The sequence below is a fragment of the Gopherus evgoodei genome, chromosome 9 (assembly GCF_007399415.2).
Source record: "Gopherus evgoodei ecotype Sinaloan lineage chromosome 9, rGopEvg1_v1.p, whole genome shotgun sequence".
Lineage (NCBI taxonomy): Eukaryota > Metazoa > Chordata > Testudines > Testudinidae > Gopherus > Gopherus evgoodei.
The window spans coordinates 30,914,424-31,058,602 of NC_044330.1; the positions used below are offsets into that span (position 1 = coordinate 30,914,424).

General features: G+C 42.0%; 1 protein-coding gene across 4 annotated transcripts; it reads left to right on the forward strand.

The window, feature by feature from the left end:
* The first annotated feature begins 14,151 nt into the window (after positions 1 to 14,151).
* Positions 14,152 to 98,355, forward strand: PLOD2 (procollagen-lysine,2-oxoglutarate 5-dioxygenase 2). 4 transcript variants are annotated; one of them, XM_030576030.1, is made up of 21 exons: positions 14,152 to 14,499; positions 37,106 to 37,197; positions 39,170 to 39,306; positions 49,821 to 49,984; positions 54,120 to 54,232; positions 56,711 to 56,774; positions 57,811 to 57,908; positions 60,328 to 60,429; positions 65,943 to 66,068; positions 67,911 to 68,032; positions 75,737 to 75,841; positions 77,875 to 78,000; positions 79,222 to 79,363; positions 80,575 to 80,637; positions 82,628 to 82,741; positions 83,162 to 83,227; positions 89,533 to 89,637; positions 89,893 to 90,039; positions 90,421 to 90,546; positions 90,619 to 90,685; positions 98,043 to 98,128. In XM_030576030.1, exons 1-20 carry the CDS (start codon positions 14,385 to 14,387, stop codon positions 90,682 to 90,684), a joined length of 2,193 nt encoding a protein of 730 aa, XP_030431890.1. In that variant the 5' UTR covers positions 14,152 to 14,384; the 3' UTR covers position 90,685; positions 98,043 to 98,128. The 4 variants fall into 4 exon arrangements, with proteins under 4 accessions (XP_030431890.1, XP_030431891.1, XP_030431887.1 ...); XM_030576027.1 differs by lacking the exon at positions 90,619 to 90,685 and having other exon boundaries at positions 14,160 to 14,499; positions 98,043 to 98,355; XM_030576029.1 differs by lacking the exons at positions 80,575 to 80,637; positions 90,619 to 90,685 and having other exon boundaries at positions 14,164 to 14,499; positions 98,043 to 98,355.
* Positions 98,356 to 144,179: the final 45,824 nt, after the last annotated feature.

Here is a 144,179-nt window from a genome sequence, read left to right on the forward strand (position 1 = left end):
TATAAAAAAAAAAACACCCTCCTTGGGTATGGTTCTCTTGTTTGGCCTGCAGCATATCCTTTGACTTTTGTTTTTAAAGGAGAAAAAGTGGGTAACGGAACAATAACTCACTTTATATACCTCTGTAACCAGAGTCCCAGGGTAGCCACACTGAGGTTATTCAGTTAGGGCAAACTACAAAGAATGGGGCAGACAATCTCCAAAGCTGGTGGATATTCCAATAGGTAAATTTACCAAGCCAGCAAAAAACAGCTTCTATAATATCTTACTGGTTACTCAGAAATCAAGAACACAGTTTCCTTAGAGCAAATCAACCGTAGGCCTCCACCTAGACACCTCAGTCAAATATTATGAGGATTACTGAAAATCTTATTTATCATAGAAGAAAGTTCTACCACTCACAAAGGATTGGACACATTACCTTCCAGGTTAACGAATATTTCAGATCTTGCTCAAATACCATGCTTACAACCAATTCTTATTAACTAAACTAAAATTTATTAAAAAAGGAAAGTGTATTGATTAAAAGATCAGTATACATAAGGACATGAGTACCATTTTGAGGTAAGTTTTATAATAAAGATGGTGAGCTTTGTAGTTGCAAAGAGTTTTCAGAATTGGTCCATTGGACTATAACCTATGTTCATATTCAGGGTGATCCAGGTGGAACTAGATATCTTGATCTTACAACTCAAGCTTTCCTTGCATGAAGCATCAAGCAGATCTGAGACAAAAAGGGTCAGGATCCAAGATGCCTTTATATAGTTCTAGGGCTTTTCTTGACGTCTTTGAGTCCTTAGGCGAACAATATGCAATCATCAAGAATTTGAAGTAGACCTATTTTCTAAGCATCACTGGTAATTAGTTACAAGGATTATCATAAGGCTATTGCCTGTTTCTACCATTCTCAGGTGATTTGCTATACATTTCAAAGAGAGATCAATACAGTGATATCACTATATTTACAGTTCATTTAAATGTTAAGAATTCCTTTTGATCTCTACATTAACAGAATACAGTATATACAGGAACCCTTTGATTACATTGTTAATCTCTGACAACATATATGTAAACACACAAATATTATCCAATAATATGTTCTTACAGGCTGAATTTGGGTTATTTATTCTGTAGGATACTTAACCCTTTCTGGCCATGTGTCACAACCTCACTAAAGATTCACCAGCCTCGTTCTCCCAATTTTCTAGCCTCTCTTCATTGACTTTAACATACAATTGAATTGTTTCTAAGAACATAAGAATGGCTGTACCGGGTCAGACCAAAGGTCCATCTAGCCCAGTATTTGTCTACCAACAGTGGCCAATGCCAGGTGCCCCAGAGGGAGTGAACCTAACAGGCAATGATCAAGTGATCTCTCTCCTGCCATCCATCTCCATCCTCTGATGAACAGAGGCTAGGGACACCATTCTTTACCCTTCCTGGCTAATAGACATTTATGAATTTATCCAGTTCCCTTTTAAACATTGTTATAGTCCCAGCCTTCACAACCTCCTCAGGTCAGGAGTTCCACAAGCTGACTGTGCACTGTGTGAAGAAGAACTTCCTTTTATTTGTTTTAAACCTGCTACTTATTAATTTCATTTGGTGACCCCTAGTTCTTGTATTATGGGAGTAAGTAAATAACTTTTCCTTATCCACTTTCTCAACATCACTCATGATTTTATATACCTCTATCATATTCCCCCTTAGTCTCCTCTTTTCCAAGCTAAAGAGGCCTAGCCTTTTTAATCTTTCCTCATATGGGACCCTCTCCAAACCCCTAATCATTTTAGTTGCCCTTTTCTGAACCTTTTCTAGTGATAGAATATCTTTTTTGAGGTGAGGAGACCACATATGTACACAGTATTCGAAGTGTGGGCGTACCATGGATTTATATAAGGGCAATAATGTATTCTCAGTCTTATTCTCTATCCCCTTTTTAATGATTCCTAACAACCTGTTTGCTTTTTTGATCGCCTCTGCACACTGCGTGGACATCTTCAGAGGACTATCCACGATGACACCAAGATCTTTTTCCTGACGTGTTGTAGCTAAAATATATTTAAAGGAAAACATTACATTCTGCCTACCTTAGATTTCCATGGGCAAGGCAGAATTATTTCTGGAACTCTCGCTGCTTCCAGTGCAAACTAGTGCTTATAATTAAAGCATTACTGAGCCTGTTGTAGTTTAAAAGGTCTACTCCTCAGGCCAAGACATTCTCCACCTTCTCTTTGGTTGTGATGACTGGTCCATCTACTCTAGTGCACAGGAGTATTTGTTTATAAGTTGCATCCATATTTTCATTTCAAATGGCACTAGTTATGCATTTAACCAAAATAAATACATAATAATGCTGGTAGCTTTAGAGATATTGAGACTTCCAGCTCTATGTAAAAACCCATATGCCCTTATTCATGGGTGAATAAGGATGGTGAATTGTTGAGATGGTGAATGAAATAGCTGGACATTTGAAGAAGAGCACTGGAAGAATGGAGAAATGCTAAATAATCAAAAGATTACTGTCTCCTGTTATGGTCCTGCAGGACAGGTAAAGGAACAGTGCTTGACCTGAATGTTTGACATTTGAGTTCCAAATATCACTAGCAACATTTGTGCAAAACACTAAAACAAAATGCATTACACCTATGATCCTGGGAACTGGCACTCTGCTTGAGTGGAAGGATTTGCATTGCTAAGAGAAATCCTTTCACCCAACTGCACAGTTACTGTTACAATTGCAAAGACCCCCTTGTTGCCTTTGCCCCACGTATCAGAACAATTGCAGGAGAATCCTGATAATGACTGGTTCTCATGTTGCATCCTCTCTTCTGCTATGGTCCTAAACCCTCTTGTGTGTGGCTGCTTGTGGAATCCTGTAGAACAAGACTTGATGTGATAAGGTAGTCTGCATCCCTGCATTGTCCCTCTCCAGTCTGATGCCTCTGCACAGCAGAACTGTATTGGTTCAGATGTATAAAGGACTCTCCACACTGCAGAAGAAGGGGAGGAATTTGCCTCTAAAAGGAAGAGAGAAAGGAAAAGTTTTAAGTATAAGGATCAGTAAAATGTCTAAGTGGGAGGGGGGAAGGAGGGGAATTTGTTAGAGAAACCTAAGAAACAAAACCACCAAACTGTACCTTTATTCAAAAGGTCAATATGTTTCTGCTGGCTCTATTCTGAAGATCACATACGACTTTCGTTGATATCCCCTATGAGGATGGTATCATGTTGCTTTGAGCTTGATAATTTTCCTTTAGTGTAATTTTACACTAAAAGTGTGCAGTCTAGAAAAACAAGAAATGGCAGTGGGCGAGACCAAATCTCACCAGCGGTCTCTGTTAATGCCAATTCAGAGACATGGCTCCCATTATTTTTGTCTTTTGGGGTTCTTGGCCATGCCTTAAGGGACACCACAACTAAAAATAAGCAAAATAATCACAATAATTAACTGACTTCCCAGAGTGCTCCGTTGTGACCGCTCTGGACAGCACTCTCAACTCAGATGCACTGGCCAGGTAGACAGGAAAAGCTCCGCAAACTTTTGAATTTAATTTCCTGTTTGGCCAGCGTGGCAAGCTGATCAGCATAGGTGACCATGCAGAGCTCATCAGCACAGGTGTCCATGTAGTCCCAGAATCGCAAATGAGCTCCAGCATGGACCAAATGGGAGGTACTGTATCTGACCGCTGTATGGGGAGACAAATCCGTGCTATCAGAACTACGTTCCAAAAGACAAAATGCTGGAATATTTGAAAAAAATCTCCAAGGGCATGAAGGACAGAGGCTAAAACAGGGACCCGCAGCAGTGCCGCGTGAAACTTAAGGAGCTCAGGCAAGCCTATCAAAGAACCAGAGAGGCAAACGGCCACTCCAGGTCAAAGCCCCAGACATGCTGCTTCTATGATGAGCTGCATGCCATTCTAGGGGGTGCCCCTACAACTACCCAACCCCTGTGCGTAGACTCCGTCAATGGATTCTCACACAACAGGGATGCGGATTTTGGGGACGAGGAAGATGATGATGAGAAGGAGGTTGAAGATAGCGCACAGCAAGCAAGAGGAGAAACCATTTTCCCTGACAGCCAGGAACTGTTTTTCACCCTGGATCTCCTAACCCACTCAAGGTGGGCTCCCGGACCTTGAAAGTGGAGAAGGGACCTCTGGTGAGTGTACCTTTGTAAATATAATACATGGTTTAAAAGCAAGCGTGTTTAATGATTAATTTTCCCTGAAGATTTGAGATGCATTGACGGCTAGAACAGCTACTGGAAAAGTCTGTTTACATGTATGGGGATGAAGTGGAAATCCTCCTGGGACAGCTCAGTGATGGATGTACTCCCAGGGTCACCTGGTTGAAATAGAGGATTTTATTAAGGGGACATTCAGAAGTGGCCGTTCCCTCTGGGCTGTTTGCCTGTGGCTGAACAGAAATCATCCCTGCTGTGCACCACATGGTAGGGGGAGGGATGAAGCGATTATCCCAGAGAATTGCGGGGGGTGGTTAGTTGGGTTTGTTCTGCAAGTTAACTCGAAAACCTCAGCCCCTCCTTTTAAATGGCCAACCCATTTTAAATGGAGGGGAGGGATAGCTCAGTGGTTTGAGCATTGGCCTGCTAACACAGGGTTGTGAGTTTGGTCCTTGAGGGGGCCATTTAGGAAACTGGGGTAAAAATCTGTCTGGGGATTAGTCCTGCTTTGAGCAGGAGGTTGGCCTAGATGACCTTCTGAAGTCCCTTCCAACCCTAATCTTCTATGATTCTAAATGGCCAACCCAATGGGTGTTTGGTATGGGAAATGAGGTCACTGCTATTTGAAACCATCCTCACATGTTATGAAGGTTAAAGAAGCCAAAAGACTGTGGCTTACCATGTGTGCCTGCAAGCCAAATTCTGTTGCCTGCCAGCCCTGCATGCATGATCTCTCACACCAAATCAGCAGGCCCTCAATTTAAAAGGCAAAATGCAATCTTGTAAAGAAAGCACACATGCTATGCAATGTTAACAGCTTGGTTCACCGTGAAAGAGTGTACCCATTGTTCTCTAAAATGTCTCTTTAAGTACTACTCTCCCTTTTTTTCCTCCCACAGCTGCAAATGTTTCAATGCTCCCCATATCATCTCTGTCCCAGAGGCTAGTGAAGCTTAAAAGGCAAAAAAAACACACTTGCAACAAAATGTTCTCTGAGCTCATGCAGTCCTCCCACACTGAAAGAGCCCAGCAGAATGCCTGGAGGCAGACACTATCAGAGTCCAGGAAAGAAGAAAATGAACATGAGGAGAGATGGCGGGATCAAGATGATCAGTGGCATCAACATGATGAGAGGAGACAGGAAGCAATAGTTAGGCTACTAAGGATCAAACTGATATTCTCCACTGTATTGCTGAGGTGCAGGAAAGGCAGCAGGAGCACAGACCGCCGCTACAGCCCCTGTGTAACCACCGCCCTCCACTCCAAGTTCCATAGTCTCCTCACCCAGCCACCCAACCACTCCACCCCAGAGGACTCCCCAAGCAACAGAAAGCTGGCATTCAATCAGTTTTGAAGTGCAATGTGGCCTTGTCCTTCCCTCCTCTCCTCCTTCGCTACCCCATCCGGTGCTTCCCTCCTCCCCCACCCCTCCCCGGATACCTTGGCAGTTATCCCCCCATTTGTGTGACAAATTAATAAAGAATCCATGAATTTGAAACAACAATGACTTTACTGCCTGTGCAAGCGGAGATCAAAGGGGGAAGGCGAGGGCGGTTGGCTTACAGGGAAGTAGAGTGAACTAAGGTGGCGGGTTTTCATCAAGGAGAAACAAACAGAACTTTCACACCGTAGTCTGGTCTGTGATGAAACTGGTTTTAAAAGCTTCTCTGATGCGCAGCGCACCCTGCGGTGCTCTTCTAACTGCCCTGGTGTTGGATGCATGTAATCAGTGGCCAGGCGATTTGCCTCAACCTCCCACCCCACCATAAATGTCTCCCCCTTACTCTCACAGATATTGTGGAGCACACAGCAAGTAGTAATATCAATGGGAATATTGGTTTCCCTGAGATCTAACTGAGTCAGTAAACTGCGTCAGCATGCTTTTAAATGCCCAAATGCACATTCTACCATCATTTTGCACTTACTCAGCCTATAGTTGAACAGCTCCTGACTACTGTCCAGGCTGCCTGTGCACGGCTTCATAAGCCATGGCATTAAGTGGTAGGCTGGGTCCCCAAGGATAACTATAGGCATTTCAACATCCCCAACAGTTATTTTCTGGTTTGCAAAGTAAGTCCTTTGCTGCAGCCATTCACACAGATCAGAGTTCCTAAAGATGCGAGCGTCATGTACCTTTCCCAGCCCTCCTACGTTGATGTTGGTGAAACGTCCCTTGTGATCCACCAGTGCTTGCAGCACCATTGAAAAGTGTCCCTTGCGGTTTATGTACCGGCTACCTTGGTGGTCTGGTCCCAAGACAGCGATATGAGTTCCATCTATTGCCTCATCACAGTTAGGGAATCTCATTGCAGCAAAGCCATCCGCTAGAATGTGCACATTTCCCAGAGTCACTACCTTTGACAGCAGCAGCTCAGTGATCATGTTGGCTACTTGGATCAGCCTCCACAGTAGATTTGCCCACTCCAAATTGATTCCAGACTGACCAGTAGCTATCTGGCATTGCAAGCTTCCAGAGAGCTATCACCACTAGCTTGTAAACTGTGAGGGCTGCTCTCATCTTGGTATTCTTGCGCTTCAGGGCAGGGGAAAGCAAGTCACAAAGTTCCATGAAAGTTTTGTAGCCACTGGGAATCATCCCAGACCTGTAACACTATGCGGCTCCCACCAGTCTGTGCTTGTTTCCTGAGCCCAGGGATGTGTCTAGACTCACACTTTGCCTCTGTCATCCTTTCATTGGCTTAATGCCTTCCTGGTTTGGCTTGGTAACATCATCATGTCAAGAACATGTCTGTTTAATGCATAAGCAGCACAAACACTTCTTACTGTCTCTGTTCTCTGGGGTTGGAAATTCTTAGAACATTATTACAGTTAGTGTTTTAACTCTTTCTTCTACTTAGGCAATTTTCTAAGAGATTCCTTCAGTTCCATCAGGAAGCTGCATTGAAGCTGATGAAAGGAACATGTCTGAACATGCAGGATCTTCAGGTTGGTAACCTTTTTTATTTCATACTTCTTTCTTATAAGGACTGTCTGTCTTCCTTCTGGACTGTTCTTGAATTCTCATGTTTCAGCAAATAGTATAGTTGTTACTCAATAGTACTATCATTTTAGATGCAGTTGTGATAAAAAATAAATAGCTGAAATAGGCAGATCTTCCTTTTACAATTTCACCTTTTAAAGTAGTACTGAGTGTCAGTGAATGCAATGAGTAATATTAAATGAGCAGTATGGTAATTATAATTAAATAACTGCATTGACTTATTTTGTTTAAGAGAATCCATCCTCAACATACAGGATTCTGAAGACTATCCACCTTCAAGATCACCATCATTTTCTACAGTTTCAGAGTTATCTGCCAATGATAGTGTTTCAGTCACATCATGTATGTCACATAGCCACAGTATATATCACCTGTAGCAAAAAGAAAAAAAAATCTCCATCATCCAGAAACAACCATAGATAAGTTTGTGATAAGAACCAGCAGATTACAAAAAGACGTAATTGATGAAAAGATTGCCCGGTTTGTTTATGCAACAAACTCTTTTTATGATTGAGCACCCACTTTTCATCAACATGGTTCAGTTATTAAGACCAGGATACAGTCCATCCAAAAGAGCACATGTCACAGGCAAATTGCTGGATAAAGTGCATGAAAGAGAAATTGAGCAGTGTGCAAAAGGTCTAGAGGGTGAAATTGTTAACCTGCGTCTTCATGGGTGGAGCAATGTCCACAATGAGCCTGTTGTATATGCTTGTATATGCTATATGACAATAGAAGAAGGGAATGTCTTCCTTATAGAAACAATTGATACATCAGGAAATGCGCACACACAGCAGAATACTTACAAGAAGTAGCAGTAAAAGCTATAACAAACTGTGAAAAAGAATTCAAATGTCTAGTAGGCAGCTTGGTCACAAACAATGCAACAAGTATATCCAAGATGAGAAGAAATTTAGAAGAGAGTCCCAAGCTAATAACTTATGGTTGCAGTGCTCATGTGATGCACCTCCTAGCTAAAGACTTAAGTGTTCCAGAAATAAAGGCTAATGTTGTTGAAATTGCAAAATACTTCCGTAACAACCACTTTTGCAGCAGCTGTTCTAAAAAAAAGTGGGAGGAACCAAGCTAACTCTCCTACAAGACATGCGATGGAACTCAGTAGTGGACTGTTTTGAGCACTATGTCAAGAACTAGCCTAATCTGATGATAGTTTGTGAACAAAATCGTGAAAAAATAGATGGCACTGACACAGCCAAAGTTCTTAACATTGGGCTTAAGAGAAAGGTTGAACACATGCTGAGTACCCTGAAGCCTATTTCTGTAGCCTTGAACAAAATGCAGGGAAATAGCTGTCTTATTGCTGACACTGTTAAATTTGGAAGGAACTGAGTGAGATCTTAAAAAGAGAAACATGCAATGACAGAGTTAAATTACAAGCATTAAAAACAACAACAAAACGGATGGGACAAGCACTATCTCCAGCTCATTTTCTTGCAAATATTCTCAATACTTGATACCAGGGTCAAACCTTAACTGCTAAAGAGGAGTTGGCCATGACATGGACATCCAGCAATGATCCCTCCATAATGCCAACTATAATAAACTTCAGAGCTAAGGGTGAACCATTCAAGAAATATGTGTTTGCTGCTGATGTTCTAAAGAAAGTCACACCAGTGAACTGGTGGAAGTCACTTAAGCACATGGATTCAGAGACTATTGAAGTGATAATCTCACTTTTAACAGCAGTAGTTTCTTCTACTGGTGTAGAAAGAATATTTTCTTCCTTTTGGACTAATTCATTCCAAATTGAGAAATTGTTTGGGACTTGAAAAAGCAGGAAAGCTTGTTTTTCCTTTTCCAAATTATGAACAAACATGAAAATGAAGTTGAAGATGACTGAGTTAGCTGCAGAAGCCAATATTTTAAGTTTTTATGTTGACCTGGCTAACATAGTTGATTTAATTTTTTTAAAATATTTCATTTAACTATTTTAGTTAAAAACAATTAACAAAAACAACCCCGATTTTAAAAAAACTTGAATATTTAACTAAATTCAAAAATTCATATGCCTGTTTTGTTTAAAATATAATATGTTTGCTGTTGAAGAAAAAAAATCCAGAATACACAACATTGTTTTTTTAGTTAAATAAAACAATTTAAATGTCTGTCTGTTGATGTTTCCTCCTAATACAGCATGGCAAGAAAATCCTCCAAATATTAATGATTAACCTGTTGAATTGGAGATAGTTCACCTCCAAATGACTTCATAAATGTCTACTTCAGTTACCTTTGGTAAATGAAATAACCAATCATTCATTTTCTGATATAGCTGTAAAACTAATCTGAAAGGTTTTTAAAATAAATCACTTAAAATGTATAGTGTGTACCTTCTAAAAATGAAACCTATGTCTATCTCTGAGTTGTGAAGAATATGTATTAAGGTTATAACAACCAACAAGAATGCACTTTTATATAGAAATCCATAAAGAAATTTGATTTAAATCAAATCCACTTTGGTTCAAACAGAAAAAATGAGTCTTAAGTCTCTGTGTAAATCCCACCCTTAAGTGCTGCAATGCTCAGCATCACAGCACCTAACTTTTAGGTCCGCTCCTGGCCAGCAGAATTCACAACCCTCAGTGATGTGTCAGCCCCCTATACAATGCAGGGGGAGAGTTAGGTGTGTAAGAATGAAATTCATAAAAGGCAGCACAGCTGAGCTGAGAGCCAAATTAGATAGTACAAAAGGGTGTGGCCTATCTGTACTCTAGTTTTAGCACCATGAACCTTCTGGCCATAGGCACCTAAACCAATCAGTCCTTGTTAATGAATGGAGGAGGAAGAGGAGCCACCATTCTCTCTCTTTTAGCTTTTAGCTCAGCAGTTAGGGCACTCACCCAGGATGTGGGAAACTTGCAATCAATTTCCCCCTGACTGATGTGGAGAAGGGATTTGTAAGATCTCCTAGGAGGGCCTTAGCATTGGTATATTCTGGGACAGGTCTCTCCTGTTCCACTGTGTATAAACAATTAAATATTCAGGGAGCCAGAGCAAGTGAATATTAGGCTATAGCTCAAGGAGTAAGGTACTTTGCTGGGAGATGGGAGACCAGTTAGGTGCCTAAGATCCCCTTGTGACCCCGGGGTTAACAGTACTCCATTTGGCAGCTGAAAGCAAGAGGAAGATTCTATTCAGGCTTTACTACCAAATATCAGTCCATCAATGCATGTTCATTCTGTCAGAAAAGATGGAAATGGTAGATTATTCTAAATAGCAGCTGTAAAATGATGCTTGTCAGATAACAACCCTTTGTGATTACAGTACCACTTTTCATTTTTATATATAATCTATCTGTATCAGGAAAAAAATTCCTAGAGGGATGATTGCATCAGCGCTCTGTCTTCTTCAAAGAAATATACAATAAAAGGGAGTTGAACCCAGTGTATATAGCACTGCCTAGCCCCTAGAACAGTGATTCTCAAACTTTTGTACTGCTCACCGCTTTCACATAGCAAGCCTCTGAGTGTGACCCCCACCCAATAAGTTAAAAACAAATTTTTATATATTTAACACAATTATAAATGATGGAGGAAAAGTGGGGTTTGGGGTGGAGGCTGACAGCTCGGAATCCCCCATGTAATAACCTCACAACCCCCTGAGAGGTCCGGATCCCCAGTTTGAAACCCTGTGCCCCAGAAGGACAGAAACAAGATAAAACCCAAAGCTGCAAGTGTCATAAACAGATAAGTAAGAATTAATAGAACAGAAGTACTTCCTATCTCTTTTGGCTGGAAAGGGTTAACAAGGTGGTAAGGTGATAGGGAATAGCCAGCATGGATTTGTAAAGAACAAATCGTGTCAAACTAATCTGATAGCATTCTTTGATAGGATAACGAGCCTTGTGGATAAGGGAGAAGCGGTGGATGTGATATACCTAGACTTTAGTAAGGCATTTGATACAGTCTCGCATGATATTTTTATAGATAAGCTAGGAAAGTACAATTTAGAGGGGGCTACTATAAGGTGGGTGCATAACTGGCTGCATAACCGTACTCAGAGAGTAGTTGTTAATGGCTCCCAATCCTGCTGGAAAGGTATAACAAGTGGGGTTCCGCAGGGGTCTGTTTTGGGACCGGTTCTGTTCAATATCTTCATCAACGATTTAGATGTTGGCATAGAAAGTACGCTTATTAAGTTTGCGGACGATACCAAACTGGGAGGGATTGCAACTGCTTTGGAGGACAGGGTCAAAATTAAAAATGATCTGGACAAATTGGAGAAATGGTCTGAGGTAAACAGGATGAAGTTCAATAAAGATAAATGCAAAGTGCTCCACCTAGGAAGGAACAATCAGTTTCACACATACAGAATGGGAAGAGACTGTCTAGGAAGGAGTATGACAGAAAGAGATCTAGGGGTCATAGTAGACCACAAGCTTAATATGAGTCAACAGTGTGATACTGTTGCAAAAAAAGCAAATGTGATTCTGGGATGCATTAACAGGTGTGTTGTAAACAAGACATGAGAAGTCATTCTTCCGCTTTACTCTGCGCTGGTTAGGCCTCAACTGGAGTATTGTGTCCAGTTCTGGGCACTGCATTTCAAGAAAGATGTGGAGAAATTGGAGAGGGTCCAGAGAAGAGCAACAAGAATGATTAAAGGTCTTGAGAACATGACCTATGAAGGAAGGCTGAAGGAATTGGGTTTGTTTAGTTTGGAAAAGAGAAGAATGAGAGGGGACATGACAGCAGTTTTCAGGTATCTAAAAGGGTGTCATCAGGAGGAGGGAGAAAACTTGTTCACCTTAGCCTCCAACGATAGAACAAGAAGCAATGGGCTTAAACTGCAGCAAGGGAGATTTAGGTTGGACATTAGGAAAAAGTTCCTAACTGTCAGGGTAGTTAAACACTGGAATAGATTGCTAAGGGAAGTTGTGGAATCTCCATCTCTGGAGATATTTAAGAATAGGTTAGATAAATGTCTATTAGGGATGGTCTAGACAGTATTTGGTCCTGCCAGGAGGGCAGGGGACTCTCGAGGTCCCTTCCAGTCCTAGAGTCTATGAGATCAGTGAGCCTGGCTGTCACGTGACCACAGGACCAATCAGGGGACAGGATACTTTCAAATCTTGAGGGAGGGAAGTTTTTGTATGTGCTGTTAGTGTTTGGTGGTTGTTCTCTCTGGGTTCTGAGAGTGACCAGATGTGCAATCAGGTTTCTCTCCAATCTCTCTGATACAGTCTCTTATATGTCCAGAATAGTAAGTACTAGGTAGATAAAGCAAGTTAGGCTTATGTTTGGTTTCTTTATTTGCAAATGTGTATTTGGCTGGAAGGAGTTCAAATTTGTATTTTGCTGAAAGGATTTTAATTTGTACTTGTATACTTAGGCTGGGAGGGTATTCCCAGTGTCTATAGCTGAAAGACCCTGTAACATATTCCATCTTAAATTTACAAAGATAACTGTTACTGATTTTTCTTTCTTTTCTTGTTTAAGAACCTGATTGTTTTTTTTTATTCTGGTGTGAGACCCCAGGGGAGGGGGTCTGGATCCACCAGGGAATTGGTGGGGAGAAAGGAGAGAAGGGGGAGAGAGAGGTTATTTTCTCTCTGTGTTAGGATTACTTTCTCTCTCAGGGAGAGTCTGGGAGGGGGAGAGAGAAGGAGGGGGGAAGGTGAATTTTCCTCTCTTTTAAGATTCAAGGAGTTTGAATCACAGTAATCTTCCAGGGTAACCCAGGGAGGGGAAGCCTGGGAGAGGCAATGGTGATGGAAAGGGTTTACTTTCCTTGTGTTAAGATCCAGAGGGTCTGGGTCTTGGGGGTCCCGGGGGCAGGGTTTTGGGGGGACCAGAGTGTACCAGGCACTGGAATTCCTGGTTGGTGGCAGCGCTACAAGTACTAAGCTGGTAATTGAGCTTAGAGGAATTCATGCTGGTACCCCATCTTTTGGACGCTAAGGTTCAGAGTGGGGAATTATACCATGACAGCAAGTCAGTAAGTAATTTATATTAATTAAATGGAATATTGGCATTATACAGGCACCCACTTCGAAGCACCTACTGTTCCTCTATGGTGGTTCTTAACCTGGGGTGCATGCACCCCCAGGGGTGTGAGATGCTCTTTCTGGGGGTGCAAGAAGTGAGCTCTTTTTAGAAGGTAAATAATCAAAAACACAAATTAAGCACAGACACATAAGTACAACTACTTTGTTTCATCAAACCTATGTATTTATTAACATTATAAATTTTTAACGATTACTTTAATATACAAACAAAAATATATCTAGTTTTAAAGAACTGACTTACTTCAATGATTTTTGATAAGGGGTGCGAGAACATATTTTGAGAACCAAATCGGTGCAGGCTGCAGTAAAAGGTTAAGAACCTCTGGTAATAAGAGTTAAGTGCAGCTGGATGATAAGACAACACATGATCAGATACACGACTTCTTCACAGGACACTTAAGAGGGAGCGGAAATAGCAAAGATCAGAGCCTGTAGCAGAGTGCTGTGCACGGCAACTTGCACCCCCGGCAGCCACTCTTACAGGCTGAGCCAGCCACGGATAGGACACTAGACTGAGCAGCAGCAACGTAACGGGATAAATGCCCCCCACCCCCCGATCCACGAGGGTGCCAGGCTCCCGTGCACCCGTTGAGATTTTGGGCTAGTGTCTCCCTTTCCCACGATCGATCTGCTCAGCCACTGAGCTCCGCCTGACCCCACTGGGCTCGACCCCTTCCCCGCTTTGCTAACGGGCACGTGCGGAGGCTTCCCACACGCCGGCTGGAAGCCGGGCCCCCTCTGCTGTTCCCCCAGCGCCGCAGCCGGCTCTGCGCGGCTCGATCCCCTCCCCCACCTGCCTGAGCCAGTCCCGCTCCCGCAGCCAATAGCTGGGATGCTGCAGGAGGAGCAGCCGCGGCTCCCGTCCCCCTTCTGGGCGGGGGCGGGTGCGGGTGGGAGTCTGCCGGCTGCCCGGGACCCTCCCACCACCCCAAGCTCATAAAGCCCCCGCCCGGCCTGGGGCGGCCCTTTGCCTATTGCCCCGAGCGAAGGAGGAGTCAGGCGGCCCCAGGCAGCCCATTGCTGCGGCGCGTGGAGGCGGAGAGCTTGCGGGGGGGCTGCAGCGCCCCCTTCTCCGCGGAGCCCGGCGCCTCCCGTGGGGTGGGGGGCGGGACCAGCTGCGGCGGGGCAAACGGGAGCCGCTGGCTGCACGTCCCACTGGAGGGGCGAAGATGGCGCTGAACGGCAGCAGGCAGCCCCCCAGGCTGCTCTTCCTGCTGGCTCTGACCCTCCCGCTAGCGCCGCCAAGCCGGGCAGGGGACACCGCGCTGCCCCCCATCCCCGCAGGTGAGGAGCGAGCGGGCGGGCGGGGGGGTGCAGCTCCAGCCGGGCCCTTCTTCCTGCGCTCCTGCAGGGCTCGGGCTCATTCATTCAGGACCGGACCCGCTGCAAGAGACACGGGGAAACTGCCCTCCCGGCTGGGCTGCCCCCGATCCGCCAGGTCGCCGCCAGCTCATGGTGGATTCTCTGCGCTTGGGGGTGTTGCAGCGAGAGGCGAACTGGAAGTTGGGAGAAATTGGGAAGTTGGCTGTCCCTCCTCCCCCCCGCCGATGGTGGTTTGATGATGATTTGTAGCTGTGGTTTGAGGAGACGTTTAAAACTCTCCGATAGTTCTCCCAGCTTGGCGCTGCTAAGCCCCGTTGTTGGGAGGCTCTCCAAGAGCATCGCTAGCTCTGGCTTTGGGCTTGTGAGTTTCAGCGGAATTGGTTGCACGTGTGTTCTGCTTACTGTGCAACCAACGTCCATCTGAAAGATAAACCTCTGGGCTCTTGAGTGACTTGCCTTATGTTGAAACAGGGAACGGTTTTTGTTTTAAGTGGAAATATGTTTAAGCCTCTGAAACAGGTTTGTTAAGAGGGGGTTGGGGAGGAGGAGGGAGTAGCGCTTTCTTCATGGTGCATGAATATCTACTGATCATGAAATTCCTGCTTGGGAGGAACTAGTTAAAGATCTTCAAGTTGTTGACCAGGAAGCAGATAAATAGAGGCTCATAATGTATTTAGCAAATAGTAAGGCAGACCACACAAATATAGACCTACACAGGCTGAAAAGCTAATGTTCAAAGTCCAGATCTTTCCCCCTATTGGGGAAGAGATTTACCCCTCTTCACCCTTCCCTGTTAAGCAATCAGTCCTACTTCCTCTCCCCCATGAAAAGCCTGAGACTCATGACAAGGTGTTGATGGGCTACATATTTCCTAGCTCCTGGAAGAGCAGATGGTGCCACTCACTGTGACCCAACTTACTTCCCAGTGAAGCTTTGCTACTTAATTTTTCTCCATAAGAGTTTGCTCCTAGCTGAAGGCATTGGAGAGCTGAGTTTCCCCCTCCCTTTTGCTCCAAAGCTTGTTCACCTTCTGCTGGTTGAATCTTGTAATGTTCTAAGAAGCTAGACAGCAGCAAGAAATTCAATCCTTGGGGTGTAAAACAATAACAAAATAACTTATACCCAAAACCGGTTGAAAAAGTGGTCAGACACATTTGTCAAAATACTGCTTTTGCTTCCAGGGAGCCACTTGTCATAGTTTTGCTGTAATTTTTAATGCACATCTCTGACTGGATCTTGCATGGGAAGGGTATCCTATTCTGCTAGATGGATTTCACATGGTGATAAAAATAGCCTAGAGAAGGGGTAGGCAACCTATGGCACCCCTGCTGATTTTCAGTGGCACTCACACTGCCCAGGTCCTGGCCACCGGTCCAGGGGGCTCTGCATTTTAATTTAATTTTAAATGAAGCTTCTTAAACGTTTTAAAAAAACTTATTTACTTTACATACAACAATAGTTCAGTTACATATTACAGACTTATAGAAAGAGACCTTCTAAAAATGTTAATGTATTATTGGCATGCAAAACCTAAAATTAGAGTGAATAAATGAAGACTCAGCACACCACTTCTGAAAGGTTGCCGACCCCCGGCATAGAGTTTTGACGAGTTCGAAGCGATAAGGTTATTTTAATGTCTGGTTTAATGCTCTCAGTGTGCAGAAGAAAACTTTTTTGGAAGTGACTCTCATATATCTGATCCCATTTGATTAGACAGTATCAGGCAAGGTTGTTGGGAGCTTCAGTAATAACTAATGTTACAAAATCTTGTGTTGATGTATTCCAGGCTCTGCAGACATGTGAACTTGCTCATCTGTAGCTTCCTTATAGGGACAGTGCTGGCCTTGTTAGCTTGTGATTTTGGATTACCTCCCATTGGTGATTTCTTACAAAACTGCTCTGTGCAGTTTATTGCTCTGTGTGTGCACTCTGATGCTGCTGTTACAGCAGCAAACTGCTTCCATTTCAAGTACATTTCCCATAAAAGCAGCCTTTCAAACTGTAGTATGTGTCTATTTTATTAACTGAGAGAAATAAATGTTTCAGGGTGAGTGTTAGATAGGATCTTAAGATTTAATGAATAGCTGCTGGACTGTTGTACAATGATCAACAGAATACTTAAGTAATCTGGTGTTTGGGGGGTTTACATTAACTAATCCTGGTGATATCTCTGTGAAGTAGGATTGATCTATTAATTTTGAACAATACTAATAGAAAACAGTTATTTGTATTATGGAGGCTGTCACTTTTCTTAAGTGGATTTTGGCTAACATGAATATTAAGAAAATCTGTACTTATGTATAATCTGTACTGATGTATAACAGACTGCTGACTTGGAAGCTGCTCCTTGAGATTCTTGATACTAGACACATAGCAAGTTTGTTTGTTTGTTAGCTGCAGATGCCAGTTCTAACCCTCAGTGATTTTCCTGAGTTATTCTGTGCACATTTTATTGCCTTCTATTAAGTATGTTTTGCTACTCAGTGAGAAATGGAACTTGACACATCTCTCTTTTGTGTTATATCAGTCTTGGGCTTAATTTCTAGGCTGCTGGTATTTTGTGGAACAGTGTGTAATTTTCAGTGTATAACAGACACAGTCAGCATGTTCAATTTTCAAAACATTAATATTACTTACATTGGAAATCATTTGTAACAGGCATGAGGAAAAGTGGCTGCCAAATACTATCTTGCTCTATTTTCAAATCAAACTACATACATAGTCTTGATCAAAAAGGCCAATGTTTCATTAATACAGAATTACAAATGTTCATGAAGAGTAACAAAAAGACAGATTAACAGACCAGAATTGAGCAATTTATTGCAACTAAAGTTACAAGAACCACACTAGGGGTTAATTCTGTTAAACAAAACAAAAACTCTTCTTGTCTCTCCACCCCGCCCCCCAAAAGTCAGCTGGTTTTTTTTACAGCTTTAAAAAAAAGGTGCATGAAGACCATTTATTGTCCAAATTGAGGACAGAATACTTAGGGAAGTTCAAATCAGTATGTAACTCAGTTCATTCTGTGGATGATGAAGCCACAGTTTTAGATATCAAGACATTACTTCTTGTGTCAAACTTAGTAAATATCTACCTCTTGTCATCTAATGTAACCCACCCAAGTGAGTTAGGACACCTATAGGGTTCAGCAGGAATTTTATGGATTGCAGTGGAGTCTAAAACAGATTTAGGTTACTATATCTATGTTTAGGTTTAGATTGCTAAATCTGGTGTTTAGGCACCTTGTGGCCTTTTGGGTACTGATCCACAGATGACTTGCCCAAGATCACAATGGAAATCTGGCAGAGCAGGGAATTGTATTTGGGCCTCCTGAATGTCAGGCTGCTGTCCTAAACCACTGGATTTTCCCAGCAAAAATTACTTATGAGAAAAATCCCTATTTATGTGAGTAAAGCCACTGAAGTCAATGTGGGCTGCTGCCATGTGTAATGATTATTTGCAGACGTTTTTGCAAGATCTGGCCCTGAATTAGATTAAAACATGCAGAATGACAACTGACTACTGTGGGTGTGCAGCAGGGAAGTGTCTCTGAAGATAACCGTAAATAAATAAACATGGTTGCTCTTGAAGTGCTGATCACAAAAGTTACTTTTATGTCACATTTCTAGTTACTTTTTTAGTCTGAATATTATTGACTTGACTTTGAAAGGCTTCCCTGGCAAAATAATTTTGACACATTTTGCAAGCCCTTCGTAGCATTCAGGATGCATGACGTAATGAGGGTGGTATGTGTTAACATGCCTAGTAAGTGCTTTGATGTATGCTAGTTAGTGCTGGAAATTTCAAAATTGTCTTAGTCTATAAATCTAAGACAAGATTTTGCCACCCTTCATGTTGAGTAACAACTTAGTGTGCAGCTAGTTCCATTGATTTTCACTGTGCAACTTGCAAGTGTAAGGTGAATAAGTGTGGCAAAAATCTGCCCCAAACACACTAATACCAAAGCAGACTTCAGTGGAGCTACTCACTGAGCAAGTTTCTACTCCACATGAGTAAAAGTGGCAGAATTGGCCTATATATCATCGAGGCCCTGATCCTGCAAGCTGCAATGCACAGGTACCTTGGCTGACTTGCTACTCATTTTAAATCAATGGGGCTCTGTGCAAGCAGCTTGCAGGATTAGAGTTTAAACTGGCTGCATGTGTCTCATATGAAGTACTTATTTGCAGTAATAACAATATTTGGAAATACACCATTACCGTGATATAACGCCACCCGATATAACACAAATTTGGATATAACACGGTAAAGCAGTGCTCCGGGGGGCGCGGGGCTGCACACTCCAGTGGATCAAAGCAAGTTCACTATAACATGGTTTCTTTCACCTATAACACAGTAAGATTTTTTGGCTCCCAAGGACAGCGTTATATTGAGGTAGAGGTGTATCATGACTAGGTCATGTCTTAAGTGTTTTGATTTCTTTTCTCTGCCAAATTTAATTGCTCATTTAAAAACAAAAAAATTACTGGATTGTTGGCATTGAGGGACCATTCAGTTTATGCAGTGAATTGCACTATTGAAGTATGTTAATCAATGTAAATATCATTTATTTCATATGGAACTGTTAATTACTGTTTTAAAGTCTATTTTACCAGTACTTGAATTGGTTCAAGGTACGGGCATGTAAGGGTCTCTGTAGCTTTTTATTTAAGATGATTTTTTATTTTAAAATGCAAATATAAAGTGCTCCTCAGAATTATGTTTCAGAGAGGGTCATAAACTGAAGATATGAGAGAGGAATAATTCCCTTTTCAATTTAAACAGTGATTTTACTTTTCTGCAGCATAAAAATATCTTGTTTGGTGACATTTCTCTCATGGGAGTGTATCGGAACTTTGTAGGAGATATTTAGATAGTAGTTTCATTGGAGGGGGTATATTTAATCACTAAGGGACAGTCTAATAGCCTTGCTCACATTCAGGAGCACCCTATTCAATAAGTAGATGAGCAGTCTGACTATTCATGGAGTAAGATACTACTCAAGGTGAGTACAGGTATCATAATCTGGCCCATATTGATAGGACAGAAGTAAAGCATCTAAAAAGCATAATTAATCACAAAACAGGTCACTTTCCACCAGTAAATAACTACCCTCACAATTTTCAGTAGTTACTTTACAGTACACTGTTTCAGACACGCCACAATATTTTACGTTTGGCTCTTCTCAAAACATCCTGACTCCTTTACACTTCAATATGGTTATTATAATATATGTATAGACATTTCTTTATATTGTTTTTTTTGTTAGTTTTAATTTAATATTGTGACTCTAGAACAGGGGTAGGTAACCTATGGCACATGTGCTGAAGGTGGTACGTGAGCTGATTTTCAGCGGCACTCACGCTGCTCGGGTCCTGGCCACTGGTCTGGGGGGCTCTTCATTTTAATTTAATTTTAAATGAAGCTTCTTAAACATTTTAAAAACCTTATTTACTTTACATACAACAGTAGTTTAATTATATATTATAGACTTATAGAAAGAGACCTTCTAAAAACATTAAAATGTATTACTGGCATGCAAAAACCTTAAATTAGAGTGAATAAATGAAGACTTGGCACACCACTTTTGAAAGGTTGCCGACCCCTGCTGTAGAATCTCTTATACGCTGATAAATGTTCAAAAACTTTATCCTGAAAATATTTGGCCATTTCATCCTATTCTAGGCAAACCAAAATTAAAGGTGCACTATGTATTGCTGTATAATTTATTGTAAGTTATGATCTTCTTTGTGATGAAGCACAGAGTAATTTCAGGCTGATTTCTGAAATAGTTTAAAGCAACAAAATACAACTCTGCTTTGGTTAGGAACCTTAAACTGGAATTTTATATGGGAACCACGAACAAAATCAATGTATTTCTTCTTTTAATCCCCTAGGATATCTATAACACAATTTGAATTTTTTTTGCTGTGGAAGCAACTTGATGAACTTCTAGTGTGGATTTTTCTTGCAAGTGTAATATGGGGTTTGAAAGATCATAGTTTAATGACCTGAAGGATCTTACTGGAAGATGAGTTAAATCATGGAAAGTAAAAATATTTATTTGGCTGCAATGCTAATTTCATTCTTTTGATGTCACTGTTGTAATTGCAGCAAAGAGTCCTGTGGCACCGTATAGACGTATTGGAGCATGAGCTTTTGTGGGTGAATACCCACTTTGTCAGGGTATCTGTTCCAATACGTCTGTCAGTCTGTAAGGTGCCACAGGACTCTTTGCTGCTTTTACTGATCCAGATTAACACGGCTACCCCTTTGCTACTTGACTGTTGTAATTAAAATCTCGTATGTGTTCTTATATTTGTAATTCATGTGTGGATTAAAACAGAAAAAGTACCATTAGCCTCTAAACCTGAGATGTAAGATTGAACAAGAGAAAAGTGCTGGACAAACTTAGTTGCTCATTATGGGCTAAGTTCAGCAGCCATTGAAGTCAACAGGAACGTTTCTGTTGACTTCCAGATGATATAGGATCAGATTCCATAGGCCCATCCTGCTTCCATGGATTTCAGTGAAAACCAACTTGTGCCCATGTATAGGGAAAATCAGATTCCACTAATGAAAGCAGTTCTAGCAGATGCCTTTCAATCAAATGCAAAAACTAACTAGTCTTTGTTCCATAGTGTGTGTTAATTTAGAACTCTTCTTATTACAGCAAGGTGTTGTCTAGTTACTGAGCTGGATTCTGACCTTACACCTGTTTTACAATAATTTTAATAAAGTTAATCCTAATTTATAATAGTGTGAGATCAGAAACAGGCACAAGGATTTACTAAAAAGAATCAGTCACTAGCGTAAAGGTGAGTAAGATACAGAGTCTTAGAGGTGGGCTAGGTATCCTACTGCTTTTCTGTGCAGACTTCCATTACATGAGTACTGGTGAGTGTTAGCTCCAGGAGTGGAATGGGAGCAGTTTCTCACTGATGCTATATGAGGACTTGAAACATCCATTTTCCCTTGATAAGTAATATTAGCTTTCCCTGGCAAGTTGGGGTTGTGAGCCATCCATCTGTGCAGAATAAAGGAGCTCTTCAGAAAGAAACACTTCTGTTATGAAGATGAACTTCTTGCAGCCTAACTGTTTAAATAGTTAAAGCCAGACTTTCTAAAGAGTTCAGGGCTGGAATTTCAGGTGCTTAGCACCTACAATTGGGACCAGATGTTTTAAACTGTTAAGAGCTCAGCAGCTCCCAGTATGAAATTTCTGGCTAGATTTTTCAAAAGAGCTCCAAATTTTACCAATTATTTGGTGCTTAATTGGGGGTGGAACAATTCTGAAAATCTGGCCTGCATTGTGGGTGCTGAGTTCTTTTGAAAATGGGAACTGTAATGACTGTAGGGAAGCAGCATTGTGTGTCCTCAGCTCTGCTACAGCTCCAGTTCCTCTTTTCTCAAGTAAATACTGACCTCAGGATGGGTCATTACTGCAAATCTCAGTCCTTGACTTCCTTGATTAATTAGCTGTAGGGAGTTGGAAGAAAGTCTTCTGTAAGAATTCTCACTGTTCTGTTTGACTGATCTTGTTTAAACAGGTGGCCTCATAAAGAAATAGCCTAAGGACAAGAATTTTTTTATTGATATAGTAAACAGTTAAAAAGGCAGGAGCTAAATAAACTTGCTCACTTGTGCAGCTTGTGTCAATTTCAGATTATCCACTGAAAAGCAGTCCTGTTGACAATTTACAAGAAATTCAGCACAGTTGCTTAGGGAGCAGCTGGTTCATACATTGTAATGACATAATATACCAAATAAACTTTGTTTTTAGTTGAGTAATTGAGACCTGTCCAATGCATGCTTGAAACAAACGCTTCATTGAGTAGAATGGGTCTGATCCAAAGACCAGTTAAGTCAATGGAAAGAATTTGATATCCATCCAAGTCCATGGCTGGTTACACATAGTCTGAGAAGGCATTCAGGTTGGACTCAATTAACATAACAAGCAATAAGATAAAGAAAATGCAAGTGAAGCTTTGAGTCCCATTTTGTGAGTAGGTGTTAGTATACACACTGTGTGTATGAAATTAGCACTTTACTGTATGGCAAATTCAAAGCACCTTTTAGTAAAGTAAGCATTTTATTTGTATTATCCCAGCTCTGTTTTATTTCAAAAGAACAAAATACCAGACTACATTCAGGCAGCACTTATAGCCCAGTTACTAAGGCATTTGCAAAATACTAATTATCAGTCGGTTTCTGCATCTGGAAAGTGACCCATACTTCAGGAACAATATGTTCTAATTTCTGTCTGAAGGACCACAATAGGGAAATGTTCCGAAGAGTGTTTATCCTTATTAACACTAATTTAGATCAATGGGAGTTACTAAATTTGGGAGGCTTTGCTGGAAGTTGAACCAGTTCCCTCTTCCCCCCCCCCCCCCCCCCCCCCCCCGAATCAGGAGACCAAAAGGTGTCAATCAGCTGCCTTTGTCCTTGACCAAGATTGGCTCAGCCAAAGGAGTATGAGCCTGGACTTGTCATAAACTTCCTAACTGTCAGGGTGATTAAGCACTGGAATAAATTACCTAGGGAGGTTGTGGAATCTCCATCATTGGAGATTTTTAAGAGCAGCTTAGACAAACACCTGTCAGGAGTGGTCTAGGTCAGGGGTAGGCAACTGATGGCACATGTGCCAAAGGTGACATGCGGGCTGATTTTTCAGTGGCGCTCTCACTGCCCAGGTCCTGGTCACTGGTTGGAGAGCTCTGCATTTTAATTTTATTTTAAATGAAGCTTCTTAAACATTTTTAAAAACCTTATTTACGTTTACATACAACAATAGTTTGGTTATATATTATAGACTTCTAAAAACAAAAATGTATTACTGGTATGCGAAACCTTAAATTAGAGTGAATAAATGAAGTTTCGGCACACCACTTCTGAAAGGTTGCCTACCTCTGGTCTAGATAATACTTAGTCCTGCTATGAGTACAGGGCACTGGACTAGATGACCTCTCAAGGTCCCTTCCAGTCCTATGATTCTATAACATTTGAGTCCCTGGATGGTGGAAATAGCATTAAAAGATCAGGCCTTGATTTTTTTTATTTTACTTTCTTAATTTTATGTTTTTGTCTCATAGTTGATTCCTGGAGACAAAAAGCTTATGGAAAGACTAATAAACATACAAACACTGCATATAAGTTTTTAATTTCCTGTAGGATGGGTATGCTCGGTGCTACCTGCAGTGCAACATACGCTGCTTATAAATTGTTGGGAGAACAGTTGCTTATTTACTTTCTTACGTTTAAGTGATATTGTGAGGAGGTTACTTTTGTTTTTTGAAGTGGTAAAAGTACATGACTCGTCTTGATAAGCAAAGAAACATCTGATACTCTAGCCAGTTCTGACTATTTTGCAGTGAGGCACACACTTAATGTACACATCACAAAAGAGTGATTATTGTGAAGTTTGTGATGCAGATAAAGATTTCAAAAGAGCTTAACACTCTCAGGGTATGGCTACACTTGAAATTTCAAAGTGCTACTGCGGCAGCGCTTTGAAGTGTGAGTGTGGTTGGAGCGCCAGCGCTGGGAGAGAGTTCTCCCAGTGCTGCATGTAAACCACATCCTCTACGGGTGTAGCTTGCAGCGCTGAGAGCCGCGTTCCCAGCGCTGTGGCACTGATTACACTGAAGCTTTACAGCGCTGTATCTTGCAGCGCTCAGGGGAGTGTTTTTTCACACCCCTGAGCGCGAAAGTTGCAGTGCTGTAAAATGCCAGTGTAGCCAAGGCCTCAGTAGTTCCCAGTTTAATACTTATGGCCAGATTTTCAGTACATCTTAGTACATAGGGAACTGTGCTCTTCAAAGGATAGATTTTTTTTTCAAATGTTAACTGTCTGGCATGTAAGTATGTATTGGTGCATGAAATGCTAGTCAATATGTGCTTCAAAGCTGAGGCAAACTGCTTTAGAATTCAGAACATAATTTGAACTTTAACATTTCAGCTTAGTGCTTTTATTATTTTTAACAACTATTTAAAATGTTTATGATCTCTTTCCCCCCGCCACCCTCCTCTGCGTATTTTTAAAGACAAAAGAGAGTATCTTATTGCCCTTATATAAATCCATGGTACGCCTACATCTTGAATATTGCATACAGATGTGGCCGCCTCATCTCAAAAATATATATACTGGCATTAGAAAAGGTTCAGAGAAGGGCAACTAAAATGATTTGGGGTTTGGAGAGGGTCCCATATGAGGAGACATTAAAGAGGCTAGGACTTTTCATCTTGGAAAAGAGGAGACTAAGGGGGGATATGATAGAGGTGTGTAAAGTCATGAGTGATGTAGAGAAAGTAAATAAGGGAAAGTTATTAACTTGTTCTCATAATACAAGAACTAGTGGTCACCAAATGAAATTAATGGGCAGCAGGTTTAAAACCAAATAAAAGGAAGTTTTTCTTCACACAACGCACAGTCAACTTGTGGAGCTCCTTACCTGAGGAGGTTGTGAAGGCTTGGATTATAAGTGTTTAAAAGGGAACTGGATAAATTCATGGAGGTTAGGTCCATTAATGGCTATTAGCCAGGATGGGTAAGGAAGGGTGTCCCTAGCCTCTGTTTGTCAGAGGGTGGAGATGGGTGGCAGGAGAGAGAGAACTTGATCATTGCCTGTTGGATTCACTCCCTCTGCAGCACCTGGCATTGGCCACTGTCAGTAGACAGGATACTGGGCTAGATGGACCTTTGGTCTGACCCAGTATGGCTGTTCTTATGAGTAACTGTCAACCCTCCAATGCTAATAAAGCCACCCAGGGCCCAATCCTGCAAGGTATTGCATGCTAAAGTTAATGGGACTTGAAGATAGTCTGCATTTCTCAGAAGAACTCAGCAACTTGCAGAATCAGCAGAGGGGGACAGCAAGGTCTTGGAAATGTGCGTAGTCTGATCTAACTAAGCAGTAATATTCTCTCAGCTCACCGCTATCTGTCTCACAGGTTAATTAATTTGAAGTATTCAAATATGGTTCTTACTTTAGACAAAACAATATGTTTGCATTTGAGCATGTTCTGGTGTTAACAATCCTGGAAAAAGTCTCAGTCAAATGCTTCCATTCTTCTTCCTGATATATGCTGAATATTTTAACAAGAAATTCTTTTGTTGGTTGGCTACTTTCTTTGACAATGTAAATGTCTCATAATTAAGGCTGATTCCCTCACTCTCAATACTGAAATGTGTTTTAAGTATTGTATGTGCATCCAGATCTTAGTACCTGTTGGCTGGCTTGCATAGATCTGTATACATCAACGTAGTCAAACTTTTAACCATTTTTATTACAGATACTAATAGTTCCCCTGAACCACCACCCTTAATGCTGTCCAGATGCTATACTTCTCTTCTTTTTTCCAGCGAATCTGGTCTTTGCAAGTTTTTAAATCATATACAACTTTAAAATCAGCTTTACAATTGTCATAAATCACTCATTTTCATGTTTATTGGCAGAATTCTAATTGGAGCATTCCAGCTCTTGCATTAACACATTTAATTTTTCTATTGTGAAGGCCAAGACCGCTCCTGTGAGCAGTAGGCAGTGCAAACTAATGTCACACTAGTGATCTGGAATGGGGAGTACTTTCTAGGGTCTTTCACTTCCCATCCAGGTAGCAATTTATGGTATTGTGATCAGATTCAGGAAGGAAAGAGTAGGGGAGCCAGTCTCATTGCTACAGGACCTTTATAGTCATGTAGGGCTCTGGTGGAAGAAAAATAGAATTGTTTTAGGCCTAGCTGGAGTAAACACATTCAGGGTTAGACCTTTTCTCATGAAGGGCTCTCCTTTTCTTGGAACAGTGACAACATACAATGTTGCTGTGTGTCTAGGAAGACTTGTCTTTTCTTGGATTCCTTTGTACCGGGGTAGGCAACCAACCTATGGCACCTGGCCACCGGTCTGGGGGACTCTGCATGTTAATTTAATTTTAAATGAAGCGTCTTAAACATTTAAAAAACCTTATTTACTTATATAACTAAACTATTGTTGTATGTAGTTATAGACTTTTATAGAAAGAGACCTTCTAAAAACGTTAAAATGTATTACTGGCACGCAAAACCTTAAATTAGAGTGAATAAATGAAGACTCAGCACATCACTTCTGAAAGGCTGCCGATCCCTGCTTTGTACTGTAATGAAATTAAATTGCCTACTAGTTGCTCCTTTAAAAGTACACATGTGAGTTCTGAGTTATACTTGCCCAAATGGGCAAGGAGTACTTTGTGTGTGGTTTCAAAAGAGGAAAAAAATTAAGTTGAAAATAAAGTACTATCCAATATGTTTTAAATCAGCTGCATGCTAGCAAGTTAATTACCTTGCCTTATACAGAAAATGTTGTAGAGTTCCTTACATTTTCCAGGATATGCTCCAGAAAAAATACTTGATTTGTAACACAGATTACAAAATGTAACTCTCATATACACAGATTGTATCACAAAGAAGCTATTAAGAGTTTTCCTTATCAACCTTCAGTGGTCTCATCATGAAGTTCTGGGTAATTTTGAGTTTTGAATTCTACTCCATAGTTCCAAAACCCAAGAATCACTTCTCTTTGCCAAATTGGTTTGGATTTTAGTACATTCAGTAGTTTTCCATTACCTTTTTATATTTACTGTTGTGTTTGAGACAGCACATTTATGAGCGCAACAAAAATAAAACTGTTTACTGCAGTGGTTCTCAAACTTTTGTACTGGTGACCCCTTTCACGCAGCAAGCCTCTGAGTGTGACCCCCGCCAATAAATTATAAAAAAGTGTGTTTATATTTAACACCATTATAAATGCTGGAGGCAAAGGCGTTTGGGAGTGGAGGCTGACAGCTCATAACCTCCCAAGTAATAACCTCATGACCCCCTGAAGGGTCCCAACCTCCAGTTTGAGAACTCCTGGTCTACTGTGTCATGCCTGAAGGAATCTGTCAGGAGAAGGTGCTTGCTGTGCAGATATATTGGTTATAAGCATAGTTATGGACTTACTAACCAATTATCCATTCCAAACAAAAAAAACAAATAAACCTCTGTTCAAGGCCCAGGAGGTGGGGAGAGGTAGGGAAAGTTCACCAGCAGCTTTTTCTAAATTCAAAGTACTAAAAATTCTGGGAGTGCAGGCACCTGAATTCTGAAGGCAATTTTTATTTATTTATTTATTATACTTTTAGACTGCCACTTGATGTGGATGGCCAACATCTAAAAGTGGCTGGGGTTCCTTTTTTACGGGTTATTGGCGGCTTTTCTGTTCCAACTCGAGTGGATGCAGAAGTTGGAAGGAACGAAAGTAGAATAACAGGACTCTTACGAATTTCAGCTGTTCCCTGCTTCTGTATCCATGGAAATAAGCATCCAACTGGGGACCGAACAAGGGTTTAGAGAAACTTTTTTTTTCTCCCTCTGTTTTCATTTTCTATGGAAATTGGATCAGAAAGGCAGCTGCAGGAACTCTTAGCCACTTTAAGCTATTGGTTGTGACTTTAGAGTACTCAGTACCAGGTTTCAAAATAGTTAAATGAAGGGGGTGTGGAATCTATCTATTCGTCTGTGATCATCCAGTGAGGGAGAGAACGAGCTAGCAACTGCAGTAGAATCTCAGAGTTGTGAACACTTTGAGAATGGAGGTTGTTCATAACTCTGAAATGTTCGTAAATCTGAACAAATGTTATGTTTGTTCTTTCAAAAGTTTACAACTGAACATTGACTTAATGCAGCTTTGAAACTTTACTATGAAGAAGGAAAAATGCTGCTTTTAACGTCTTGATTTAAATGAAACAAGCACAGAAAGTTTCCTTACCTTGTCAAATCCTGCTTTAAATTATCCCTTTATTTTTTTTAGTAGTTTACATTTTATACAGTACTGTACTGTATTTGCTTTTTTCTCCTTTCGGTCTCTGCTGCTGCCTGATTCCATACTTCTGGTTCTAAATGAGGTATGGGGTTGACGGGTCAGTTTGCAACTCTGGTGTTCATAATTCTGAGGTTCTGCTGTAATACTTTATATGCAGGGCTAGTTAAATCTTACTTTCCCATTTCAGGGATCTGAATCTTCACTTGCATCCTCTTTGATGCATCCTACAGTCTGGAGAGTGATGTATGCCTTATTACTCAGGGAACACTGTAGTGGGTCAGGGCATCTATATGGATGGCTGGTCTCTCTGTCCAACTTGCATGGTTTCCATCTTCTGTTTGGTGCCGTGCAGTCAAGCCCACCTGCCCAGATCTCAGCCTGTCTCCCCGACACACTTGAATAAGTCCAGCTGGAGGTATAGCTGGGCTAAGGCAGGCTCCCCATGGTTCCCAGAAATGGACAGCATGTCTGGCTCCTAGGCTTGGGTAGCGAGCGGAGCTCCTGTGGCTGCCCTGAGCACTGGCTCCACAGCTCTCGTGGGCCGGGAACTGCGACTAGTGGGAGCTGCAAGGATGGCACCTGCAGGCATGGGCAGTGAACAGAGCTCCCCCACCCCTCTGTGTAAGAGCTGGATATGCCATCCACTTCTGGGAGCTGACTAAGGTAAGCGCTGCTTAGCTGGAGTCCACATCTCAAATTCCCCCACACACCTTAACTCCCTCCCAGACCCCGCTGTTATGCTATACAAAGCACATGGAATCTTTTATAGAGGAAAAAGCAAATATGCTGCATTTATTGAAAATTTAAGAGTTAGCATATGCTTTTCAGTCATGCACACACACATGCACACACACACACACACACAGTCCGGCCAGTTGATGTTTACCAGTCTGTTGTAGCTCAAGTCAGTCTAATGGCCAGTTAGATTGAGCACGGGTGAGGAACTGGGCTCTTGTCGGTCACGATCCGATGCTCCTGGAGTGTGGCAAGAAACCCAAGGCTCCATGGCAGAGCACCCTGTTGTTATAGTCTTTTTTTTCCTCTGTTGAAATCTATGGATTTTGCTGTGTCAGTTTGTGACTGGGTTACTTCTTAATTGGTGTATCTTTTGATGTTAAGATTCCAATACACCTCCTGAGAGGGTCATCCTGGCCTGGTTTAGATTTAATCAGTTGTCCTTATGGGTGCCAGCCTTCACCTCAGGGTCGTCAGTCTGCCCTCTCTTCATTATGAATGCGCATTGATGGTGTCAGGTTGTCTCTTCATGCCTTCTTCCTTGACCATTTGGCTATAACAATGGTCTTCACACCTTATCTTTTCCTGATGCATGCATTCCTCATTCACACAATCGCTTAGGGTATGGCTACATTTGGAATTTCAAAGCGCTGCCCCAGCTGCGCTGCGGGAGCGCTGCTGCGGCAGCGCTTTGAAGTGTGAGTGTAGTCAGAGCGGCAGCGCTGGGAGAGAGCTCTCCCAGCGCTGCATGTAAACCACATCCCTTACGGGTGTAGCGTGCAGCACCGGGAGCCGCGCTCCCAGCGCTGCTGCCCTGATTACACTGACGCTTTACAGCACTGTATCTTGCAGCGCTCAGGGGGGTGTTTTTTCACACCCCAGTTGCAGCGCTGTAAAGTGAGTGTAGCCAAGGCCTTACTGTTGTCTGTATACCTTTGGAGGTTTCTGTATTTTATATTCAGCAGATACATTGTAAATCAAGCCTTGCTAAATCTTATAACTAAAAAAATTCACATTGGGGCTTCAGGTCCTCAACATTCCTCTAATCTCCTTAACATAGATACAATACAAGATCCTGTCTCTTACTTACTAAAACCTTTAAGACAAAGATATATAACTAGAGTGCCTAATTTGTAATACCTATAGGAAACCATAGTAGACGTTATAACTTATCCTAAAACAAAAGGGTAACCATAATCAGTCGTAAGGATTGTTCTCATCTGTCATTCTTTTCTGCTATTCAAAAAGGGTGGCTGACAGGATAAAATCAAATCATATATTAATTTTCATAGTACAAATATAAAATACTTCTCCTACACCACACCCTCTTCCACATGCCCCCCCTCCCACACTCCAGAACCCTTGGCCCTGCCCCAGAGCCACACTCCCAGCCTGAATCCTCAGGCCCTCCTGCACCCCAACTCCCTGCCCTAGCCCGGAGCCCCCCTCCCACACCTTGAACCCCATATTTCTGGCTCACCCCCTCCTGCACCCCTATCCCAGCCTGGTGAAGGTGCGGGAGGGTGAATGAATAAAAATAAAAATAAAAACCATGTGGGTCAAAGATTGGCAAAAGTCTAGCTAGTCACACATTGTTTGGCAGGAGGCTTGGGCAGAGGACATTGTTACTTAAATGTGACAGAACTGTTCCTGGCTTAGACCTTGTTGGCTAAAGTTCAATCCAAAGCACAGATTCTGAATTATAGTTCTGACTACTGAAAACAAATCTTTATGATGGAAGTGTTGTCAGATCCTTGACTGTAGTGGCCCAAAAGTCAGTTATGCAAGGGAAATTAGATGATGATGTAAAACGTTCATTAGGATTCCTAACAGGTTACAAAGACCTTTGTATGCAACAACCTTGGTTTTCTTGACGTGACTGGCAAAGTGTTTCCTTATTGGTAAAGTTATAATTTGCATTTAAAAATGAGCACATTTGCCTCTGGAGATACTGTGTCAGCCAAATGCTGAGTGTGTCTCAGCAGCTGTCTCTGTTTTATTTATGTAATTGTCAGAATGTCCTCTATAGTAACACTCTGCTAAATTTAGCACACTCAGCTGGATTGAAGTTCCGGTCTTCATACTTCCTTTTATACTTTGGTATTGCGTTGGGCTGTAGGATTGCATGCTTCCTGTTTACAAATTTCAAATGCTGCTTAAGTCTGTTGTGTAAAGAGAGGCCTGATGCTCCCCTCTGGTGACAGACCAGAGGCAAATAACAGCTTGTATGTCGATGGAGGAATATTGCCAAAGAGTAGGTGGAAAAGCAGCGCTGCATGAGGAGTCCCTTTGCCCCCTGCATGGATATTACTGGTCTTCTGCAGCTACCTTGGCTTCGTGCATGTATGGATCTGGGGAGGGCACAGTCATGTTTGTTGTCAGAAATATTTTTGTGTGTGTAAATTGTGTGTGGTATTGGAAGCTTCCAGAAACAAGATAAGATCCGTTTTAATTTCACCAATTTGTAACACTATGCCATGGGTGTCCTGTTAGTAGCAGTGTTCAAACCCAGACCCTCTACATCTAAAAGCATAAGTCCCTACTGCTAAGCTAAAAGATCCCACTCTGTAAGCACAAAGGCTGTATGAACTCTAGTATCCAGCTATTAGAGCAGGATAGAGCCACACTGGGTGACGCTGAGTTACAAGCACATTATGTAGTTTTATGGAGATGAAATGCCGAGTTTTAACATGAACATTTTTTATCACTGTTTCTTCTTTTTCTCTTCCCCCTCCTGCTTTTTAAGTGAGATGATAGTTTGGTAAAGGTACTGAACTGACAGACTTTAATATAGTAAGTCCTGCTTTTATCCACAGGGCCAAGTCCTGCTTGGTGTCTGTGAGTAGCCCTCTTGGAGTAAAGGAAACTACTCACATGAGTAAGGAGGCTAGGAGTTGGCCCAGGAAAATTTTATATCAAGTACAGTGATGGAAGAATCTTCCCAACATTGCTTCATCAATGCATCCTAACCTTTATTTAGAGGGATCACCTTTGGGAGCCAGATGCTAAGTGCAGAATTCAATCTTTGATCTATGGCAGGGGTAGGCAACCTATGGCACAGGTGCCAAAGGCGGCACGTGAGCTGATTTTCAGTAGCACTCACACTGCCTGGGTCCTGGCCACTGGTCTTAGGGGGCTCTGCATTTTAATTTAATTTTAAATGAAGCTTCTTAAATATTTTAAAAACCTTATTTACTTTACATACAACAATAGTTTAGTTATATATTATAGGCTTGGAAAAAGAGACATTCTAAAAACATTAACGTGTATTACTGACATGCAAAACCTTAAATCAGAGTGAATAAATGAAGACTGGGCACACCACTTCTGAAAGGTTGCTGACCCCCGATCTATGGCTTAGTCTTTCATCAGGGCATGAGATATGACAGATTTTGTGATGTGTAGAAATCTGCTAAGAAATGTACTGATGCTATTGTATTATGTGGTCTTTTATTTGTTAATTTGAGGTTTCAGATGCATCACATCTTGGAATCAAAAGACACCTTGATTAAACTTACTTGTTCTGTTTCTGTTTATCACATATAGTAGTTTTATGACTTCAACATGATTTCAATAGAGTTACCTTAGGTTTATTCCAGTATAAGATCAGAATATGACCCATTGCCTTTAAGGACTTGCTGTATCTGAATGACTAAATTGGTGAATTTAGGTCCCTTTTAAATAAGAGTAATTTTACCTCTTATATTTTCATAGCAGATTTCAAGGAATTTTTAATTGAAATTGACATTAGAAAGTAAATGTTTTGCAGACTAATATGTTAAAGCCACCAGGCTTCTTTTTTTCTTAAAATTGCTCAGAAATATTACTAATGAGAAGTAGAATTGTCGAAGACATTGACATTAAAGATGAGTTGATAAGGAATTTAATGCGATGTGTGAATATATTTTTTTAAGTCTTTCTTTTACAGAGAGAGCTGATTCTTTTCTCAGGGCAAGTCTATGCTACAGTTTTACATCAGTGCAGCTGCAACACATCTGGGGGCTTTTTTCACACTCCTAAGCGAAGTAATGTATATTAACCTATGCTATTGTTTAGACCTGCCCTCACTTACTTAGGAATAAGTGAGCAGCAGCTGCAAGGAAGTCAGTGGAGCTATACCAGTTCATGAGATTAGAATAAGGCCTATGAAGTTATATGAATTACATGAGTATTTTTTTAGTAACTTGTTGGTTTGAAAGAAGAGAGCTTCTTTTTCAGTTGTGTGCCCATATAACTGTAATCTGATTAAATTTTTGCAGTCTCTCCTGACACAATAGACAGGATGACAGCACATTCTGTCTGCTTTCTTCAGACAGATCCCAGTTTTAAAAAACCTGAAACCTCAAAGAGTAACTATTGTGTAAACAGAGTCCAACTGGAAGCACAGTAGCTGCAGTTGCTACTGGGTTTGCAAAAGAACTGTTTAAGAATCACAAACACCTAACAATGTGTACCCTTGTGTGATCAATGGATTAGAGCTGCTGAATGAGAGTATGTAACAACTCACTAGCTGTAATATAAAAAATGCATGTTCAAACCAGAACAAATATACCAGAAGACAAAATATTCTTATTGCAGATATTATTTATAGCCTCAATTTGGTATGACACAGTTTGAGACACTAAATAATGTAATCAGTTTGTGGTTTCAATTAATATGAATCATCTTGTAGGTCCTCTTGAAAATCAGTGTCAACTGTTCCTCAATTTGGCTGCTTACATTTCCCCATTTTATACAGTCCCAGGATGATTATTTACACATCAGCATGGTTGCTCATTTCCCCTGTCTTGAATGAGTCTAGAAAAATGTACTGGACCATTATGGGGCTGTATAATGAATGTTGGGCTAAATGAACACAGTGCAGATTGGACTGCATGCCCCAAATGTCTTTGCGCAAAATGCTGATGGCTTTATACAAACTTCCATTATACCAAAAAACAACCCCGCCCCCTTAATTAGGTATGCTAGATAACTTGTGCTTGTGGGAACATATGTTTGGTTTGAACATGTTGGTTTGAATTTTTTTCTGAGTCATTAAGTTGAATTGTATATTAAAAAAATCTGATCTCGCCAAGACTTGGCACTTACATCATCTTGTCTAGTACATATATTGAAATCTTTGACCTTAACATTCTTCAGGAAAGGGTAGAAGTAAAATATGTCTGCTGCAAATGAAATTCTGCCAAGTCTTGTAAATCTGTAGCCAGTTCCTTAGGGGTCATAAAGGATTAACTTGGCCTTGTAACACAGTCTAATATGATCATTTTCCAGTGCATTTTATACTTCTTAAGTGCTATATTTTTACATTCATATATAATTTACTCTCATTTCACAGGGGAAAAAAACCTGCCCTTTTCTCTTCAGTTTTGTTTTAGCTGTGGTCCAGGATTTACTTTTATTCATTCTATATTGACTCCTGTATAACTACTTTAGATTGGATGTCCTTTAAAACAAACAGGTTTTTCGTCATATAGAAGTGTTATTTCACATTTTGTATCTGGTTGTAGATCAGTACCTCTGTGGATACTTTGCACTGAAGTCCTATTGTGAGATTAATCCATACATTTTAAAATGCGGGGACTGTATTTTTACAAAAGGCTGCTGAAATATTTTTAAGTTGAAATGCTTGAAAAATTAAAAAATACTTGGATAAGCACCCTAAAGCTTGGATGTTTATCTAAACCTCTCTAGTATACAAACTTGAGCTGTAAATCTCAAATAGATTTTTTTTTTTTTGGTCACACCAAGTATTTCCAGTTTCCACTTTGGCTGGAGATATCAGAGCCACCTCTCCTGCACGATTTTGGTACTTTTGATCCGGGAAATGAAGATGTTCAAGGACCAGAGGAGTAGGAAATAATTCTTTTTCTAACCTCCAGAAATTTTTGTCCACTCAGTTATTAGTTTATCTGTACACCTTCACTGATCTCTATTAAATGCTACTGTTTGCTTAGAATAGCATGCACATTTCTATAGGCTCTTTGATCCAAAAGAATTTCCAAATACTTTAAATTAAAATTGACACCACTTCACCACTGAAATAAAGCTACACAAGGGAGGGAAGACAGCAGCTAGGCAGACAGCTAGGGCAAGGCATTGCACAACAGGAGTCGCAGGTGTAATTTTGATTCCCTATTTCTGTGGATCTTAAAGCCAATCCCTGTAGTCTAGTGGGATTGAATTAAAAGGAAACACTTTCTTTCATGAACACTCTAGGTTCCACCTTCCATGTGGTTAGAGAATCATGTTGTTTTCTTGGGCCCTGTCATTCTGTTCCTAGTTCTCCTTTTGCTATTTTTACTAGCTCTCACCCAGTAATCAAAGGAGTAGGTGAAGGAGCACTGATATAATGATAGTTCAATTGGTTTGGTGAAGCTCACTGATCCCAGGGAACAGTAACTAGTGATATGCATCCCACAAGGCAAGTGACGGAAATGGTTAAGCAGTATATTTACTACATCATGGTTGGTTTATTCTATTGTTGCCAAACAAAACAAAATGCCACCTGGAAGGTGACCAGTAAAATACACAGATGTTGAAAACTTGTGTGTTTAGGGGGTGATCAGTCTGTCCTGGAGCAAGCTGCTTTCATAGTAGGGATGTTACAGTTTCTGCCTAGAACAGATGTTGCAGCACTGCTAAAGATAAGACTAGGAGATTTTTCTTGGGAAAGTGAAGCAACGTGAACTCAGTCTGGAGGAGATCATTTTGAATTTTTGGATGAGTTGATCTCACAAGCTCTGGGTATAGCTACACTTGAAATTTCAAAGCGCTGTCGCGGCAGCGCTTTGAAGTGTGAGTGTAGTCAGAGTGCCAGCGCTGGGAGAGAGCTCTCCCAGCGCTGCACGTAAACCACATCCCTTACGGGTGTAGCTTGCAGCGCTGATTACACTGAGGCTTTACAGCGCTGTATCTTGCAGCGCTCAGGGGGGTGTTTTTTCACACCCGAGCGCGAAAGTTGCAGCGCTGTAAAGTGCCAGTGTAGCCATGGCCTCTTTAGAAAACAGCTGTGGCTTGAACCAAACTAGAGAACTGAAATACTCACTGGCGGACTGACCAGTCTGGCTAGAAAGTTAAAGTTGGATAGGGTTCCTGCATGATTAGGTATCCATAACTGAATGTGGACCTTTATTGCATAGCCGTGGTACTGAGGCCATGGTACAGAGCACTGGTCAACAGTTGAGTCAGGGCAATGCCAAGCTTTTTTGGAGTTTCACAGTTTCATCTGAACCCTTCAAGATAGCAACTTCTCAGACAAAAGCAAAGGCGATGACAAGAAAGTTTGTACTACCATTTTGCTGGCATGCTACTGAAAGTACAGAGTAGGCAACAAGGTGGCATACAGACCTCAGACTTGGAATAAGAATGAACAGCTTTTCTCTTTGACACCATGTTTTAAAGGCAAAAAAATTTAATCGGTCACAGGAGTGCAGGCTTCCAGGGGACTCTACTCCCAGCAGTGTGTTTCTAGAACTGTAAAAATGTTAACCTATAAACAGAGTCTCCAAGCCCGTGTGCCTGCCAACTGCATTTAAAGAATTTGGTTAGCTGGATCTGGTACAAAATTCTGTAGTGCATTGCTGCCGTGCGGTTATCAGACATAGGATTATGACTAGATATGTATTGCGTCATTTTTTTTAAAGAGCCCTTCCTGTCTCATAGCTATATTAGCTTCTTTTTAGTTTAGATTCCATTTGTTTGTGTCTAAAATATATTCTGCTTTTTTCATTGTGGGATATGGAAGAACACAGGGTATCCATCTGAAGTCATTGGTTCCTCATTTGAAGTTATAATTCTGTAATGTGACATCCTCTCCATTTTTTTTCTAAATCAGACACACCAGGGGCACAGGTACTTTAGGAACTCCACAATGTTGCTCGATGTGGACTGTGAAAGCTAATATGCATTCAAATCTGATGGTCAGCCTCTTTGTCATAAACTGTGGCTTTGTGATATAAAGTTGTTGATCTTCTCTTTTTTGCTCCCACCAGATAAACTATTAGTTCTTACTGTAGCAACTAAAGAAACAGATGGCTTTCACCGCTTCATGCAAACTGCAAAGCACTTCAACTATACAGTGAAGGTACTGTATGCTCTGTCACTCATACTGAATATTGGACATAGTTTTATAGCCTTAACTCAGAAATGAAATAGTCTTAACACAGAAACAATGTGTCATGATTATGCTGCCGTAAGGTAAAACAGTTATGGAACCTAGCAATGGAGACAACCCATTAGGTCATCTGTTCTGTATTCTTGCAGGATAGGTTTCCCATTATACATTTGCTAGTGTTTTGTCTAGTCTGTTTCTAAATGTGCCAGGGAATGAGGTTTCTTCCACTGACCTTGAGAAATTATTCCACAGATTCATAGATTTCACAGTTGGGAAGACCTTTCTGAAAGTATAAATTTTCTTTCTTAATTTAATTCCATTACTACCACATCTGTCATTACTTCTAGCTATTTTGCTGTTACACCTTTTTATTCTAAGCATGCCACTCCTCCTTCAGTATTTGCACCCTTCAAGTGTTTGTAGATTATCATGTCACACCTTAGTAGTTGCTTAGCAAAGCTATATTTATTTGACTACCTTCTCATCCCTCCTGCAGCAAAAACCCATGGGAGCTGTGCTGACAGAGCTCATGCAGCTGAAGATGCCTTCAGGGCCCCATACCTCTTAAATGGGTCCTACTACTGGGGATGGGTTGGGGGGGGCATGGAAACCTAATAAATTCCTTAGCTGTGTTACATTTCCCAGGGAATCTCTGTAGAGCTGGTGAGAGGACAATACAAATCTTCCCAATCCTTCCTTATCACTCTTTCACCACTTTTGCTTGCCCAATCCTCTTGCTGGCCTACTCTGTCCTGCTGTTTCCATGCAGAATGAAGGAATCTGTATCTTGAAGCTGTCTCCTGCATGCAAATCTCACAGGAGCATGATCAACCCCCTCCTCCCCCCGCCCTGTTTCTTAAACTTTTCCTTAAGACAAAACCAAGGGATTGAAATGAATCTGTGGTAAAACATTATCCATGCTTATCACACTATTGAAACCGTAAATCAAAAGAGACCAATTAATGACTGTTGGCTCATTGATATCTCTTTTAGAAAGAAGTAGAAATGCTGCAGTCTGTTTACTTCAACCATCAATTCCTGAAAAAGTACAGGAGGAAAAATCATCTTAATAATATATTAAAAATCCTAGGAAACTACCTTTGGAGAGTGCCATTTGCTTGTAATTTTGCTGATTGTTCTATAGCACCTATATTGCTATAATCCTGCTGATACTTAGTAGTTCAAGAAAAATAATAATCTTGTGTTAAACTTTCAAGGCTTACAAAAGATTTACGTGTTTATTGCTGATATGATTCCCTACAATACTTGGTAAGGATGGAATTCTGTTTAGTTAATTTAATTGCCTATCATACACTGAGGAATCCATCCTAAAATTCTAGTGTGAGAAAGTGGCCTGAGGCATTAAAAACAACTAAATGTTTATAGTTTCCATTGTCATGTCTCTTCCATGCTCTTTCATCCCTCTTTCCCTCCAAATACTGTAGCAATGTTTAAAGGTCCATGTTGTGAATGATTGTTTTAATACACAATTTAGAGGAATATTACCATCCACATATCTTCTCTTCCTAAGCGAGACAGATATGAGTAGGGTGACCAGATGTCCCAATTTTATAGGGACAGTCCTGATATTTGGGGCTTTTTCTTATATAGGCACCGATTACCTTCCACCCCTTGTCCTGATTTTTCACATTTGCTGTCTGGTCACCCTAGATATGAGATGTAGTAGAAAGTAATTTTTCGGTTCTTGTTTGGTTAGGAAATCTCTCCTATTTCTGAAATAATGTCATTGTGCTCAGTTCTACTTGACATGGAAAACTTACAATGCTTGACATGCTGTCTCACTGCACTTTACAGTGCTATAATATCCACTAGTTAGTGTTTGCTTGCTTACCTTTTCTTTAACATCCATTTTTTAATGTGACTATATTAAAAATTGCCCTCTGGGTACAAGCAACAAAATGTACTTTGTCCCTGTTTCCAGGTTCTTGGTAAAGGTGAAGAGTGGAAAGGTGGAAAGTTAATTAACTCTATTGGAGGAGGACAGAAAGTGCGATTGCTGAAAGAAGGAATAGAAAGCTATGCTGATCAAGAGGACTTGGTTGTAATGTTTATTGAATGGTAAGCAAATTCTGCTCGTTGCTCTCATGCCCTACTCTGTATAGGATGCTAAAAGTTCCTGTGGCATGCTGATATTTTCTCCTGCTTTAGTTTTTATCTGAGAAAGTTAGCTTCTAGTTTTCCATTCATAAAAATATTATGCAATTGGAGCAGATGTTGGTTTTGTCAGATTTACAGATGTAAAAATTGTTATGGAGCCATGGCTCTGCTGTACTATGAACAATGTTGTTGCATGAACAAGCTGTGAAACGCGTTGACTGACTGGACATTTGGTTATTAGTTTACCTTTTCCCATGAAAAACAACTGTCTTGTTGCTGTTATAACAGAAAGTGATTGTGAAGATGGAAATGGTGTATGCGGAAGTGGTAAAAGCTTCAAACTGAAGTGGTGGCTAGTAGACCGCTGGGGCATAATTCTCAGAAATGCTAAAGCCCCTTTATGTTGGTCTGGCAGTTTAAAGAGGTCTTAAATAGGCTGGAAATGCTCCCTGAAAAATCTCCTGTGTGAGGAGTCTCCCCACCTGCGGTAGAGCAGCAGTAAAGGCCCCCTCACCAGGCATGATTCTACTGCCTATGAGGAGAGGACAGCCCCAAAGCAGGGATGTAACATGCTGCAGCACACTGAACTACAGCTGCTTCCCAGGGCCCATAGCAAAGTATAAGTTAGAGCAGCCTCTCTGAGGGCCAGGTAGGTCCCTCTCAGACCAGAATACAAGGAGCACAAAAGTGACTTGAAGCCATCTTTCCCTATATTCCCCCCCCACCCCCCCAAAAAAAAATTCCCTCCTGTTCCTTCCCTAAGGATAGGAATGGTGTAACTGAGAATCTGGTCCATGGAAGTCTACAGAAGCTTCCCTGTCAACTTCAATCAGAGCCAGGTCAAACCTTTAAAGCAGTTGCTTTGGTGGATGCAATGAGAGTGAATCACAAAGTAGGGAATTGTAGAAATGCTTCAGTTTGCACACTCTGAGAAGCCGTGTGAGCTGAGTAACATCTGCTGCTTTTATTATTGACAGTGATCTGATGCAGACTTTTGTTAGTTTGGAATAAAATTTTTTGCAGACATACTACAATTCTTTTTTCTTTTCATCTTTAAAACCACTCATTCTGTCATTTTCACACATTATCGTTCTAAACAAGACCACAGTGCAATGGCCTCTTGGGTTTACACCAGGTTAATTTCTTTCAATTTAGTATAACTTCTAAACTTTGAAGGAAATCCAAAATTGCACAGGAGTGTTTTTGCAATTTAAACGGATATGGAGGGGCTAGGTTAGTAAAGTTCGTGTGTGTGAGTGATCTCCCTGCATTACCTTATTTATTCAAAATTTTCCATGCTTTTCTGTCTACATTATGAGTTAAGGCAGCTGTTCAACTGGATTGTCAACCTTACAGTCATGTTTTATGTCTTGAGTTACATTCTCTCATTTTTTCTTTGTGATATGCAAGAAGTAGTTAGAAACAGAAAGCGCAAATCAGTTTATCCACTTTATGAATAACATTTGTAATAGAACTAAGATAGGGGGACTAAATATTTTCACACTCCTACATTTAGTTTGCATTTAGAGTGATATACGATTGGTAGGATAAGCGACCATTCAGATATTAAATTTCTACTTACAAACACTTTCTTTCATATTTAACCTTATTACCAATTTACTGCATTTTGATAAATGGAATGCATCTTGAGAGCAGTTGTTTGTTTTAATTCTTTAAAAGGAGTTAATCTTATTTGGGTTTGATTAAAATGAGTAATTTAGTCTGCCCTACTGGCCAAGTACTAGTGAAACTTATTTTAAAAATTTTAATTTTGAAGATATCTTTACTTAAGGTGTGTGTATGTGTGTTGTGAAATCACTTTCAAATTTTTATACTGATTGTAGAGGGATTTCCACCCTTTCCCCCCCAACATTTTACATTTCTTGAGTTAAATTCTGTCCTTTTGCTTTTGCCCTCTCCCTAAGTGGGTGTAAAAGTCACGAGGTCTTAGTTCTATAATTTGACTAGTAAACTCTCATATTGCTAATTCTCTGAGTCCCAGGTTCAAATCCTACTGTTGCTCATGCAAGATCAGTTAGATATACTGAACTACTGGTGCAGTCACATCATTTCACAGAGGAACAAGTTCATTTTTCTAGCATAGAAATGGGCTGTGGTGTTAATCTAAACTATGGCTCACCACCTGTGTAGAATTGGGAAGGAATTTTTCCCATGCTGCAAGATACTTTTTCTTTTTTGCTTTCCTTGAAGTAACAGGCAGGCATGGCATGTAATGAATGATACAATCATTGACAAGATTTAGTTACATTAATGTCCAAATGTTGCAGGAAAGTAGGATAGTTTTTGCTTACTCCAACCCTGAGCAATGGGCCAGGAGCCAATGCGGACTCAGACAGGGGTATTGGGCATCTAAATTGTGCACATGTTCACTCATCCATTTATTTTTTGCACTTCTCTCCATGAAAGAGGAGCATTAGAAGGATAGTTAATCCCTAATGCTGGCATTTGTTTGGATCAGAAGTGAAGCTGCCTTGTAGGATAAGAGAACCATTTCAGTTGGTGGAAATTGGAGCTCCACAACGGATTGGTGTTGCTGACTAACAGCAGTGGCGGTGTTGTTTAAAGCTCACTGTTAATAAAGTTCAATCACACTGACTAATAAAGCTTCAGCTTGTTTTTTAGAGCCAGAAACACCTGTGTGGGGTTATTCTTTCACTTGCTGAGTCCTGGACAGCGTATCCATTTCACAAATAGCTAGTGCAGGACATTGCACTTATCTTCTGGGGATGAGGGAGGAATAGTGCCACCTTTGATAAACTTTTTATTGCAGAAGTAAATTTGCGTAGGAAGCAGTGCTCTGGAGACACATCCGGTTCCTGTCCTTAGCTGGAAGATGCTACAGTAGATCCATTTGATCAAAGTGGAAAAGTAGCCTGCCTTAAAACTACTGGGCTAAAGCCTTTGACCAACCCCTATTTTTCTTCTCCACATCTGCCTATCCCCTCTGTCTTGCTGTATCCTAGCTCTGAGTCAGGCTTCACCAATTTGAATGGGAAGAGGAGGGAAGGATGTATCTGGGCAAAGCAGATAATTTCTGTAAGGCTGGGGGGAGACTCCAAGGATACTTATTTCTTTAATTAAACCTTGTGCCAAACCTACAGGAGAGCCAACCAGTTTTCATAAACCTGCTTACTTTTATATATGTTACGGAACACACTTCCTTTCTTTGGGGTGCCTATTTACCAGTTGCTCTGCGTTGTGCTGCAGAGCCCTCCTCCTCTTTTCTGCTTCCAAACTAGTGGTGGCTGGGTTGGTCAGGTCTGCCAAGCCAAATGGATATGATTACATTTTTTTTTAAAAGGCTCTTTAGACAATTGGAAAACTGGAATGAGTGTTAAGAAGTTCTGTGAAATGTAAAGATACTTGGATGTGAAGCACTTTATTTTAGCATCATAAATTTAAATCCTTTTAGAAAAGTCTGTAAAGCAGCACCCTTATTCCTACTGAGCAGTACCTTACTCTAAGTAGGTACCCTTCACTTCAAAGGACTACGCTTAGAGTAGTTCTCAGTGGATGGATTCTTCTTTAGCTTGTTCCTGCATTTGAGGGAGGGAAAAAGCTTTCAGGCAGAGACTTGGGGTCTTGGGGAGGTGAAGGGGGTTGACCTTCTTTTACAGCGTGGGGCATGGATCACTTGCTGGTTTGAACTAGAGTAAATGGTGGATTCTCTGTAACATGAAGGCTTTAAATTATAATTTGAGGAATTCATTAATGCAGCCAGAGGTTAGAAGCCTGTTACAGGAGTGGGCGGGTGAGGTTCTGTGGTCTGCTTTGTGCAGGAAGTTAGATTAGATGATACTGATGGTTCCTTCTGGCCTTAGTCTGAGTCATTGACACCTTTTGCAGGGGCATACTCAGCCTCTGCTGCCTGTCCCAACCCATGTAAATTAGAATGCCTTTCGGGCTGCTCTGACACTCTGCGTCCCATGGTTGCTGGGAAGCAAAGAATAGCTGTTGCGCAGTGTGCTCTGGCATGCCTGCTCCCAGTGTGTATGCTTATGCCTTTTGGAGTTAAGTGCAGCAAGAAATTGCACCTGCTTGAAGAGAAAGGGACACCAAAGATACCACTTTCAGAAAAATGAGTTTCCTTCCAAATTACTCCATTTGTCTTCAGAGTAATTTATGAGGCAAGGATTTTTTTCCCGTGACTCCAAAACATGGTGGTATTGCTATTACTGTGTCCTCATCCTGGCAGATAGATTGAGATTGGTTTTTGAAGTCTTTCTTCCCCTCTTCCTCCATAGGAAATAAACTGGAAAATATGCAGCTATGCCAAGTCTCTCCGTTTTGGAATAGGGCTTCTTTTTGGCCAAGGGACTAAACTCTTGACTCTGCTGCTTCTGTTACGGTTCATAACAAGTAGCTTTTGCCAGTGGTTTGTTCTTCCTTTAGAGAGGATGCTTTGAAAACCCATTTCTCATAAATGCCTCTTTCAACACCTGTTTTATTACTTAAACAGTATTTTCCTCTAGAGTAAATCAGGTAAATGCCACTAATTTGCATGCTAAGATTTAATCTGGGGAAAATAGGGACATGGGCAGATATCATGCCCTCCAATGCCAAGGTCCACAGGAAAGTCAAAGTTAGGTGGAGAAGCTAACTGCATTGTGTGATATGGGTTGGGGGCAGGTATAACATTAGCACCAAATCAGGTCTTGAGGACTTCAGCCACTGGTGTAGCGTCATTGGTACAAATCTCTAGTGTAAAAGGGGAAGGCAAACAAGTGCAATTAGCCCTACTTCCAAGCAAAATAAGCTGTACCACTTCAAAGAGTATCTTATTTTTTGTTTTGCTGGCTATACTGGGTGTTGGTACAGCTACACCATGGTCACTGACTGCTTTACCTGATTAGCAGGGGCAGCTGTATGTATTTTGCTGCTCCAGGCATGACAGGCACTCAGCTTTTGGCAGCACACCTGTGGGAGGTCTGCTGGTAACGTGGATTCGGTGGCATGCCTGTGAGAAGTCTGCTGATGCCGTGGCTTCAGTGGTAATTTGGCGGCAGGGACGCCAAAGGCGCGAGACTGGCAGACCTGCAGGCACGTTGCCAAAAGCTGCCTGCCTGCTGCCCTCACGGTGACCATCAGGTTGCTCCCGCCCCGTGGCTTGCTGCCCCAGGCATGTACTTGGAGCGCTGGTGCCTGGAGCCACCCCTGCTGATTAGAGGAGGCCTCAGAGGAATTGAGCCTTGTCAGGTGACAGGGATATGTAATTTAGAAATGCACATTGGCAGGAATAATTTGAACTACACATAAACATTGCTTATTGTAAAATTAACTGTAACCTTTTGGGAAAGAGACTTGGGCATCATTGTTGTCAGCTCAATGAAAATTGCTGCTCAATAAGCAATAGCAGACAAAACAAAATATTAAGATGTGTAAAGAATGGGATAGAAAATATTATAATACTCTCAATGGTATGTATGGTACGTCTACACTATGGGATTATTCTGATTTTACATAAACTGGTTTTATAAAACAGATTGTATAAAGTTGAGTGCACGTGGCCACACTAAGCACATTAATTCGACGGTGTGCGTCCATGGTCCGAGGCTAGCGTCGATTTCCGGAGCGTTGCACTGTGGATAGCTATTCCGTAGCTATCCCATAGTTCCTGCAGTCTCCTGCGCCCCTTAGAATTCTGGGTTGAGAGCCCAGTGGCTGATGGGCAAAAATCATTGTCGCGGGTGGTTCTGGGTAAATGTCGTCAGTTATTCCTTCCTCTGGGAAAGCAACGGTAGACAATCATTTTGCGCCCTTTTTCCCTGGATTGCCCTGACAGACGCCATAGCACGGCAAACATGGAGCCCGTTCAGCTTTTTTTTTTTTTAGTCACCATATGTGTACTGGATGCCACGGACAGAGGCGATACTCCAGCGCTACACAGCAGCATTCATTTGCTTTTGCATGATAGCAGAGACAGTTATCAGTCGTTCTGTACCGTCTGCTGCCGGTGTAAATTGGCAATAAGATGATGGTTATCTGTCCTTCTGTGCTGTCTGCTGCTATCATGGGTATCCCTGGCTGAGATCGGCCGGGGGGCACACAGGCAAAACTGGGAATGACTCCCTGAGTCAATCCCTCCTTTATGGTTTCTAAAAATAGTCCTGCCTAGAATATGGGGCAAGTGTACTAGAGAACCAGTGTATCAAAGAGCACAGCTGCTCCGTGTCAGATTCCGCAGAAATGATGAGCTACATGCCATTCACGGGGGGTGCCTCTGCAACAATCCCACCCATTGCTTCCCTGCTCCCCCGTCCTTCCTGGGCTACCTCCCCATTTGTGGCAGTGTCCCCCTCATTTGTGTCATGAAGTTATAAAGAATGCAGGAATAAGAAATAATGACTTGTTAGTGAGATAAAATGAGGGGGAGGCAGCCTCCTGGTGCTATGACAGTCCAGGCAGGACATTAAGCGGTGCGAGGGAGAGAAGCCCAGCATGCCACTGCTATGATAGTCCAGGCAGGACAGAATCTTTTCTTTACACATGAAAGGGAGGGGGCTGATGGAGCTCAGCTCCCAGTTGCGATGATGAGGACGAGTTACCAGCCGTTCTGTACCATCTACCGAGAATCATTCCTATTTTCACCCAGGCGCCCCCAGCCAGCCTCACCTGAAGCCAGCCAGCAGCACTCACGGGTTGATAATAAGGACGGTTACCAGTCCTACTGCACCATCTGCCACCGGGCAGGGGAGAGGAGTGGATACTGCTCTTCACTGCTGCAGCATTGTGTCTACCAGCAGCATTCAGTAGACATAGGGTGACATTGAAAGAAGTCAAGAAACTATTTCTTTCCCTTTTCTTTCACGGGGGGGGCGGGGGGGAGTAAATGGACGATCTGTTACCTGAACCACGCCGGACAATGTGTTTGAACCTACAGGCATTGGGAGCTCAGCCAAGAATGCAAATACTTTTTGGAGACTGCTGTGGACTGTGGGATAGCTGGAGTCCTAAGTACCCCCTCCCTCCCTCCATGAGCATCCATCCGAGTCTCTGGCTTCCCATTATGCTTGTCACGCAGCACTGTGTAGCCTGGAGATTTTTTTTTTTTCAAACGCTTTGGCATTACGTCTTCTGTAACGGAGCTTTGATAGAACAGATTTGTTTCCCCATACAGCGATCAGATCCAGTATCTCCCGTATGGTCCATGCTGGAGCTTTTTTTGGATTTGGGACTGCATTGCCACCCATGCTGATCAGAGCTCCATGCTGGGCAAACAGGAAATGAAAATCAAAATTTAGCGGGGCTTTTCCTGTTTACCTGGCCACTGCATCCGAGTTCAGATTGCTGTCCAGAGCGGTCAGAGTGGTGCACTGTGAGATACCGCCCGGAGGCCAATACCGTCAATTTGCGGCCACACTAACCCTAATCTGATATGGTAATACCGATTTTAGCGCTACTCCTCTCGTCGGAGAGGAGTACAAAATCGATTTAAAGAGCCCTTTATAGCGATATAAAGGGCCTCGTAGTGTGGACGGGTACAACATTAAATTGGTTTAACGCTGCTAAAATCGGTTTAAACGCGTAGTGTAGACCAAGCCTCTGTCTTTTTTGAGCTGGAATACAGTTTAGTTCTGCTCAACCAACCTCCAAAAAGTTTTATAGCAGGAAAATGGTGCTCAGAGTTGAGATTAATATTACTGGAAGTAGAAAGATTTCATTATGGAGATGGAATGAAACGCTGGAGCTGTTTAGTTTAGAGGTGATGGAGAAGAAGGGATATGTTTGTATAATACCAAATGAGTGAGAGAAGTTAAATGCAGAGTTTCTGTTTACTAGTTTTCGTAGTACAAGAACATAATGAAATTGAAAGGCAACAATCTTCAAACTGAGAAGTGTTTCCCCTCTTCCCCACTCGGCCCTCCAATGTACCATAAACTTGTGATGCTCACTGCTACAAGATATCACTGAGATCCAAAGCTTAGCAGGATTCAAGGACTGGACGTTCTCATGGGTAAAGAGAACATCCACAATAAGGTTAGACAGTGGCAGTGGGAGAGGGGGATTACAAGGAATAAAAGACTTTCTCTTTCATAGCCATCCAGTAACTGACCGAATTTAGGAATAAACTTCTCCTATGGGCGAGTAGGTCAAACTGGCCTGCTAAAGGGTTTCTTTCCCCTTCCTCAAACATCTAGTGTGGCCATGCTAGGAGACAGGCTTCTGGACAAGATGGACTGCTGATTTAATCCAACTGGCAGTTATTTCCTATGGTCCTATTAATTTGGTTTCTTTTTTTGAAATAAGCGACTAGATTGCATAGTGAAAAATTCATAGATCAAGACTCATAGACCACAGGTCATATAACTGTGCTATGTAACATATATTCATGGTATGAATACCATATGTAATTGCTTTACATTCAAACCTCTGTAATTGTCACTAAGGAAGGCAGGCTTCCTAGCCTCCCACTTACTGACTGGAATAGCACCTAAAGTATGCATAAACAAGGGAGCTAGTCATTAGAAGTAGACAGTATTTCATTATATTAGAGTGAAGGTGGATTAGGATTAAATGAATTAGGATCCACAAATACTTGACAAAAGTATGCTTCATTTGCTGCATTCCTGTTGTGATAATGTTACCTGATACAAGTAATCACAATGATTTATTCTCCATCTTATTCCTGGAAGTGTGAAGGATGTATAGATTTCCACAGTGAAGAGCAAGCAGGGGGGTTGTTCTATTCTGCATTCTTATAGCTAAATGTCTCGCCTCCCGCCCCCGCTGCCCTCCTCCCAAGAACTGATAATGCCCAATTCTCACAGGCCCCCAGTGAGGTATAGAAAGATGCTGAAAGAACTAATATCTCCATTTTCTGGTGAGGAGGCTACGAGGCTACCAAATATGTACAAAGAGGTAGGTGTTAGCCATAAAAACTAAATCCAGGTCTTTAGAGTTTCAGGCAGAGGTCTAACTGACTATCGTGAAGTGCAGCCCCATCAAATCATTCAGCACTTGTCATGGTTCTGCTCTCTGTGAAAAAGACCTAATAGTTTTTGCACATACATAATGTTTATTCATCTGTAGGTATCATATTGCAAGGTGGGCAAACGTACAACCCCGTTTTACAGTTTTACCGGTGACTTTATTTGAAACACTTTTTCTGAGCAGCTCTTTGATCTCTAGTAGACAAGATTTGTAATGTTGGACAAACTAAGTTTTGTTCCCAGCTGTGCTGCAAACATCCTCTGACTTTTTGGCCTGGTCATTTTAAGTCTGTCTCCCTGTTATGCTTTCCTAGAGTTATGGAGCGTGAGCAGCTTTGTTTAAGTACTTAATGTCTCTTGAAATTTAGGGCCTCAACCTTTTTGTCTGTTGCTCCCACCTGAAATATGAGTTATATTTAACTCTCGCTCTCGGAGGTGTATACTGCAAGGCTTTGATGAATAAGGATGTGAAGTTAGAGAACTGTGAAGGCCAGTGGGTAGAAGAGGTGCGACTAGAACTCAGGACATCCGGACTCCAAGCTTTGTCTGTTATCATCTAAGATAAGGGGCTGTATTTGTGTGGAATTCAATAAGAAGAGGATCCCATTTATCGGATCCTCTGTTTTCCTGAAACCTTTGAAAAGTGCATAGCTAAGTTAGGGTGTGTGCGTTCATGGGTTTCTCTAAGTTTAAAACTGTTTAAAACATGTGCTACTGCACATGCTTAGTATGTCACCCCATCAAATCAAAACCAGTTGCTTTCTGAAACAAGACCACTCACTGCTTTACAGCAAGGGCCATTTTATGCCAGATTTCAACCCCAATCTATTTTAGTTGTTGAGCCCCTACCCAATAAATAATTTTTTTTTTAAAGTTGTTTTACAATGGAAAAAGTGTTTTCTTATTCTTCTCTTAATTAGAACTCCTTAAACTAAAAAAAACAACCAACCAAAAAGCCCACCCTTCAAGTTAGAGGGAAAGCCTTGAAAATTTCAGCCAAAAAAGCAGCAAAGAGTCCTGTGGCACCTTATAGACTAACAGACATTTTGGAGCATGAGCTTTTGTGGGTGAATACCCACTTCGTCAGATGCGCATCTGACAAAGTGGGTATTCACCCACGAAAGCTCATGCTCCAAAACGTCTGTTAGTCTATAAGGTGCCACAGGACTTTTTGCTGCTTTTACAGATCCAGACTAACACGGCTACACCTCTGATGCCAGCCAAAAAAGTGAAACACACAAAATTTTCTGAATATAAGTGATCAGGGAAGGGATACATATATGTAGAGTGGTTAAGATACTGATTGGTCATATTTTGGTAAGAGAGAGGATCTATAGATGGTGTTAACTTAAAGTATGGCATAATATGCCATGTTTCTGAATGAAACAGTTGCATCAAAATTAAGAGACCACTGTCTGGTTTAACTCTGCACGGTTTTAAGTCTGAATAAGCCAAAACTTTTCTGGTTTGAATTTTCTTCTTTAAAATCAGAGCTGTCTAACAGGTATCTTTCTATTACTGTAGCTATGATGTTATCTTTGCGGGTGGCCCTGAAGAGATGCTAAAGAAGTTCCAGCAAGCTAACCATAAAGTAGTATTTGCAGCAGATGGACTAATATGGCCCGATAAAAGATTAGCAGACAAGTATCCCGTTGTCCGGAGTGGAAAAAGATTCCTTAATTCAGGAGGTAGGTATGACTGTTAAAGGTTGATTAAGGTTAGCTGTTCTGTTCTCATAGGGGATGTGTGCGTGCGTGCTGGGCAATTCACCTAAAGTGCTAGTTTCCTAAATTCATGTTTGGGCACCTAAATCACCCTTAGAGGAAAATTTTTTGTTAACTCCTGTGACTGAGAATCACCTTGTTCCTCTCTGCTTCCAGCATAAAGGAGTCTTTCTTTATACTTACCTGGGTGTCAGCCTCCTAACACCACCCGCTTGTTAGCAACTAATGAACTCTCCTCTGGGCTATGCCAGTTCTCATTTACCTTGCAGTTTAACAGATGCAGCCCAATTCCCAATTCCCTTTTGAAGTGGTCGCCTCATATGAGCTACTCACAGAACTACCAGGTCCGCTGTTCCCAAAGAAACAGAACTCATCAGCTTGTAAGATTCAGCTCAGAATCAGCACTTCAATAAACTTATTCTTGTTTTCACTATAAATATATTATCAAAGATTCAAGTGATAGTAAAATTTTGGAAACGAATGGTTACATATAAAACAATCATAACATGCTTTCTAGAGTCTAAACTTAACTAACAGGTTAACCATTTGTCTAAATAAGTTTATCTCACCCAAAGTCCTTTGCAGTGTTTTCAACTGAGGCTCACTGAGATCCCATTGTCATGAGTGTAAACATACTGTCCATTTACTTCATGTGTGTAGGATGGGCAGGGAGGGGGATGTTGTCACTGCTTTGTTATTATACCCTCAAAGTTCCTTGTCTTTGCTCATAGACCAGGTAACCACCTGAGGCTTGCTTTTTTAAATTTTTTTTCTTGCGTGCTGCTTCTATGTTGACTTTGTGTGTAAGTGAGCATCCATTGTGTTAGCTTATGCTACTTAATTCACATACTGTAAGAGGGATATACATTTCTTACCTCCTGGCTGGAGGAAAACCCTTTTTTTCATCTTTGCTGGTAACTAATACCTTGATACAGACTTTAAAAAAAACATGTGGAGGTCTTGTGCTGCCAATACTGAATTTCTAAACGCTATAGATGATCATTTCCTAACTCAAAAAGTGTTATGGCCAACATGGGGGTTGATTTAATATACTTAGATTTCTGAAAGGCATTTCACTTGGTACACTCAACGTTTTGACTAAAAAAAACTAGAACGATATAAAATTAACATGGCACACACTAAATGGATTAAAAACTGGTTGACTGTAACTGTAAACAGGGCATCATCATTCTGTGGGTATGTTTACAGTGGTGTCCCAGAGGGATCGGTTCTTGACTCTGTTGTTTAACATTTTTATCAATGACCTGGAAGAAAACATAAAATCATTACTGATAAAGTTTTCGGATGACACAACTTGAGGAAATAATGAGGAGGACAAGTCACTGATTCAGAGTGATCTGGATCATTTGGTAAACTAGGTGCAAGCAAACACTATGTGTTTTAATATGGCTAAATGTACATGTATACATCTAGGAACAAAGAATATAGGGCATACTTGCAGGGTGGGGGATTCTGTCCTGGGAAGCAGTGACTCTGTAAAGGGTTTGGGTGTCCTGGTGGATAATAAGTTGAACATGAGCTCCCAATGTGATGCCATGGCCAAAAATGCTATTGCCATCCTGGGATGCATAAACAGAGGACTCTTGAATAGGTGTAGAGAAGTTTTGTTTCCTCTTTATTTGAACTGCTGGAATACCATGTCCAGTTCTGGTGGAATTCACAATTCAAGAAGGTTGTTGATAAATTGGAGAGGATGCAGAGAAGAGCCACAAGAATGATTAAAAGATTAGAAAACCTGCCTTATAGTGATACATAGATTGAGCTCTTTGAATCTAACATAACAAAGAGAAAGTTTAAGAGGTAACTTGATTCCAGTCTATAAGTATCTGCATGGCGAGCAAATAGTAAATAACAGGATCTTCAGTCTAGCAGAGGTGTTGTGACAGGCACTATTAGTAGCACCCTGGTCTCTGAGGTTGCTACAGCACTGGAAAGAACGCGGGCTTAACTGAAGCCAATTAATCAATTTTTGTTGAGGGTTACTAACACTTGGGTGGGACTTTCTGGGCTAATGGGGCAGTTGGCTCAGTGATTGGGAGGATATAAGAGAGAGGAACAGGAAGCAGAGAGAAAGCTTAGAGGGTGAGCTGGGGTTGAGCACAGAAGGCTAGGTGGAAGCTGTCTCTTGCTGTAAGCCTGCAGTACAATGTTATACGTTGTAAGGTAAGAATAAATATGTGATGAAAGGGCAACTACCTGATATGGTCTCCCAGTCATAAAAGACACATGAACTGGCCAGGCAGAGTACACTGGATAGCAACTGAGGACAGGTATACCCAGGACAAGTATAACACAATTCAGTGGTTGGAAGATGAAGCTAGACAAATTCAGACTGGAAATAAAGTGTAAATTTTTGACAGTGAGGATATCTGTCCATTGAAACATTTTACCAAGATTTGTGGTGGATTTTCCATCACTCACCATTTTTAAATCAGTACTCTAGGAATTATTTTTGGGGGGCCTGTTATACAGGAGGTCAGACTAGATCACAATGGTCCCATCTGGCCCTGGAATCTGAATCAATTAATCTATGAATTTTCATAGTATATATAAGTAACTCCTTACATAGTATCGGTATGCATTTTTCACAGTGGTATCAATGACCAGTGTGACACTGGCTTTCATTTGAGATCTCTCATGACATTCTGTTGAGAACTAGGATGCACACACCAGGCTCGTGAGATTTCTATAACCCTTTGTCAGTTGGCATTGAGAGCTTCTTGGGTCACAACACTTTCTGTAATAGTATTCTCTGTTTTCTTTTGAAGGAAGGTGCATGAAGATGTGTGCTAATTTGTAAAGTGGGAAGGAGGGTTATGGATTGAGAGAGCTAAAATATTCATTTAGCAAAAACATTGCTTGCATAAACTCCTGCTCTGGAGCTGCCAGGATACAGTTTCTTCTTGATGACTTTTCCCTGATGGCTGCCCTGTTTGTGCTAGAGATTCTATTTATTTAAAAAAACAAACAAAAAACAGCAATCAAATCTTTAGACTTTTTTGTTTTTGCAAAGATGACCTACAAAATGTAAACCAAGTGTAACTGAGGCCTGGTCTACACTTTAAAATTAGATCGACTAATGTCGCTATGGGCTGTGAAAATTTTTCACCCTGAGCCCCATAGTTAAATCAGCCTAAACCCTGGTGGTGGTCTCCCTACCACCTCTCAGAGAAGTATATTAACTACATCAAGGGAAAGAATCTTTCCCTCAATGTAGGAAGCATCTACCTTATAGCTCAACAGCATCACAGCTGCAACAGCATAGCTTTGCTGCTATAGCAGCTGTGATATAGACACAGCCTTAGAAGGTAATGTCCTTCTGAGTCTACAGGCAGCCTGAAGCAATAGCTCTGAGAGAATTGTGACCTACTGCTATTGATTTCAGTGAAGTGCTAACTCTGAAGCCTAGCTATTATCACTTAAATGTCCGCATGGTTAACCATGATGTAAGCAGTCAAAAAGGGAGTATGTTCACTATAAAGATCTGTGCAATCTGTTGTGCATGGCGTCTCATTTTGGGCTCCTCTTGGACTCATAAGTAGGTGGAGCTTCATGGGCACAGCTTTTGAGAGTTAATGCCATTTTTCCCCATGCAATCTAGCCCCTGCTTTATTTCTTTTTTTTGTCTTTGAAATAAATGTGATGTGTAACAAGCTTCAGCTGAATTTCCTGTACTGTTGTGACATATTGGATTATACTTTCCTGCCGGCAAGGAGAGACTGACCACACTAAGGCTTAGCTTTCAGCCGTTTTCCACAACTGGATCACTTTTTTCTTTGCAACAGTCATAGCCTCAGACCCACCTCGGAACTTTTCTTCCAGTTATCTAAAACAGTTCCCAGAATCCTCCATGTTTTCTTAAAATACCATTACAAGGAAAACTAACTAAACAGATGAAAACTATTCAAAATGTGTATTATGAAGACATCTTTGGAGATGAATTTTTGGCTAGAAATTGATTATTTTCTTTTGTCTCCTCCTGCTAGTAGAGAATGGTTACACTGCCATCTGACATGCAATGGAATGATCAGAAAGATAGTTTTCAAGTAGAAATAAATTCTCTTGTGTGATATTGCAGGATTCATTGGTTATGCTCCCTATATAAACCAAATGGTACAGCAATGGAACCTGCAGGATAATGATGATGACCAACTCTTTTATACCAAAATCTATATTGACCCATTGCAGAGGGTATGTAGTGACTCATTTTTTCCTTAATAGTTCTTACCACTTGAAATAACTTGCTGTTTCAATTATAGTGTCAGAAGGCTGCTACAAACTTGCTAAGAATGGAAAAAAAAATTCCTGTGATTAGCTGTGAATGCCGTAGTGCAGTGTTTCCCAAACTTGGGACGCGGCTTGTGCAGGGAAAGCCCCTGGCAGGCTGGGCTGGTTTGTTTACCTGCCACGTCCACAGGTCCAGCCGATTGTGGCTCCCACTGGCCGCCGCTTCCAGCAGCCCCTATTGGCCTGGAGCAGCGAACTGTGGCTAGTGGGAGCTGTGATTGGCTGAACCTGCAGACACGGCAGGTAAACAAACCAGCCTGACCCCCCAGAGGCTTTTCCTACGCAGGCGGCCATCCCAAGTTTGGGAAACACTACCGTAGTGCAAAGATGGTTGCTATACCACAGGGACTGTCAGCCTAGAGCAGGGATTCTGAAACTGGGGGTCAGGACCCCTCAGGGGGTTGGGAGTTTATTACATGGGGTGTCGTGAGCTGTCAGCCTCCACCCCAAACCCTGTTTTGCTTCCAGCATTTGTAATGGTATTATAAATTAAAAACACTTTAAATATATTTAAGGGGAGGTTGCACTCAGAGGCTTCCTATGTGAAAGAGGTCACCAGTACAAAAGTTTGAGAACCACTGGCCTAGAGGGTCACGAGTAAAGTTCAGGAGGATCATGCTTCAGAGTATTGTTTCAGGCTGTCTGCAGATCCTGGCAGACATCACTGTACTGCTTTAAATAATAACTCTCTGAGAGATGTGATCAGCCCCATTAATCTCAGTAAAGGCCGTGTGGACTCTGCAGGTACCTCTTGCTCTCCAACTTTCCACCCAAAGGGGGAATTAATCAGATAACAGCCTGGATTCTCCATGTGGGAAGAATTATGGAATGGTTCCCCCATCCATTTCATATTGCTAAATGGGAGTTCCAATTAAGTCCCAGCAAATGATGAGATAACAGGGTGGTCCTGGTATGGCAAGAGAGGTCCCAGCATGGAAGAGTTTGGGAACCAGAAGGTCATGCTTCAGAAGTAATTTTGAGTTTATAACATGGGATAAAGGGAATGTCTTACTGAGAGGTGAAGTCTTTTGAAATGTATATAAAATCAAACAGTAGTTTGTGAAACCAAGTCACAAAATGTGTAAGGAGAGCCCAAATGAAGTACTGTAATTCAAAGCTGAATATAAACCTTTTCTGTTTGAAGTGTATATGCCTAGATCAACATTTTTAATTTGATCTAGGCAAATCTGTAATTAGAAACATAACTCATACCGGGAGTTTAAGAGGTAGTTAATCAGAGCTGCAGCAGAGAATTCCTATTTGATCCTTGCTAAAAGATGCTTTCACTACAATGAAATACTTCAAAAATATTTGCGGATCACCTTTTAGGCCTGATACGGAATTCTTTGTGCACCCTAAATTCCACTGAAGCTAAGGAGAGTTTGGGGTGTTCAATGAATACACAGACAAGCCCTAATTATTTTCTAGGGGCAGAGTAGAAACTTTAGTTCTAGTAGAGCTGTGTATATTAGAGCCACTGATACTATATTATATCAAGAAGCTTAGTTTTAAATTTATATTTGAAGAAATATGCTTTATGCTGTGTGTTTTTAAAAATGTTAATCCTGTTGGGCTATGACTTCTTTAGTCTATTTTTTAGAGAGAGGACATGGCGGAAGACTTCTCTCTAGCTTATATTGACAAACTGATTCCTTTGGAAAGTCATGACCTCCATTTGCTGAGCTTACATAATTTAAAGCAAACTCATCTCTGATGTATAGGGCCCTACCAAATTCACAGCCATGATAAATGTGTCCTGGACCATGAAATCTAGCTTCCCTCCCATGAAATCTCGTCTTTTGTGTACTATACAATATACTTACTATACAGATTTCATGGGGGAGACCAGCATTTCTCAAACTGGGAGTCCTGGCCCAAAGGGAATTTCAGGGGGTCGGAAGACTATTTTAGGGAGGTTGCGGTATTGCCATTCTTATTTCTGTGCTGCCTTTACGATTCTTTCCCACCATCACAACTCCTTTTTGGGTCAGGACTCCTACAATTACAAAACCATGAAACTTCAGATTTAAATATCTGAAGTCATGAAATTTACAATTTTTAAAGCTTATGACTGTGAAATTGACCAAAATGGACTGTGAATTTGATAGAGCCCTACTTATGTATTAGATGAATTTAAACAATTTTCTGATGAATCAGATGTTCTGGAGGGAATACATGTGCAAATAACTGTCAGCTGTAAAGCTAAATGAGACTCTGAAAAAGAAGAATATTTAAAGATTAAAAACTTGCAATTAGATCCCCAAAACAAATGAAACATAAAAACCCTGTAACTTTAACTGGTTAATACCTGTCAATATGTTTAAACATGTGCCATGCTAACATTTATAACACCTCAATGTCTTTGCTGTTTTTAATGTTTAGGCGCGTATTAACATTACTTTGGACCACAAGTGCAGAATTTTCCAGACCTTGAATGGAGCTGTTGGTATGTGTATTAGCACGTATATTGATTGGCCTGTACTGCATATGTCTGCCATTAATATCCCTTTTTGTTTGCTTTTTAAAGTGAAAATAGTTCTCCCTTATTTTAAATAAATAAATTATACATGTATGAAAGAGATTACTAATGTGTTGATCATGGAGTAAGATTATCATGTCTCTCAGATCTGATATGTACAATATCAACTGATTTTTATGTATCACTAGCAAACAATTTGATTTAAATAGTTTTGATATATCTAAAATTAGGTTTAACTTCATAATCACTGTTAGACAAGACTGACCTTTCCATCCTTCTATAGCTAAATTTAATTAGGGCTTGCAAAGTACATTTACAGTATGTAAATCATATATTCATTAGAGATCACTCTGTTAGCAAGGCATATAATAAAATAGGCTAGCTTTAATTTTGAATTTCCTTACATTGACTGGATTGTCATAATTTTAGTTGGAAATCCTTTTTATGTATGCATGAACTTCCTTCCTTACCTCCACCTTTGACCTTCAACTGTAGAACATCTCAGTTGAATTCCTTTGTAAATGGGAAGTTAAAGTTATGGTATTTTATAAGCTTTAAGCAAAGCTTCTTAAAACATGTGAAGGATGTAGAGCATAACCTCTGAAGTTCCCTTTGGACCTTTTCCTTCACATCTAATTTACCTATGAAGTGCTTAAAGACTAAGGTAATAAGAGAGTCCATAAGATAAGTAGTGTAAATAAATTAATACTTATATGTCATTTTCCATCCATAGACCTCAAAGCATTTATCAAGGAGATCAGTATCTTATCTCAGTTTTACAGATGGGAAACTGAGGCATAAGGCAGAAAGGCACTTGCCCTCACTCACCCAGCAAAAGAGTGGCAGAGCCAAGAATTGAACATAGGGCATGGGACTAGAGCCAAACTACTTACAGTACCAGAATAAATTTAAAGTCTGTTAATTGTGGCACAGCACCGATCGCTTGAGCATCCTCCAATTAACTATTTTCATTTCTATTGTTAACATGCTGGTTAATGTGCAGATGAAGTTCTTCTGAAATTTGAAGAAGGAAGAGCAAGAGCTAGGAATTCAGTGTATGAGACGCTGCCCGTCACTCTGCATGGAAATGGTCCCACGAAAGTAAGTGACAGTCACTTTTTCAGCTTTTATCATAGACTAGTTTTAATAAGACAACAAAAGAAACTGAAGTAAGCTTTCAGCATAGCACCATGAAATGAGGTGTTCACTTCCCGATTAAAATTAATAAGTGTCACATGGCTAAAGTTTGTGCTGATCACTTACTCCTTAGCCTGTTATTTCATTGCTACTATATTAATAACAAGTTACAGCAACTGCTTACTTTTTGCTTAGCAAACTTGATTGCAGCTCTGGATTTCAGAAGCTGATGCTTTCATGGAACTATCATTGCTGAACAGCAAGTGGAGAACTTCTGATTTTATTCATACTCATAGTAGGTGATTTATGCATAGTGGAGCTTTTTGCAAATGAAGTATGTAGAGACTTCGGGGGGAAGAAGTCTCAGGCAGGGCACAGAAGTGGAGTATAACGCCTCAAGGCTGCAACTGCTGTCCTGCCAACACTACTCATTTTAAAATCCAAGCTACTACTGACTTAACTTTTCCCCCCTAGCATTTCATCTTTTAAAATCTCCTATATTAGGTGCTGTAAACTATGGTTGACTTATAATTCTAAAATACATACTGTACATGGCTGATATTTCTTCCATATGGCTTCCATTTACAAGGATTAATGTTTGCATGTATCCCTCCAGTCGTCCACAGTACACATAAATTGTACTACTAATTTTTTCATGAATTTTAACCTACAGACCATATCAAAGCTAGTAATTGAAAAGATCAGTTCTAGGTGTTATAGGCTGCAATGTAATCTAGAACATATTTGAGACCTCATTTCCTAACACTTCTTTGTGGGTTCTGGGAATGGTTTTAGTAGATACGTTTTTTCCATACTTGGCCTAATTTTTACTTGATTCTGTTTGGCACTCATTAGTACCTCTACTTAACTGTCAACACTCAAATACAGTTGTATTCTCATATGTGCGACAAGTGGATTGGATGAAGCCTAATTCCCAAAATATTCTATATTAAGTAAAACTTCTTTCCTGCTTATAGTCACACAGCAGTTTAACCCACTTCTGTCATGGTGCAAAAGCATTTGAGGATTTTAGTTTGAAAACCTACAAAAGCAGGGGAAAAAAATCCTACTAGGAGTTTCTCTGAACCATTTTGTCATAGTTTATGATTGTGCCCTTCTGTGGCAATAGAGCTTAAGCAGAGATACATAAATGTGATGAATAGGTTAGAAAAATATTTAAACGTTCACCAGCTGGGGAATGGCCATGCATTGAAATAATCTCCAAAACTAAAATACTTAATATTTGCAAGAAACTTCTACTTTATACATGCTCTGTTTGAACTCAGTAGGATTTAGTGGATTACTTTTTATCTAAAAGGTAGAAACAAAATTATAGCAAGAATGTAAAGTGTTCTTTACACGTTTTTCCTTAGTGTAGTTATCTTTGTATTGGTGTCATATTTTATTTGGCTAAACATGCTTACAGATTTATTTTTAGGTATCTAAAAGTCTGGTAACGCTTTATTTTTTGTCTGACTTGGATAAATATTTTCCACTTACTACATACGATAAGGAAGAGGGAAATAAACATATCAGGGCAAATACAGGAAAACTGTAACAATTTGAGTTTGTCATGGAGCAGTTTTCACATGAAAGTTATGTGCTGCCTACTCATTAAATATAATAGAGGTGGTTGTAGGGCAAATGAGTAGGCAAATTCTAAAACAGGTTTATGATGGTATGGAAGAAATCCTTTAACCTCTGAGAATGGTAATATGAATTTGGAAGGAACCTTATTTGCTAATGTGGCCGTGGATAAAATATGGCACCTGGGACTGCTTAACCTTAGAATAATTATATAACTGATTTGGAGCCAATTCCAAAGTTGCAACACAACTACCAGAGAACCTGTGAGAGAGCCAAGTACATCAGTTAGATATATTTCACTGTTTGTTTTCTGGGTCCTGGAATAGCTGCCCCAAAAGGGAAAAAGCTTCAGTCCAATTCATTTGACATTCTGTGCACCTGTATCTTCTAAATTTTATATAATCCCTTCTCAGGAAGTTTTTCCCTTTGCCCATCTCTATATTCCTATAAATACCAGTGACGATCAGTTACAGGAAGGTTACTAACTTGGTTCTGATAATATTTCTTGGCATGGCATTTTTCAAAGACAGGTGAAATGCAGTATGTGTTTTATTATGCCCACCACAATTGTTCAGCTTCTTGAAGCTGTGACCACAAATTCCAGAGGATGTTATCTCTGTCTTGTTCAAGGGGTCAAAATAGCGTTTAGCGGCTGTTTTTTAAGGAACAAAAGCATACCTATACAGAAATTATTAAACTATTTTGAGGATTAACACTGATGTGTTCATCTGTGTTAAAATACTGAGATGAGTTGCATTTACATATAGTAAGTGTGAATTGTTCTTTTGCTTACTAGATTCAGCTCAGTTACTTTGGAAATTATATCCCTAATGCTTGGACACGTGAAACTGGATGTGGTGTTTGTGATTTAGATTTACTAGACTTATCCACGGTTACAGTAAGTATATCTCATGTATAACTGAACGCTTTATGATGCGTGAATTTCAGTGCCCTTATAGTGATTTTTCAGAGACAAAAAGGCTACAGAATGTAATGTTACATTTCAAGCACTCTTGAGGCTGTTTTCATATGTTAGATATTATACAAAATAATAATGGAAACAGATTCATGAGTTACAAACTTATCAGCACTATTTTAAGTGGCAAATGTCAATATTTTCATATTGGTTATAATTTGGTACCACCCCCAGCCCAGAGACCATTTTCCCCCCTCATCCCTAGTCCCACCCCAGAGCCCTCACCCCCTCTGCACTCCAACTCCCTGCCCCAGCCCAGTGAAAGTGAGTGAGGGTGCGGGAGAGTGAGCGATGAATGGAGGGGAGATGGAACGAGTGGAGGCAGAGCCTCAGAGAAGAGGAGGGGCCGGGATGTTCGGTTTTGTGCGATTAGAAGGTTGGCAACTCTACTTGCGTAAGTGTATGTTACTGCAGATTGCCCCCCTCAACCAGCTACAAATCTGGGCGAAGATGGGAGGGACTCCATGGAAGTGGGAATGACACCAGTTCTGTGTCACTGTTCCCTCCCCCCACCTCCACCCTATCCTGCCTTCTGGATCCCTGTGAAGGGTGTGGTCTTGAGCCCATGCTGTGGGAGAGGGTAGAGAATGGGAGAGGTCACGGGGAAGGAGTGTGTAGGCCAGGAGTAGAGGTTGTTAACATATGTTCTCCCCACCACACCCAGTGATGTACTCGCTTTTCATAGGTGTTTCCTTCACCACCTATCTCAGCTGCCCCAAGATTCCATGGGGGAGTGTCTGGTAGCAGGGCTCTGCTGGAACACTATAGCCAATGAGCAGAGGAGGGCCCAGGAGGTCACCACGAGTGCAGAGGCCCAAGAACTCTGTGTGGCTGTCCTTGGTCTCTTGGGCATTAATTTGAAGATGAGCCCTTCAGGTCTCTGTGTGGGGTGGGGGTGCAAATCCATCTCACCCACCAAAAAGCAGTACAGTGGTGAGGAATCTCTGTGAAAGAAATCCTCATGGAGATTTCCTTCCCCTTAGTTCTTTGTTTTCCTTTGTATAGCGAGCAAAGGATGCAGTGGTGACTAGGGCACTTGTGTGGTGCTGTTCAAACCCATGAGAGAGGAGATCCTTTTCCTTGAAGGGCTTGCAGTTTAATTAAAGGCAAGATGCAACAATTGAGTAAGGTGTAGAGAGGGGGGATGGACCATAAGAAGAAATAATGAGTCTGTTAAGGGCTTAAAAGGGCTGATGGGACCGTGTCTTCCATTTGCATTGGGGGTGGAGAGACTCAGCTACCTACCTTTGGGCCTAGTGCTGATGGTGTGGCTTCTGCTTCTGAATTTCTTCCTGGAGAATGTGGGGGATATCTTGTAGTGCCACACCCCCAGAATAATCCCACAAAATTTGAAAATTATGCAAAATCCATTGTCTTGCTTGGGTATGCTTTCTATTATTGGTAGCAATTACATATGCCCTGCTTAGTGGTGCATTTTAGTACAGCATATGCCACTTTACTGATAAATCTTCAACAGTGGTTAACATTTGCTTGTATTCAACACGATAAGTTACCATCACACTAGTCTCAGTAGAGCAGTTCCTGTCAGAATGACAGTAGATTGGAAATTTCTATTTTTTTAAGACATGCTTGTGTACCACTTAATCACCTCTTCTTTGAAATGATGCAAATTGGAATACAAGTTGAAAATGAAACAGAAGCAATTATATTTGTAAGTCAAGCTGATTTCCCTATGAATGCTATGCAGTCCATATAAACCTGGGTATGAAGAACAAACCTAATGTTTGCTTTCAGGAAAACATGCCAACATGTTTCTGGATTTCACATATGGACACTGTATGCAGTGTTGTAGCCATGTCCGCCCCAGGTTATTAGAGAGACAAGGTGGGTGAGGTAATGTCTTTTATTGGACCAACTTCTGTTTGGTGAGAGAGACAAGCTTTCTTTTTATTAAGATCATGATTTTTAGTGTCTAGCAAAGTTACATAATAAAGACTGGATTTATGGCTTATTACAACCATTTGAACTCGCTAACCCCCCTTTTTGTCCTCATGACTACAGGGGCATTAACAGGCTACTTCATCTTAAATGGTTCCAAGGGTATAGCTACACTTGCAGCTGTACAGCGCTGGGAGTTACAGCTGTCTTCGTACAGCTGTGTAGGGAAAGCGCTGCAGTGTGGCCACATTTGCAGCATTTGCAGCGCTGTTGGGAGTGGCTGAACAGGCATTCTGGGATACCTCCGAATACCTCTGGAGGCCAATTATAGCGCTTTTGATGGCCACACTGGCGGAGCAGCGCTGCATCACCAGCACTGCAATCATTATACCTCAGGCAGAGTAGGAGTACAGCCAGTGCTGCAGCCAGGGAGATTCAGCGCTGTATGTGCCTTGCAAGTGTGGACAGTGAGTAAGTTGCAGTGCTGTAAACCCACCACCAGTGCTGCAACTCTCCAGTGTAGCCAAGCCCTTAGACTATGCGCTACTTATGCTACACTATTTGTGTGTTTAGCTGTGACACTTGGAGTACCTCTCCCAGACCTGAAGAAGAGCTCTGTGTAGCTTGAAAGCTTGTCTCTCTCACCAAACTGAAGTTGGTTCAATAAAAGCCATTATCTCACCCACCTTGTGTCTCGCACATGGTGCCGAGAGTGGGTCCCCGCCCCTTTGTTGGGCCTGCTGTCACATATGGACAATGACATGGAAATTTCATCACATCCTGTTATCTTATGCAGACACACTAAGTGAATGTGGACTTGCTTAAAGAGAACTAACTTGAAGCTTTTTGTACCCATATTTGGTTTCTGTCTGAAGTCCATTGCAGAGAGTTTAAAAAATGTTTGTCCGGTTTAGAGGTAGAAAAATATTTTTAATAATTAATTTTTGTGTGTAGGAGTACATAACTAAAAGCTTAGATGTCTATCTCAAATAACTTACAAACCTGTCCTAGATAAAAAGTTTCCTAGTTTTGTTTTAGGATGATCTTTTTATGTAACATTCCTGTAATTTAATATTACTGTTCTAAACCAAAAGTCCAAAATAATTTTAGAATCTAAATGGTTTAAAAGCCTTTGCCTGGCTTTGCAACACTTCTCTTCTATTTTTAATGAATTATTTTATTATTCTTGTTATCATAAATTGCAAATAGAAAAATAAATTGTGCTTAATGCTAGCAAGCAAGTTATGGTCATCTATTTGTATGATTATAAAAATTTTTATTTTAATCAACTACAGTAAAATATATCTACAGTGCATGTCTCCTATAGCTGACCCATCAATAGTTCCTGGAGTTCCTTAACAGGGAAGTAGAATATGGCTTATTTATAAGGTTATGCCTTGCCTGTCTTTGGTTGCTTTCCATGCATTAATGAACTCTTATAATATGGATGAGCAAAACATTTTGTGGCATAAATTCAGTTATGTAATTTGTTTTTAAAATCAGTCTGTTTTCCTTTAGATAGCTAAAATGTTAACTTTATAGATTTTTGCGTACTATTTTAAAATTTATTTTGTGAAATGCTGTTTTTCTAATGTTTATATGCATTTCTTTCATAGACCAGTAATTTTAAAACCTTGACTTGCAATATTCAGCAGCTACACTGACAATGAAAATAACTTGTAGAGAATTTAGTTAAGTACATAAGAATGGCTATATTTGGTCAGACCAGTGGTCCATCTAGTAGCAATTCTGCAATTTCATATTTGAGTTTCTTCAGAACTCTTGGCTGAATATCATCTGGTCTAGTGACTTATTGCCGTTTCATCGATCAGTTCCAAAACAACCTCTGCTGTTGCCTCAATCAGAGTTTGTCAATATGTCACCTAAAAAGAATGGCTCAGGTGTGGGAATCTCCCTCACATCTTCTGCAGTGAAGACTGTTGCAGAGAATTCATTTAGCTTCTTAACTGCCTTGTCTTCCTTGAGTGCTCCTTTAGCATCTTGATGGTCGAGTGACCCCGCTGATTGTTTGTGATATGTCCTGTTTCTTATGTACTTTCAAAACAGAAAAAAAAATTCGATTAGTGTTTGTGTCTTTTCCTAGTTGTTCCTCAAATTCATTTTTGGCCTGCCTAATTATACTTTGACTCTAGTTTATTCTCCTTTCTATTTTCCTGAGTAGGATATGACTTCCCATTTTTAAATCTCTCTAACAGCCTTTTACTCTGTTTAGCCATTATAGCACTGAGGTGGAGTGGTCCTCTTATTTTTTTTATATGTTGGGTGTGTGTAGTTTGACCCTTTCTAGTGGTGTTTTAAAACCACTTCCATGCAGCTTGCAGGCATTTAACTCTTGTGACTGTTCCCTTTAATTTTCATTTACTTAGCCTCATTTTTCTGTAATTCCCCTTTTTGAAGTTCAGTGCTCCTGTGGTGGCTTTGCTATTTTCCTTCCTCCAAGGATGTTAAATTTAGTTATATTACGGTGGTTGTTATTGAGCAGTTCAGCTATAATTACCTCTTTGGATCACTTCAGGAGTAAATCAAGAATTTCTTCTCCTCTTGTAAAAGCAGCAAAGAATCCTGTGGCACCTTATAGACTAACAGACGTTTTGGAGCATGAGCTATCGTGGGTGAATACCCATTTCTTCAGATGCACGTATTCACCCACGATAGCTCATGCTCCAAAACGTCTGTTAGTCTATAAGGTGCCACAGGATTCTTTGCTGCTTTTACAGATCCAGACTAGCACGGCTACCCCTCTGATACTTCTCCTCTTGTGGGTTGCATGACTAGCTGTTCCAAGACATTAATGGTATCTAGTAATTTTATTTTTGCATCCCAACCTCAGGTGACATGTTCCCAGTCAATGTGGAATAGTTGAAATCCTTCATTTTATTGCGTTTTCTGTTTTTGTAATCTGCCTGAGCATTTCACAGTCACCTTCACCATCCTGGTCAGGTGGTCAGTAGTGTATTCCTATTGTTATATGCTTATTGTTCAAGCATGGCATTTCTATCTATAGAGATTCTATGGAACTATTTGATTCATTTAAGATTTTTACTAAATTTGACTCTGCTTTCTTTCACACGTAGCGCCATCCATCCCCGCCTCTGCCAGTGCAACCCATTCTGTCGTTCCTATATATTTTCTACTCTGTATTGCCATGCCCCATTGATTATTTTCGTTCTGCCAAGTTTCTGTGATGCCTATTATATCAGTAGCCTCATTTTAATATCAGGCACTCAAGTTCTCTCACCTTAGTATTTAGACTTCATGCATTTGTTTACAAGCACTTATAAAATGTTAATATTTATTTGTCTGCCTTTATGTGATATAATTAAATGGGACTCTTTTTCGTTTGCCTGTTGCTCTTCAGATCTTATCTGTACTTCTATCCCTATTCATAAATCCTTCCCAAAAGGAATGTCTGTCCGAACTCCACACCTTCTGACTTTCCCACAGCCCTCAGTTTAGACTCCTGTATGACCTTTTAATTTTACATGTATTTTGTGTCAACATATTATTTCTTTTAGGAACATCCAAGGGTTACAGTTGGCGTTTTCATTGAACAACCAACACCTTTTCTATCTAAATTTTTAGACAGACTGTTGACTCTGGATTACCCAAAGGAACTACTTAGTATCTTTATTCATAATAATGTAAGTACTGGGGAACTGTCTGGAGCAGTTCTACTTTTATTCAGGTGCAATTGCTAAACCGTAATTGAGATTTTTTTTTTTGTAATATGGTAAGCAGCAATGGAAAATATGCAGTAACATTGGTAAATAGCAGCAATAGCACTTTTCTCAGAGTTTATTTGATTAAATTCAAGAGGCACTTTCTGGAGCCTTTAATTCAGTTATATTAGGGTTTTTTCCTGCTTTCTGTGGCCAAGACCTCAATGTTATTTTGTAACAATTTGGTTTCCTGATGTTTGTCATAACATTTGTGTTACATGAGGCTCCCAGCCTTAAAGTGAAAGATATGAGTTTCCAAAACATACACAGGAGAGAACAGTTGGGCTGACTTTTACTTTGAGTGCTCCTTACTAATCATCTAAGGCAGTGGTTCTCAACCTGTGGCCACGATCCGCTTGCAGCCCAGTCAGCACAGAGCTGCTGCCCATGTGACATCTTCAGGGCCATACAGATGGTGTTGGATGCAGCCCACATAACACGTTGTGGGCCACATACGCGGCTCACAATCATAAATAGGTTGAGAACCACTTATCTAGGGGATCAGTCCTGCAAGATTTAGGCCCTATTGACTTCAGTAGCATTAATCATATGAGTAGCTACTGATGTGCACAAGTCTTTGCAGGATGTGATAGCAGGATTGGTCCCTGTATTTTTCTGACTTTATACTGGCATGTAGTCCATTGACATCAGTGGCATAGCGTGTCTCAATTATGAGTTGTCCCTCAAGCTTTGTGAATATTTTTGTGGGGGGACAGTAACATATGCAGATTATATACCAGTAATTATGGGTTTTTATCATTGTGCAAAACAAGTGCCTCATTGTGCCAATCAGAAGTTAAATAGCCTTTGAAATGATCAAAAGAAGTTGGCTATCCTTGTAAATATAAAGAGGGGGGAAATTGTTGAGGATTTTTTTAACTTATTCTAAAGCCAGCCATGTTATGAGAGTTGGCTTAGAACTATTTCATGCTGTAGCTAAGGAAATTAGCAATCAAGAGAAATAATAATTAGAAAGTAATTTGAGAGAATTATTAAATATTCAGCACTTCTGTGAAAATACACAGAACTCTTGGTTTTACCAACTTGGGTGAAGATGCTCTGCACAACTTCCACCTTGTTTCCTCCCCACAAACACTCCGTTCTTTCAGTCGATGTGTCCAAACAGTTTCTCCACCTCCATCCATTTAAAAGGCCTCATGTCTTAACAAACTGCCTAACTTCACAGAAGGATGGATGTGATTCTAGCCAGAGTAAGTTTTGTAACTGTCCTCTGACTGGCCAACCAGGATCATTGGAGAGCAGTGAGAGGAACTATCTCTATAGCATTCTTAACCTGAAAGTGAGAAACTGAACCTAAGATCCAAACACTGATCCCTACATGCATTGTATAAAACTCTAAGCCCCCATCCTGCAACTGGGTATGTGTGGGCAGACCCCTACATCTCTACAGAGCCCACTGAAGTCCATGGGAGTTTGCGTGGGCATAAGGGTTCATCTGTGCAAATTTTATTGTGGGCTTGGGGCCATAGATTGCAAAATATGCAGTTCGCGATTCCTCCAATACTAGAACCATAATAAAAATACAAATTCCGTTGTTGCAGCACAGTGGTTTTTCTAAGTTCTTCAACAAAGGAGTTTTAGTACTTGAAAATATTCTGAAGATATCTGCAAAAATTGTAATGACTTCTTTCGTCTTGTGATGGTATTCAAGTGCAAATTGTACTAAGTGTTTTATTATGTGTGTCTTGCAGCACAGCAATTGATATTTTACATTAACTCTGAATTATTTTAACATGATTACAGGAGGTTTATCATGAAAAGCACATCAAGAAATTTTGGGAGAAAGCCAAGAAGGCTATCAGAAGTATAAAAATTGTTGGACCAGAGGAGAACCTGAGTCAGGCAGAAGCCAGGAACATGGGAATGTAAATTCTGTTTTTCTATGTCCTTTTTTTAAAAAAAATTGTATACTAACATTAAGTTAGATTATACATTTTCAATAGAGAATAAATAGACATTAAAACAAAGATTTCATTGGAATAACAAACTCTATTTAGACACACTGTGTAATATTGAATGTTTTATGATGTGTCCTCATGTATGCCATTATTTGTTTTTAATATAAAAAGCTGTTCTTCATTTGTGTAGGCATTTCTTGTTGGCTTGGATTTAATTTTGTTTAAATGATCTATCATTTGGACTCCAGATGAAGGCTTTAAGAATATAGGGAATAATAGATTATGTAGGAGTGGAACAGATGTTGTGGATTATTCATGAAGTATATCTGGCAGGAACATGAACGTATTTCTGAGCATATATGATGAGCAATGAAATCTGTCCAAATCTAAATTTGTGTTTTTTGAAAAGAAGCGTGCTATGCAAACAAAGTAAATGATACAACATAAAATACTATTTAATCTTTATACTACATTACACTACAAGATGTGTGGATGTTATTTCAAGTTTAAATAGATAAAATACTTTTTTTCAGAAATTAACGTTTCGGCTACTATTTTCAGGGATGCACATATGCTCAAGATCTAAAACAAAGTTAGTATAGAATGATGTTGAGGAAAAAAAATACAGCTTGCGTGCAAAGATGCATCAACTCTGTGCATTCTTGTACTCAACATCTTTGATCTTGTTTGTTATAGTAAAATTAAATTAAACTTAGTGTAGAACTAGGAGGAAATCTGGATATGAACACACCATAATTTTCTCTTTCTGCATGTATGGAGTAGGGTGGGGTTCAGAAATTGAACCCAGACCCAGATTTTGCATCTGGCTCCTATTTCATTAATTTGTATTTCATTAGTTCAGATCCATTCTGAACATCCCCCAAGCTTTATAAGTGGGTGTAGTTTGGAACCTGAGCTTTGATCTGTATTGTATGGCTTTGGACTGTTCTCTCTAGGTAACGGTGAGATTTCAAATTCTCTCTATAGAGACCATGTTAAATGACAGATCAAACTGCTCAGTAATCCATTTTATTTCCCTAATACCAAATATATACATTCCTACTCAGTGGTTTTACAGTTACTTTCATTTTGTGTTGTAAAATGCATTTTCTTTCATTTTAAATTATTTATTTGTGTTGGGGAGGGCCTTAGTGCTATTATTTTTTTTTCTAAATTGTGTAGAATTACATCACATACTAACGGTTAACAGATTTCTTGGCCTTTTTCCCATTTTTTGTTCTAAATGTATATGCAGCTACTTCCAACTTTACATCTGCTTCCATGTTTTTAATGGCCTCTAAAACTGTATTTCATGGTACTTCTGATGAGAAATTCCAATCGTGATTATTCTCAGGACATTGCAAAACAATACTTAGGGGAGAGGGACTGAATCATACAGGGCGCCTAGCTGTTGTTCGTTTGATATTGAGAATTGTTGATTTAAACTTCCAGTGGATGTTATCTTTATCCATGTTCAAGTTCTTTTGACTTAATGGTCTAAACATCACTTAAAGGGTTATAGATATTTTCTGTCCCCTAAAGGGCACTTCCATATTACCAATGTGTTTCTGGCAATCTTACCTGCTGTTGTGTATTCCTTGGGGTCTTTTATTACCTTGAAGGCATAGTAATAATTAAGAAAAGGACCCTCACTATAAAACCAACTAAAAGTTTCAGACTAGAATAACGCAACTCCAAAAGCATGGTTAAACCACAGGTTAAACAATCAAGAGTTTGGAAGTAAGAATCAACCACTAAATTGTTAGATATATAAACACTTCCTGTCTGCTGGCAACCCCCCTTTACTAGTGGTGATGACTAATGGACTACATTCCCCTCTTGGGCTTATTGGCGCCTGTTAGATATAACTTAAGATACCAGTAGTCTTCTATTGCATCTATAGGCCAAATGCATCCCTGGTGCTGCTTGGTTAGGCATGAAGAGTTGCACGCCCAATGTCAGGGCTGACTTTGGCCTTTGTGTATTTACATATTTGTCCTGGATCTTTTTCTGACAGCCACTGTATATTCCTTGCCTTTTCTCTGCATGCCTAGGTAGTTATACTAAGAAATGTTTCAAAAATATTTCATTGCCATTAAACATATGTTTCCCAATGTAAGAGGTTAAATTTGTATGTGTAATATATGGTCATATAAAAATGTGTACTGCATCATACAGGGCTCCAAGCTATTGTTAGATCAACTATCTTCCTCTATCCCCATTTAAGTTCTTTTGAATTAATAGTCTAAACATCACTTAGGAAATACCAGTAATCCCTGGAACCTTAGTTTTGATTTCCTGTAGATTTATTCCTTCATCCATCTTTAGGGTTGACCCTACCCTTATGAGTGAAGAGAGGATCATGAAGTCTACTCTGTGCTGCTCTTTTGAGGTTGAAAATTTGAAAAAAGAAATAAATGAGAGTCTGCTTTTTTTCCACAATTATATACTGCACTTGAAAACTTGTGAACTGGTTTATTGTATGTGCAGCTCTAGAGGATCTTCCACCCTCTCCCATTTATATTATTTTACAAGTGTAAAAGGGCAGTGCTATCTTCAATAATAAGCTTATATCCTATTATAACACTAAGCTCCAGATCTCAGTTGCAGAGCTTAGAGATCTCTGCCTCCTCTCATGAAGCTTACAGTACCATAATGTAACAGAAAGCAGAACTACATACAAAAGCCCCTAAAACTCTTTGTGATCCGGCAGATTATAAATAATTTAAATGGATGGTAGGAGTGGTGGTTATAAACTAGCCATTCACCAGCAAAGAGCCCCACAGAGCTACCTTTTTGCCAGTGTTGCATAGCATTCTGTCAAATTCCCCTTTGTAAGATAAGAGTATAATCACATTGTGATACATCACACTGGATACTTATTTCCACCACAATACAAATATAATTTGGCCCATGTTTCTCCTCTGACATGCCCTTGCTAACAGTCTCTGTCCTGCAGGGGATGAGTACCATAAAGGGAAAGTGTAAATAATCATATATAAGCCAACACAGAAAACTGCATTGTGCTCAAATGATAGCTATTAAAAGTAGGAATTTTAAAGTGAGTAATTCAAATATAAATTGACAGAACACCTTAATTCAACCTAAAATCAATTCTAAGTCAATTTCAGATTCAACTATATATTCTTCTATCCTCAAAGTCTGTTTCTACTCGCATGTGAAATTAATCTGATTCCTTGGACATCTGAAAAATGTATGTTTGCTTTTCTCTGATAAATCAAACTAAACTTTTGGGTTAGATTTGTGACACACATTCCCTATGGGTTATATCTGCTGCTTGCTCTCAGCCCTTTCTTCTCCATCTGGAATTCAGAATAATTTTATTCCATTCCCTTTAGTATTCCAATGTGAATGCATTGAAAAGAGCAACTCTTCAGAGATCTGACTTTTTTTCAAGTTTTAATTGTATAGCTCAAGCAATGCTCACACAGTTAAAAATCTGAGTGTTTTGGGGCCAAATTCAAGCGATTTAAAGTGGTATTACAGATACTGAGGTGTCCAGAAGATGTGTTTATATCAATTGATATTTACACACCTCCTTTTGTAAGTTGCTTTTACTGCTTTGCTTCTTTTGGACTCTTAGACTCACCTCTGAATTTGGCCCATTGTCTTAAACAGATTTCTTGTGTGGAATATGTGTTTGAGCAAATAGAAATAATCCACCAATCAATATTCCACAAAATTCTTGACTACTGAATGACTATTTTCAGTTCCTGGCATCTTAATTTTGGATTAATTTCTAGTCAGTCTGTTTTCTGTTTTAAGTATTTTTTTTCCCTTATCAGTAGTAAACATTGGTTGTGTATACATGCCAGAGTTCCATACAAATGGACCACTCATACTTCTATATACAAGCTTTTTGAGAAATAAACCCAATGTCCTTAACTTTATCCATAGACTCATGGGCTATATCAAATCCATTATGTAGCATATTACTATCTACTTGACTTTTATCACTATGAAGAATATCCTGAGAAAGGGTATGCATGAGTCCTACTGGCCATTCTAAGAAATAAAACTTATGGCAGAGTCCTGTGACTTTCCTGTTTTTGCTTTTGGCAATCTTTTGGCACAGCACATTCATTAAATGGGGTAGATTTTCGTTTTTCTGTCTGTCCTTCTAGTGTGCCCATTATTTGACCCCTGGTACAAAATTAAGAATTACGTAACAGTTCCTCCAGGAACGTTACTCTTCTCCTTAGTTTAACCAACCTCACTCATTTGGTTTACATTCCTCTCCCTTCCCCCACTGCTTTCAATTGTGCCCATTATCAGAACCAAGGGTGAGAGTTTCATCTAGTTTTATGAGGATCCTGAGCATGGACATCACTGTCATGTGTTCTTAATTTTTTTTAATGACATTTAAGGGGCAGTTCACCATGTGATAGTCTATCAGTAATGTCCTTTTGACTTCCGTTTTCATCACTAGGTACAATCAGTTGCAGAAATTTAACATGGAGTTGATATAATCATGGAACACAGTTACTTAGCCAGAAAAGGTGGACGATGTTGCAATCTGAGTGTTCTGGATCAATGAGTCCAGTAGGACTCCCAAAACCATAGAGATTGGAGGTCAGAACCATGAAGGCTGGTGGCCAGATAACCTCAACAGATGTTGAGGTAAATTTCCTAGTTAGATCTCTAAAATGATTGTTCCCCCCATTACCTCTTATGTCTTATTTGGGATAAGTTTGAGTTGCTTTCCAACTCAACTGTATACTAACCTTTCGGATATTGTGACAACTGGGTGGCAGTGTTAGCTGTCCTTGAAAAGACCTGAAGCTGTGTATGATTGGTGCATTGATGGCAGTGGCTTTTGATATAATTCCAGAATGTAATGTATCAGGAACACAAAATGACATTCTTTGCACCAATTGTAGAAGCAAAATGAGAGTGGAAGGGAGGAAGATGTAAAGTCATCTGAGCACTCCGCCTGTGTATGCACATCTCTTGGAATTTCTGTTCATTTTTTAAAAAACCTTGTCTTCAAGGAACATGTGATATTTTACTGTCATTTTTTTCCCACTTTCCAGTTCAACTGTGAACTTGGATGTAGCCACCCGTGCAATTTGGAGAGCAGATTTAACCAGCTGTTGTAGATTTTGGTATAACAGAAAACTCTAGAGATTACGATGAATATGTTCAGGCTATAACAAATGTAAGAAGTAATTTGTTTCCATTCCTTATAGGATTATCAATCCCTAGAATCTTGTTATTGGGTGATTCCCCACTTCCCCCTTTCCATTTCAGGGAATTTTTACAGGCATTAGTAGCTTTTCAGGATGTAGTAGAGCTACTATAGTAGTTCTGCTCCTCAGGCTTTATTTTGTAAATAAAAGTTAGCCCTTTATTCATTGTGTGGTTAGATATATTTACCTCTACTGGGACAAAAGTGTTGGTATATACTATTCTGAAGGAGTCAAAAGATTTCACTAAGGATATTCAGAAATTGCTAAGTGTAGTTCTAGGTGACACAACTATGGCATGGTCGAAACTATATGCTATTAATATCTTATGGAAAAGTCACCCCATGTATTCAATTAAGCTCCAACTGAGCAGGAATTACTAAATTTATATAATGCATTGGTTAATTCACAATCACCAAATGGCCAGTAGTACTGATGGTTAATGTTTGTCCTTCATAAGTTGCACAGAGAGGTGAATGTTGTCATCTTATTATATCACTAGGCACCATTTTTAAGGTGTTTCTCAAACTGCAGTATTCATAAAGAGAAGTCTGAATGTGTCCTAAGGTGTTCTGCTATCTATTCCAGGATTGCCATTCTCTTTCCAAACTATGAAGGACAGAAAATGATAGACTGCCTCAATTTCGAATACAAATCATGCTTATAGACATTTTAAATGGCTGTTTGCTAGAGAAAATTGAACAGATTATGTCTCTTCCCAACAAGTTACTGTGGGTTAGGACTAGCATATTTCAAGATCACGTGGTCTCAGTGGAAGGTTTTGTTCACAAAACAGTGACTTTTTTTCCTTTTTCTAAGATAAACCAGTGCTTCACAAGCAGAGTTAAACAGTAGTTTAATCCTCTTAGAATCTTTGTCTTCTCCTATTGACCACTTCTCATTGCTGCTTTAAAACAAATTCTTGAACTTGTTTACAAAAAAAAATCTTTTCAACTTTCACGTTTATACTACTAAGATAAATCTAAGCGAATGTACTGAGGCCAGGGAAATGAAGTTCTCCCTGAGGAGTTTAAGCTAAAAAGCATATGATTTAATTTTAGAGGTGGTAAGCACCTTTGAACGGCAAGCAGCTTATATGTCACTGCTATCCCTATCTCCTACTTGAATTAAGGAGTAAGGTCATGTGTTATCGTAGCATATCTGTGTCCTTAAATATGAAGCTATTATCAAAATGTAATATTCTGAAGCAGAAAGACTATCTTTATTTGTATCTATTATTTGTATTTCCTAGCGAAAGCTACTAGGCTGTGATGAAAGTCTAAGAAAAGTAAATATGAATTTCATTATTATGAGCAGGTTTCCTTTCTTATTATTGAGAAATTTTATAACTCCATGTTATGTATAATCCAAAGTTATAAAATTCTCTAGAAGTTTTGTTGGTGGTGTTTGCAAGTGCATAGGTAAGATCCATGTTTCCTACAAAAATTCCAGAAATGCAGGAAACTCTTAATTAAAAGATAATCTCTACCCCAATGATCCAGCCTGTCATATTATAGTGAGAATGAAAGGAAGAAATTAAAAAAACAAAAGGATTCAGACTAAGGTCAGGAAATCCAAACTGCTGCCTTAATTTTGAAAGATTCTTGTGGGGTTTTTTGTTGGTTAAAAATATTCCTGTAACTGTTACAAATGAATTCCCTTCTATTTAAGGTAATATAATATTTCTGAAAGCTTCCAAATAAATCACTAGTACCTTGGGTATATGTTAACTTGGAAGCTCTTCAAATGTCTAGTAGCTTGTCATTTAGATGAATATATTTGAATACAGTAAGAAGGATTCTTAAAACAAGACACACACAGCCAGTTTTGACAGAATACTTTGGCAATTTATTTTGTAAAAATAAAGTTGAAGTCCCACAAATTGCCTGCAAAATTTTATTTGACGAGACTTAATTAGTTTTTTCTGAGTATGTCTGCTCAAAAATGAACCTAAAGCTGCTACTTTGTTTTAAGTGATATGCTACTTAAAATAAAAAAAATCTATATGGATTGTTTTCAAATGTTGGTTAAAATAAAAATCCCTATGCTATTTAGCTGGGGCTTTATTTTCTAATAACAAAGCCAAATGAATTTTATGGTGGAGTTACAAAGCTTTGGACAGAGAAAATGAATAGACTGAAATAAACTCTGCCCAAACTTCAGTACCTAAATCCATATTTAGTCACCTAAAGGAAAACTGGAGATTTTCAGAGATGTTGAGCACTTGCAATTCTCACTGAAGACAACAGAACCTGGAGATTGCTCAGCACCAGAATAAATAAAAGGGGTCTAATTTTTTAAGCATCCAAATGTGGATTTCAGTACATGATTTTAGGCACCTAAGTTGGAAAAGTTTTATCAAGTATTTATTAGATGTGCTTGAGTTTTTCACATAAACTTATTTTTAACATCACATAAGGATGTACTTACTGATTGTGCTAAGTGCTGCTTTCTCTCTTTGCAGGGATCTTTGTCGCCAGAATAAAGCATGTGACTATTACTTCAGCATAGATGCGGATGTTGTGCTGACAAACCCGAAGACTTTAAGACTTCTGATAGAGCAAAACAGGTTCAGTATATCTTTGTTTTACAGACTGAGATCTTCATTTTTCCTAGTCTGGAAGTACTCTGCAGAATCCTGTTTTACTTGTCCCTTCTATGGTATTGCATTATTGTAAGAGAAGTTTGGTACAATTCCCTCTGGAGCTTATCAGCATTCCACTCTACTTGAGGAAGCATCAGGTGATCATGTTACTGAAAACTGTGCTGCCAATAGACCACTAAGCCATGCCAATGGCAAACATTTTTAACTCTGTAATTAATCTTGGCTGCTTGTTCGTTTTAAAAAAAACAAACAAAAACGGCAACAACAAAAAAACCCGCTTTAAAGGAATGCTGAGTTCTGTGGGGGTGGGGGGAAATAATCAGACCTAATTATTTGGTTAATGGAAACACTTTCTCACTTGAAAATGTTGAAGTGAAAAAGGTAGATGACCTGAGCATGCTCACTGGATTGGGCCCTGCGGGCCAGTTAGGTGGAGGAATCTCTGTGGGGCCTAAGCATCTGCATGTCCAGAGTGAGGATGCCATGTATATGTATAGAGGCAGAAACATAAGCACCCAGGCACCTTTTACTACAAAAAACATAGATATCAAGCAAGTTTCGGCACCTACAGGGTTCAGCAGTAACTGGATGGGAGCTTTGTATATCCTAATGAGGCCTGATTCTGAAATTTAGGAATTTTAGGAAAGTCCCCTTGTGAATCTAGTCCATGTTGACCATGAAGATATACTGATTATCACTCTTTATACTAAGCATGGGAGCTAACCATTTGCAAAATGTTTTGCATAGAAGAATATGCATAAACAGCAATTCCCAGTCTGAGCATCCAAGAGTCTAAGTCATTCTGAAGGCTGCTGTGTGGTGTCATTGCTTTCTGTTACATGAAGCGGGATTTCCAAGACTGATCAGAAATTGTACAATTCAGGCATTAAAAAAAGCCCACTTGTTTCAGTCTTAGTATTTGGAGTTTTTAAAAGAGAGAACGTTATTGGTTTTGCTCTTATGAGCTGTTTCTCATTGTTAAATAACTTCTCGAAGATACAAGACAAACTAAACTTTGACATCTGATACTAATAGGAATAAAACTTGTTAGCTTTTCACAATTTCCGGAAAAGATCCAATATTGACTACTATTCACAGCTCATATTTGTTTTTTTTTCCCTACATTAGGGCAAAATCTTGCTTGCTTTACTCATGAAAATCCACAAATTCCCATGTGAGTAGAATAGGCAGGATTTGGCCCTGAGTGATAATGCCAGGCTTTTCAGGTGGGTCAGACAAACAGGCAGAGTATTCATTTCATCAGCATATGTTGGAAACTGTCATACCTAATGACAAGGACTGAGTTGTAGATAAAGGCATAGCTGGCATGTCATTTTGATTATATTTCTTTGCTGAAATTGCTTGTTTTTGTAAAAGAGAAGTGTAGAACCCTGTATGCTGCAGACAGAAGTAGCACAAGTTTCACAAAACAGGCCTACGTGGGACAGCACTTATAAAAGGTCCATTTATTTTGCTACCATTTCTAGCCACCTCACATTTTCCTTCTCACCTCTGTTTTCAATATCTGCTGCATTATTTTTCCATTTGGAATAATTTCCATAATCAAAGTCCTCGACTTTTTGTTGTTGTTGCTTCTGCTACAAATCCTTAGCTAAGCTTAGTTAAAGGGTGACCATTTATGCTGCTTCTGCCTGCAGAATGAGGACAAGAGTATTTTCCTCTGCCTGAAAACTCCATGATTTATAGGGATCTAGGGCATGGCAGCTGAATTCCTGTCTGTTGCTCTCACCTTTGAGTGGCTAGAGGTTTGGAAACTGGCAGTTAATGGAAAATATTTCCCATCAGCTCAAATATAGAACAGCTGCTTCTAGATTTGATGATTTGATGGTCCTTCAATTCTGAGGCTCTGTCAAAGTGCAGAAGCGAGAGGCGCCATCGATACCCAGCAGACGTTCACATGCAGCCTTACATCTGTTTTAATGCTAGCAGAATCAAAGTTCATGTTTATTTTCTTATTGAATATTTTGTTTTTACAGAAAGATAATTGCTCCGCTTGTAACTCGCCATGGGAAGCTATGGTCCAACTTTTGGGGTGCTTTAAGCCCTGATGGCTATTATGCTCGCTCAGAAGATTATGTGGATATTGTCCAAGGGAACAGAGTGTAAGTTACCTTAAGATAATCACTAACACCAGATGTCATTGTACAGTAGTTAGTGACACATTCTTTCCTTGCCCAGCAAATACCTGTATTTTCCATGAAAAGAGAGCATTTCTGAACAGTTAACGTCGGTTACATTGAATTTCTTCAATAATATGCGATTACTTTCTGTTTCTGCAACCTGGAATAGAAAGATACAGTGCCCAGCACAATGAGGGCCTAGGTACTATCACAACACACGCATTTAATAAGTGATGGTCATCAGTACTGAATATGATCATGCTATGAAAATGAACTGTAATTAATTGCAAAAACTGAAGGAGTTATACTGTTAATTTGCCACTGTGAATTTATGCCAAAAAATAATCTAGTGACACTTCATCAAATATGTAACAAGTAAAGTCTTTTCCCATCTTTTCTGGACAAGCACAATATTTAATCAGCAGCTGAAATTACAATTAATAACCACTTTTGGAACAGCAATATTTGTTCCATTATATGCTGTCTGCTTTCCATCCTTAGAACAGCCCAGAAATGTTAGTCTAAAGTCCAAGCAGATGAGAAATACTTTGATTTCACATACAGTAACTTTTTTCCCCAAGATGAATGTACTTTAAACTACTTGAGGCCTGATTCTCATGTGTTCCAATGCCTGTTTACTTGGCCCTGACAATTCAAAAAAGTCTTGTTGGCCTGATACTCCTTTATGGCTATGTACTAATTTTATAGATCTGCCTCTGGAAAACACAAAACTTAGAATAGTCCATTGTCCTATGAAGAGGCCTATTTGTTGATATTGGCTCAACTGAATTAAACTTGGGGCCTGTTGCATTCACTGGTATCAGTGTGAAGAGGTCAGTTGGTCTATGAGAAGCTACGGTTGGGTGTTTAACATAAAATCTCACTGAGTAGCTTAATGCTATAATATAAAGGAATTTCATTGATAGCCTTGACCTAGTCTGAAAAAGGACGTGTTTATATATTTAAAACCCACTTTAGAGAATTTGGTGGAATTACTTTCTTCATGATAAAAGCTCATGAAATTTGTATTACTGCTTATACTCCCTTCAAGTCCAGCTGTAGTTTTTCAGCTATCTTGAGAACCTTACATCATTGCCTTGAACTTTACCTGGTCTTTTCAGTAAATAATGTTCAAATTGTAAAATATGCAACACATTCCAGTTTTCATAGTCTTAAATCTTTTCCCCTGGACTTCTTTCACAGAGGAGTCTGGAATATCCCTTATATGGCTAATGTATACTTAATTAAAGGACAGACTCTCAGATCAGAGATGAGAGAGAGAAACTATTTTGTCCGTGATAAGTTGGATCCAGATATGGCACTCTGCAGGAATGCCAGGGAAATGGTAAGGTGGATGGATGGATGACTTGCTTTTAAATAGCACATGCAGGGTTTTTTTAATGTGCTTGCTACATGTGTGTATGTATGTAATCTTGAATTGTGTTCACTTCTTATTAAAAGTACTAGCCAATTTTTTTGTGAGATACTGGCATTTTTTGCACTTTTTTTTTTTAAATAATTGAAAAGAATACAATGGAAGCATGTGGCTTTGGTCCAGACCAGTGGACTGGTGCACTGACAGCACATTGCTTTCTATTTAAATACAATTAAAATTCATAGGTGCTGTAAATTACCTTGCTTGTTGTCGCAATTGTTTAACATGAAGGTAGACTCAGTGGCCGCCTTGTTAATATATCAGCTATCAATGAGTATCTCCATTTCTCTTGAAATGTCCTTAATCTACACAATTTGGAACTTAAAACAAGTTAGGTGGAACACTTTTTTGTATTTAAATGAGAATAGTTAAAGTTGATGATTGAAGCTGTCAATATACAAATCTTAATTTAAGCCGTTTTCAGAATGATGATACTCTTATTAAAGTGTGTTATACTATTTATTGATATTTGTATTATGCTGTCAGTAATATGAAGACTGATTTATATTAGGAGTATAAATATGCAAAACCATATTTGTACTGATATTTACACTAGTTTCAGAACAGAAACAAATAAGAGGTAAACTACAGCTATTTCCAGACATTATAGCATTGGAAAAAAACTTGCTGAATTGAACAAGAAAAAGTTGGCAAGTATAAATTTTTTTATTCCCTCCATAACAAGGCATGATTTCATTTGTTTGTACTCATTCTAGCGAACAGCCCAATCAACATACTCTTATTTTCAACCTTCTAAGCAGCAGTTATTGCAATGTGTGCTTACCATGTGCTCGTGTTAAACTAATCTGACTCTGTGGCTCGTCAGAGAATTGCCTTCTTTTTCTCTTTCTCAGCCTGTGCTATGAGGCCATCTGGTACGTGCTTGTTTTTGTATTGCAGCAGATAAGAAGGGGCTGGTGGATACAGCTTTAACATGTACATAGGAGCTTTGCTTGGAGATGCATGCTGCCCGTAAAAGCTATTTTGGAATATCAGCTTTTGACTGAAGGCTGTTATTTACCTAATGTAACTGTGGAAACATAAAACCTAATACATCTCTGACAAAGAGAGAGAGAGACCACGTATCAGTCAACTGATGTGATGCTTCTCCTTCATTTTAGAGTTTTCAAAGGGAAAAAGGCTCCCCTTCTTCGGAAACATTCCATATGCTCAGACCCCCAAAGGTGTTGCTTTTTTTTATTCATTAGTTTTCACTATTATGCAGTATCATTCTATCACAGGAAAATCCTTCTCCTCTCTCCACTTACTTGTAAAATGTTGCTATATCTTTCTCTTTAGTCTTAAGTTACATTTTTCAAAAGCAACTGCTGATGTTTGGTGCCCAAACAAGACATCTTCAGGAACCTTTATTTTTCACAGTGAGGGCTCTTAGTGCCCTGAAAATCAAGTTCCTTTTCAGATGTCTGAATTTGGGCACCCAAAAATCAAGACAACCAGTATCGCTACTCATTTTTTGAGGATTTAGGCCATTACAGCTTAATTATTGGCATTATTAGTGCAATAAAATTGGTTAAACGATCCAAAAATCTCTCTGAATACTACTCAAAATCACCAAAAAAGATAAAGTGCAAAGTTTCTCTGGCCTGTCTTATTTGTAAAGTCTTTGTTCAGTTTTGCTATAGCTTGTGTTTGTGCAGTCATTGGGCAAAATGCTGCAGTGCTTATTCCCGTGAATAGTTCTATTGCTAATCCCACATGTGAGAAGGGCTGCAGAACTGGTCTCAATGTGTCCATTACATCAATGTCATGTTTCAGGAAAAGGAAGCAAGCATGAATAGTGTGTTACAATCACATGGGTGGTGGATGCACTTAAAAAGTTCCTTCTGGTTCTAGAGATACTAGCAGTATTTCCTCATTTCAAAAATACACAATCGTTCTAAAGCCAGAATAAATTTTACTCCTCCAAGGGCTTGATTGACATTTGTTTCTCCATATTTATGCTGATGTAACTCTATTGAAATTAGAGTTGCATTGAATAAAACTGGAGCAACAACATGGTGAATCGGGCCCAGGGTATATTGTGTAGGAAAGTGTTGTGATAAGCATTGATTAGCCACTTTTGCCAGACCCTCCTTATTTTCCCTTCTGCAGCTATTTAGTGTGTTGATAAGAGCCAAAAACTGAGCACATGTTTAGCACATTTAACCATGCTGGCAATTTAACACTTTCAGTCCTAAAACTGAGGTCCAGATACAAGCAAACAAGTGGGAATGGCTCGGTGTTATGCACATCTAAAATGGGGAAAACTTTGTAAAATGAGGGTTTGGTCTGAAAAACAGTTAAACTAAAAAAAAAACAAACCCAATTTCTTTTAAACACAAACATTTTCTGCTGCTAATTCTGATCAAGGGAGCCCCGTTAATATCCTAGCTTTTAGTTTATGAAGCAGTATAGCAGCACATTTAATTTCTGGTGTTTATCTCACTGACAGATTCCTTATTCCTCCTCATAATTCTAACATGCGTTGTGTTTTCAGATATATTTTTATTTCAGGTCAATTCACCGAAAGGATTAACAGTAAACGTTCTGAAGCAGTGCAGAACTTGCATGTTTGATGTTCTGACAGTACTTAAACCTTTTTTCTAATGGTTCATTTATTTCAGATAGAATCCTCAGCCCCAGACTTTGTTGTCAGTTTAATTTGTATGAGAGAGTTCTGTTTGAAAACAGGTATTTCAAGAGAGTTGAACATTTTAATATATGGTCTTTCTGGGCTTACTGAAGAAAAAAACAAAAAATATTAAATTTGTTTTTCTTTTGCAACTGACTGTTTGCACCATTACAAAACATTTGTTGCCTTAATTTGATTAGAAAACAAATGATACCAAATGTCATTTTTAACGTGGCTCATAGTAAAAATACATGTTTAGGAATCAGTAATACAGGCTGTGATCAGAAACAGTCCCGTGAAAGTTTAAAGATTTCTTTAAAAAACAAGCCCAGAGGTAGTTAAAACGTGTGTGTGTGTGTGTGTGTGTGTGTGTGTGAGTGTGAGAGAGAGAATATAAATGATATATACCATATTTTAGCTACATGTCTGGGGATATATCCTCAAAACACAAACGCGTAGCTATATAAAATTTTAAAAGCCGAATATCATCCTTACTGTTACTCAGTGTTGCTAACATAATTTTTCTTCTTTGTTTGATACAGGGTGTCTTTATGTACATTACCAACAGACATGACTTTGGGAGACTTATTTCAACTGCCAACTACAATACCTCCCACTACAACAATGATCTCTGGCAGATTTTTGAAAATCCTGTGGTATATATCACATTATGCATGAAACTGTTAACAGGTTTTATAATTTTCCATATGGTCATACAATGGTTTCTAACTTTTTATGGTTAATGTATATTGGAAAATATTAAAATATACTAAGAGGCACACACATCATAATAAATTCAGTGTCAGCATTTCATATAAAATATGACTCATAATCTGGAAAAAGAAATGTGTATCTGAGTCAAAAATGGGCCCATAAATCCCAAAATATTTTCTGAGATAATAGAATCAAGAGTTAATTTACAGACAGAATAACCTACTTAATTGTTTCTAATTATTTGAATGGAAGAAATCAAAGGAATTTGCAGAGTAGTAAACTCATTTTTAATGTCTATTTTTTGTTCATTTTAAAAAATGAAACAAATGAGCTGTTTAATCTGTTCAAATCATTCTTTTCAGGACTGGAAGGAAACCTATATAAATCCCAACTACTCAAAGATCTTCACTGAAAATCTAGTGGAACAGGTTAGTATTAATACTGTTAAAATGAGGGAGGCAAAAACAAATGGCTAGGGCAGCATGGACAGGAAGAGACGGAGCGGGGACTTTGGGGAAAGGGGTAGAGTGAGGGTGGGGCGGAGCAGGGGCAGGGGCCATGGGGAAGAGGCAGAGCAGGGGCTGGAGCAGCATGCAGCTGTGTACTTTGTGTATGGGTAAGGGGATGGCCCTCAGAGCTAGGGATGCTTATGAGGTGAGGGGGGGGGGGAAAAGAATCAATATGGACATTTATGCCAAATCAAACTTGAATACATACATTCAAGTTGGCAGACTTCAGACTAGACCTAACTACAATGTATCTTATCAGGGAGTCATAAAATCCATACTGATGAGCTGGGGAGTCCAAATAAAACAAACTAAGGAAGATGGGGTTGACTGACATGGCAATTCAAGCATGCAAACTTCCACTGTGTTTTCTACCTTGTCTTCAAGCTATGCTGACAATAGCTTGACATTGAGAATACCAGCGAGAGCATTTGGGAATTGAAGACAGCTGCTGTGTTTGTAGAATAGGAATATATATTTTTAAAGGCAATTTGAAGAAACAGAGCTGGATACGGGGTGGGGGAGTGTGTCAGATTTAGTGCTCTCTACCTAACACTGATAAGTGGAGGGAGCGCGAACATACAATGCAGGACTTTACCATTGAACATGGGACTGGGAGTTGGTGGGTTTAGAGTTAACTTTTGGGTTAAAATTTATCCCAGATAAATTGCTTTGTTCTAGTTCCTACTAAATGAAACTGGACACTGTTTAACACCCCAGCAGATGGAACTAAGAAAAATCCACACATTTTGAGACCTAAAAGAGCATCTGTTCTGCCAGAGCGCTCCACTGTGAGGCTCTTCCCTGTCTATAAAACGTCCCACAGCTCCTGATTGGTCGTCCTTGTACATGCTGAGTATTGCCTTACTCTGTGAGTGAGTAGTAGTTCCACTGTAATCAACTGGAGTACTATGGGAGCAAGGTAGTGCTTAGTGTGAGTGGCAGAATCCAGTCCTGAGTAATCACCTGACAAAATTGTAAAAGGAGAATAAGTGTAGTGGGTAGCTGTATAAGGTCAATTATTTTGCCCTGGTCTCCCAGCACAACATTATCTTCCTCTCATGCCTTATTCACATTAGTGCTTGCCTGGCTCTGAGCCTTCTAAAGGGTGGGGGTGGAAGGGAGAAGTTTTATTGCTAAGACCTAAGAGAAATCAAACTAAAGTAACTAAAATTCCCTATCCTACAAACCTTTAGTTGGTCTGGATAATAACTCCCAAAGCAATGCTCACTGCAAATACCATATATTAGGTGGTACTTGATGACGTCAGATGAGATACCCCTTAAAATATCCCTGATTGACACATAGTAGGGGTCTACTTCAGACCGCCTAACCAGGCAGAAGAGGTGGATAAGGCTTTTTATAAACAACTAACAAAATCATCCAAAGCACAGGACTTAATGGTGATGGGGGACTTCAACTACTTAAACGTCTCTTTGGGAAATAACACAGCAGGGCACAGATTATCCAACAAGTTCTTGGAATGTATTGGAAATAGTCTTTATTTTAGAAGGTGGAGAAAGCCACTAGGGGAGAGAGTGTTCTGGATTTGATTTTGACAAATAGAGAGGAACTGGTTGAGAATTTGAAAGTGGAAGGCATCTTGGATGAAAGTGATCATGAAATGATAGTTCATGATTCTAAGGAATGGTAAGAGGTAACACAACACAATAAAAATAATGGATTTCAAGAAGGCAGGCTTTAGGAAATTCAGGGAATTGGTAGGTAAGATTCCATAGGAAGCAAATCTAAAGGGAAAATTAGTTTGAGATCTGGCAGTTTTTCAAAGAGATATTAAGGGCACAAGGGCAAACTCTCTCACTGAATAGGAAAGATAGGAAGTATGGCAAGAGACCACTCTGACTTAACCATAAGATCTTCAATGATCTGAAACTCAAAAAGAGTCCTATAAAAATGTGGAAACTAGGTCAAATTACAAAGGATGAATTTAAAAAAATAACAAAAGTATGTGGGGACAAAATTAGAAAGCCCAAGGCAGAAAATGAGACTAAACTAGCTAGAGACTTAAAGGGTCACCAGAAGCATTCTACAAATACATTAGAAGCAGAGGAAGACCAAGGACATGGTAGTTCTGTTACTCAATGAGGGGGAAAAACAATAACAGAAAATGTGGCAATGGCAGATGTCCTAAATTACTTTTTTGTTTCAGTTTTCACCAAAAAGTTTAGTAGCGATTCAACCTCTAACATACTGAATGCCAGTGAAAATGAGGTGGGATCAGAGGCTGAAATAGGGAAAGAACAAATTTAAAAATTACTTAGACAAGTTAGGTGGCTTCAGGTCACCAGGCCCTGATGAAATACATCCTAGAATACTCAGTATCATTGACAAGATATCTGAGCCATTAGCAGTTATCTTCAAAAAGTCATGGAAGATGGGAGAGATTCCAGAGGACTGGAAAAGGGGCAAATATAGCACCAATCTATAAAATCGAAATAAGGACAACCCGGGGAATTACAGACCAGTCAGTTTAACTTCAGTACCTGGAAAGATAATAGAACAAATAATTAAGCAATCAATTTGCAAACACCCAGAAGATAATAAGCTGGTAACTTACCGTCAGCATAGATTTGTCAAGAACAAATCCTGTCAAACTAACCTAATAGCTTTCTTTGACAGGGTAACAAGCCTTTTGAATAGAGGGAAGCAGTAGATGTGGTATATTTTGACTTTAGTAAGGCTTTTGATACTGTCTCGCATGACCTTCTCCTAAATAAACTAGGTAAATGCAACCTAGATGGAGTTATAAGGTGGGTGCATAACTGGTTGGAAAACTGTTCTCAGGGAGTAGTTGTCTGTGGTTCACAGTCCAGCTGGAAAGGCATATCAAGTGGGGTCCTGCAGGGATCAGTTCTGGGTATGGTTCAGTTCAGTATCTTTATCAATGATTTAGATAATGGCATAGAGAGTACACTTACAAAGTTTTCATATGATACCAAGGAGCGGGGTGGGGAGGGGGGTTGCAAATGCTTTGGAGGACAGGATTAGAATTCAAAATGATCTGGAGAAATGGTCTGAAATTCAATAAGGGCAAATGCAAAGTAGCTCCACTTAAGAAGGAACAATCAAATCCATACACCTAAAACAGGAAATGACTGCCTAGAAAAGAGTACTGCAGAAAAGGATCTAGGGAGTTATAGTGGATCACAGGCTAAATATGAGTCAACAGTGTAACACTGTTGCTTTTTTGCAAACATTGTGGGATGTATAATCAGGAGTGTTGTAGGCAAGACACAAGAAGTAATTTTCTGCTCTACGCTGTGCTGATTAGGTCTGAACTGGAGTATTGTGTCCAGTTCTGGGTGCTACCTTTCAGGAAAGATGTGAGCAAACCGGAGAAAGTCCAGAGAAGTGCAACAAAAATTATTAAAGGTGTAGAAAACGTCACCTATAAGGAAAGATTGAAAAAATTGGATATGTTTAGTCTGGAGAAAAGAAGACTGAGAGAGGGACTTAAGTTTTCAAGTATGGAAAAGGTTGTTATAAGGAGGAGGGGAAAATATTGTTCTCCTCAACCTCTGAGGATAGGACAAGAAGCAATGGGCTTAAACTGCAGCAAGGGCAGTTTAGGTTGAACATTAGGAAAAGCTTCCTAACTGTCAGGGTAGTTAAGCAATGGAATAAATTACCTAGGTAGGTTGTGGAATCTCCATCGTTAGAGATTATGTACACAAGGGCAGGTTCAACAAACACCTGTCAGGGATGGTCTATAATATTTAGTCCTGCCCTGAATGCAGGAGACTGGACTAGAAGACCCCTTGATGTCCCTTCCAGTCCTTCGATTCTATGCAGATTTTGCCTTCCAAAGATAATTTCTTCAAAGAGATGCATGTTTTAGATGACAAGAATCCTGGATCTTATAGATGAATTTTTTTCTCCTGTATATCTAAAAATGCTTTATGAATGAAGGTAAGCTTAAAGTAATTGTAACTCACTTTTTTTCCGGCAGGAACACAAGCTAAACACAATAAATAACTCTCTACAGTGAAATGAAAAGACAATGCATTACGCTAGTTGTTAATTTTTACCACCTTCAGTGAAAATGCAGCTACAGATCAAGAATGTTTTCATTACTTTAATATATCTGAATTCTGACTTAGAGTGGAAATAGTGGCACTGTTTTATTGATGTACCTAGTGACACCTAAAACAGTGAAAAATTACTGCAGTAACAAATGACTTCTAAAACCATGATGTGAGGGTTTTTTAAGTGTAAAAATGTAATAAGACATGCTAATAAGGAGTATGAAGAACAGCTAGCCAAAAACTCAAAAGGTAATAACAAAATGTTTTAAGTACATCAGACACAGGAAGCCTGCTAAACAACCAGTGGGGCCGCTGGACGATCGAGATACATAAGGAGCACTTAAAGTCATTGAGGAGAAACTAAATGAATTCTTTGCTTCAGTCTTCATGGTTGAGGATATTAGGGAGATTCCCAAACCTGAGCCATCCTTTGTAGGTGACAAATCTGAGGAATTGTCACAGATTGAAGTGTCATTAAAGGATGTTTTGGAATTAATTGATAAACTCAACAGTAACATGTCACCAGGACCAGATGGCATTCACCCAAGAGTTCTGAAAGAACTAAAATGTGAAATTGCGGAACTATTAATTATGATTTCTAACCTGTCCTTTAAATCAGCTTCTGTACCCAATGACTGGAAGATAGCTAATGTAATGCCAAAATTTAAAAAGGGCTCTAGAGGTGATCCCAGCAATTACAGATCGGTAAGTCTAATGTCAGTACCGGGCAAATTAATTGAAACAATAGTAAAAAAAATAAAGTTGCCAGACACATAGAACATAACTTGTTAGGTAAAAGTCAACATGGTTTCTGTAAAGGGAAATCATATTTTACTAATCTATTAGAGTTCTTTGAAGGGGTCAACAAACGTGGACAAGGGGGATCCAGTGGACATAGTGTATTTAGATTTTCCAAAAAAGCCTTTGACAAGGTCTCTCACTAAAGGCTCATATGTAAATTAAGTTGTCATGGAATAAGAGGGAAGATCCTTTCATGATTGAGAACTGGTTAGAAGACGGGGAACAAAGGGTAGGAATAAATGGTAAATTTTCAGAATGGAGAGGGGTGTAACTAGTGGTGTTCCCCAAGGGTCAGTCCTAGGAGCAATCCTATTCAACTTATTCTCTAAATGATCTGGAGAAAGAGGTAAACAGGTGGCAAAGTTTGCAGATGATACTAAACTGTTAAAGATAATTAAAAACCAAAGCAGACTGTGAAGAACTTCAGAAAGATCTCACAAAACTAAGTGATTGGGCAACAGAATGGTAAATGAAATTTCATGTGAATATATGTAAAGTAATGCACCTTAGAAAAAATAACCCAACTATACATACAATATGATGGGGGGCTAATTTAGCTACAACTAATCAGGAAGGAGATCTTGGAGTCCTTGTGGATAGTTCTCTAAAGACGTCCACGTAGTGTGCAACAGCAGTCAAAAAAGCAAACAGGATGTTAGGAATCATTAAAAAAGGGATACAGAATAAGACAGAATATCTTATTGTCCTTATATAAACCCATGGTACGCCCATATCTTGAATACTGCGTGCAGATATGGTCTCATCTCAAAAAAGATATACTGGCATTAGAAAAAGTTCAGAAAAGGGCAACTAAAATTATCAGGGTTTTGGAACGGGTCCCATATGAGAAGAGATTAGAGGCTAGGACTTTTCAGCTTGGAAAAGAGGAGACTAAGGAGAGAGATGATAGAGGTATATAAAATCATGAATGGTGTGGAGAAAGTGAATAAGGAAAAGTTGTATACTTGTTCCCATAATATAAGAACTAGGGGCCACCAAACGAAAATAATGGGCAGCAGGTTTAAAACAAATAAAAGGAAGGTTTTCACACAGCATACAGTCAACCTGTGGAACTCCTTGCCTGAGGAGGTTGTGAATGCTAGGACTATCACAAGGTTTAAAAGAGAACTGGATAAATTCATTGTGGTTAAGTCCATTAATGGCTATCAGCCAGGATGGATAAGGAATAGTGTCCCTAGCCTCTGTTTGTCAGAGGGTGGAGATGGATGGCAGGAAAGAGATCACTTGATCATTACCTGTTAGGTTCACTCCCTCTGGGACACCTGGCATTGGCCACTGTTGGCTGACAGGATACTGGGCTGGATGGACCTTTGGTCTGACCCAGTATGCCTGTTCTTATGTTCTTACGTTCTTTTATAGCCATGCCCTGATGTGTATTGGTTTCCAATATTTTCGGAGACTGCCTGTGATGAACTGGTAGAGGAAATGGAACATTATGGACAATGGTCTGGAGGAAAACATCGTGTAAGTGTCATCTCTTGTAAACAAAACTGATACTTGTTTTTTAGCAGGCCATCATGTACTTTAATGTTTTAAATAAATGCCTCAGTAGAAAGTGTACTAGAAGGCATAGTCTGCAACTACTGAACACTTAATAAAAAAATATATATACTTTTATTGTCATTTTAATTCTATATGTCTGCAGTTTTCAAATAAATTAAAACCTGTGTTATGTAAGTACTGAAAAAACCCACCTCTTGAGACCCTTCTGGTTTTTAGGATAGTCGTATATCTGGAGGTTATGAAAATGTCCCAACTGATGATATTCACATGAAGCAAATCGGTCTGGATGGTGAATGGCTACATTTCATTAGAGAGTTCATTGCACCAGTAACGCTAAAAGTCTTTGCTGGCTATTATACAAAGGTAAACTTTTAAAATTATTATTGGTGAATAGTTGAGCTCAGTGGTTAATTTGCAGGGAATGATTTATTAGATTAATCCCAGAATCTTCTTGCTCATGGAATATTTTAGAGTAGGGTACACTTCCCTCAGTTTTATTTATTATATATTGTTAAAAATGTGTTACTTCGTGCTTTGATTGAAAGTATTGGAGCCTTGAGCTGTGTTGCTTTGGTTGTGATGGGTCAGATAAATCCTATGTTGTTGTAACTGTTTCAGACTTGAAGCACAAAAATTTGCCAATGAGTAGTTTTTAAAAATCAGCTCCTGTGAATAAGCACATATTTGATTTAGAAATTCACACACTGATGAGAAATCCTTTGGATTACTACACATTTATTTCAGGGACATGCCATGCTGAATTTTGTCGTAAAATACACTACAGACAGACAGCGTTCCCTCAGACCTCATCATGACTCCTCTACTTTTACCATCAACATTGCTCTCAACAAAGTAGGAGAAGATTTTCAGGTAAGCAATAGTCATTTCACTAAGTATTGCTGCTCTTCAGTTTATCTAAATCATTTCCATGCTTGGCTCCAGATAGACATGGTTAGGACCCTATGTAAGAGGAAGAGACATGCATCCTGCATAGCAATGTGTTGCTGAGGTAAACCATTTGATGCTGCCCTATTAATTGATGTCAATGGAACAACCCATGGAGGATGGTGGTAGAATCTGGCCCTGGATCATATTAATTCATCCACAAGTAGAACAACTTGTTCTGTTTTGCCCACCTGTGCACTGCCCATCATGCAGTGTATTCTCCATTCCCATACTAAATTAGATTTTCAAAACTGCTACCTTGGGGAATGATGCTTCGGCTCTAGACCCCGATAAAGGAAAACACTTGATCCTGGGCTAATGTGCTGTCCTAAAGAGAGCAGCTGTCCTGAATCGAAGCCTAGAAAACGTGATTAACTAGTATTTCATCTGCAGTAATGTTACTAAATAGCTGATTGGTTGGAAACAAATACATCACTGAGGGTATGTCTACATCTACAATTTTGCAGCGCTGGTTGTTACAGCTGTATAAGTACAGCTGTATAGGGCCAGCGCTGCAGAGTGGTCACACTTACAGCAACCAGCGTTAGATGTGGCCACACTGCAGCGCTGTTGGGCGGCTTCAAGGGGGGTTAGGGGAACGCGAGAGCAAACCGCGGGGAAGCAGGTCTCCTTCTTCTTCGAGTGATTGCTCATATCCATTCCAGTTAGGTGTACGCGCCGCGCGTGCACATTCGTCGGAAAACTTTTACCCTAGCAACTCAGTGGGCCGGCAGGTCGCCCCCTAGAGTGGCGCCACCATGGCGCTCCATATATACTCCTGCCGGCCCACCCGCTCCTCAGTTCCTTCTTACCGCCCGTGTCGGTCGTTGGAACAGTGGAGCGCGGCTTAGCTGACCTCCACTTCCCTAGCTACTCGTTTTCTCGTATATAATTATGCAGTTATAACCCTTTTATATATATATTTGTATGGTTATACGTGTTTTCTTTGCTAACATGGTTAGTTTAGTTAGCGGGGTTCAGGAAGTAGCCCCTTCCATGAGCCCAGTGCCGGAGCCATGCATGGCTCACCGGGTTTTCAAAGGGGCCCGGCCTGCCAGAAGCCGCGGCCGAAGAGAGATCTACATGACTCCTGTTTGAAGTGCCTCAGGGAATCACACTTGACAGATAAGTGCCCCATTTGCAAGGCTTTTAAGCCGAGAACAAGAAGGTGCGGGACTTTCACTTACCCCTCCACCTTGGGCGCCGAGCAATGTTCAAGCGGCGGGCAGAAGCGCCTCCTCGGCACCGGACCCCGCTGGTACTACCAAGGCCTTTCGGCACCGACCGTCGCCGGCACCGATGTCGACTCGGCACCGCTCCCTTCTTCCGAGGTCGAGAGAGCCTACGATTCCTGCTGGTGCCTGGCGGCTCCCCGGCACGCGCCGTGGTTGAGCCCCCTGCTCCCGCTGCTTCCGTGCCACCTGCATCGCAGCCAGAGAGCTCGCCTAAGTTGCGTTACCCGGCACCGACACCTGCAGAGGCACCGATGACTTCGGCACCGTCGATTCCAGTCCCCCAGGGCCACTGAATCCGGTGCCTGGCAGCTCCCCGGCTCGCGCCGTGGTAGAGCTTACTGCTCCTGCTGCTTCTATGCCAACTGCACCGCAGCCAGAGAGCTCGTCTAAGTCGGATCGCCCGGCGCCGACTCCTGCTACGGCACCGATGACGTCGACACCGTCGATCCCGGTCCCACAAGGGCCGTAGAATCCGGTGCCTGACGGCTCCCCGGCACGCGCCGTGGTTGAGCGTATTGCTCCTGCTGCTTCCGTGCCAGCGGCACCGCAGCCAGAGGGCTCGTATAAGTCGGATCGCCCGGCACCGGCACCTGCTGCGGCACCGATGACGTCGGCACCGTCGATCCCGGTCCCACAAGGGCCGTAGAATCCGGTGCCTGACGGCTCCCCGGCACGCGCCGTGGTTGAGCTACTGCTCCTGCTGCTTCCGTGCCAACGGCACCGCAGCCAGAGAGCTCGTCTACGTCGGATCGCCCGGCACCGACACCTGCTGCGGCACCGATGACGTCGGCACCGTCGATCCCCGGTCCCGCAAGGGCCGTAGAATCCGGTGCCTGACGGCTCCCCGGCACGCGCCGTGGTTGAGCTACTGCTCCGGCTGCTTCCATGCCAACGGCACCGCAGCCAGAGGGCTAGTCTAAGTCGGATTGCCCGGCACCGACGCCTCTGAGGCACCGACAACATTGGCACCGTCGATTCCAGTCCCACAAGGGCTATCGAATCCGGTGCCCGGCGGCTCCCCGGCACGCGCCGTGGTTGAGCGTATTACTCCCGCTGCTTCCGTGCTGACGGCACCGCAGCCAGACAGCTTATCTAACTCGGATCGCCCGGCACCGACACCTACCGAAGCTCTGATGACCTCGGTACCGTGGATCCCGGTCCCACGAGAGCCGTCGAATCCGGTGCCTGACAGCTCCCCAGTATGCACTGTGGTTGAGCCTGCTGTTCCCTTCACGCCGGAGATGTTACCAACGGCGAGGGCTCTCAGTGCCATGACAGAGTCAGTGCTGCCTGACCCCGGCACCGCCGGTACGGGTAATACAGTCTCTTCAGGGGACTGTCCCCTGTCAGCACAGCAGAGCGGCACCGTTCATGATCACGGTCCCGCAGACACTCCAAGTCCTGTCGGCACGCCGGACACCACTGGCAGTCCCGGTGCTGTTTTCCTCGGTACTGGTCACACTCGCTGCGCCGGTCGGTATCCCGTTCGCCGACCCGCTATCGGCACCGTTCCGACTCCTGGCACCGGGGCAGGTACCTTGACTCCTGTAGCCCTTCTCCGAGCCTCGAGATCTCGGTCGACCTCCCGACACCGTTCTGGTTGCGGGTCTGGATCTCGTTCCAGGTACCAATACGCCTCCCGATGCCGGTCCCCGGTGCCGAGTTGGGCAAGGTCCGAGTGAGTCAGAGACTCTGCCTGTGCCTTCTTTTAGTACCTCCATGGCCGTCCGGACACGCATCCGTGTCATCCCATATGCGCAGATTTTATGCTCAGGACCACGATCCTGATATGATGGCCAGCGGGCGCCAGCCCCGAAGCAGAAAGAGGCTTGGCGAATGAACAGGCTTGGCCGCCAGGTGTACTCTGCAGGGGCCCTGCAGCTCGGGGTAGCAAAGCAACAAGCCTTGCTTAGCTGCGATAATTATAGCACCTGAGTGAAGGAGTTTCTCCCTCAAAACTTCCACCTGGAGTTCGCTGCCGTCTTGGAGGACGGGGGAAAGAAGGTTCCCAGAGCGTCCCTCCAGGCCTCGTTGGACGCAACAGACTCTGCGGCCAGCACTCTGGCCTTGAGTGTCGCCGTGAGGTGCATTTCATGGCTTCAGGTTTTAAACCTCCGGCCGGAGCTGCGGTATGCCATTCAGGATTTACCCTTTGTTGGTAAAGGCATCTTCGCGGCAGAGACAGCCCCAGACTGCGAAGTCTGATGGGCAATAGGGTCCTAATGCGTCTCAGCATGTATACGCCAGCGACCAAACGCAGGCCTTTCTGGCCCCAGCCGCCATACTCTGTGCCTAGCCAGAGGCAGAACTCTGGCAAACGGCAGGGCCAAGGTGGTCGCAGACGAACGTCAGGACCCCTAAAGAGCCAAAGTCAAGGTCCCTCGCAATTACCACTGGGACCAAAGACGGACCTTCCAAGGTTCACCTGAGGGCGGTGTACCAGTTGCAGGACGGGATCCCGATCCCGCTTTCTCCTGGCATGGCCCCAGTTACTTTCAGATCGCTGGGTCCTGCGCACGATGGAGCATTGGTACCACCTTTAATTTGCTCCAGCCCTGTCCCCCTTCAGCGGACGAAAGGGGTAAGGGGTTTTACCCCCGTTATGCCCTAGTCCCCCACTCAAACACAGGTCTCAGACCTTCTTGGTCCTGCACGGACTCAACCGGGTTAGGAAAAGGTTGGAGTTCTGCATGGTATCCCTGGGAACCATTATTCCATCCTTGCCTCCTGGGGGCTACTGTGCCGCCCTGGATATGAAGGACGCGTACTTTCGCAATGCCATCTTCCCTCCGCACGGGAGATGCCTCCGCTTTATAGCCGACAGTCAATACTCCCGGTTTACGGCCATAGTCGCCGCCTACCGTCGCTGATGTCGGATATGCGTTTTTCCGTATCTGGACGATTCGCTTATCCGAGGAGACTCTGAGACACAAACCACTCAGCGCGTGGGCATCGCCACGGTCTTATTCACAGGTCAAGGCCTGCTGTTTATTATAGAGCAATCCACTCTGGTTCCCACGCAGAGGTTGGGCTCCCTAGGGGCTATCCTGGTCTCCTACCTAGCCGGAGCCTGCTTATCGCAACTGCGATTTTAGGCGATGGCAACAATCATCTGAGGTCTGAAGGCTTTCCCAACGACCTCAGCTCGTTCTTGTCTCAGTCTCCTGGGTCCATGGTTGCCCGCAAGTTTGTAACCAAACACGCCAAGCTCCGCCTCCGTCCTCTCCAAGTCCGGCTCACTGCCCCTGACGGCGGACGCCTCATCTCTCTGCTCGAGTGCTCATGGTCACCTCTGAGCTTAAGGCCTTTGGTCTTCTAGGGAGCTGGCATTCCTCATCAATGCCCCAAAAATGAGAGTAGTCCACCTGGCATGCCAGGGGTTCCAGCGGCAGCTGCGAGGCCGTTGTATCTCGGTGTTTACAGCCAACACAACGACCAGGTGATTCATAAGTATTCAGGGGGGACATAGTCCTCCCCCCTTTTTTGTCAGGAGGCCATCCATTTCCGGGTCTTTTGCATGGCCCACTCGATGGAGCTGGCGACGTCCTTTCTCCCAGGCGTTTGGAACGTCTTAACTCTTTGCCTCAGCAGGTCTTTCCTGCCTTACGAGTGATCACTCTGCCCCATGTGAGGCGTCCCGCTTTCCGGAAGTGGAGATGTTTCCTCACACAGACCTGTTCGCTCACCGCGAGAGCAGGAAATGCCAGGTGTTCTGCTCCTTCCAAGATCTCTCCTTGGAATCAATCTTGGACGCATTCCTGATGCCGTGGAAAGGCCAACTGCATTATGCCTTCCCACTGTTCCCACTGGTTCATTAGGTCCTGCTCAAACTCCGCAGGGGCAGAGCGTGCATCATCATGATCACTCCAGAATGGTCCAGGCAGCACTGACATACCACGTTGCTCGGCCTGTCAGCCCAGACCTCATCACTCAGGGCAACGACAGGCTTCGTCACTCGGACCTGCAGCCTCTTCACCTCACGGTGGCTGCTGCGTACCTGAGTCGGGGTGACAGGCAGCCTTCCACCTGGTCGACGTACCGGGCCAGGTGGAAGCGTTTCTTTTACAGCTGCAATTCGCTCGATCTTGCTCCTGCTGAGGTCTCGATCCCCTCTATCTGGCCTGCCTCTGGCCTTCAGCGGCAGGACCTGGCGGTATCAGCGCTGAGGATACACTCAGCAGCCATCTCTACCTTCCAGCAGGCTAAGATGGACGTTCGGTGTTCTCACGCTCTATGGGTTCGAGGTCCCTCAAGGGCTTGGAGCGCTTGCACCCTCGGGTGCGCCGCCCAGCCCCGTCCTGGGACCTCAACCTAGTCTTGGCCAGACGGGTCTCTGAGATCAGAGCTCTTACGGGGGTTCCGCCGTACACTAGGTTTCACAAAGCCAAGGTGCAGTTATGACCGCACCCGGCTTTCCTCCCTAAGGTGGTTTTGGCTTTTCATGTTACCCACAGTTCAACGCAATGGGCACAACCGTTGCACTCCTTGGACATCTGTGGAGTGCTCGCATTATATTGTGCTGACAGAACCATTTCCTAAGGTGCCCCAGCTCTGTCCCGGTAGCGGGCCAAAGGGAGGGCTTGCTTGTTCTCCTCTCAGAGGATCTCATCTGGGGTGATGGCGGACATCCCCACTTGTTATGATTTGGCTCATATTTCCCCAAGCCACATCAACGTGCATTCTACCAGGGCTCAGGCTTCATCTGCCGCCTTGCTGGCTCGTGTTTCTACCCACGAGATCTGTCGCGAAGCTCCATTGGTCCTCGGTCCATACCTTTGCTTCGCAGTATGCCCTGGTTCAGCAGTCAAGAGAGGCTGTAGCCTCTGGCTCAGCAGTTTTATTCTGCCACATTTCACTCCGACCCCACCGCCTTTGTAAGGCTTGGGATTCACCTAACTGGAATGGATATGAGCAATCACTCGAAGAAGAAAAGACGGTTACTCACCTTTGTAACTGTTGTTCTTCGAGATGTGTTGCTCATATCCATTCCACACCCGCCCTCCTTCCCCACTGTCAGAGTAGCCGGCAAGAAGGAACTGAGGAGCGGGTGGGCCGGCAGGAGTATATATGGAGCGCCATGGTGGCGCCACTCTAGGGGGCGACCTGCCGGCCCACTGAGTTGCTAGGGTAAAAGTTTTCCGACGAATGTGCACGCGCGGCGCGTACACCTAACTGGAATGGATATGAGCAACACATCTCGAAGAACAACAGTTACAAAGGTAAGTAACCGTCTTTTCCCCGCGGTTTGTTCTCGTGTTCCCCGAACCCCCCTGCAAGCAGGTCTCCTTCCCAGCGGTTTGCTCTGGTGTTCCCTGAACCCCCCTGCAAGCAGGTCTCCTTCCCAGCGGTTTGCTCCAGTGTTTTTTGAACCCCCATGCAAGCAGATCTCCTTCCCCGCGGTGTGCTGTCGCGTTCCCCGAACCCCCGTGCAAGCAGATCTCCTTCCCTGCGGTTTGCAGGGGGGTTCGGGGAACGCGACAGCACACCGCGGGGAAGGAGATCTGCTTGCACGGGGGTTCAAAAAACACCAGAGCAAACCGCTGGGAAGGAGACCTGCTTGCACGGGGGTTCGGGGAACACCGGAGCAAACCGCTGGGAAGGAGACCTGCTTGCACGGGGGTTCGGGGAACGCGAGAACAAACCGCGGGGAAGGAGACCTGCTTGATTACCAGAGAGGCTTCCTCTGGTTTGCTGGGATACCTGTTTATTCCACGGAGGTCAAGAAAAACGCTGGTGAGTGTTTACACCTGATGACAGCGCTGGATCCTCTATACCCGAGTTTCAACGGGTGTACGGCCAGCGCTGCAAACAGGGAGTTGCAGCGCTGGTGATGCCCTGCAGATGTGTACACCTCCTAAGTTGCAGCGCTATAACTCCCTCACCAGCGCTGCAACTTTGTGGTGTAGACAAGGCCTAAGACTGTTCAAAGGAGCTGCTCTGCAGTGTTTACCAAAATAAAAGGGACTGAAATCCCTACTATCGTGTTGTTGCCACATGAACTGCTGCAAAGGAAACATTATTTAAGCAGTATGCCTTATTAGTATGGATAGAGAACTTCTTCTGATGTTTTTATGTATCAGTTTTGAACATTAAAACATTCTGATTCCTGGACAAAAGGAAAAGCTCTTGTTTGTAAATGCAATTATAACCCAAACTAAGACATCTGTCTTCTGATTTTTGCAACAGGGAGGTGGATGTAAATTTATTAGGTACAACTGTTCCATTGAGTCACCCAGGAAAGGATGGAGCTTCATGCATCCAGGAAGACTCACTCATTTACACGAAGGACTTCCCATTTTAAATGGAACAAGATACATTGCAGTATCGTTTATTGATCCCTAACTTTATTTTCCTGCTTCTTCAAAACCAGTGGTTGGTTCTTTATGACATAAACTCTTATTTATAGTTTTCCTCTCAGAAGATGGTGATAAAAGAAACTTTAAATTACTTCCTCTAGACAGCAGCTTTACTTTGAGCTAAAAGATTGAAAAAACAACTTCCAAATGTCTGCTCTGAGCCTTAAGTCACAAAGTAAAAATGTTATTTTTGTACTCTGCTGTCATTAAGGGTGGGATGGGGAGGGAAAATAGAAATGCATTTTAAAATCATTTTTTTCTGTTATGAAAAATTCCTAGATACAAAATTATCTCCAAATCTTTTCTTGTGATTTTTTTATTCAGTAAAATTATGCAGATAAAGTTGTGTGTTGTGCATATTTTGTAACTTCCAATAGAAGAACCACCCATAGAATTAGCATCAGGTGAATCCCATAGCCTAGCAGAATTGCACACACATTTTGGCTTTAAGCAGAAGTATATTTTGTGTGCTGATGAGCACTTCAGCAACACGTCAGTAAAACTTCTTAAAATGTTTAGTTTATATTAAATATCAGCATCTATATCCTCATAAATAAAATATGCATTACAGAGTTTGAGGAGTAGATCAAATAAGTTAGATTGGAAAAAAAAAGTTTTTTATAAAGAACTACAATATGTGTTTTAAAGAAGAACTTGTCCCATTAAGGTTACTTCTCTTTACCAAGTGTTCTTCAATTAAAATGAGCTATTTTTGTAATGTATAGTTGCACCAGGTTGATACTGGAAATTAAATCCTATTTTCAGAACACTGGTAAATTTTAATATCAGGATGTTTTATAAACAATTTTCTGTTATTTAAAATTACTTGAATTTTGTATCAGGAAAATGAAATTGGTGAAGTCTGTTTTAAGCCTAAGAGATTTGACTTATCATTTATTTTAAAGGAATCAGTTTTAAATATTGCTACTGTATCTACTGTTTGTAACTTAAAGAAACTTGAAGCAAACTCTAAACCAAGGAACCTAAGGTGCCAGAATGCACCATGTTTTAAAACTTGTGAAAAATAAAAGGTAATTTAAAATTAATGTAACAGTTTTTTATTGTTTGTCTTAATGAAGATAGCAATATATCCCAAGCTGTTATCTTTAAAATGTAATGTATTTAACAATTTTAAAAGGAACTATTGTGTATCATGGTGAGCATGATCAAATTTATGTTGGCAAAAGGTGTGGAGTTCTTTTGTTTTTTTTTTTTGTTTTTTAAATATTCTGAGTAATCACCGCTAGCTACTTGTTGCTTTTGAATAATGTCTCTCATTCACTGGCGTCTCAATCATTATCAAGGTGGGCAAAGTTTTAGGAGCTTCAGCAGCAGTGTGTGTGTTTGCTGCCTGTTGTAATAATCCTTTTTGGCAAGCAGGGTATAGTGATCTAAGCAGCAACCTTTCCCCCACTATCCTGACTGATGCTGTGGTGAAGAGAATTCACCACCAGTACTGTATGTCGGTCAGAGTGGTTTTAAGACCAGTTTGTTTTTTTCTGAGTTGTCGTTTCCCATATTTAATATTAACTTTTCTCCATTTCAAGCAGATGCATACAGATAGCACATTGAGTTTCCTGACATGAATAAATTCCAATTTTGCAAATACCTTTGCCTGAGTGAGCTGTTTTGACTGGGTGTAGACTGCACTTAGGCAAATGATAAAATTCAGAAAATCTTCAGGACTCTACAGCATGAAAGCTGCCTTTGTAAACCACGTTTTTTCTGTGTTTGCCTATGGTCTGTTAGGATGGCATGGAAAACAGACTGGGTCAGTTTAATATAGGTCAGTGTAATAAAGCTTTCTTTATAAAGAGATACTTGAAAACAGGACAAGGGATGAGATTTTTGGAGATCATTCTGCATAATTTTTGCTTCTACATTCTAGATTTTGTTCTTCACTGATTTACTCTGTTTTGATTCTTATTTGTTTGAAGACTTGGATGATTGAACTTTTAGATTTTCATTCATTTACTCTTTCAGCTGTGAGCTCTTTCAATGAGCTAGACACATTAACCTCGTTCAGACTCGTATTACTAGAGTCCTTACCTTATTAATCAACCATAGGGGTTACTAAATCTCTTTCAGGCTGATAGGAATGTTACAACGTTGAGATGGAGCACTCATCCACTTCTCTGCATTGACCAAATATTGGAAGAATAGGAAAATTCCAATGGGTATTAATATCTAAAATGCACAAATATTTGGTCTTAACAATGAATTTAGATATGTTTTGTTAGCTTGAATGTATTGTTAGTAAACTAGCTCATTTGAATTGAATTTTCACTAAATACTGTAAAGCAAACCTTGAGAGAGATGTCTGAGGGTGCATCTTCACTACCAGCCATATCGGCGGGTAGCAATCGATTTCTCCGGGATCGATATATCGCGTCTCATCTAGACGCGATATATCGATCCCCGAATGAGCTCCTGTCGACTCTGGAACTCCACCAACACGAACAGCGGTAGTGGAGTCGACAGGAAGAGCTGCGGACATTGATCCCGCGCTGTGAGGATGATAGGTAACTCGATCTAAGATACTTCGACTTCAGCTACGCTATTCACATAGCTGAAGTTGCGTATCTTAGATCGAGGCCCCCCCCCCAGTGTAGACCAGCCCTGACCTTCCTAATACCAGACTACAGAGCTGAGACACAAGATAAGTAACATGGAGAAAATGCAGCCTAACCTCTGGCAGTATTCACGAGACACTAGGAGTACAAGGACATAAAGGTGGACTCTTTAACTGCAGTAGATGAGACATTTGCAGATTATCTGATTGGTGTTGCTTATGTTCAAACCTAGTTCTTCACTAATAAACCAGAAATGAATCCTAGATTCAGTGGTAGGAGTGATGGGAGAGAGGTCATTTTTGTTAGAGTAATTACAGCTTGCCAAGCCTGAGTGTGTGTAATCCACATCACTGGTGTGGGGCCACTGTGACCCTTCAGCACTACTTGTGGACCAAGTACTGGATAACACTCAGTATATCAATTGACTTTTGTAACAAAACAAAAAACATATGTAGCCCTCATTAAAGCCACCATGCCACAAACTATTGTAGCATAGGCTTGTCACTTACTTCATTTTCTTCTGTTGCTGCCATGAGTTGACGGGAATAAGAGCTAAGCACAAAGGGAAATGATGGATTTTCAATAATGTGGAAACGCTGACCTCATCTCAAGTGTGAATTTTTAGCTCCCCCCTGTTTTGTGTTATGGATGGAATATATGTTAATCAAAAGCAGGGCATCCACATGTAAGCCTTCATTTTGCAGGTCTTATAGAAATAAAGAGGCAAAGAAATGAAAAGGATGCAGAAGTTTGGGAAGGATTCTGCCAAACCCCCTCCAAAACCACATTCAGCTGGGAATTTTTCATCTGTGCAAGTAAAGTTTGTATGAATTCTTTTCAGCCACAGCAACATACTTATTTTATTTTTATCTTTATCTCTGATATGCTCCAGCCTGTATCCAGAGGCTGAGAGCAGTGGGTGGAGCACTGGGTTGTGTCTTTCTGGGATGAAAGGAGTAGACTGCTTGTTAGTCTTATAAATGGCATGAATGGATTCACTCCTCTCTGGAGCCCTGTGAATGGTTAAGATATCAGCTGAATGACTTGAAGGTTTTTCTGTTGATATAGCAGAGCTCCAGACTGCAGCATTAGTAATCCCACTAGTTCTGAAATAATCATTTTCAGGCTGTCAGCAGTTGTCCTTAACTGAGGCAAAGGATATCTTGAGTCTGAGACTAGATGGTGTAAATTATTGTAGCTCCTCTGACTTTAATGGAAGTATAACCATTTACCTCAGGTTCCTGGCCCATTGTCTGTCTTTGACTGCATCTCTTCTGTTGACTCATCCATTCATTAGCCTTAAGAAGCCCATGTGGTCAGATGTTCAGCTGTGTGTGTGTGTTCTCCATGTGTGCTGTCCCAGCTCTATGCAGACAGCTGGCATGGCAGACCTCGAGTGAGCAGCCCAAGAAATCCACAGACTCTGTTTTCAGCGAAGGTACCTGGGCAGGTTTATTGCTGATGAGGCATGGTGCTAATGCCCTGGCTCAGTGGTTACAGGTACACAAACACATGTATGGCCCTGACAATAGACTGGCTTAGTGAATGGCTGGACTTTCCATTCTCCACTTGGCCAGACAAAGACATTGCCTCTGAGATACATCTGTATACACAGATACAAACAAGTTACCTATTACTCCTCTGACATAACTAACCACCACCCATTACATTGTCACTGTTGGTTTGATCAAAACATCTCTAACCATCATGTTGTCATCCTGACCTATCTTTAGGATGGGTCAGTGTGTTTGTTACTTTTGAAGAATGTGCTGGTATTGGGGTCTTCTGGCACCGTCCTAGAATGTGTTTACATGTATGCTTTTGTGCCTAGTACCTATTAAGAATGTGTTTCTGCAATATCAGCCCTGTTCTTGCCAGATTCTGTGAGCACGGCCTCCCTCTTGCTCACAACTTAACCTTGCTTTATGACAGCAAGTTTTGACCACTACTTTAGCCCAGGCCTCTGCTACATGGCCTTATGTTTCAGGTTTTCTTCTTACTACAGCCCAAAGTATTTTTTTTTCTTCCTGGTGGAGCTCTGCTGGGACTCCAGCCAAAACTGAAAGCGAAGGGGATTCCATACTACAGAATCTTCACTGTATCATAAAGCTGAGAGTTAGAGTGCAGATATAGTGCCATTGGACTGTATCCTGGCTTCCTGGAAACTCACTTTATCTTATGCAGCAAGTCTTGCTCTGATTAAAATTTAATATTACAATCTTACCTGTTGCAAGGCAAATCTATGATATGGCCAGAGCAGGGAAGAGTCCTGAAGCAGGGAGATTCCTTTCCTCTCAGAGAAGTGACTAATTTAGTACAGTTAACATATAGCTTTTAAAAGCAGAGGATCATGGGTTGCTCTGTGTGCATTTAACTGCTCCCCCCCACACACACACACACCAGAAAGAGCCATGAGCATGTGTACTTATTTATGAAAGAGATCAGGGAGTTGAGACAGGAGTGTCAGTGTTCAGGAAACCTCAGAGTTGCTTCCATCAAAGTAAAGGGGATAGAGAATAGGCCTAAATGTAATTCATGAATATTCTGAGACACTGGACTGCTCCTATGGCCACCTCTCCCTCAAACTCAAGGCAGATGTGTGGGGATAGTCCTCCTGAGATGATGCCCAGATCTGTAAACATGATGGGAAAGAGAAGGTTGTCCTATTTATCTCATGTTTTTTTGACAATTTGTTCTTGATGGGACTTCAAATGTTCATTTTTGTTCCGTAAAGAATGGTATGTTGACCCTGTTTACAATGATACTCTAAGGATGGTTTTATGCAAGAAACTTGTGTTGCATAAAACGTGCAGACAAAGCATATTTAGCTGAAGCTTAGTTCATTGTATTAGTAGGAGATGGCAACACCCCAAAGACCGCTACAGCCCAGGATTTCAATCCGCAGTTGTTGCAATCTGTAGGCTACATCCTCTGGTGGTGTAACTCCATTGAAATCACCGGCTAACATTCTGGCCCTATATTAACACCAGTACTGATGCTCAAGAGCAATGTGGTGCCTGTTATAATGCCGGTTTATTTAAAACAAAAAACAAGCAAGCCTTCACATGGTCCGAAACATGAGTCTTATTCCCTATATATCTGCTGCCTTCATGCATCCACTGTCATAGAATTCCTCTGATTATTTTTAGAATATTTACTGTCCTAGAGTAGGGCATAAACATATGATGTCACTCAAGAGCAAGTTTATACAGAAACTGTTTATTTGGCCTGAAACCAGCATTCCTGCTATTTTGAAGACCTTTATCCAGCTGTGAGTAGGAGCTGGTCAAATACGAATGACTTTGGGGCAGCTTGTTCCCTGATCCTGAACAGGATGTGCATGTGAGATGGGAGTGAGATTGAGGAAATACAAGTAGACTACTCCTCCATGCTCTGTGCAGTGCTGTTTGTAGAACTGTGGGTTAGTATAGCATTACAGAATATCTAGGCAGACAAACTGCAGTCTTTGTGCTCCCCTAAAGGCAAACCCTGCTCCTGGATCCTGTCTTTGCACAGAAGCTGGCTGCAACTTGAAGAGCCACTTAGCAGCGGCTATGCTGCTCCTGTGTGCCAGTGAGTTGAGGTATTGCCTCCCAAAAGCATAATGTCCTCCCAGAGCTCTAGCTGGAGTGGTGCACCCCAACATAGATCAGTAGCTTAAGGGAATGATACTGTAGTTCCTTTAGGAGACAGACACCCCTCAGCAGCAGGCATGCAGAAAGGCTGTAAGAATCGTTATGTAAAGCACTTGGTCTCAACTAGTGATACATGCACCAGTACTACTTAGCTTTGGCTTTTCAAAGGACTTATCGGTAAGTAAATAGCACATTGCCTAAATCCCAGTCTAAGATCTTAGGGGCTGATGCCCTAAATTTCATCCTCTTAAATTAATGATAGGCTTGTGGGACAGCCCATGTTTGTTTACGCTGTGATTCACAGCAGAGGCTGAGCAGTTCTCAGTGTCATTCTTGTGATTTATTTTGGAACAGGCTTGTGGTTCTGAACACGTGCAAATGAATGGGAGGCAAGAAACACTAGGTTGTACATCCAAGGTCATAGTCTAATAAAATGACACATTTACCCCAAATGTTCAAGACCCACTGAGTTAGAGAGAAACTTCCATAGGGCTTTTAAAATTCTCTTTGGAGAATTCACATATAGCTAAAATTTAAATATACTAAAGCTAAGTATAGAACAAACTCATTTTTCAAACAGTCTCCTGAAACTTGTCCACTCTGACACCAATAGTTTTAATCTGAGATAGTGATATTTTTGTACAGAATAGGCTATTTCCTCCTCAAAGCCATTGCTTTGCTGAAAAGAATTAGATAAATTCATGGAGGATAGGTCCATCAATGGTTACTAGCCAGGAGGGGCAGGGATGGTGTCCCCAGCCTCTGTCTTTGACCACTGTCAGAAGACAAGATACTAAGCTAGGTGGACCTTTGGTCTGACCCAGTCCAACTGTTATGTTCTTAAAGAATAAACCATGCCATTACTGCAGAATAGAAAGCTTACACAGCACCACTGCACTAAGAAAAAGACAAAGACACTTAGTGCCCATACACTTACACAGACTGTGCACTTAGCAAAACCTATTGATTAATCAAATGCCTTAATGAACATAAAAGCATTATCAGTGTGTGATTGATTACATGTGTTCATGTAGGCTTATGTAAAATGTGTGCATCAGCTATTTTACTTAAATGTTTTACAATATACAGCTAGAATACAAATTAGAACAATATTAATAACAGACATCCTGTGACATCCCTACCTAACCCCTGCATGTTTGCACGTCACACTACCGAATGCCGCTATTCCTTTCACCTGTCATCTGTTTATCAGATGTCCACTTTCCAATGGAGATATAACCATATTGTGCCACTCCAGGCTTATACTCTTACCCAAAGAATCTTGTAACTGGACAAGAAAGTGAGGAGTAAGGGAGACAAATGCAAGACATCTGTTATTTATTATGAGATTTATTTTAAATGCAAAATCTAGTTCCCTCCTCTGTGGCCATGAAGAGCCTCGTGGCAACAGAACTGTATTTCCAGTTGATAAAGAATAGGACTGGGAGACTGCACAGGTAGCATGCATGCCTACAGGGACTGGAGTTCAGCTTCTCATAAGCTTTGTTTGCTACAGTATAGGAGGTTGGAGGGGACAGGGTAGAACTGGAAGATTCTTTGCTTTTCTTATCCTACCCCCCTTGTAAAGAGCCACATACATGCCTGTAGACACAATATCAGCCATTGGACTAGTGTAGCTTCATAGATGCTCTGTAGTTTGCAGTGAAGATTTCCCCCCCACTGCCACTTTCTGAACATCTGATCAGTGGCCACCTGGCTATGTGCCCTTCATGCGTGCTTTCTCTTGTGAATAAGCAAATGCCTTATTTTAAGGACATCTTTATTTTCCCCTTTCTGTACTGGAACCTATTTTTGGTCATTCTTAAAATTAAGACTAAACCAAGTCAGCATACAAGCAGAATAAGTTGGCATGACTTAACTATCTTTAAAAAGCAGTGGCAGGCACTGGGAATTTTTCTGTAGACCAGCTGGATAACCGTCTTAAAATCTTTTTGTTCCCAAGTGATCCATATGGTTGGACAAGATCCTATTCAGGTTTAAAAGGAAGGACTATGATCTTTATGTAATCCAAGGAACTTCCATCCCCAGATAGAATAAGAGAGAAGAGTTGATAATGCAGATACATGTGACTGAAGTCCCCTTGTGGCCAAAATGGAGTCCAGTTGGCTGGGTGACTGCATCCAAGCAAAGGTGAATGAAGCAGGGAACTTGCCTTCCACCCCAGGGGCACCTATTCCAAACCTTCCAGAGTGTAAACACACTGGAACAGTATAACAAATGTAGGAAAGGGAAATATTTATTCACAGATGGATGAATGGAGAAGATAGAGGGAGTGATCAAACAGGGTTACATTCAACAGGAGACCCAGTGGTATCCTAGTATAAAAGGGGAGGATAGCTCAGAGGCTTGAGCACTGGCCTGCTAAACCCAGGGTTGTGAGTTCAGTCTTTGGGGGGCCATTTAGGGAACCAGGGTAAAAATCTGTCTGGGAATTGGTCCTGCTTTGAGCAGGGATTGGACTAGATGACCTCCTGAGGTCCCTTCCAACCCTGATATTCTATGATAGCTGCCAAGCACAGCATCTAGCATCAGAGTTCAGGAACCATAGGCAGAGTTCCAGTCTGGGAGTGAGTCCTGGCCTTTGGCACCAGTGAACTTTCCCCAACAAGCCCTTCTGGTGCCTAGGGTGACCAGAGTCCCAATTCTATAGGGACAGTCCTCATATTTGGGGCTTTTTCTTATATAGGCTCCTATTACCCCCACCCAATTTTTCACACATGCTGTGTTTCAGCACTGTCTGGTGCCACCGCCTTCTGCCGCACTCTGGAAACCCACACAGAATGACAACCTCCCTGCTCAACTAGCTACAACCACTCTCCTTATTCCCAATGTGGAGTCATAAGCCCTAGTGCTCACAGCCCTGCACAGTTCTGAGGATGGCGATACTGGGTTCAGCTCCAGTTTGTTCTTTTCAGGTGATTCCTTCCTGGCATGGTGCTCCTGCTGGGCCCCAGTCTGGGGCATCCCCGGTCAGCCACTCTGTCCCTCCTGGACTTTGGTCTCTGCTGCTTTGCTCAATAAGGGCCTGCTCACTATAGAGCCTCTTCTCTGGAGCTACAGAGACACACTCACCCACCTCTATCACTCTCGACCCCCTCCCTTCCTGGAACAATCAGTATTTCACTTTCCTGGAACAACCAGCACTGTCTCTATCTCAGGACAAGATTTTAAAGGGGCTTTGCTCTCTGAACCCCAGGGGGGTTATGTACAGCTGATGGGGGCTTGAGTCTAACTCATTGTTTAATATTGTATGTAAAATACAGGGCTAAAGACAGAAACATGTTTCAAAATTCAGATACGCACAGATGCTCTTGGCATTTTGTCTTGGCAAATACATTTAGTTGCTTTTGGCAATAGGTGTCCTTAATTGTTTTCAGTCTAAAAAGAAGAGAAGCACATTGTAGAAATACTTTTGACAATCTGATTGTTTAGCACTGTTGAAACGCTGAGAATCAAATTCTAATTTTATTAAAACTATGGTTTGGAATATAGCAATTTTATTGCAGAGCAGCGGTAACCTCTGTGCCATTAAAGCATTGACACGTTGCACAGGCCTAAATGGAACACTGAACTACTAAAAACTCAGAAGAGGTGCAGTACCAGAGTCATCAAATAACCACAGCATAAATGCCTAGTTTGGTTTTGACCAAGTTTATCTTTCCAGAAAAATATTAAAAATTGAATGGCCAGGACTCCTAATGTGTTTTGTTTTTGGTTAGAAGTGTGCACTTCCAGGAAAGCTCAGTCTTTTGGGTGAGCATATATATTATCATTCACAAATATGGGGGCCAAATCCCATAGTCTTTTAGCTTTTCTCTTATAAAAGAAAAGCTCACTGAGTTGATGTACTGCTTATAGGTCTAATTACTAATATGCACATACAACTGTATAGTAAACAAGTTAACCTAGTTTTAAAAACATACTGGCACGTACTAGGACAGCTGTTTTGAGCAGATTAAAGTATTTGCTAAGTAAGGGTCTGCTTCTTCTCCCACTGAAATTAATATGTTTGTCCATTAATTTCAATTGCTGTAGGATCAATCCCTAGATCCTATGAACTGTTCAGTGGATTGTGGTTCCCAAGTGCTTAGAAAAAGTCCATCTTAATGCTGTGCACTGTCCATTTCCACAGGGAGTGCATTTATTTGCTTTAGGGTTAATGATGCCACTTTATAGAACTCCTAAGATTTTACAAGAAAGTTTAGAATTGTAAAAGAAAATCTAAGATGCTGTGTTGTTGTTCTTGCTTTACAGTTTAGGAAAGTTAGAACTTTTCAGAGTTAGAAATTCAGGATTTTCTCTAACTTTACATTAGCTATAAGTTTGTCCGTTAAAACACTGACCACCCCTTATCTAGTCATAAAGTGGTGTTTGTGCTGCATTGAGGAAATCTGCTACACAGATTTCCAGATGCACCATTTGGTCTCCAATATTATTTGTCCTGGTCTGAGTCCAAAGAAAACAGTAAAGCAGTCAAATAATACATAAACTGTCCTATTGAATATCTTCTTTCTCTGGTGTGGCTGTTCACATTATTAAACTTGCATAAATCGACAGAAAAATCCATTTCCACTAACACCAGAAGGCTTGTTTATATGTCTCAGTATAACAATTTCTTTTGAAGGACTTCCTTACAAATTGAATGAAGATTTAGTGAAATTCCTATAGATTTGAGAGGATTTCTAGCAATACCAAATAAGACAAATCATTTGCTTGGACACAGTGGATAAAATTTGAGCTAGAAGAAAGTTTGGGCATTTTGTGTGAAATGGCAGAAATATTGGAATTTGTAGCAATATTTGGTTTTAAGATTAACACTCTGGAAACTGAAGTTTAAAGGGAGCATGAGCTAGGAAAATGTACATATATGTAAACTTCCCATAACATTCAGAATTCTCTCAACGTATAACTATCACATTTTGTACAAAACATATTTTTAAATGTGTTCCTTTCATCACTGAGGGCTTGGTCCTGCTCCTATTCAAGTCCAATGAAAAAACTCCCATGAAAGTGGGATCAATCGCTAACTGACCAGCTACTAAGTCCCATCAACTTCCATAGTAATTGGACACTCAACGGCATGCAGAATCAGCCCACATAGGAAAGCCAGAGGTCTTTGTCAGAGTCAATAGAGCAAAACAGCCTATGTACAGAACAGAAAGTGATTTGATCAAGGTCTGTTGGACGATGGATTTGTTCATATCAGCTATGAACTGAACATGAGGATGCTTCAGTTTCTTTTCAGAAACCTGATAACTCAGAATGTGATCTGAAAATTAGAGACAATTATTTTTCCATGAAGTTTTTAAAAAAGTTTTGCATGAAATTATTTTGGTTTATTTTTCAAAAACCAGGGATAAAAACATTTTTAATTTAAACAAATTGTTTTGGTTTTCAAAATCTGAAAACTGAGAATTTTTAGTAAAACTTAATCTTTAAATTTCTGGGTTTTCAATATTGACAATCCCTCCACCCCAAAGTTGTGTTTTGTTGCTATTGAAAAAATGTTTAGATTAACTCCAACCGCCATGCCCTGCAATCTGTTCTATTGCTAACGTATTTACCCCTTTAAGTCTAATGTGGAAAACTACACAGTTCTATGGTGTGCTGGAAGAAATATCTTTAGGAGAGGGAATGTGGGTATTGAGAGCAGGGCTGGCTCCAGGCACCAGCTCAGCAAGCAGGTGCTTGGGGTGGCCAAGGGAGAGGGGTGGCATGTCAGGCTTTTCAGCAGCAATTTGGCGGAGGGTCCCTTGGTCCCTCTCAGAGGGAAGGACTTGCTGCCGAAGACTGAAGCGGTGGCAGTAAAGCTGCAGATCACATGTTTTTTTGCTGCTTGGGGTGGCAAAAACCTTGGAGCCGGCCCTGGCTGAGAAGCTGCTATCCCTGTTGAGAACCCAAATTGCACCTGGGAAATTGAAGTTGCCTTTCCCCTCAGTACATGAGTTGAGACTGTTTTTGTTTCTAACCAGTCTTCCACCCACCAGACTGTAAGAGCAGAGCAGGTTGGGAGTTTCATATCTCAGAGCAGCTGGAACTGTAGTTCAGGGTTCCTGTAAGGCTTTCTGGGTAGGGCACAGTATATAAGAAACTCTGTAACCTTGTAAAAGAAAGTTGGAGTGAGCTGGAAGAGCTAAAGACCCCCCCCCCCATTGCCTGTTTGGGTTTTTATCATTATTATATTGGCTCATTTTTTATACACTGAAATAGCAATAATGAAGTACAGTAGTGACAGCCTACTGTTGCTAATCTCTGGTGAACAAAGAAATACAGGTCTTCAGAGATTAACACAACCTCTTTCTGCCTACAATGCTTTGGTCTGAGAAACCTGATTTCCAACAAATATTTCTTCCATCACTTGCACAGGAACCTTTGACTATGTCTTTGATGATAGTATGTAAGATGACTGATACAAACTGCCTGGAAATTTTAGCTTTTTCCTAGCTTTTATTTGCCTTCACTTTGGTAATCCTACTTCCAGGACTTTAGTCTGTTATACTTACATCCTGCTGCTGCTAATTGCTGTGTGTGCATTCCATGGAAACTACAAGTGGAATATTAGGACCCTCCCTCTCTCAAATACCACTCTGCTGATGAATGGCATTTTTAGTTGAAGAAACTGTTACTGTTGGCAAATTTAAGTACATTGTGACGCAGTCAGTTCAGAAGGACACATGAAATCCAAGCAAAGTTCTCTGAATTATGTCACTGGTGCTTAGTATTCTTTTTTTAAAAAAAAAAAATTCAGGGCAGGATGCCATCAAAAGTCTCATGAATTTGTTAAAGTTGAACCAAGAATCAACTCATTAAAGTTGGGGTATAATTTGAGACTACATTTTGGGATATTTTTTATGGCATCCTCTTTGGCTGCTGATCTGCTCTGGTTATTCATCCTGTTAGCTCAGATGCAAGCTACATATATGTATTCAGCAAACATGCCACGACGACAAAGTCTTAATTTTATTCATTTAGTGGTTAGTTAAAATTACTAGTAAGCAGTGATACAAAGATCTGTTAAATACAAAATAAACCACGGTAATTCCAGTTTATCCACAATGAAAACAATACTTTATATGGAAAATAAAACAGTAGTCTTAGTTGTTGTGTCATACCTGTAAATTACTAAGCTTCTGTACAGCATCTGACTTCTATTACCTCTTGGAAATGACATTTCTTGACTGAATTCTAGAATAAGGATTAAAAACTTTGTAACTCCCTTTCTTAATTGGCTGCGGGGGTTGACATATTTAGCCTAGTTTACTGAGCAAGTGAAGACTGAGGCAGTATAAGTAAACAAGCATTGCTATATACACTTTTCATCGGACAAGGAACAAGTAGAATTAAAAATAATGCTTTGATTCTATACTTCTGCCATCCTGTGGTCAAACTAGAAATTTATAAACTGACACGTTCAATTTGAAGGGACGTGCTAGTGTTGCAAATAGGCTAATGGAGCATATTTTCTCTCTAAATATTTCACTCTACAAATAATAGATCCTGATTATTCAGGATTCATTTTCAAGTGTGTGTGGGTGTGTGCATGTGTGTTTATAGCACTTTTTATAACACTTTATGTAGAGTATCAGAGGGTAGCCGTGTTAGTCTGGATCTGTAAAAGCAGCAAAGAATCCTGTGGCACCTTATAGACTAACAGACGTTTTGGAGCATGAGCTTTCGTGGGTGAATACCCACTTCCTCAGATGCATGTCTTTATGTATAGTGTTTTATAGCACTTTTGTAGCTCTTGCATATATGGACACCTCTCTCGAGGTGGTAGTTCCAGTTAATACAACAATATTTCTATAGATATTCAAAGTAGCTTGCCAGCATAATTTCTCACAATGAAGAAGGTATCCTCACCAGTTTACAAACTGGGAAAAGTCAGTATCACCTGACAGCAGTGCACAGAAGAGGAGATTTGTCCTGCAGTCTTTTGCTTGAACCACTGGACAAGTGGTTCTTGAACTGAGCTCATCAGACCAATAGTGATCCCTAGATTCCCTTCCTGGTGGTCTGTAGAATTAAACACATTGATAGCCAAGTGGTGTGGGATTAAAGGGTTTGAGAGTGGGATAGTTTATACAACACCTACACAGGCTTAGAGTGACCAGACAGCAAGTGTGAAAAATTGGGACGGGGGTGGGGGATAATAGGAGCCTATATAAGAAAAAGACCCAAAAATCGGGACTGTCTCTATAAAATCTGGACATCTGGTCACCCTACACAGGCTACTCCTGGAAAGAGAGAAAAATTAGGGAAATATTGTGAGCCTTTCCCTGACTTGTCCTGCATCTTTTTAAGGCTGTCTTCCCCCCTGAAATTCTTCCTATCACCTTAATCTACAGTAACCAACAGCAGCACTGAAACACCACTCAGACCTTCCCTGCATCTCTGATTCTCACAGTGGGACACCCCTCCCACCTCCTCTCCTGGCTCAGTTTTCAGAAGTTTATTCCTAGAATATACCCTTGGGTAGTTATGCAGCTGTTTGGTATGTCAATGAAACAATTTAAGGCCAGACATGTTTAAGCAAAGGAATTAGTAATACACTGAGAATCAATTAGTATATGGGGCACTGTGAGTTGAAAGTTGCCTTGCTGAGTCTTTGCGTTATTTACAATCCAAAATGTATTGCTGTACAGATGCTTAGCTAGATGAGTTTAATAATCTCAGTTAAAAAGGATATATAGTCTTCAAAGGCCACCCACAATTCCTTACATTTGCCCTCTTTTGTCCTGCAGGGAGAGTTGTATGTTGATCTTGTTTGATTTTAGCTGTTCTGGGTAGCTAAGTGAATTCTTTCCAGAGGCTGAGTGTTACTGTACATGTATGACCAAAAGCATTATCACCTCTCATCCTCCTACTCAGTGAGAAATTTGAGGATTCTCTGGGTGTCCACTGTGAAAGAGTAGCTGGTTATCTAGCTTCTTAGGAAGCCTTTTTTTCCCTCCTAACGCGTCTCTTGCCAGTATCTTGTTACATCTGGGCAGTCCCCAAACATGTTTATAGCCTGCTTTCCATTTCTGCACAGCGAGCAAAGATCTGTAGAACTAAGGAATGTATGCGATGGAGTCTCTACTATTTTATATTGTGATTATTGTTAGGCAGGTATTCCTTGTGACCTTCTCATATTTTGCTATATCTTTTGCTAGGTTCTCCTACTTACTTATTTTATTTTTATTTTGCCACTAATTGTCAGACTTTATTACAGTGTTGTGAAGTCCTTAGTGTGCAAGAAGTTAGTCTGGGCTTGTTTTCACTACTGTGCTACATTCGTGCAGTTTCGGCTACGCTGATGCAGAGCATCTGATGAAGATACACAGCATAATTACTCCACCTCAACAAGAGGCCAGCATAGTGTGGTGTTGACGGCGCTTTAAATCAATGCAACTTACGTTGCTCAAGGGTGTGGCTTTTTCACATCCCTGAGTGACACAAGTTGCATTGACTGAAGCGGTAGTATAGGCAAGCCCCTTGTTTTTCCTGTGACTTCTCTTAGGCCCCCCACTTACCCCATGGGTCCTCGATTTTTACTTCACATTGTGACAAGACTGTCTGTCTATGTTGAACTCTATTGTGTGTTTTGCTTATAATCAAAACAAAAAAAGGTTTTCCTCTAAATTACATAGCCTATGAATTCCACCCACTGTATCTCGGACTAATTGAAAAACACACAAAATTACATTTTAGCCTATGGATTTGGAGGAAAAACTCACTCGGTCTTGTTCCAGGTGATCAAATCTGCCACTCAACTAAGTGCTCCTTCAAGCAGATGATCAGCACTTCTGCTGGTGTGCGGCACAGGCCCTGGAGCCTTTCCATGCCTCCACTGCAATAATGTTTGGCACAATCTGTTCGCCTACCCTTGCGTTCCTGATCTCATGGCTATAGAGCTTTGCTACTAGGGAACTTACTGGTGGGTTCTGCACCCTGGGGACTAGCCTTAAAGGGGGATCTAACCACAGAGGGGGATACTACTGAAAAGTTACAGTTGCACAGTGCTACTGAATCTCCACTGAGTGGGAAAGTGGATGATGTGCTTTACCCAGCCCTTCTATCCCTCCATCAACATGCTTGGTCACCACCTCCGCCCATATCCACATGCTGCCTGTGAACTCATGTATAAGATTTATTGGTTTTTCAGTAATTGTTTAACATGTCCTGATTCTCAGGTGGTCTAAGGCTCGTTTACACCACTGCAAAGAGAGTAAATTCCCACGCAAAGTGGGGTTAAATGACATAGAGGCACTAGCCAGTTATTGGCAGCGTTGATGGGGGTGGAGGAGTATAAAAAAACACCTAAGAGCACACAACAGGTGGCAGTTTTTCTAAGAGGAGATGCACCATTGGTGTCTCCTTTTCTGACATGTGGGCTGGATCTTCGTACTTTGTCAACACATGGTCATAACATTTTTTCCCAGATCTGGACCTTAGCATCCAAATATGGGTGTTAGCATGAAAACCTCCAAGCTTAGTTACCAGCTTGGACCTGGTAATTGCTGCCACCAGCCAGGAATTATACAGTGCCTAGCTCACTGTGGTCTCCCCAAAACCTTCCCTGGCGGACCCCCAGATTCAGATGCCTTGAGTCTTACAACAAAGGGAAATAACCCCCTTCCCTTGTTACTTCCTCCCAGGCTCCCCTCCCTGGATGACCCTAGGAGATTCCCTGCTTCCAGTCCTGGAAACACAAGTACCGAGAGAGCTGATCTCTCTTCCCCCTCACCCAGAGGGTATGCAAAGTCAGGCTTAGTAAATCTAACACAAAGAGATTTTCCCCCTGACTTCTTCATCCCACCAATTCCCTGGTGAGCTGCAGACTCAATTCCCTGGAGTCCCCACTAAAGAAAAACTCCAACAGGTCTTAAAAAGAAAGCTTTATATAAAAAGAAAGAAAAAGGACACAAAATATCTCTCTGTATTAAGGTGACAATATACAGGGTCAATTGCTTAAGAAAAAAAGTGAATAAACAGCCTTATTCCAAAAGAATACAATTTAACACATTCCAGCAACTACACACATGTAAATACAAAAGAAAGCAATATAAACCTATTGTCTTACTATCCTTGTACTTACAACTTGGAAACAGAAGATTAGAAAGCCTGGAGATAGAAAAATCACTCTCAGAGCCGAGCAGGTCAGACCCAAGACAAAGAACAAAGAACTCGCACTCAAAACTTCCCTCCACCCAGATTTGAAAAAGTCGTGTTTCCTGATTGGTCCTCTGGTCAGGTGTTTGGTTCCCTGTGTTAACCCTTTACACAGGTAAAAGAACATTAACCCTTAGCTATCTGTTTATGACACACATACACTATAATTATACAGTACTCCAGGATAGTACTTAGACCAAGGATAACTTGGTGCTTCCCTCTAAGAGCTTATAGTCTTGAAGGTCAGTTTGATGAGACTCTTCACATGAGTAAAATTATTCTGGTGTGTAAGCATTTGCAGGATCCACCCCTAAAAATGCAGACATCACAAATAGAACACACAATGGTTCCAGCAGCAATTTAGGATAGAAAGTGAAGGACAACAATAGTAACATGGTCTCCATGGGGGAAATCTTTCATTCAAGATCTTCTTGCAGAAGAAAATGGTCTCAACTTATAAGTACTTAACAAATATTAAATTTAGAAATGGTCAAGGAACGTAGGCATCTTCCTTTAGTGAAGTTATGCTCCTAATTTTTGCTTAGTGACAGATTCTTCCTGACAATATATGTAAACTTTACTATGAATATTTCTGTTTGAAAGATAATTTTTTTGACATCTATGTAAACATTTCCAAGAAACCTTGGAACAATATTTGTTAGAATCTTCATAGAAGTCTCTGTAGTGGTAAATATTACAGAAAATGATGCTAGTATTTTCCTGATGATTCTGGTTGGTTGTAAAATATTTAAGTATTGGATTTGGCTGACTTTGGATTTAAGACATTAGGCCACAGCTGTAGCTATTCAAAACCATAATTCACTCATTTGTCCTGCCCTGTGAACCCTGAAGTACTTCGTTCCCCAATCCTTGAATCACTTTATATAAAATACTTGAAAAGTCATGGCAGCAGGGACTAGAATTTAGGCCTCCATCTCCTTGCTGAGTGGCTTAACCAACAGGCTATTGGGTTTTATTTTTGTATAAAATACTTGACTAAACCTTGGATGTGCATGTATGGGTGGAGGGAATGACTCTTGCTTGGTGGTTGGGGACTCACTTGGGAGGTCAGAGGATCAGGATCAGATTCTGGGAAAAGGATGGATGTGTATTATCCAGCCTCTCCCTCAGTATGCTATGTCCCTGGTTCTGCAGCCAACTAGATCCACATACTGAATATGAACTTGTGTGTTTCTCTATTCTAGTAATTATCTAACATGTCCTGTTTCTCCTGTGCCCTAAGACCCCTTCACACCACTCAGGCAGTGCATAGCAGCTGTAAAGTGGGAGAAAATTCCCACTCAGAGCAGGGTTCAATGACATGGAAGCAGAAAATACCAGTGATCACACAAGTCAGGGGTTGGTGCAGAAGAACAGGCAGCAATTTTTCTAAGCAAAGATTTCACACTGATGTCTTCTTCTCTGGTAGGTACGATGGATTTCAGTGCTCACCCATGTGCCCAGCCAGCTGCTCCCATTTCCTCTTTGCCCTCTTGTGACCCTAACAGCCCTCAATGTCATCTGGGAAAGGGTTCATAATTGTGTAACAGCAACTCTTAACAGACGTAGCATACTGCTTTCATAGTACTTCTTCATAAAGGATATCATATGAAGTCTTAAATGAAAGCCAGTGTCACACTAGTTATGAATACTGTTGTCAGATGGACAATGATTAAGGAGTTGTGTGTATGTATTGACAATATTTTTACAGTCTGTCACCAACCAAAGAGACAAGTTTCTTCCAGACAGGAAGTGAGTTGTGTATCTCTGTCAAATGTAAATTAAGCAGACAGGAAAAAACAAGCCATTAGGGTTAATGAGAGTTGTGCCATTGACTGTAATGGGCCAGGATTTCACCCTCTGTTAGAGCTCAAAAATCCTTTTTCAGTTGCTCCAGTGGAACATTGTTGTTGAGGAAGATCGTTATCAGGGAAGAGAGGCACTCTTGCCGTTAGAATGGGCCATTCCTTGTCTTTTGGATTTTGAGGTTGATGCTGAGCCAGTTCAGAGAATAGAGCAATGGGATAATTTGATGATGGTGAGCTGTGCTACAGCATAGATGAGCTGCTGTGTTTTTTTGAGTGGCATTCTTCCTATTACCAACTGGATTACAAAGAAATTCCTAATGTAGTCTGAAAAAAATGTACATAGGATAAGTCTAACTTCTATTGTTTGCTTGCTAGCTAAGTTTCTGCTTCTTCTAAAGCAGAGGTGGTAAAACTACAGCCCGTGGGCCACATCCAGCCCCTGGGACTGTCCTGCCTGGCCCTCGAGCTCCTGGCCCGGGAGACTTGGCTCTGGCCCTTCCCCTGCTGTGCCTCCCTCCCCCGCAGCCTCAGATTTGGGCGGTGGGGCTGTGAGCTCCTGGAGCAGCACAGCTGCAGAGCCTGGCCTGACTCTGTGCTGCGTAGTTGTCCAGGCACAGAGGACCCCACACCCCATCCCCTGCCCACAACCATCACCCCGAACTCGCCTGCCCTTTATCCAACCCTCCCTGCTCCCAGCCCCTTACTGCGCTGCCTGGAGCACTGGTGGCTGGCGGCACTACAGCTGTGCCACCCATCCTTCCTGCCTGGCCACTGGACTGCCTGCTGGAGCCACTGCTGCTGTGCTTGCTCCCTGGGAGCTGCTGGAGCCTGGAGGTGGGCTGCTGGGAGAGTGCGCAGAGCCTCTGCAGACCACCATGGAGGGGGCCTCTTAGACTGAGTAACTTTCCAACTGTGCTCTTGTGATGGGTGTCTTGACTGTGTTTGTGGGGACACTGGGGGTGTGGCATGGAGCCTGCCCCCTGGTCCATCTGTGTGCCCCCCCTCCCACCACTACTGCCACCACTGGCCACTCACCATCTGCCTCAGCTCCTGCCTCTGGGACTCAACTGCTTGCCTCACTTGCAATGCCCTTTTGCCATCATTTGGGCCTGGAGCAGCAGCTGGCCCAAACAAAGACTTTCTGCAAGTGTATGTGGACACATGTGGCTCCCCCCACTTGGACTGACATCCCTTCCTCCCTGCAGCAGTCCCCCAGCTTTCCCCCTTACTACCTGCCCCTTCCAGCCCTTTGCTCCCCCCTTCTGCACCAGCCCCTCAGCAGCTTCAGGCTTTAGTTTGGTTGCCTGCCCCGCCCTTTTCCCTCTACAGTTTTGCTCGTTTGCCCCAGCCTCTGCAGCTAGCCCCTTGGTTTCCCTGTCCTAGCTCCAGCCCCCCCTCCAACCCCCGCCCCGAGGTCTCCCTGCCCTGATTAGCCCCTTGCTCCTTGCGCCCATGTGCTTGTGCCCCTCCCGTTTTAGTTGACTCCTGTCTCATTGCACCCCCCATGTTATTCTAGACACCCTCCCCTAGTGCAGCAAGGGGAGCCGGACTTCCATCTTGTGTTGGTGACTGACTCCCCCTGTAAAACGGTGAAGCCCTCCACGATAGGGGCTCCCCCCTCTGCTGCATCCCTGCCACCGGCCACAGCGTCCTGCCCCACCGCTCCCTCCCCCAGGTCTGTGGATGTCCCTCTCCCGCCCCCAAGGGTGTATGCCCAGGTAGTGGCAGCTCCCACCTGCTGCTACGTCATCTCTCCCGGCCACCACCTCTGCTACCATCTCTGGCAGCCAAGGCCCCTTCCCTACCTTGACCAGGAAGCACGGCGTCCGTTGCCTTCTGGTGCCTACCTCAGCCCACGTGGAGACCTTTGTGCGGGCGTTGGCCTGGGTGATCATGGGGCCCATGGGCATAGTGGTGGCCTCCACTTGGCAGGTTGGCCTCCCTTGGATTTGACCTTCCTCCCCTGCTGCATTTGGCTGGTGGACTCTTTCTCCTGCTTCACCCTCTCCCTTTCCCTTTGCTGCCTGCTCTGCCCGCCCCCTTCTATCCACTCTGATGTGGAGGCCCCTTGAAAGACCAGGAAGGAGGCCACTGAGCCTTCTGCCTTGCCCCCAGGGGAATTCCATCCGCTGGAGCCAGCTGGGGATGACGTGGCAGCAATGGAGGGCAGCATTGCCCCTTCCCCAGAGTCCGTCCTCGAGGGAGCCTCCGATAGAGCCCTTTCTGCCCCCTTGCCACCTGAGGCCTCTGTGAGCCCCAAGGCAAGTATCACTTTGGGCACCAGTGAAGAGGTCCCCGGGGTCGTGGGTGGTGATCTTCCCTCCATTTTCGAGATCGAGGGCCTGGGTCTCACCCCAGTAACCCAGGGGAAGGATGACCCTTTGCCGGTGGACCTCGATCTGGGTGACCTCAGGCCAGTCCCCCTTTCCCCATACTCCCTTCCCCTACCTGTTGCTTCCACTCCCACCTCCGAGGACCCCCTGGACTCTTTCCACCAACCCGGCTGTGGATGGCACCCCTGTACTGGCTGCTGAGCCAATTGAGGCGACGGCCAGTGCCACGCGGCCGGGACCAGAATTACCAGGGGTATCCTTTGCTGATGCGGGGTGGCCGACCTCCTTCCCAGGTGGGGGCCCCACTGCTGCCTGTCCATCTGAAAATGCTGTGGCTGAAACACCCACCATGGAGCCCAAACCCGGCATCACCAAGGGCTCCCTTCCCATTCCACAGACCCCTGAGCCCAGATGAGAGGTGCCACCCCCCAGTAGCTCAGCTGCCGGGGCCCACGATCCCACTTCTGTGCCTCTCCCCGACCCTGTCCTGACCCCTGCCCTGCCGCCAACCCTACTCCCCTTCCCTCCACCTCCTGTGCTGCTATTACTGGCCCTAGGGTCGTCTCCTTCCCTTTCCAGGGCATGACCCCCAGAGAGCAGCCTTTGTGTTCCCCTGTCCCAACCCCCTAGGCGCTGCTATTTTCCTTCTGCTGCCCCCTACTGAGCTGGGGTCTGATGCGGGCTGCATGGTGCCGGCATATTGGGTGCCTGCCTGTCTTGGTAGACCACGGGGCTTCGACAGGGGCCCCAGCAGAGGAAGACCAGGGGCCAGCAACCCCACCCCCCAATAGGCTGTGAGATGAGCTATGAGAGTTTCTCCACGATGTCTCTGGGTCCTGGAACAAGATGCAGCTTGGATCACCATCTGGTGACCATGACAGACTCTCAGTGCGGAGAGGCCATGATGGCCTGTTGGCATTTTAATAACAGCTTGCTGGAGGAGGTGGGCTTTGTGACGTCCTTCTGGGAGTTCTGGCTGGCCTGGTGAGGGCAGCGGCATGCCTTTCCTCAGTGTGGCGGTGGTGGGATGTGGGGAGGGTGCGCGCCCGGCTCTTCTGTTCTGACTACTTCCAGGGTGCCAGCTGGTGGAAAGATGCGGCTATAGAGCAGTTGGAATGGATAGTCTTTGGATAGGTGTCTGGCTGCTAGCCCCGAGGATCCATCTCTCTGTGGAGTGAGCCAGGAGAAGCGGGAGGAGCTCTGAGCCCTTGTGGACCATCAGGCCCAGGGAGCTCTCACTTCTATGCCCTGGAGGAAAAAAGAGGGGGGGTAGAAGCACGTCACCTGCCTTCTGGCAAAGAACAGCACCCCCCTCATGGATCCGGAGGAGATGAGTGGGAGGGCCAGGGCCTTCTACACAAGTCTTTTCTCCCCGGATCCGACTGATTCTGATGCTTGTGGAGTGCTCTGGGATGGACTCCCAAAGGTCAGCGTGGGCGACTGGGACCGGCTAGATCTGCCTCTCACTCTGGCTAAGCTCTCATAAGCCCTTCGCCGCATGCCCAAAAACAAATCCCCGGGCATGGATGGGCTAACTGTGGAGTTCTACCATGCGTTCTGGAATGTCCTCGGCCTGGACCTTGTCATCGTCTGAGTTGAGTCCTTGGAGAGTGGGGTCCTCCCCCTGTCATGCAGGCGACCCATGCTCACCTTGCTTCCAAAGATGGGAGGGTCCCCGCAACCTTCAGAATTGGCATTCCATTTCAGTCCTCAGCACAGACTATAAGGTCATAGCAAAGGCCGTTTTGCTGTGGCTGGGATCTAGGCTGGTGGATGTGGTCCACCCCAACCAGACCTACACCATCCTGGGCCAGACCATCTTCGATAATCTGTACTTGGTCCAGGAACTCTTGAAGTCAGGTGTAGGGATGGTCTGTCTTTCGCCCTTCTGTCCCTGGATCATGAGAATGCGTTCAACAGAGTGGATCACAGGTACTTTCTGGGCACTCTGCTTGTGTTCAGCTTCGGACCCCAGTTTGTGGATTTTCTCCAGGTGCTGTTTGCCTCCATGGCATGTCTGGTCAGGCTCAACTGGACCCTGACCATATCGGTCAGCTTCGGGTGCAGAGTGTGTGAGGAGTGTCTCCTGTCAGGCCAGCTGTACGCTTCGGTGATCAAGCCCTTCCTCTGTCTTCTCCACTGGAGGTTGATGAGGTTGGTGCTCTGGGAGCTGGCGTTGCGGTTGATTCTGTTGGCGTATGCCGATGATGTACTCCTCATGGTCCAGAACCTGCGCGACCTGGTGCGGGTGGAGGCCTGCAAAGCTGTGTACTTGGCGGCCTCCTCAGCCCGGGTCAACTGGGTCAAGAGCTCTGGCCTGATGGTCGGGCCGGGTGGCAGGCGAGCTCCCTTCCATCTGCACTTCAGGCCATTGGATGGGGTGCGGGTCCACTGCTCTATCTTGGCATTTATTTTTCTGCCACGCATCCTTCTCCACTGGAGAACTGGCATGATTTGGAGGGCAGGGTGGTTGAGCAGCTGCGGAGGTGGGCAGAACTGCTCCGGTGCTTCTTCCTTTGGAAGCTGGTTTCACCAATCAGGTCTGTGGCAGCAGGCGGGGGGGGGACAGATTTCCTTTCGGATCCCCATCTGATAGAACAAGGAGTAATGGTTTCAAGTTGCAGTGGGGGAGGTTTAGGTTGGATATTAGGAAAAGCTTTTTCACTAGGAGGGTGGTGAAGCACTGGAATAGGTTACCTAGAGAGGTGGTGGAATCTCCTTCCTTAGAGGTTTTTAAGGTCAGTCTTGACAAAGCCCTGGCTGGGATGATTTAGTTGGGAATTGGTCCTGCTTTGAGCAGGGGGTTGGACTAGATGACCTCCTGAGGTCCCTTCCAACCTTGATATTCTGTGATTCTCTGATCTTCGTGTTGTCATAAACAGATAAGTGAGAGTTAATAGAACAGAAGTACTTCATATCTCTTTTGCCTGTAAAGGGTTAACAAGATCAGTGAGCCTGGCTGTCACCTGACCAGAGGACCAATCAGGGGACAGGATACTTTCAAATCTTGAGGGAGGGAAGTTTGTGTGTGTGCAGTTAGTTTTTGATTGTTGTTTACTCTGGGGGCTCAGAAGAACCAGACGTGCAGCCAGGTTTCTCTCCAATCTCTCCGATACAGGCTCTTATAAGTTCAGAATAGTGAGTACTAGGTAGATAAAGTGAGTTAGGTTTATGGTTGTTTTCTTTATTTGCAAATGTGTATTTGGCTGGAAGGGGTTCAAATTTGTATTTTTCTGAAAGGATTTTAATTTGTACTTGTATACTTAGACTGGGAGGGTATTCCCAGTGTCTATAGCTGAAAGACCCTGTAACATATTCCATCTTAAATTTATAAAGATAATTTTTACTGTTTTTTTCCCTCTTTAATTAAAGCTTTTCTTGTTTAAAAACCTGATTTGTTTTTTTATTCTGGTGAGACCCCAGGGGACTGGGTCTGGATTCACCAGGGAATTGGTGGGGAGAAAGGAGGGAAGGGGGACAGAGAGGTTATTTTCTCTCTGTGTTAGGATTACTTTCTCTCTCAAGGAGAGTCTGGGAGGGGGAAAGAGAAGGAGGGGGGAAGGTGGATTTTCCTCTCTGTTTCAAGATTCAAGGAGTTTGAATCACAGTGATCTTCCAGGGTAACCCAGGGAGGGGAAGCCTGAGAGAGGCAACGGTGAGGGAAAGGGTTTACTTTCCTTGTGTTAAGATCCAGAGGGTCTGGGTCTTGGGGGTCCCCGGGCAAGGTTTGGGGGGACCAGAGTGTACCAGGCACTGGAATTCCTGGTTGGTGGCAGCGCTACAAGTACTAAGCTGGTAATTGAGCTTAGAGGAATTCATGCTGGTACTCCATCTTTTGGATGCTAAGGTTCAGAGTGGGGGATTATACCATGGCACGTGTACAGGTGGCGAAGTTCCCCCTCAGTGCACCAAAGGTTGGTCCTGACAGAAGCTACCAGGTTCGGAGACCTTCTGGACTACAACAGGGAGTGGAGGGGGGGAACCTCAGTAGGCACATGGATCTCTTCATTGGGCCCCTGCCTTCAGGAACTTCAAGACCATTCCTTTGTACCCTGAGCCGGCTGCACGATTTGCAGCCGTTTCTCTTCTGAACTGTACCACAGGACCATCTCTACACGTTCATGCTCTACACTTTTCATTTTCCCACCCTCATGTCCTGCCCTGATATTAAGTGGCAGGAACTTTTACCAGCTGCAAAGGGTGGAAGACCCCGGTGGGCCAGCCTATATTCCATCCTGGTTCCACGGCCCAACGGGGACATTAGTTGGTGGCTCCTTCATGGAGCTGTGAGCACAGGCATGTACCTGGCACAGTTCACCCCTTTTCCCAACGCTTGTCCTTTTTGCAGTGTGAGGGAGACCCTGGCGCATGTCTATCTGCAGTGCACCAGGTTGTGGCCCCTCTTCTGGCTCCTCCAGAATCTTTTGTTGAGGTTCTGGCTGCACTTTTCCCTGCACCTTTTTCTATATGCTCACCCCATCCGTGGCCCCACGAAGTCGCGGAACCACCTCTTCAACCTCCTCCTAGCCATGGCCAAATTGGTCATTTATAACACCAGGGAGAAGAGGTTGGCTGGGGGGGAGGCTGCGACTGTGGGGCCTGTTTTCGTTCCTTCATCCATTCATGCATCTGGACAGAGTTCCTTTTGGCGGCGTCCACTGGCTCCTTGGATGCTTTTGAGGAGCAGTGAGTGCTGTCCGGGGTTCTCTGCTCAGTGTCCCCTTCCAGTTCCCTAGTTATGACCCTTTGACCCCCACACCTGTACTGTTTTTTTCCTTCGTCGTCCCACAACTTTAGTTGAAGTCTGGGCTCAGTAGCTCCTCCCCAGGCTGGGGGAGGGGCTTTAGTTGTGGGCAGGCTTCTGCCCACCCACTTCCCAGTACCCAATAGGACCACTCTCTTATATCCTTCTGGTCTGATTCTGTTACAGAGGGTATAATCCAGTTTTGCATTGGTCAGGATTTCATCAAGGGCAGGGGCAAAAGAGAGCTTGTAGAGCCAAAATAAGATGTGACCCATTTTGTTTTCATGTTCTGCTAACCCCTGACACTACCTAGTTATTTCACTGAAGAGGAACGAAAGGGAATGGGAATGTCTACTGCACCACTGTTAGAGAATCAGTGTCTCGTATCATTCTTTCAACTCCATTGGTCCCGAATGACAAGACTAGAAGGCAACAATGAAAATGTCATGTTTCAGTTTTTAGTAATTGCCCACATTTATAGCATCAGACACAATAGATGTTCCTTGGCTCCAAGTGAATGAAACCTCTAAATCAAGAGCTATACATCCGCTAATGAAACAGCTGCTTACTCCAGCCTTGTAGTTAAGTCCCTGCAGTACATCTTTGCTCAAAATTCCAATGCATGCAGATATGCAAAATATCTATCAACCAAGAAAGGATGCTCTTAAATATAAATCAATGCACACATTTTAAATGCTCTTTTAATTGTAATTTGGCTATAGGCACTTCAGATATGGCTTTTTAACTGAGGAGCTGAGCTGATGCTGCAAAGCTTCAGAACTAGCAAATTGACTTCCAGCGGGGTCACAAAAGGGCAGAAAATGTGCTCTGTGCCATTAAGCATCTTGACAGACAGTGAAAAGCACTTTCAGTGGCAGTATTAGCTACACTGTGTGTGTGGCGGGGGGGACAATGGGTTTCTGCTGAGTCTTTAACTTCTGTGTGAGGGGACTGAGTGAACTTGGCTCCTGTGTTCCGTATTGGTAGCCCTTGTAAAGGAACCTCAGATTAAATGCATGTACAGAACTAGTACTGAAAGCACCCTTGTATTCACACCCTACACACGACTGCAATAATGTTCATACAAAATATGCATTGTGAAGTATCATCTGAAAACTAATAATTTGCTGGTCAATAATACCTTGGTGAAATGTAGCAACATTATATGTAAAATTATGAATTCCCCTTATATGGTGATGATAGGACCTGTTCAAAACTACACAGCCCTGCCTAGGCAAAAGTTGCTAAACAAGCCTATCCTAAACAAAGAAATATGTGTTTACCTCAATATACATATGAGTAATAAACAGATCCTCTAAACAGCAGGGGGAGTAGATAGCAGGAAACAGAATGATTTGCATTTTAGCAAACACCAGTGGGGGAAGAAAGAGCATGGAAATTTCTTCACCACTGGACTCTATGATGCCTTCCTTACTGCTTGACTAAACTTTACTTTGAAGGGTAACTTCATAAGACTTCACTTCAAAGGTTCACTGGCTATAAAAGAAAGGGGCAGAGGATGCCAAATTCTTTTTCACCTAAAAAGAAAATGGCACTAAAACCTTTGGGCCTCTGGGAGAGATCCTGACCAAGAAAAGGGTCAGTCATTATTTTGCTGGAAGACGGGTGAGAAAGGCCATCTGAAACAAAGCCTTGAACCAAAACTTACTAGATTAAGTTTTAGATTTCTAGCTGTGTTTTCACTTTTATTTTCTTACAACCATTTCTAACTTTATCTCTTATCCTTGAATTTACTTAAAACATTCTGTGGAAGTCTACAACACGTGTAAAAACGAACCCAGCCACCTGTTATAAACAAGTACAGTTATATGTTTTGTTCTGGTATGTAGCCCAAGCTATAGATTATGTATTTAGTCATGTAGGTTTAGGAATTTTCAGTTATCATTTTGAGGTTTGACAGGTTCTTGTTCCAAGATCAGGTCCGGTATTATTAAAATGACTGTTTAGTTGGGAATCCTGCTGCACACAGCTGCAACACTCATACTTTAGGAACCCTTCTGTATTAACAATAATTTACCTCGATATAATGCTATCCTCGGGAGACAAAAAATCTTACTGCGTTATAAGTGAAACCGCGTTATATTGAACTTGATTTGATCTGCTGGAGTGCACAGCCCCACCCCCTGAAGTGCAGCTTTACTGTGTTATATCAAATTTGTGTTATATCAGGTGGCATTATATCGGGGTAGAGGTGTATCATACCTTTAGTCCCAGTGAGAACAATGGGGCGAAGCTAATGCACAGCTCCTTGATTTGTCGCCGCTGCAGACGTTCCAGGGTGGTTGAGAGGTTCACCTCTTCCATGCCACCGTCTTTTTTCCCGTCCTAGTAGACACCGTCAGGCCACTCAGCATCATCTCCCTGGACTGTAAACTGACAAACCTGTAAGTCTCTGGAATAGAAAGGCTTGAGAGAATTAACATGGTACACTTTAGGCTTTAGTGAGGAATTGGGAAATGCTATGAGGTAGTTTACAGTTCCCAGGCGCTCTTGGACCGTGAATGGCCCTTCCCATGATGCTTCCATCTTATGGGCCTGTTGCGCCTTCAAGACCATAACCTGGTCTCCTACCTTGAAGGAACGTTCTCTGGCATGTCTGTCATACCAGGCCTTTTGCTCTTCCTGAGCATCCTTTAGGTTCTCTCTAGCAAGGGCTAAAGAGTGTTGGAGGGTGCTTTGTAGGTTGCTTACAAAGTCCAGAATGTTAGTTCCTGGAGAAGGCGTAAACCCCTCCCATTGCTGCTTCACCAACTGTAATGGTCCCTTAACCTCGTGACCATACACAAGTTCAAACGGTGAAAACCCTAAACTGGGATGTGGTACAGCCCTGTAGGCAAACAGCAACTGCTGCAACACTAGGTCCCAATTATTGGAGAATTCGTTGATGAATTTACGTATCATGGCCCCCAAAGTTCCATTGAACCTTTCCACCAGGCCATTGGTTTGATGGTGGTACGGGGTGGCAACCAAGTGATTCACCCCATGAGTTTCCCACAGTTTTTCCATGGTCCCTGCCAGGAAATCAGACCCTGAATCTGTAAGGATGTCGGAGGGCCAACCTACCCTGGCAAAGATGTCTGTTAGGGCCAGGCACACAGTGTTAGCCCTGGTGTTGCCTAGAGCTACTGCTTCCGGCCATCGGGTAGCAAAGTCCACTAAAGTCAGTACATACTGCTTTCCTCTGGGCGTCTTTTTTGGGAAAGGGCCCAGAATATCCACAGCTACTCGCAGAAATGGGACCTCAATTATGGGGAGTGGCTGGAGAGGGGCCTTGACCTGGTCTTGAGGCTTTCCCACTCTTTGGCATACCTCACAAGACCGGACATACTTGGCAACGTCCTTGCCCATCCCCTCCCAGTGGAAGGACTTCCCCAACTGGTCCTTGGTTCTGTTCACCCCAGCATGGCCACTGGGATGATCATGGGCTAAGCTTAAGTGCTTCCCCGGTACTTAGTTGGAACCACCAAATGTTTTTGCGGCTGCCATTCTTCCCGGTGTTCACCAGAAAGAATTTCCTTGTATAAAAGTCCTTGGTCTATAACAAACTGGGATCGATTAGAAGAGCTGAGAGGCGGTGGGGTGCTCCGTGCCGCCGCCCAAGCTTTCTGAAGGCTGTCATCTGCTTCCTGCTCAGTCTGGAACTGTTTCCTTGAGGCTGGGGTCACCAGTTCTTCCTCAGACTGTGGACTTGGGCTTGGTCCCTCTGGAAGCGATGTAGATGATGGGGTTGTTTCCGTTGCTGGTGAACCGCTCTCCGCTGGTGCACCTGAGGTTATTTCAGGCTCTGGCTGAGCCTTTTGGGTATGGCTGTCTGTTGCTTCTGCCAGTTTTGGCTCGCTGGCGCCCTCTGGCTTTGAGTTTGAAGATGTGGTTGCACGTGCTGGTTGCTGTTCCAGTTCCGGGCCTGGGACTGGAGGTGCTGTGGCTGTTTCAGTGGTTGGCATGGAATCTGGGTCCACTACCTCTGTCTGGGTCTCTGGTAACACAGACGGGGCGTCTGTGGACGGTTCAGGAACAGGAATGGGTCTGGAAGCTTGCCTGGTTTATCTACGTGTAACCATTCCCACTCGCTTGGCCCGCTTCACCTGGTTGGCCAAGTCTTCTCCCAGTAGCATGGGGATAGGATAATTGTCATAGACTGCAAAAGTCCACATTCCTGACCAGCCTTTGTACTGGACAGGCAGTTGAGCTGTAGGCAAGTCTACAGCTTGTGACATGAAGGGATAAATTGTAACTTTGGCCTTTGGGTTGATGAATTTGGGGTCAACGAAGGATTGGTGGATAGCTGACACTTGTGCCCCTGTGTCTCTCCACGCAGTAACCTTCTTTCCGCCCACTCTCAAATTTTCCCTTAGCTTCAAGGGTATTTGAGAGGCATCTGGGCCTGGGGATCTTTGGTGTGATGGTGATGTAATGAATTGCACTCGCATGGTGTTCTTTGGACAGTTGGCCTTTATATGTCCCGGTTCATTACACTTAAAGCATCTTCCATCTGATGGGTCACTGGGCCAAGGTGAGTTACTGGAGACTGGTGAGGTGGAAGAGTAGGGTGTCTGTGGCTTTACTTGGGTTGTATGTGGGGTCTTTGGCTGTCCTCGGTTGTAGGGTTTATGGTCGGTGTGCCCCCTGGGGTAATCGTTCCCCTTGACAGTAGCTTTCTTGCTTTCTGCCACTTCCATCCATTTGGCTCCAATCTCCCCCGCCTCAGTGAGATCTTTGGGTTTTCCATCTTGTATGTACCATGTGATGTCTTCAGGAACACCATCCAAGAACTGCTCCATTTGTATGAGGAGGTGCAGTTCTTCCAAGGTTTTAAGATTGTGTCCTGATATCCAGGCCTCATAATTTTTCCCAACGCAGTAGGCATGTTTGGGAAATGACACATCTGGCTTTCACTTTTGGGTTCTGAAGCGCCGACGGGCATGATCCGGGGTGATGCCAATTCTGTATCTGGACTTGGTTTGAAAAAGTTTATAATCGTTCATTTGCTGCTTAGGCATTTCAGCTGCCACCTCTGGTAAAGGTCCACTGAGCTGTGACCTCAATTCTACCATGTACTGGTCTTCGGGGATGCTGTACCCAAGACAGGCTCTTTCAAAATTTTCCAAGAAGGCCTCGGTGTCATCACCTGCCTTGTAGGTGGGAAATTTCCTGTGCTGTGGAGCAATAATTGGCGCCAGGTTGTTAGGGTTGGCTGGCACATGCAGCCCAGCTTGCGCCAAGTTCAGTTCATGTTTTCTCTGTTTTTCCTTCTCTTTATTCTCTTTTTGTTGTTTTTCCATTTCTCGGCGGTGGGCCGCCTCTTTGGCTGCCTGTTCTCTTTGGTAGGCTGCCTCTCTGATCTGTTCTTTTCTTTTTTTTATCTCCATTTCTTTTTGTTTTATTTCCAGTTGTTGCCTGTGTTCAGCTTCTTTAAATTGCTCTTCGGCCTCAATTTTTGCCTTAGAAGTCATGGTTCCTGTTTTCTTGTGTTGGGGTGCCCTCCGGTGTTTCTCTTCTGAACTGCAGGCTCTGTTGCCTCCTGGGGTCTGCCTAGCAACAGTGCCTTTAGCTAATTTTCAATGTTAAGTAAACCTGAAAAACCACTTTATTTGCATGTATATAGTGCTGGTAATGACTCTCAATGGGAGTGCTATTGTCACAGCTTAATGGTTTCTTGCTTACTATGCAAGGCACAAGCTGCCAGAGAGAGCAGAAAAAAAAATTCTCTTTTAAAACCAAACTGTTTCTCTCTGCTAAAAAGCCCTTAGCAGAGAAAAGAAAAATGTAATATTTCTACTGGCTTTTGGATTTTGTCTATCCCACTTCTGCCACCATTTCATACCTTTAGTCCCAGATTTGGACCTTAGCATCCAAAATATGGGGGTTAGCATGAAAACCTCCAAGCTTAGGTACCAGCTTGGAGTTGGTACTGCTGCCACCACCCAAAAAATTAGAGTGTTTTGGGGCACTCTGGTCCCCCTGAAAAACCTTCCCTGGGGACCCCAAGACCCAAATCCCTTGAGTCTCACAACAAAGGGAAATAATCCTTTTTCCCTTCTCCCCTCCAGGTGCTCCTGGAGAGATACACAGACACAAGCTCTGGGAATCTAAACAGAGTGACGCCCCCCTCTCCGTTCCCAGTACTGGAGAACAGAATTACCGAGTTAATTTCTCTTTCCCTCCCTCCACCCAGAGGGTATGCAAAGTCAGGCGAACAAATCCAACACACACAGATTTCCCTCTGACTCCTTCCCCCACCAATTCCCTGGTGAGTACAGACTCAACTTCCCTGAAGTTTCCCAGTAAAGAAAACTTCAACAGATTTTAAAAAGAAAGCTTTATATAAAAAGAAAGAAAAATACATACAAATGGTTTCTCTGTATTAAGGTGACAAATACAGGGTCAATTGCTTAAAAGAAATATGAATAAACAGCCTTATTCAAAAAGAATACAAATCAAAGCACTCCAGCACTTATATTCATGTAAATACCAAAGAAAAGAAACCATATAACTTACTATCTGATCTCTTTGTCCTTACAACTTAGAAACAGAAGATTAGAAAGTAAAACTACTTCTCCAAAGCTCAGAGACAGCAGGCAGACAGAAACAAAGAACTCAGACACAACCTTCCCTCCACCCAGAGTTGAAAAAACCCGGTTTCCTGATTGGTCCTTTGGTCAGGTACTTCAGGTGAAAGAGACATTAACCCTTAGCTATCTGTTTATGACAAGGTGTATTTAGCAAAGTCACAAACACTCTAGTTTAACTCAAAGTAGATAAGGTAATACAGACCGTACATCTGAACATCCATATACTCACACCACCCATTGCAAAACAACCTGAAAGGTTAGCCATTATCTTCCTCATCACCATCACATTCTGCATCATCGCCACTGGCCATCATTCTGGCATCTCCCAAGGGCTACATCTCTCTCCCCGCCTACACACAGGCTGGAATACTACTTTTATAATATGTTACACTGATGCCACTATGTCTAATGGTTTCTCCCCTCTTCCTTATTTGTATTTCCTCACCCTACTAATGTTGGGTTACCCTTCTCCTATAGGTTAATATATTAATGATCTCAATTTATCATATATGTCAATTCATTGCCATGGCACTCTTGTGGTCAGACATCTTCAGATATTCTATCCTAAAATGTCCAAAAGCTGGTGTTAGCTCATGTTCCTGTGGTTGGCTAGTGTCATTATGGACAAACTTTCCACCTTAAACACTTGATTCCCAGTTCCCCAAAACGTAGGGGTGAACATTAGGCTAATCTGTGCCAAAGATTGGCTTCAGCAGTTAGCATAAGGCTATGTCTTACAGGATACTACTGCTGAATAAAATAAATGCTAAAGCTAGCTCCATGGGCTATAGGTGGTGTGGTCTGTATATAGAAACACCAAGAAGAATATGAGTTACATTTTTAGGCACTGATGAGAGATGAGACTAAAGCAAAATAACAGATCTGAAGAGCCCTGAAGTCTAGGGAAGTTCATATCTGAATCTAGAAATGAACTTTGGGCCTGACCAATGATGAGCCAAAAAAAAACTCCACGTCCAAACCACCTCAAATTTGGGGAGGCTGAGATCTGACATTTGTGGCTTCAGCCCATCTCTAGTTACTATAGAGTCAAAGGCTTTTCTCTGAGGAAAATGGAGTGCTAATAACCAAGGGAAGATCCAAGTACAAACAAAGACTTATGGAGAGAGGTCCAGAAAAAACATCTGGAAGCAGTAGTGAGATGTGGTCAGATGTTTTAGTGCCAGAGAGGAAACAATAGTAATGGGAAGGGAGTTCCTCTAAATGCAAAGAACATCAGCAGAGGAACAGTGTACAATGAAAGGTTAGTAACGGAAAGAAAGTACATGCATGGATAGGGAACTTCTGCTTCAAGAAGCCATTTGAAAAGCAATTATGCAATAGCAGGGGAAAAGACAGCAGTTTAGTTTGTAGTAGGTCACGGTCAGGCTGCCCATTAATTGGTAATCATCATATGTATACAGCTGCCTAACTGTCCCATAAGAGGACTCTTCATTTCTTAGTAAGTAGCAACTAAATTTTATAAGCCACCTGCTACTCTTAATTGGTAAATAGTATTTCACTTGTGGAGCTCAGAAAACTTGAGCATCACAATGAATATGTTAATGAAGCTTCAGGATAATACAAGAATTTCAAAATTACAAAAGCCATTTGAAGTCATCAGAGATCCATGTTTTACACTAATAGGAAGAATGACACAATTATATTTAAATTAGTTCCAGAGACACCGAAGTTGATTTCTAAAGACAGGAACTGAAAGGTTTGAGGGAAACAGTGAAGCTAAGGCAAGTTTTTAAAGTGACATCCTGTACTAGATAGCCCTTGACAGTTCCTAAAAATACAAGTGTTGTTTCACTGTATGACATGATCTCTAACCAGTCCTTTAGTGCAGAGAGCTAAATTCCAGTCTTGTGCAATTTCCTTAATTTCAGCTGAACTGGAGCTGTTTACATTAGCTCTGAATTTAGCTATGAGTCTCCTTCTTGATATGGAATCCAAAATGCTACCAAAATAGGGAGTAAAGAGGTCTGCTGATTCTGCACAGAACACTTTTTTAAGCTTAGGATTTATCTGAATTTGCTGTACATTTAAATGCGGGTACAGCATATACAGAGGATAGAAAGTACATTTCCCAATCCTGAGAAACAAGGACAGAAGTGTAGTGAAGACAGGGCCAGCTCTAGATTTTTTGCTGCCCCAAGCAAAAAAAATGTTGGCTGCCCTTCTTCCTAGCCCTGGGCTCGTCACCTCACCCCCCTGCTGCCCCAGCTCTGGACTCTCTATGTCAACAGGAATAATGTTCTTGTCACATTCTCGGGTGAAGCCTAGACCACCGAGGGGTCTTGTCACCACCTGTCCCGTAACCCTGGGTGCCTCAGACTGCTTTGCTGCTGCAGCTTCCAACCTGGGCCACTCACAACTAGCCTAAATCTGTATCTGTAGCTGCAGCCCTGACCCCAGCAGCTTGCCAGATATATACCAATCACAATCAGGCTTCTACCAGCCTTGGTTACTACACATACTGAACACACACACACTGTCCTGGATTTCCCCAAAAACCTGTGTTCTGCAATGTCCAGCCCTCTCCTGGACAGTTCAGATCAATATTCGACAGCTTAGTTACCAAACGTTTCAGTTTAAACACAGCACTGGATTCAAAAATAAAACAAGTTTATTAACAAAACAAGATAGTGTTTTAAGTAAATTCAAGGATAAGAGATAAAGTTAGAAATGGTTGTAAGAAAATAAAAGTGAAAACACAGCTAGAAATCTAAAACTTAATTTAGTAAGTTTTGGTTCAAGGCTTTGTTTCAGATGGCCTTTCTCACCCCTGTCTTCCAGCAAAATAGTGACTGACCCTTTTCTTGGTCAGGATCTCTCCCAAAGGCCCAAAGGTTCTAGTGCCATTTTCTTTTTAGGTGAAAGAGAATTTGGCATCCTCTGCCCTTTTCTTTTATAGCCAGTGAACCTTTGAAGTGAAGTCTTACGAAGTTACCCTTCAAAGTAAAGTTTAGTCAAGCAGTAAGGAAGGCATCATAGAGTCCAGTGGTGAAGAAATTTCCATGCTCTTTCTTCCCCCACTGGTGTTTGCTAAAATGCAAATCATTCTGTTTCCTGCTATCTATTCCCCCTGCTGTTTAGAGGATCTGTTTATTACTTATATGTATATTGAGGTAAACACATATTTCTTTGTTTAGGATAGGCCTATTTAGCAACTTTTGCCTAGGCAGGGCTGTGTAGTTTTGAACAGGTCCTATCATCACCATATAAGGGGAATTCATAATTTTACATATAATGTTGCTACATTTCACCAAGGTATTATTGACCAGCAAATTATTAGTTTTCAGATGATACTTCACAATGCATATTTTGTATGAACATTATTGCAGTCGTGTGTAGGGTGTGAATACAAGGGTGCTTTCAGTACTAGTTCTGTACATGCATTTAATCTGAGGTTCCTTTACAAGGGCTACCAATACGGAACACAGGAGCCAAGTTCATTCAGTCCCCTCGCACAGAAGTTAAAGACTCAATAGAAACCCACTGTCCCCGCCTCCTCCCTCCACCCCCACACAGAGTGTAGGTAATACTGCCACTGAAAGTGCTTTTTCACTGTCTGTCAAGATGCTTAATGCCACAGAGCACATTTTCTGCCCTTTTGTGACCCCACTCTAATGATATTTCTCTGCAAATAAGATTCAGAAAACTATTTAGAATGCCTTAAATAAACACAACAGCCTTACCATTTTTCGGCCCACAGGAGGGCAACATGGAGCTACAGTTAAAAGATAACAGTGCAACAGGCTTTGCTAAAGTAAGTGTACAATTTATTAACTGAAAAATTAATAAATTGAAACAAGTTATCTAATTTAAATATATTATAGACTACAGATATTTAATAATGTGTCAGTCTGCATCCAGACTGACTTCATGTTTGGTTGTGTTTGTGGTTAATCTGTAAATTGTTCTAAATTGCCTTTGTCATCTGTAGCCAATGAGAAATGTGTGTTGTGAAGAATGAGTCAAATGTCAGGAAGTAATTCTGTTTTTCTCCTTGGAAAGAGAAATACAGACTATTCTATGCAGATTCATATACACAAATAACCTAAATGTTAGGAGGCATCAAAGCTCTATAGTGGTTAATTAAAGAATATGCCTGTGTGTAAGGGGATGAATAAATAAGCTGATTTCAGACTTGAAAGACACTTGTACTTGGAGATTCTGTTAGGATATATTCAAGACTATGAAAAGTTTAAATAAAACTTATAACCAAGTCTCATCACACACTGAGAGAAAGAATCCATGCATGCACCCAAGGACTGCAAGAGTACAGCAGCATTCCAGCATGCCCTGTTTCTTTAAGCTTCATCTTTGACATGTCCCCTAAGCCAGGGAATCTATGCCAGAGGAATTCCCAGGTAGCCAGTTACATAGGCCTCAAAGTCCCTACATTGTTAACATTATGTTTAAGTATTTGTACCCAATGGAGATTAACAGGACACTTTATGCCCGCTCAGAGCTATTTTCTCTGAGTTCTCCGCAGACTCAGGCCTTGGCTACACTACAGAGTTGCAGCGCTGGTGAGGGGGTTACAGCGCTGCAATTTAGGATGTGTACACACTTGCACAGCACGGCCAGCGCTGCAACTCCCTGGTTGCAGCGCTGGCTGTACACCCGGTCAAGCCTCGGGTGTAGAGGATCCAGCGCTGGTGATCCAGCGCTGGTCAGCAAGTGTAGACACCCACCAGCGTTTTTATTGACCTCCGTGGCATAAGCAGGTATCCCAGCATACCTTAGAAGCCTCTCTGGTAATCATGCAAACTCCACTGCCCTGGGCTCATCTGACCCCTCCTTTAAAGGCCTCGGGAATTTTAAAAATCCCCTTCCTGTTTGCTCAGCCAGGTGTGGAGTGCAATTAATCAATCAATCAATCAGCGACCATGCCTCCACGCACCAAACGAGCCCCAGCATGGATCAATGCAGAGCTGCAGGACCTCATAAGTGTTTGTGCAAGCACAGCTGCGCTCCAGAAGGAGAAATTATGATACCTATGGGCAGATATCGCAGTCCTTGATGAGAAGGGGCCATGAACGGGACGCGTTGCAGTGCAGGGTCAAAATTGAAGAGCTGAGGAGTGCTTACTGCAAAGCTTGTGAGGAAAATCACCACTCAGGAGCTGCCCCCATGACCTGCCGTTTCTACCAGGAGCTGGATGCCATACTTGGGTGTGACCCCACTGCCAATCCTAGGAGCACGATGGAGAGTTCAGAGCAGGGAGAAGTGGGGGAGGTTGTAGAGGACGGCGACAGTGAGGCTACTGGCGTGGAGGGAGACACCCCGGAGTCCCAGTATACATGCAGCCAGGAGCTCTTCTCAAGCCCGGAGGAGGCTAGCCAGTCACAGCAGCAGGAAGTTGATGGTGAGGAAGAAACTGAGGATCGTGCTTGGGGTAAGTAGATTTTTATGTTTTGGGAGAGGAGGGTTTTGGTTATGGCTGCCTGCATGCATGCCTAAACGTGGAATAGCCCATTGATTTGCTCTATCACGTCTCTGTAATCTGCCTCGGTAATCTCTTGAAAAGTTGCAGCAAGAGCATTTGCAATTTGTTTTCTCAAGTTGATCGGGAGAGCCACTGTGGTCCTTGTCCCGGTCAGGCTAACTCGTCCGATCCACTGTGCAGCGAGGGGTGGGGGGACCATGGCTGCACACAGGCAAGCTGCATAGGGGCCAGGGTGGTATCCACATTGCTGTAGAAGACCCTCCCTCTCTTCCCAGGTAACACGCAGCAGTGATATGTCTGGCAGTAGGAAACCCTGTTGAGAATTTAGGGATACTTGAGTGCAGGGCGCCAGGTTCGCGTTTCCCCAGCCCATTGCGCTCTGTTGTTAACCCCCCCACTCCCAGCATGTAGCCAGCCACGCGGTGTGCTCCGGTGTTCCCCACCCCCCCTCCCAGCACGTAGGCATCCACGCGGTGTGCTCCGGTGTTATGCACCCCCCTCCAAGCAGGCATCCAGCACCGCGGTGCGCTCTGGTGTTCACCACCCCACCTCCCAGCACGTATCCAGCCACGCGGTGTGCTCCGGTGTTATGCACCCCCCTCCAAGCAGGCATCCAGCACCGCAGTGCTTCCCCCCCCCCACCAGCAGGACGGCGTGAACGCAGACCAAAGCCCAACCCCGCCCCCAAGCAGCTCACCACCTTCCTGTTCACTACTGTCCCCTCTTCAGGACACCAGCTACCTCCTGTACCCATTGCAGATAAACCCCAGGACCCATTGGTCAATTCCCACTCCCAAGGGGAAATCGGGGGAAAACGACTCACTCCATTGCTCGCCATGACTTAACTTCCCTGCCCTCTCTGTGTTATGTGAGGTATGTGAGAAGGATGCTATCAAAAGTCTAAAAAGTCCTTCACTGTGTGATAATAAACAATGTAGCCTCTGTGTATTACATGGTTCTATCTCTCTTTTTTCTAGTGACCTTGACTACTGCAGCCGGATCACCGGCCTCACATAGGTTGCAGAACTTGAGACGAAATCCCAGAAAATCAAAAGAGGAATTGATCAAATCTGTTATGAGTCACTACAACAGAGAAAGTAGGAAGACACAGGAATGGAGAGAGAAAACGTATGAATGGAGACAGAGTGTACATGAATGGAGGCAAACAGAAAGCAGGAGAAAGGAATTGTCTACCAAAAAAACCACAAAGCAGATGATAAGCATCCTGGCTCGCCAAACTGAGTCTTTCGAGTCTCTCGTAGCCATGCAGACAAATATGTACCGTTGTAACCCACAGCCCTCCCAAAACCCTCTCTCTTGTTCCCCAGTATTTCTACAAAACAACTTTCTCCAGCAGCCAGTTCCTTATTATCCCCAGCTGCCCCCAACACCTGTACGATCACCTACCAGCCCTGATAACTATAATTCTTACCCTGTTTACTCCACCCCCATTATCCTGCAGCATAGTAATCCTGAAGTGCAGCAGACATTGAATAGTGATAAAAATAGGACATATTCAAACCTGTGAATGTACAGTCCACCACCCCAACCCCCTTGCCTTTTATCTACTGTATGTTGAATAAAGGATTTTTTTTCTTTTTCACTACGTTATATTATTGCTGGAAGTGGTAAATATTGTACACCAAGGTAAAGCAAAGCACATCAAATGCATCAAACATTACTGTTGGCTCTCAGCATCAAATTGCTCCCTTAAAGCATCCCTAATCCTTGAAGCTCTTTCCTGGGCCTCCCTATTAGCCCTGCTCTCTGGCTGAGCAAACTCATCCTCTAGGCATCGAACCTCGGAGGTCCATTCCTCACTGAATCTTTCACCCTTCCCTTCACAAATATTATGGAAGGTACAGCACGCGGATATAACAGCGGAGATGCTGCTTTCCTCCAAATCTAGCTTCCCATAAAGACAGCGCCAGCGGGCTTTCAAACCGCCAAAAGCACACTCCACAGTCATTCTGCACCGGCTCAGCCTGTAGTTGAACCGGTCCTTGCTCCTGTCAAGCTTCCCTGTATATGGTTTCCTGACCCAGGGCATTAAGGGGTAAGCGGGGTCTCCAAGGATCACAGTGGGCATTTCGACGTCCCCTACTGTGATCTTGCGGTCTGGGAAAAAAGTCCCGGCCCTCAGCCTCCTGAACAGGGAACTGTTCCTAAAGATGCGTGCATCATGCACCTTTCCAGGCCATCCTGAGTAAATGTCAGTGAAACACCCACGGTGATCCACAAGCGCTTGCAGAACCACGGAGAAATACCCCTTGCGATTAACGTACTCTGATGCCAGGTGGGGTAGTGACAGAATAGGAATATGCGTCCCATCTATTGCCCCTCCACAGTTAGGGAAACCCATTTCTGCAAAGCCATCCACAATGTCCTGCACGTTCCCAAGAGTCACGGTTCTTCTTAGCAGGGTGCGATTAATGGCTGTGCAAACTTGCATCAGCACCATTCCAACGGTAGACTTTCCCACTCCAAAATGGTTCGCCACCGATCTGAAGCAGTCTGGAGTTGCCAGCTTCCGGATTGCAATAGCCACCCGCTTCTCCACTGGCAGGGCATCTCTCAATCTCGTGTCCCTGCGCCGCAGGGTAGGGGCGAGCTCAGCACACAGTGCCATGAAAGTGGCTTTTCTCATCCAAAAGTTCTGCAGCCACTGCTCGTCATCCCAGGATTGCAGGACGATGTGATCCCACCACTGAGTGCTGGTTTCCCGAGCCCAAACGCACTGTTCCACGGAGCTGAGCACGTCTGTTACTGCCACAAGCAATTTAGTGTCTTCACCGTGAGGTGATTCAATATCATCATCTGACTCCTCACTGTCACTGTCACTCTCACTTTGCAGCTGAAGGAATAGCTCCACTGCCAGGCGTGATGTGCTGGCAACATTCATCAGCAAGGTCGTCAGCAGCTCAGGCTCCATTTATAACAAAAACCGCAGAAATCGTGCTGCAGAATCACAATGCTGCCGAACTGCTCGGAATGTGTAGCAAAGCACCACGGGGCATTGGAACAGGAAGCGGAAAGACCCTCACACTTCCTTCCCCTTCCCACAAGCCACAGCGCCAAAATGGGACGAGGTGATCTGTGGGATAGCTGCCCACAATGCACCACTCCCAACAGCGCTGCAAGTGCTGTAAATGTGGCCACACTGCAGCGCTGGTTGCTGTAAGTGTGGCCACACTGCAGCGCTGGCGCTACACAGCTGTACCAGCACAGCTGTAACTACCAGCGCTGCAAAACTGTAAGTGTAGCCATACCCTCACTTAGTTAACACTTCCTTAGCTTATGCTTGATTCATGTTAGCTTTTCTCCACAACAGAACAGCTTTTTAAAATTATTTTTACTTATGTATGTGTGTATTTATGGAAGCTTAGATTTTGGATTGCATTTCTGGGGCAAGGAGTGGATTCTATGCCAAGTTCCATGGTTCCAGAATTGGAGAATTACAAGGGGGCTATGTATAATGTTCAAAGCAGAAAGGATGGTTGGGGGGGAGGGGAGGGAAGCATTTTATGTTATTATTTTAATAAAGCTTTTCTAATAAGAGGAAGTTGGTATATATAAAAAGTTGAAAAGCTCAGTTTGGACATCACTACATGATAGATCATCATGTTAAGGATATTTTCTAGCATTCTACTAGGAAGAAATACCAGTTCCAGCTGTGATACAGGCAAGGATGCAGCACCATGTATCTTGTAAAATTAACTCTACATGAATCAGCATTTTGTGAAACTCCAGTTTCTGAGAAGGCCCTTCACATTTGACTTACCACTAGGCTGAACACTAAAAACTTCATGGTGCCTGTGAGGTTAAAATTGAGATCCATTGACTTGAAAAAAAACAAGTCCCTAGCACTTAAGCTAAAAGGCGATCTCCATTAGTTTTTGGCAGCATATGGTTAATGAATCTGATACACAGCTAGTAGTTCTAAATTTATTCAGGGCACAGCATAGGACACAGTTCCAATAGCCAGCTCTTTATAATATCACTTAGAAGATAATGGTCAGAGCCCCAGCTATTGCAATTAAGCATTAAAATTACTTAGGCTATAATCCACTGTGTGTCCCACTTTTCTAGGGAGTCAAACATTTGAAATGTCATGTTGGAAAGAGAAAAAATGTTTTCTGGGTTTTAATGGAGCTGAGGAACCAAAAACTAAAAGCATCCCGATGAAGAGCATTGTAAAGAGGGATCACGGCATACCTTAAAACTGCTTAATGGAGGGATATGGAAATTGTGCAAATAAACCCACTGAACAATGAGAATGTAGAATGCAGAATTTTTGATTAAAAGTAGTACTGTCCATTGTAGGAGGCATAAATAGGTTGTTTGAGGAGCAGATGCATATGCAGGGAACAGCCATATGATTTATGAATGGGTGAAGAATAATGATCCCGCTGATATTCAGTATCACAGGCTTAGCAGAGACCAAAGACAGATGTTTTCATTATGTTCTCTGTCTTAAAAAGATGGTAAAGTAAGTTTGGTCTCAGAGAATAAATACAGTTTTCCATAAACAGGCAACAAATTTGCATTGAAATTGATGTATTATCTGTCCTTCTCCTTGTCCTCTGAAGTACAAAGAAGTGGCACAGTGGACTATGGGACACAACTTATGGGGCAATTTGTCATGAAAAAAGCTCTTTTCATTCTCAACAAGATCTGTTAATAATTGATTCCTCTTTCAAGATATAAACAATTGAATATTTGTGTAAAAGCTTCAGTAGAGATGAACAGATAATAAAAGCTCCTCATAGCTACTCCCCACTTATTTATCGAGCAGAAATATTTCTTCATTGCTAGAGGAATCACTTCTGACACCATTTCAGCACTAACAGATTCCATCATTTCTGATAGTATCAGAGTCAAGGAGCCAATACATCAAGAGACTGTGATTGCAAGGACAAGGTGGTGTCTCCTAATAGGGAAGCAGCAGTATGAATAGCAATATGTCTTACCTGGTTGGTTGGAGACATCCACATCATATTAACTAGTTTTCAATCTTCTGCAGAAGAAAAAGTAAGTGGGTTAATTTGCTAATATTCTGAGGGTTAGCCCAGTCTCTTGGGATTTTTTTAAGACTAATCCCCAAAGTTATTCTCTGCTCAGCATCTACCTTTTCAGCTGCCAACCTCTGAGTCAGGACATTGGGAACTGATGTTGGAACCCAGTAGCATTCTAAAGTTGTCTCTAAGGGGTCTCTACATATCCATTTGAGCCACTTCTGTTATACTCTGTGGGGTAGACAACTCCCACCTTCCACTGGCCTAAGGAGCATGGGATAGGTGCTGGTTATCTATCCTATATAACTGAGTACAGCCCTACCACTATCTGATAATGCTACAGAGACAGATGGCGTGGACAGAGAACTGGACTAGGACTCCCACTGGCCTGCAGGGTGACCTTAGGCAAGTCACTTCACCATTCTGTGCTTCAGTTTCCCCATTTGTAAAATGAAGATAAGGATAGTAATTGACCTCCTGCGTAAAGCAGTTTTAAATCTACTGAAGAAAAGTGCTAGGTAAGAGCTAGTCGCTTTTACTTTAAACATGATCCTGTACCTACTGAAGTTAATAGAAGGATTTCTGTGATTTTGAGTTAGATTGGACCCTTTATTCTTAATAATTATTTAAATGGTAAAACTTCTGATGGTAGAGGAAAGCTGTGCAAGAGTTTCGCTATTTAAAAGGCTATTGCATAAACTGATAGATTCAAATTATGATGTGCCTGATTTCCGCAGTGGTGGAAACGAATGCAGGCAGCAGCAATACCAGCTTTGGCACAATGCACTGGAAATGACGCTTAATCTAGTTTGGGCATGGTGATGTCCAGGAGAGAAAGGGTAGTTCAGTAACCAGCTTTGTGATTTTTTTTTTCAGAACTTGCTGTCAATTCTGATAATTGTCATAGTTTAATGAATTTTTGATGAAACTGTATCAGTAAACATCACAGACACAAAACCCAGATCACTGCTAACTCTTAGCCAGAGTTCCTGAGGAGTGGATGATTCAGGGGCTTTATAATGTTATACTATACAGAAGTTTTTGTTTCTAAGTTGCTGGTTCTAACTCCAGTCAAGTCTGTAAAGTTTAGAGTAGGTCAAGTTTTTTACGAGGAGTATTTTTTCTTCCTGAATTTAGCCCTTTCTTTACTCCTCTCCTTTCTATTTGTAAATCAGTCTTGATTTCTGCTAATGTGATCGGTATTTGTAAGTATATGCTGAATAATTTGGATGGATAACTTTCAGCCCAGGACTGACTGTTAAACTATTCAGAGCGAGTGACTGGTTACATGGTATCATTCTTGCTTCTGAACAGATGGTTGAAACTTATAAAAGTGGAAAGTAACAGATATCAAATGGCACATACTCAAGTTCATGAATAAAAACCCTTGTTTGCATATGAATCTGGTTATTCACACAAAGAACAGCCATTTCCCACCTAGAAAATGTTTCTGAGGCAGAGGTTCAAGTACTTTCTGATGGCCTATGGAGACCATGCTGCTGGCTCTTTGTTTCCAGCTGCTAAACTGCATTAAAATTGAGCTAAAGATTTGTTAAATTTTTTCCCATTATTACTTTTCCATGTCAGTGTTTGCTGTAGCTGCCTCAGGGATGTTATTTGATAGTTTGTATGACTTACTTTCCTCTCTATTAATGTATGAGCTTTACTGAAACATTTGGGAACCTATGTTCACCAATTCCATTTCACCACCTTTGGCTCAAAGCCAGCCCTAGATTGGAGGAAGAATTAAAAAAAATATTTTTAGTTAATTTTTTTAAGAATGCTCAAAGCATAAGGTTTTGACTGTTATAATAATACTGTAGTCTTACAGTTGTAACAATGAAATGCCTTCAGAAATCTCTTTAAAGGGCCTTAGAAAATGGGTAAGAAGTGGCAATCTTTCTGGTTCAATTACCACCAGTTCTACACACAAAGCTTTTTAAAAAAATTAATTCCTGTAGTGCCTAATAACATGTAGGACAGGATCATTTTCAATAGAACCAGATAGTAAAAACCATTGCACATTAATTGCAGTAATTCTGCCAGGAAACTGGCAATAATTCCCTTACTTGGAGTAAAGGGCAAATTATTTTTAATAGTAAACACATAATATTGCAGTAAATTAAAAAAAGGAGGAACATTAGTTTCCTGAAGTTTATGAACTAATAATTCTCTGGCCCTGTGTTTTGTTGGTCTTGGGTACATTACATGATGACAGTGGTGGGTTTCCTCTTCCTCCTCCCCTATGTCACCTATAGATTTATACAGTATGTCATTAGCAGGGAATAGGCTTTGGATAGGTTCACCATAATAAAAGCATGGAAGCAGAGAGCATTATAGTGGGGTTTTTATTTTAAGTGATTTATCTTGCTTCCTCCCCAACCCTCATCAACAACTAAAAATGAACAGCATAATCCTGCTCTATTAAAAATAATTGTATAGATGATCTCACTTCATTATTTATTTTACCATGGAGAAATAATGAGTTTCCCCTCCCATCTGTCTTTTACATAATGATTGAGATATGGAATGAGCTTTTATGGAGGATGTACATCATTCAGAGGTATTTTTTTTATCAGGCAACTTAATTAGGTGCATCGGCCCACAATTACTTTCTTAAAAATATGTATTTTGGC

Bases quoted from the DNA above. Each gene is read 5' to 3' on its own strand.
- PLOD2 (XM_030576027.1), top strand. From the start codon at position 14,385: ATGGCGCTGAACGGCAGCAGGCAGCCCCCCAGGCTGCTCTTCCTGCTG. The intron at 39,307-49,820 runs GTAAGCAAATTC...CTATTACTGTAG, and splicing joins GTTGTAATGTTTATTGAATG to CTATGATGTTATCTTTGCGG. The intron at 54,233-56,710 runs GTATGTAGTGAC...TTTAATGTTTAG, and splicing joins ATATTGACCCATTGCAGAGG to GCGCGTATTAACATTACTTT.